Consider the following 142524-nt stretch of genomic DNA (forward strand, 5'->3'; position numbering starts at 1 on the left):
TTTTGTGGGGGAACATGGTTTCGCCCACGAATTCATGTTGGTCGGCTACCAACATGAATCTGATCTAACCCTGGGAGGCAGTGGAAGACAGGAGGGCCTGGTGTGCTCTGTCCATGGGGTTACGAAAAGTCAGACATGACTTAACAACTAAACAACAGCAACATGGTTTCAATGTGTTTATTTTAAATTTAGTTGTGTTTATACTTTATTTATTTATTTATTAAGGCACTACTCTGGGCAGCTACAACAAATACAATACAAAACAAAAAATAAGGATAAAAACATTAAAACCAACTACAATTAACCCTTAAAAACAGATGGCACAAACTAATCATATAAAACAAGAGTGGATGGAGGAAAGGCAGTGGGGAGGTGATCAGCTAGGGTCAGTGTGGAAAGCCTCCCTGAAAAGCACCAATTTTAATTGCCTTCTAAATATCCACAGGGAGGGGGCTAAGCGGAGCTCCTCCAGAAACTGGTTCCATAAGATTGGAGCCACCTACCTTCTGTAGAAGACTTACAGGCCTCCCTTGTGGTGGCCACCCAGAGGAGCTTTGACTGGAATGATCTTGTGGATCAGTTGGATGGCATTAAGGAAAGACACTCTGACAAGTAACATGGGCGCAAACCATGGAGGGTTTTGTATGTGTCAAAATCTTGAACCTGATTTGTGTATCATTATATCTTCAAGAAAATCCATGAAAAGCATGCCATAAAATAGTATTATAGCAACAACAAGCCGATGATGGACTGGATTACCAGATGCTCCAACACTAAGAATGGAGGTGGTTTTCCTCTTTTGACTCAGCCTGAAATATGTAAAATGTTAAAAGAAGTGTCTGCAGTAGGTGTCACTGTGGTGTTATTGTTGCTACTGTTTTCTAGCATTAAGGTTCACCAACCTAGGTTCTTTTGAAAAGTAGGAAGAATTGCCCTCCGGCAATTGTGCTGTTAACAAAACTGAGATGTAGTTCGTGGGTTGTATGAACCACAACCAGTTACCTTATTAATTTACTTATTTATTTACTTATTCAATTTTATACCACTCATCTAGCCAATTGTTACTCTGGAAATTTTTCTAAAATAGAAAAATTGAAAAAGATTTAAAAAAAAACAAAGGCAGCAAGAGGCTGTTGGAGAGCAAAGAACCCTTCTTCCTCCACACATTCAGTCAACAGAGGAGAACTTCCTTGAATCCTGACCATTCAACCAATCTCTAATCATTCTTGTGAGGAAGAAGTATGAGAGACACCTAAAGGAACAAGGATGGCTTCAGGAAGCACCATCAGGTGAAATACAATTTAAAGAGAATGTACATGGGAAGTAGACGGAGGCGCAAATCACCACAGAAGAGAACAAAGAGGTAGTCAGTATTTGTAGAGAGAAGGCTATGAAGATTAAAGCTGAGAATGAGCTCACAGCTACAGACCGTTAAGAGTGCCTCAAGCCATATTCACCCAGAATGATGACTGTAGCTCAGGGGTGGGCAATTAATTTCTATAGGAGGGCCACATGAAAAATCTGAATTGTGTTCGGGGGCCGAACCAACTTTACTTTAAAATAAAATGAAATAGTGATGTTATGATTGTTTTTATTTTAAACTTGTTAATCTTCACAAATACTAAAGAGGTTTTTTTTGCGGTATGTTGAAGATAAGCAACTGATCAACTTTAGACAAAAAGCTATAAATGGTATTGATGTTCAAAACTGTCCTCGGGCAGGACAGGAGTGGCTCACGGGCCGTATGTGGCCCTTGGGCTGCATTTTGCCCTGGTCTGCTATAGCTGAACTAAAAAGAAGTGCTTATCACAAGTATTTTTAGTCATAACTGAAAGCATCCTAAATCCTTGTTTTCACTAATTTTTCAGGGGTTCCATTGCAAAATCTTTGTAATATTTGTGATGGAGTTCAAGCAGTGTGGGATATGTAGTCAGATAAATGTAAGATGGAGTCAGGCAGGTTCTGTGTGAAGATGATTTGTTTTTCTAAGCGCTATGAGAGTGCTTTTCTGAAAACTGGTACAGTGTGGTTCAAGATAAAGCTAAAGGTCGAACAAAGAGGCCATTGAAAGACTCAACATTCCAAGCCAATTGGAGATGTGATTAAAAACCTTGATCTTCATGGGACTTGAGGGAAGGTGTTACAGCCCCTTGAGGGTAATTGGTTAATAGCCATGAAGTGTCAAGAAGAAGGGAGGAGTTAGATAATGTAAAAAATGGATGATGGGTTATGTGGGAGAGGGTGGATTCCATGATGACGGGAGAGCAAATGAACTTGATGGTTTGAGCATGTGGCTTGAAGGAGAGAGAATGTGAGTAAAGAGAAAGAAGGAGGTGGAGCTAGCCCAATGTAGCCCAACTTAGTAGTGTTTTTTTATTTTAATAGGGATTTGTTACTTTATTTAACTGTAATAATCTTGAGTATGTTCTTTATGCTAAAGCTTGAGCAATATAAACTGATTCTATGAAACTCTATTTTTCTAATTAAAAATAATTATAAAAATTCTTACAAAAGGACTGGTCTCTTGAACAGCAGGGTCTGGCTAAATCCAAGAAGTGGAGAGGGCCACAAACTAGCTATCTTTAAGAGTCCTACCTAACTAAGCTGTTGTGAATTCTAAGGAATCACAAAGCCCATGTAACTCTGCTTGCAAAGTACTGGGTAAAAGTAAAGTGTTCTTTTAAGGTCAGACTTGTTCAAGGGGCTTACGCTATGCACTGCTGAGGTCTTGGGACTTGCATCAGCACAAAGGTGGTTGGTAAGTGACCTGTGGAACTCTCTGACCCTAAGCGCTCCCTAGGGAGGCTTGGGCACCACAATATTCATTCATCCTGAGTGAGGGCAAAGCTTTCTCAGTGTGCTTGGGGTTATCCTTTACAAGTGCAGAAGGTTATCAGCATATAATCGCACCAGATTGGCAGTGCAGCATTGCGAAATCTTTCTGTGTGCCTTGTGCTCTCCAGTTGGCTGGGTTTATCTCAGTAAGTAAACCAGGAATAAAATATACAGTCACTTGAAGAGTAAAAAACCATGTTGCGGCAGTAGCTGAGAAGGGAAACAGTGACCAAAACATATGAGAAAATCACCTCAAAATATGAACAGTTTTACCATTAAGGGGGCTGGGAAAATACTTTGGCACTATTTTTGACCCCAAAGTGGAACAAGAGCATATCAGCCAGAATCCTATTGCTGATTATGCTTGCTTAAGGGAAACCATGTCAGTCTTGTAGGCTAATTGACCCTCACTGATGAGGTAATGATAGAGCACATGCCCAAGAACTGAACCAGCACCTCATTAATAAATGTTGGCCACCCAGATGTGCATGATTTCCCTTGACTACTGCAGTGTGCTCTATTAGGGGCTAGCCTTGAAGATGGTCGGAAATTTTTAGTTGGTCCAAAGCTGCTATCTCCTCACAATATTACAGTTGGATGATGTTGATACTTAAAGATCTGCACTGACTTCCAATGGCATAAGAGGACCTGTTTAAGGTGTTTATTTTAACCTTTAGAGCCCTCAATGGCTTGGAGCCCAGCTACCTAAAATGCTTGTCTCGTTATGGATCTGTCCAGGTGTTCAGATCTTCAGAATTGCCCCTCTGAAGAATATCAGCAATTGCAGAGGCCCACCTAAAAGGCACACAAGAGCAGGCTGTCTCCTGTCTTGCGGAATGCACTCCCTTCAGACTTGCAATCAGTTTCCACTCTCACTGTTTTTCAGAAGAATATAAAACACTTCTTGAAAAAAAAAACTAGCATAAAATGGCCCAAATCCTGTTCATATGGTTTTGTTGATGATGGTCATCAGCTCGCGCTGCTAAAACTTATTTGAAATAATTAAAAGCTCTCTATCTCCTTGTTTTAGATTCCAAGGCTCCCTGGGGCACCTTTTTGCCCTGGGGAAGCCTTTAAGAGCCTAGGACGGGGGGCAGGGATTAATCACCAAGCATTCCCACTGAATTGCCACATCTCTTGGATCTCTTCACAAATGGCAGGAGGGAGGGGGAAGGAAATAGAGGGATTTGCCCTCTTACATTTGCTTTAAAAAGGGAACACATGCAGCTGGTAAACAATGCAAGAAAGAAGCAGGTTAGCTGTTATAGAAGGACATGAGGAGAATTAGAAAATACAGTGGTGCCTTGCTAGACAGTTACCCCACATGACCGTTTTTTCGCTAGACATTGGCTTTTTGCGATCGCTATAGCGATTCGCAAAACAGTGATTCCTATGGGGGAATTTCGCTGGACAATGTTTGGTCCCTGCTTTGCAAACCGATTTTTGCTAGACGACAATTTTGACATCTCCCTCCATGCTTGCAAACAGGTATTTTCGGGACCTAAACTTCGCAAGACAGCGATTTAAACAGCTGATCGGCAGTTCGCAAAGCGGCTTTCCTATGGCCGATCTTCGCTAGACAATGACGATTCTTCCCCATTGGAACACATTAAACAGGTTTCAATGCATTCCAATGGGGAAATGCTTTTCGCTAGACAATTATTTCGCTAAACAACTATTTCAGTGGAGCGGATTATCATCGTCTAGCGAGGCACCACTGTAATAATATATGAGCATTTATGAGGAATATTGAACTTCTCTATGAAAAAAAGATACTTTTAAAAAAAAATCCCGACTTGAATAGTTTTTAAGCATAGAGATGGTCTGGGAGTGTGAAGGAAGTTTTCTTTACTCACAGTTTGCACAGAGGGTTCCTCTCACCATTCAGTCACACTGCCTTCTCTTCCTGGATAGGTTATGTCCTGGAGGTCAGCACATTAAGAGTTGGGAAATGCCTTCCCTAACACACTCTGATTCCCTTACTCCTGGGTGCTCAGGGAAAATACACACAAGCAGGTTTTTGCTCATGGTTGCAAACCAGCCCTGCACAACATAATCCAAAATGCTTCAAAATCTCCCAGCATCCTCAGACACTGGGTTAGTACCTTCAACCCCTTTGCACCTGTCTCAATAAACCACAGCATGGATAAAATTTTATTATTTTATTTTTAAAAACACAAGTCGTAAAGCATAGCAAAAAGTTCCAGTGATTACAAAAACTATCATCAGGTAACATAAACAGAACTTACAGAGATCAAAGCATGATTAAGCTGCTGCCACATAAAACAAAGAAAGCTGTCTAGGCTATATGCACAAACATTGCTCACAGATTAACAGGAAACTGTCAAACATAGCTGCTTTCAACAACAGATCTCAACAGATCTTAGTGAGGGGGAAAAGCTCAAAAGCAAATTCAGAGGCAGGAGGGAATGATTGGCTACTGTTGGATAGATTGAAATTCACCATAACCCAGAAGGGTCTCTTCCAGCCACACCTACCAGAGGCAGGATGCGGGCTTGTAAAAACTTCAACAGAAAGATCTGAGGCCAGTATTTAGGGCAAGAGAAAGTCATAGCTGGAGACAGAAATATATGCAAGCAATGCATTCACTCCCCTGTCACCCAAGTACACTACATTCATACATAAGGAATTTCCCATGGTTCCTTAATATTTATGCCTGTGAACTTGTGCTGGCACAGAAGCCTAACAATACCTTGCTCCTTTTACATCCAAGGATCTGGCTTACTTCCCATCAGGCAGGTACAATCTAGGGTGACCCTTCCACCATGTCACTAAGTGCGATTAACATTTTTATTTATTACGGTTGAGTGACCAGCTCATACAATATATTTATAGCTAAAATATACACAATGCAATTTAAAACTGTACATATACAAAATGCATTTTAAAACTGTACAACCAGTTCATAAAACATATTATGTGGCGAAAATATACAAAATGCCATTTAAAATGAGTAAGTGCTATTAACAGGAGTGCATCATTTCAGATTGCTTCAAGGTAAATTACAGAAATGAGTGCAGCTTTTCATCTCTACCACCAGCTTCTTCAGCATGTTTCAGGCAAGTACTGCCGACCACAGGAAATCCTCTCTGAGATGCTTGCAAGCCCCCTCTGATGCGGTTTGACTGAAAGGAAGCATGTGTGAGGCAGAGCAGAACAGAGACAATGTGAGTCGGTGCGATAGTGTTTCAGGCATCTACAGCTTTCACTGACAATCACTTTCATACTTCTCTCCAAGTAACCATAACACACATTATGGCTGCCCAAACATCTCAGCCAACACTTACTGTTTCCGTAAGATTTCATAACAAAATATTCAGGGGGGAAAAATAACACAACACAACCCCCCTACAAATAATTGTCAGAATTGTTTGCAGCTATTGTCACCATTCCTGGCTGTTCTCTTTTGTTATGGGCCTCTTAAAATACAAAACAAGAAAGCACATAAACTAGAAAGCAATTATCTTCTAAAACAATTTGTACTCGCTGATTGTTTCATTTTGTTTTATTTTGGACTGGCCGCATCCACAGGTTTTTGTTTCCAAATGTATAACCACATCCCCATCTCCCGTTAAATAATTAGAATTCTGCCATGGATCTGCAGGTTTACACCTAGTTAGCCATTCTTGTCCATGGAACAGGATCCATCAGCAGAACAGGAGAGTACCATACAAGGACAGTCCTTGGTCTGAACAGAGTGTGTGTCTTACCATGAAACAGCAGGGTCCTACCAGTGCCTCCATATATTCTAAAACTGTGCTCTGGAAGGTTGTGTGAAAACTATGCTCAAGGAAAAGGAAGGAAAAGGAAATCCCACTTGTGTAAGTGGAAGTCTGCTAATAGGACATCCGATTTTATCTTGCACGTTTAAGCGGGTGTATCGTGGCGAGAAGGTTGAAGTAGCTGAGGGGCTCAAAAGTATTGTACGATGCACACTTTTAGTGGAGCTTGTATTAGCGTCAACTTCTGTGCAATAAGGAATCGTTTCAAAAATCAGGGAATTGAAGGCCAAATGGGGAAGATGTGATACGAAGATATCTGAAAAAGGCATCTTCTGCACTGTCCACCTGGCTTCCTTTTATCTATGACATCTGTCAGAAGAGTTAGGAAATATTTTTTTTTAAAAAATAAATAAATTGGAACAGGGTGAATCATCCCTCATGCTAAAAATGGGGTCAGCTTGTGGGCAGAGAGGCGTAGATAGCAGATACTGGTGGGGCAGACAGGGCAGTCATTCCCAACTCTTCATTCTGAGGTCCCCTGGCCATTTTGCTTTCTTGGAGGACAGTGCTACGAATGCCACATGACCTACCCTGAAAACCCTGAATGAACCAGTTACCTTTAAATCCCAGTTGAAGATGCCCTCCCGCTGCCTGGGCTGAAGTGACATTCCACTGCCAGCCCAGTTAGCTCTTGTAGGTAGGAGATCATGTCCTTTTCTTCAGGCAAGCAAGTAACTCACCTGCCATTTCATGGGAAGACACATTCTGCTCAGACCAAGAACTCTCCTCCTTGTGAGGCCCAAGCAATCCCAGAAAGCCTTGCTGCAATGTACCTCCCGAGGGGGCTTGTTGAACGGTTCCTTCTCTACTTTTATGGCCAAAGTACGTAGCTTGGGCGTGGGTGCGTTGCAGTCAGGGCACCTTCCACCAGGAAATCCCCCCCCCCAAACAGACCACTGTTCTCTTGAGGAATGATGGGTGGGAGGATCGTTGGGGACAACAGGGCGTTCTCTAGTTTGATCACATCCTTGGGACATACAGTGATATCTGAGGGGAGAGGGCAAGCGAAGAAGCTATTGCGGTCTGTTCTTGGCAGACAGTTTTCCTCCTGCTTTTATGGAGCCATCTGCCACTGATCACTCTTGCGGGAAGAACGGTGGGGGCAAAATACAGTTTCAGGGAAATGGAACTTCCGTTCTCCTAAAACGTTTTCAGTTTTTCTTCCTTGCTGTTTGAACACCCTATAGAATGTGCTGTGGAAGGCATTGTTCACATTCCACAGATTATTTGGGTGACACTCATACATCTGCTTTTAATATGCCTCATTATCCCCTTTTCACTACTTTTATATGGTCTATTTTTATATTACAGAGTTTGGGAAAGTTATGTGTTCAGAATGAAGCTCCCAGAATCCCCCAGTCACAAGAAGCCAAAGCAATTGATCTTGGGCAAATTATGCGAGACAGCTCCTCACTAACATCTGAGCCATTGCATTTTACTACTGTATATCATCAACTGATATCATCAATTTTCAAACACTTTTTAAAGTGAGGTAGGGTGCTCTGCAGAACAATATATTGTAGTAGTTGATGTACCATCACTTAGGACTTAGCCCCACTGAAGACATGGAGGACAGAAGTGGGATAACATGCAAGTCAAGGCCATTAAAATTAATTGGATTTCTCAAGTGCCAATGTACTTGTTCGTAGTCCCATTGAAAGTGGACCCATTGATTCAATGGAATTTACCTAAATACTGATTTACCATTCAGCACTGATTGAGAATATCTGCTCTTTACTTGGGACTAGAAATAGGAAGCAGACCAATGACCCATTCTGTGCCTGGCTAGTTCTTCAGTTAGTTTTTACTCCTGTCCCCAACATAAGGAAAACAGACCAGTTTGATTACAGAAACATTATTTCATATTTTTATTATTAAGGCAAGATTGTTGTCTCCCCCAAAATACATTCTCACAAGTGACCAAAGACACTCTCCCCCCCCCCCCCGATTCAATCACTTTTTGTCCACAGTGAAATCATGGAGCAAAATCTGATTAGTTACATTGTGCTGTGCAGTACACTCATCTTGCTCCCTGACTGGCTGGAATCAACTCAGAAACAGGAAGCAGTGCCCTCATTTTCAGTCATCCCCATTTGTCCTCAGTGATATCATCAAACAGATCAATATAGTTGAACTGTTGTTATTTGTATCATAAGGTAAAAACTCTGTTAGAACAGAAGCAGCTACTCACATAGACAGGAGCCTGTGAAGTAATGGCTGAGTAAAATCTGTACAATCCCTTCTGAACATTTGTGGTGGGAAAGAAGAAATAAGACACAAAGACACAAATTGGAGATGCCTAGCACTCAAACCACTGAAGGATCAAAACCACTCCTTTGTGGTTAAACGTGGGTCTCCATAGCTATTCCACATTCACTTCCTCCTCACAGCAGTGATGGTCTCCACTACAGGGGCTGCCTGAGTTGAGCAACAAGCAGGAGTTAGGGAAGTTTTAGAATCACATTCCAGATGGTGCTACATTCAGTCATTCAAGAAGTCACATTTCTGTGGCAACAATTTGAAGGCTTCACCTGCACAATTCAAAAATTTCTCAGAGATCTTGAGGTGATGCCATACATTTCCCCCCCCCCCCGGATCTCTCCATTATTCCAGATCAAACTGGTTCCATAGTTTTCATCACACTTTGAAGTGTAATGATGACAAATCAAAACTCACCCCACAGACAGCAAACAGCACTGTTGCAAGAGATGAGAATTCCTTATGGAGTGACCATCTTGGACGTCTATTGGACATTGCCGATGATAATTAAGCACTGGGTTTGCTTTTATTTTATTGTATGCGCAACAAAGGGAGCCAAGCCATTTCAAGTGCTTAGGTAGTTCTTCAAGAAGACAGAAAAAGTGCGCATCATAAAACAGTCCCTTCCCCTTTCATGAAGCCATTATCTTGTGGCTATCGTTTTTTTGTCTTTGTTTTAATAGTCATTTCATTCTGGTCAGTCTGTGCTTATCTAATCACACAGCAAACACCACCTCTCCCCACGAAAGTGTGAATTAGGCTTTTCCCTCTCAGCAAGGCAGACCATCTTCTTGCCATTCTCCTTCGTAACATTTATGAAGGATCAAGCTGTCAAAGCAAAGTTGGGGCCCACCATAACAGAAGAAGGGGTTCTCATTTTCCCACTGAAACCATCCTCTGCTCTCAGCTCCAATGTCATTCAGATCATGAAAGCACCGAAATAGGATTTTGAGTCATCTTTGACCCGCACCAACTGGCTCTGGGACACCTTCACAAAAACTTCCTCGTTCTCTTCTAGCTGCACTATCCCAGCAAGAAAGCTGTTGTGTCTCCAGTCTCTATGGCTATCCCAGTTGCAGGAGAGGATGTTGTTTGTCAGCAGTACTATCTCCTTTGGATAGTTAGAAGTCCTCTTGCAAATGCTGTGGGTGAGCAAGGGGTTCGTGGTTGGGCAACTTGGATAACCCAAATAGAGCTTGGAGTAGATATAGTAGAGTCCAGACTTGTTACAGATCAAGGAGCCGTCCTTATAGCCCATGTCCTGTAGAAAGGCGGAACCATCTTTATACTCCCACAGCAGGCCTCTATTCATAGCCATGTTGACAGAAGAACCTAGAAAACACAATAATCTGAACGCTGAGCATTCTTCCTCAATGGGTAAGGAGTGGTAAACAACCATATACAGTGGTGCTTTGCTTAACGATTACCTTATTAAATGATGAAACCGCTTGATGATGAAGTTTTAATGGTAAAAATGATGTTTTAATGGTAAAAATTCGCTTAACGATGATCGGTTCCCTGCTTCGGGAATCGATTTTTCACTAAATGACAATTTTGAAACAGCTGATCAGTGGCTCTAAATTGGCCGCCCGCTGTGCAAAATGGCTCCCCGCTGTGTTTTCAGGACGGATTCCTCGCTTTACAGGCACCGAAAATGGGAGAGCAGTGCGTCTTCGCTGGACGCTGAGGTATTTAGCCCATTGGAACGCATTGAACCGGTTTCAATGCATTTCAATAGGCCTTTTCATTTCACTTGATGAGGATTTCGCTTAACAGCAATTTCAATGGAACGAATTATCCTCGTCAAGCAAGGCACCACTGTACTTCTATTCACACAAATGGAACAGAATGGAATCTATTCTGAAGAGGTTGACTTTGACACAGAGGTTTTGAATAGGAGACACATATTTCCTCCTGCCTGAGTGGAACCACCTGGCTCTGGGAAGAAAAGGGAGAGCAGTGCGTGCATTCCTTCCTTCCTTCCTTCCTTCCAAAAGATTTTCAGTTTCGTTGAATGATTAAACAAGGAACCTACACAGTTCACTGATAATGAGTAATTAAGCACTGGATTTCTGATGTTATCATTACTAAGACCAAGTTCCCTTTATTTTGTTTTACAGATACATAACATATTGTATAAGTACATTTAAAAACGTGCATTGACTGTAGGCCAAGAGTTCCACAAATGTTTGCAAACGCTAACGGCATACTGTGGTCTGCAACACCAGGGGAATTATGATTTCCTTGTCCTCTCGCTTCTGCTGCAGCCCTCCGGTGTCCTCAAAATGTGCTCCAGACAGGTACACAACCATCACTAGGATGTTTTTTTGAGTGCATAGGGGACTGACGCAAAAGACAGCTGTCGAGTCTGGTAGAGGAAGTGTAAGCCAGTGGAAATGTGTGTGTAAATCCTGGGCAGTGTAATCTTTACAGTGAAGCAACAGGCTGCCCTTCAAAATAAGGGCACTGATGTCCCTTTGCTTACATTTCCAGTACAGAGGGACATTTCCTCATGTGAGCCTAGTAAACTGAAAGGGGTACAGACTCAGCTCAGGTTCATCACTTCAGTGTTCTGATGAGACCCAGCAATACCTGGAAGTCGTGGTATTTTTAATCTGGATTTCCAGTTCCAGATACTGCTATTTGGAATCCTGCACTCCAGACTGGGATTTCCACTCACACAATTCCAGCAGCACCCAGCGGCCGTGGCATCACATCTGAATGACAATGTTTCTTTCTCAAAATGCAGTGCCAGTCATTAACATTTGCCATGGTGGTTTTAGAAAGGTAAGATGGCAAATACTCGGTATTGGTTTTGTGGGAAAGGGCTCTGCAGTTACTTGCCTGTCATCCAGAAGGGCTGCCTGTTAACAAATGGCTAGCAAGGATGAATACATGAAAAGGGCTGAAATTTGCGGAGGAAGTGCAGTCAGAACCAGAATGGTAAAGGACATAACTGGGGAGAATGGCTGGGATCAGCAAATGGTAGCAACAGAGCTCTTGGGAAGCCAAAGTGATAGTTACTGGCTTACACAGTCATGGCACTGCTAGGACAGTCAGTAGGGCAGCTCAGTTTCATGCCAGGAGGTACCTTTCCAGGTTGTGAGCCAGCTAGATTCTAACTATAGATACCATGCAAAGTTCAGCCATTTTCATTCCCTGTTGCTAGATCCTCCATGAGGAGGATTCATTTGCTACTGCAGAGGCTTGAGCGTGGGCTACAAACTTGACTGCAAACTCTGCTGTTTGAAGCCATGACACGCCATTCCCCTCCATTCAACCAATTATGCATCACCCGACTTCACTCAGCCTCTTGGAGAAGGAAAGAAATTTGTCTGAGTTAGGAAGTTTTCCTACCTAGTGTTAGGTGAGCAGCTGGCTTTCCAGTGGGAGGACTGTGGCCTGTGAAAACAAAGGAGAAAAGAATTGAGGGCTGCTGGCTGTGCCTTTGTTCTCCGTCCTGTAAGCCAGGGCAGCAAGTGCAACGTGGCCTCTTTGAATGGCAGGTCACCACTAAAAGGGCATATGCTGTACCTATGTGGAATAAGGAAAAGAGGGGGGTCGAAATATAGTATTAAGTGCTTAATTCAGTTTTCTGTCAACCTCAAAGTCCTTTGTGAGTGGTATCTTTAAAAAAAAGTTTCTGGTAAACACATTTCTTACTGTTAAAATCATATCAGAATAGATCAAGTAATGCAAAAGAAACCAAATCAGTCTTCCAAATTTAAGCAGGTCACAGAAGCCTATCTCATCTATCACAGATCAAAAATGTTTTTGAAAGTTAAAAGAAAGATAAAGAGATTAAAACCACTAAAACAATTCTACTTATTTCTTCCAGTCCCCCTCAAGCAGTTTGGTTTTCCTGTGGTCAGTTTTCTCTGAAGAGAAAACAGGTTTCCATTTCCACACTGACATTTCCTACACCTTTTCATTTGCTACCCCAAATGTCAACAACCAACTAGCCTCCTCCTCCGTGCTGGAGAAGGAGGCTGGTTGGTTGTTGACATTTGTTGGAATCCACAGAATGAAAAGTTTTCAAGGCTCTGAGAGTTCAGCCACTGCAGAAAGGCCATGACAAACTTTGGAGGCAGCTGCCACCACTCAGTCCCCTCCTCTGCCCTCCTGGGTCAGCCAGATCACCTCCTACAGGTGCTCTGTGTTGCCACTTTAGGGTTAACTCACTAGGGTTAACTCTACAGATCACCCACCAATAGGACAGGACCCATTTATGAAATCAATAACAAAAGACAGATATCTACATGCACTCTCTGGAGCCTGTAGCGAGAGAAAGTGTGAGGTGCTAACCTGGCCCTGACCACTTCACTTGCGAGAGGACCAAGGGATACCTTGGTGTCCAACAGCCCCCCCCCCCCAAATCCCAGAGCCATGTGTGTTGTTGCCTATAAACAGAAGAATGTGAGGAGCCCTCAGACCAAAGGTTCTTAATCTTGGAGGCCTGGAGAGTCTTAGACTGCAGGTCCCCGAAGCCTAGGCCCACGGCTATGGTAGTTAGTGCTTCTGGGAGTTGCAGTCAAAGGACACTTGGAGCCTCCTAAGCACTGTGCTAGATCAAAGAACTGAATTGCTAAATTAAAACAAGCCATGGTCTTGTAAGATTTAGATTCAGGTTTGCAATAAAAGAACAATACTCTAGGTTTTATATTCAGGCCTATGCATGTTGCCTGGGACAACCTTTTATAGCTGGGCAAGTCCAAAATTTGTGGTTGGTTTAGGCAAAAGAGAAGATGGCACCTCTCCTGATGCCAGGTACAGAAGCATATGCTTCATGTAAGAAGCGAAATAGAATTAAACAGAAAGAAAAACTGGAAACAGTGAAGTCTCTGTTAAGTTGTTTGTTTGTTCAGTCGTTTAGTCGTGTCCGACTCTTCGTGACCCCATGGACCAGAACACGCCAGGCCCTCCTATCTTCCACCGCCTCCTGGAGTTGTGTCAAATTCATGTTGGTTGCTTCGATGACACTGTCCAACCATCTCATCCTCGGTCATCCCCTTCTCCTCTTGCCTTCACACTTTCCCAACATCAAAGTCTTTTCCAAGGAGTCTTCTCTTCTCATGAGATGGCCAAAGTACTGGAGCCTCAGCTTCAGGATCTGTCCTTCCAATGAGCACTCGGGGTTGATTTCCTTTAGAATTGATAGGTTTGTTCTCTTTGCAGTCCATGGAACTCTCAAGAGTCTCCTCCAGCACCACAATTCAAAGGCATCAATTCTTCGGTGGTCAGCTTTCTTTATGGTCCAGCTCTCACTTCCATACACCACTACAGGAAAAACCATAGCTTTGACTATTCGGACTTTTGTTGGCAAGGTGATGTCTCTGCTTTTTAAGATGCTGTCAAGGTTTGTCATTGTTTTCCTCCCAAGAAGCAGGCGTCTTTTAATTTCGGGGCTGCTGTCTCCATCTGCAGTGATCATGGAGCCCAAGAAAGTAAAATCTGTCACTGCCTCCATATCTTCCCCTTCTATTTCCCAGGAGGTGATGGGACCAGTGGCCATGATCTTAGTTTTTTTGATGTTGAGTTTCAGACCGTTTTTTGCACTCTCGTCTTTCACCCTCATTACAAGGTTCTTTAGTTCCTCCTCACTTTCCGCCATCAGAGTGGTATCATCTGCATATCGGAGGTTGTTGATATTTCTTCCTGCAATCTTAATTCCAGCTTGGGATTCCTCCAGTCCAGCCTTCCACATGATTTATTCCGCATATAAGTTAGTTAAATAAGCAGGGTGACAATATACAGCCTGGTCGTACTCCTTTCCCAATTTTGAACCAATCCGTTGTGCCATATCCAGTTCTAACTGTTGCTTCCTGTCCCACATATAGGTTTCTCAGGAGATGGATAAGGTGGTCAGGCACACCCATTTCTTTTAGGACTTGCCATAGTTTGCTGTGGTCCACACAGTCAAAGGCTTTTGCATAGTCAATGAAGCAGAAGTAGATGTTTTTCTGGAAATCTCTGGCTTTCTCCATAATCCAGCGCATGTTGGCAATTTGGTCTCGAGTTCCTCTGCCCCTTCGGAATCCCGCTTGTACTTCTGGGAGTTCTCGGTCCACATACTGCTGAAGCCTACCTTGGAGGATTTTGAGCATAACCTTGCTGGCGTGTGAGATGAGTGCAATTGTCCGGTAGTTGGAGCATTCTTTGGCACTGCCCTTCTTTGGTATTGTGATGTAGACTGATCTTTTCCAGTCCTCTAGCCACTGTTGAGTTTTCCAAATTTGTTGGCATATTGAATGTAGCACCTTAACAGCATCATCCTTTAAGATTTTAAATAGTTCAACTGGAATGGCATCACCTCCACTGGCCTTGTTGTTAGCCAGGCTTTCTAAGGCCCACTTGACCTCACTCTCCAGGATGTCTGGCTCTAGGTCAGCAACTATATTGTCTGGGTTGTCTGAGATATCCAAATCTTTCTGATATAATTTCTCTGTGTATTCTTGCCACCTCTTCTTGATGTCTTCTGCTTCTGTGAGGTCCCTTCCGTTTTTGTCTTTTATCATGTCCATCTTTGCACAAAATTTTTCTCTAATATCTCCAATTTTCCTGAACAGATCTCTGGTTTTTCCTTTTCTGTTATTTTCCTCTATTTCTTTGCATTGTTCATTTAAGAAGGCCCTCTTGTCTCTCCTTGCTATTCTTTGGAAGTCTGCATTCAGTTTTCTGTAACTTTCCCTATCTCCCCTGCATTTTGTTTCCCTTCTCTTTTCTGCTATTTGTAAGGCCTCGTTGGACAGCCACTTTGCTTTCTTGCATTTCCTTTTCTTTGGGATGGTTTTTGTTGCTGCCTCCTGTACAATGTTACGAGCCTCTATCCAAAGTTCTTCAGGCACTCTGTCCACCAAATCTAGTTCCTTAAATCTGTTCTTCACTTCTACTGTGTATTCGTAAGGGATTTTGGTTTAGATTATACCTGAGTGGCCCAGTGGTTTTTCCTACTCTCTTCAGTTTAAGCTTGAATTTTGCTATGAGAAGCTGATGATCAGAGCCACAATCAGCTCCAGGTCTTGTTTTTGCTGACTGTATAGAGCTTCTCCATCTTTGGCTGCAGAGAATATAGTCAATCTGATTTCAATGTTGCCCATCTGGTGATTTCCATGTGTAGAGTCGCCTCTTGTGTTGTTGGAAAAGGGTGTTTGTGTTAAGTTAGTTCACTATATTCCATTCTCCAGACATTTATTAAAGGCTACAATGAGCTAAATATGATTTGAACAATTTACATCTTGCTAAAGCTGAATTTGCATTGAAATGTATACACTAGAGATACTGGGAAAGTGGGGAGAAAGCAGGTAAAATTTTGGCATCTCACTTACACAAAAAAATCAGAATTACCCTGTTTCCCTGAAAATAAGAAGTAACCTGAAAATAAGCCCTAGTAAGTTTTTTCAGGATGCTTGTAATATAAGTCCTACCCCCCAAAATAAGCCCCAGTTAAGTGAAACCTCACCTTCCACCTTTGTGCATTAAACAGAAGACGAAGACATGGTTGTATTTGAATAAATGTAGATTGTTGTACAGAGGGAAAAAATCCCCTGAAAAAAAGCTTTAATGTGTTTTTGGAGCAAAAATAATTTTCTTATTGTCTTATTTTTGGGGAAACACTGTATGTTCCCTTGATAAAAGGGGTCAAAATATATTATATAAAACACCTTGAGAAATAAGCTTAGAATTCAAAAATACTATACTAAATTATATTAAAAATATATAGACCCTAGAGGTGATGAAACTGAATTATTTTTTTCACAAGTTGTTCTTCCACAGCTAAATACAGAAGAGAAAGAGACTCTCTCAAGACCATTAGAAATAGAAGAGATTAAAAGGATAATTCTGAACATGAAAAATGGAAAAGCACCAGGGCCTGATGGTTTTTCTATAGAATGTTATAAGACATATGTAGATTTTTTTGGCTCCTAGACTTCTCTCTGTGTACCAAAAAGCCTTTGAACTGGACAGTTTGCCAACTTCTATGTATGATGCATATATATCTGTTATACCTAAACCTGGTAAAGACCGTACAGATTGTGGAAATTACAGGCCAATCTCCTTAATGAACACAGATGCTCAAATATTATCTGCAGTTTTGGCTAACATAGTCCAGGCTGTAATTTCAACTGTAACATATCCAGATCAAGTGGGATTTATTCAACATAGACTGGGAGCAAATCATTTGCGATTAGTAACAAATTTGGTAGCCCTTAATAGTAAAAGATCTGATCTAGCTGCACTTGTTTCTTTGGATGCTGAAAAAGCATTTGATAATATATCTTGACAATTTATATTAACAATCCTAGGAAAGCTTGGATTTCCACCAGAATTTATAAAATGGATTTAAATCTTATATATTTGTCCTAAGTCACAAGAGTAAATGGACTTCTTTCTGAATCTTTTTTATTTGCAGAGGGGTACAAGATAGGGTTGCCCCCTGTCTCCCTTGTTATTTGATATATGTTTGGAACCACTCGCATGTGCCATTAAACAGAATAGAATGATAGATGGCTTTGTCCATGAGCAAGTTGAGTTTAAGTTAGCTTTATATCAGATGATTTATTATTATGTATTAGCAAACCAGAATTATCTATACCAGAATTAATGAAAATAATTGAGCTTTTTGGCAAAATCTCAGGATATACAATTAATTGGGCAAAATCAGAGTTAATGCCAGTGGGTAATAATAAAGAATTGGCTTTGGGACATCCAAATCTAGAGGGGTAGCAATATTAATATCTAAACATTGTGAATTTGTAGTAAAAGAAGTAATAAAAGATAGTAATGGCAGATATTTGATAATCCAAGGACAAATGGGGGAAGAAGAATACACATTAGTAAATGTGTATGCACCGAATATGAACCAAGGAGAATTTTACAAACATGTCATTAAAGAAATGGAAAAAGTTAGGAAAGGATATGTGATTATGGCAGGAGATTTCAACATGGTCTTAGATAAGTTGAAAGATAAATCTACACATAAAAAAGATGAATTGCATAAAAGGGATACCCCCCTAAGTAAGATAATAAATACTACCGATCTGAAAGATATATGGAGAGAATTGAAGGGAGATGAAAGGAGGTTTACATATTATTCTGCGGTACATAAAAGTTACTCTAGAATAGATTTTATGTTTATATCACAAAATTTAATTTCAAAAGTAGTAGACACAAATATTAACGTGATAAAGATAACAGACCATGCATTGATGGTGATGGAAATAAAAGTGAAGAAAGATTATAGAGAAGCTAGGAGATGGAGGATAGACTCCAATATTCTTCAACATACAGAGGTGATAGACAAAGTCAAGAAAGAATGGTTGGAAATATGGTCATTTAATGAAGCGGGTGGGAATAAAATAGGCGTGTTATGGGACACCATGAAAGCTGTTATGAGAGGAATTGCTATAAGAGAATCTTGTAGATTAAAAAGATTGAGAGAAGGAAATGTAAAAAGGATTGAAGAATCATTAAAGGATTTAGAAACTAAATATTTTATAGATAGAGACAATAAAAAATTATTAGAGATACAAGCTAAAAGAAAGGAATTGGAAAGCTTAGAATTAGAAAAAGTACAGAGGGACTTGATATACACTAAAAGGAATTTTTTTGAACATAGTAATAAAAATTCAAAACTTTTAGCTAGAATGGTTCATACCAAAAGAACAAAAAACAACATTGGTGTGATTAAAGATAAAACAGGAAAAAACTGCAGTTTAATGAAAGAAAAATTAAAGATTATACAAGATTTTTATCAAAATTTATATAAAAGTAATAGTGCATCAAAAGAAGATATAGAAACTTATATTAAAGAAAATGTTAAGAGTGAAATATCAGAGAACGATAAAAAAGACTTAGATAAAGAAATAAAAGAGGAAGAGATTATAGAGATAATTAATAAACTAAAATATGGTAAAACCCCAGGTTTTGATGGATTAGGTTCGGAATACTATAAAACCTTTAAATCAATATTGATCCCTAAATTAAAAATGCTTTATAATGAAATCTTGGAAGGAGAGAGGATACCAGATTCATGGAAACATTCATTGATAACTCTTATCCCAAAACCTAATAAAGATCTAACAGACCCAAGTTCATATAGGCCTATTTCTTTACTAAATCAGGATGCAAAGATATTTACAGCAATACTTGCAAATAGAATTAATAAATTTATTATAAAATATATCAAAGAGGATCAGAATGGTTTCTTGAAAGGTAGGCAAATGGAAAACTTAACAAGGAGGGTCTTGAATACTATACACAATATAGAAAAAAATAAACTGAAGGCTGGCATTTTATCATTAGATATATTTAAAGCATTTGATTGTGTGGAATGGCCAACGTTAAAGACTTTGTTAAAGGGTTGGGGTTTTGGAAAAAAGTTTAGGGGGATAATAGATCAATTATATTTAGAGAATACCTCTGTAGCAATAGTTAATGATGGGATGACAGACCAAATAGCTCTTGGCCGAGGTACTAGGCAAGGTTGTCCTCTCTCTCCAGTTCTGTTTTGCCTGGTTATTGAAATGTTGGCAAATGTAATTAGGAACGATGATTTAATTGAAGGTATAGGAGAAAAGAAGACAAAGATTAATTTATTTGCGGATGATTCCTTATTGACAGTGAAAAACCTGTTAGAATGTATAGATAAAATTAAAACACACTTAGAAAAATTTGGAAAAATAACCGGATTAAACATAAACTGGCAAAAATCTGACTTAATGTTGTTTAATTATAGTAGAATAGAACAAGAAAAGTTTACTGAAAAACATGATTTTAAAATATGTAAAACAATTAAATACTTAGGAATAGATTTAGCGAAAAATATTCAAAAGATAAAGGATTATAATTATAACAAACTAAAGGAAGTAATTAATAAGAAACTACAAGAATATGATAAGTTCAAATTATCTTGGTTTGGAAAGATTGCATTGGTAAAAATGAAAATTTTACCAAAAATTAATTTTCTATTCAGAATGTTACCAATGCAGTTAACAGAGGATGAGTTGAAATATTGGCAAGGAATAGTTAACAAATATTGTAATGGAGGGAAGAAATCTAGAATAAATAAAAAGTATTGGTATAAAACAACAAAAAAAGGTGGTATAGGTTTACCAAATATAAGAAACTATTATTTAGCTAACCAACTGAGGTTTATTGGTGAAATTATATATAATCCGGAAAGGTTAATTTGGTGGGAAATGGAATCATCAGAATTACAAGGAAAAATAGAAAAATATTTATTTGCTAAAGGTAAGAAAGACAAAATAAGTCAAGTTAATAATCCCTTTTTAAAGACACTGTTAAATATATGGTATAAGTATAAAAAGAATTTATGTTCATCATACTCTCCATTTAGATTAGTGACAGAAATAGAAGATTTTCCTACCAATATGAAGGTGTATATGGATTTATTTAAAGAAGAAAAAGTGATTAGACTGAAAGATTGGCTGTATAAAATGAGATCGATAGATCAAATGAAACAAGTATTTCAAAACAAGACTATTTCATGGTTGAACTATGTACAACTGGAAAGATGGACTAAGGAATGGGCAAATAAATATAATAAAGGTAGAGAACACACAAAATTTGAGCAATTTTTATTCTCATATGAGGACATTCAGATGACTGACTCAGTAAAAGGTACAGTGAGTAAAATTTATTCACTTCTTAATTTAGAGGAAGAAGAAAGTGAGAAAGAAGGATTGAAATTGGTGTGGGAACAAGATATTGGGAAAAGAATAAATGAAGAAGAATGGAGGAGGATATGGAAAATGAGGATTTTAAGATTGATGTCAGTAAGAATAAAGGAAAATTTTTTTAAACTTAGTTTAAGATGGTATTTAACACCAGTAAAATTAAACAAAATCAACACCAGTCATCCGAATGTCTGCTGGAAATGTGAGAAAGAAGTTGGCACATACAAAGGTACAAAGTTTCTGGAGACAAATTTTTAAAGAATTAAGTTGTATCTGTGGAAAAGATATAGAATGTAAGGCTGAGATTGCTTTGTTATCAATATATGAGAATGTGGAATATGACAAAATGATTAAAGAATTGATAACTAATTTAATAACAGCAGCTAGATTGATTATTGCTAGACAGTGGAAATTAAAGACTGAATTACAAATTGAAGAATGGTATAAAGAAATATGGAATATAGCATTAAATGATAAATTAACTTGTAATTTAAAGATGAAGAAAGGAGAGTTGAAAAAGAATAATTTTTATGTAATATGGGGCAAATTTTTGGAATATGTGTTAATAAGGGGAAAAGGGAGAGCTCCAAATCAAGAATCTATGCAGTTCTGGAGAGGAGGACAATAGAAGAAGAAGAATGAGAAGAAGAAGAAAAAGAAGAATATGGCAAGAGGTCCCGTATATGGTGGTGGGGAACACTGTTATTGTGTTGTAAGTGTATATGTTTTATGTATATGATTTTTTTGTTATAGTTATAAATAAATAAAAAAATATATTAAAAAAAAAAAGAATTGGCATTGTACAAAAATTGGCATTTCTGTCAGTGTCCAGAGGTATTAACATATTTAGGTATTTTAATTCCAAAGGAATATTTCTCAGATGATTAAAGTGAACTTCAGTAAATTGATCACTGATATTTCTAATGACCTAGAAAGATGGGCATTACTTAAATTTAGTATCTGGGGTAAGGTTAACACATTCAAGGTGAATATATTGCCACACATAATATATGCGATACGTGCTATTCCATTGTATATTCCTCAAGTTTATTTAAAAAATTAATAGAATATTTCAAAAGTTTATTTGGAATAATTCTCCACCTCATATCTCAGTTTAAAAAATGCAGTTGCCAATATCAGAAAGTGGATTTACTCTCCCAGATATCAGTGCCTATCATAAATCATATCTTTTAGTTCAAGTAAACTGCTGGCAAACCTCTATTACTATGGATACTCCATCTTGGGTGATTCTAGAAATGGCTTATTTAACACCCCTATATAGATGGTTTGCTCTGGGTTCTAAATACTGTACACTTTGAGAAAAGGAAATATACAGTACCTCTTTCTGTTTTAGCTACTAGGGTAACATGGAGAATATTAGCTCGCCAACTACAATTCGAACCATATGCCCATGAAAAAACTACTCTATGGGGAAATCCAATAATAAGAAATGAGAAAAAGCCCTTTTTGTGAAAAAAGTGGGCAGAACGTGGTATATACACCTTAGACCAGTTAGTAAGTACAGATGATGAATTTCTATCTTTTTCTATACTACATTCTAAATATGAACTATCTGCAACTACGCAATGGCAATATCTTCAATTCCAAAACCTTTTGGCCCATCTGCAATGAGTGCCTCAGAATCTCCCAGACTGTTAGAGGCAATTATTGTATCTAATGAGAAACCCAAACCAATAACTACAGTGTATAAATACTTAATAGACTTTTATAAAATAGATATTCAAAAATTTGAAGAAATATGGAACAGGGAATTGGAAAGTAAAATACAAGCTAAGCAATGAAAAACTTTACTAGAATCTATAAAAGATGTTTCCCTGGATTTGAAATTGAGATTAATCCAACAAAAAATAATAATATTTAGAACATATTGGACCCCACAACGGCTATTTAGGAAGAAATTAATACATTCTGATAGATGTTGGAGATGCAATAGTAGAAACACATCCTAAATACATATGGTTTGGACATGTCCAGTAATACACCTATTTTGGGTAGAAGTTCTTACTTGTACAGTGGTGCCCCGGATAGCAATGATAATCCGTTCCGGATTAATCATCGCTATCCGGAATCGTCGCTAAACGGAACTAAAAAACCCATAGGAACGCATTAAACTTTGTTTAATGCATTCCTATGGGGCCCAAACTCACTGCTATGCGGAGATCCTCCATTGCGCCGCCATTTTCGCCGCCTCGGTAAGCGAGGAATCGGCGCGAAAACACTTGCGGCGGCCATTTTGGGCACCCGGCGGCCATTTTGGAACCGCCGATCAGCTGTTCTAAAAACATCGCAATGCGATCGCATTAGCGATCCCAAAAAATAGATTGCTATGCGGATTTGTCGTTAAACGGTGCACTCGTTATTCGAGGCACCACTGTATTAATGTAGTTTTGGGGAAATCCCTGATATTTCATGATATTCATATTCTTTTAAATTATATTCCCACTATATGGGGTCTAACAAAGGATCAACAAAATTGGATTCTGAAAGCACTCATGGTGGCAAAAATACTTATATTAAAATTCCACAAGTGACGTTTGTTTCCTGAAAGAGTTGTATGTGCCACATCTAATTTTTCATTCTTAATGGAGGGAATGCACAATTTGTCCCTAGAGGAAGCTCTTGCTTCATGTCAGAGAAATGCCTGTGTGGTTATACAATGAATGAGATATAATGATTTATTGCTTTCATTGCATTTGGGATTTATTGTGTGCTGTGGTTTCAACTATTATTGTGGATAGCACTTTGACATTTCCTGATTTCAGTTTTCATTTCTCACTTTTATGCACTTGTGAGTGTGTATCTTGATGTACACAGATGTGCTGGCTCTCTCTCTCTCTCTCTCTCTCACACACACACACACAAACACACAAACACACACACACATCCCCTAGAACTTACTATATAAGTTTTTTAAATATAAAATTAGGCTATTGTAATTAGTTCCACAAATGGATTGTGCAATACTCTCTGACACCATGGAAGGACTGAATCAACATGAAACAAACGGAAGGACAGGCTGAGGTAATGAGAAATGGAGAGTGGGTTTATGTGCAAGTGTCATTGCCATGGCCAGATCAAGATCTCATGCTGTCACAGAGAATTATTCCTTGACTCTTTCTTAACTCAGAAATCCAGCAGATTGAGAAACTATCTTCTCCTCATGTGTCAAAAATAGAAAAACAAAGAAAAAATTCTTATGGATAGAACTATTGGATAGCTTGGTGGTTTAGCTATCTGGCTCTGGAGCTAGAGTTTAGGCATTCGATTCCTCACTGTGCTTCCTTGACAGCGGCTGGACTTGATGATCTATAGGTTCCCTTCAACTCTGTAATTATAAGATGATGATGGTGGTGGTGATGATGATTGTGCACCCATTAGATTAACAGATTCACAGTATTTCACTGTAAGCTTTTGTGGATTGCAGTGCACTTCTTTTACCATACTAAGTTATGTACAGTATCTATAAAACTCATTTTACACACACACACACACAAACACACACACACACACACACACAGAGAGAGAGAGAGAGAGAGAGAGAGAGAGAGAGAGAGAGAGAGAATTTTATGAATATGGGTTATTCTTCTATATCCACTACACTACACCCATGATTAAAATGCCAGGAATTGGCCAGATATTGCTGCACAATATCATGTCCACATTGCCATCAGGAAAAATGATGTCAAGGTTTACATAGCAAAGGGCAGCCTGAATGTTGAGAACACCAATGGCAGTAGTCAAGTTGGTCTAGAGAATATCCACTTGTACAGTACTCACTACCGAACAAGGTGTACGGCAGCAGGGATGTTTGGCACATTTCCAACCCTGCTCCTCCTCACTCTTCTTTCTCCATTTCCCCTTCTCTTTCTTGGAGTGAAGGGTCGCTTTGCCACTTTCCTGGGGTGGGATCTGTGGACTTCCCATAGACTGAGGGACTCCTCTTGCCCTCTGAGCCCTTTCTCTCCTTCTGCATTCTTGTCTTTCCTTCTCCCCTGAAAATGAGATTTTGGGAGAGGGTTGATGTCCCCTTTGCCTTTTGGCTTCCTCCTTGGATACTTGCAACTGGACCAACTCCCCTGGCCATGGATCTTCCTTCGCCACCCACTCCCAATCTTCCAGAGACACAAACTTCATCTCCTCTACCTCTGTCACACAAGCCTCTGCTAGTGGCTCTCCCTCCTTCACTTTCGCCATCCATCCTTTCCTACATTTTGTCCTCCATTCATCTTCTCCTCCCCCCATAGCTCCTCTTTCCCCAAGCTAACTCTCTCGTTGGAAGATACGGCAGAATAAATGTTATGATGTCCATCCCTCCTCCTTCCTGCTCTATTACAATTAATTGAGGTGAACCTCCCCAAAGGTTTCTCTAAAAAGCTCTTTGAAATGATTTTTAAAGGAATGAAGGGAAGGTGCCTGATGTAACTCCTGGGGCATCACATTGCATAAGGAGGGTGCCACAGCTGTGGAGGCCTGGCTTCGAGTTGATGTTTTCTAGGCCTCTCGAGGTTAACACTGGCAAGTGTGAGGTCTGTGAGGACAAGGTCAGATGGCAGTCAAACCTGGCAGCAAATATTCAGACAAGTAGCAAGGTCCTAAACCATTTAGAGCTTTATATGTTACAACCAAAACCTTGAACCTGACATGGAAGCAAACTGGTAACCAATGCAGACAGACCACAGTTGGGGTGATATGAATACATTCCCTCACTCCACAATCAATCTGGCTACTGCCTTCTGGACTTCTTGAAGCTTCCATATCAATCTCAAGGGAAGCCCCATGTAGAGTGCATTACAGTAGACAAGTATTGAGACCACCAGTGTATGAACCAATGTTGTTAGGGGCCTGATGTCCAGATAGAGATGCAACTGGGCAATTCGCCTATTATCTGGCTTTCAAGTGTTTGGGACCATGGTCTTTCAAAAGAACCAGTTTTGATCAGACACTCTTCCATCTCTATAGGGGAGCTGGAGGTTAATCTCTCCCTTGTTTCATCTGCTGACAGGGTTAGTAGCCTCCCTGTCCCCTTTGTCACACCTGACCTAAAATGGAAGTTTATGTATACTACACACAGATTCCAACAGAGACATCCTTCATGCGGAATTACCTAGTTCTAGAATATCCCAGAGGATGAGCGCATGATCTGTGCTATGGATGCGGCAAGAAGACAGAAGCAAGAACCGGTGGGATGTGGCTGTAGTCATTCTGTGTCAAAATATTTTGAAAGGCTGTTTTGGACTTAGTGAAATGATGAGGCAAAAGTGTATGTGCAAGAAATGCAACAGAGAAACATACACACCCTTTAACCTCTCAGGTAAACTAATATTGCCATGCCTGCTCCACAGAATGCATGCTAGAAGGCTATATTTCAGCTTCAAAACCCTTTCCTTGGAGTAGAAAACCCGAGGAAGAAAGCTGTATCAGACCAAAAGGTCTACAAACTTGTTGTGTGCATGTTTTCCAAATGATATCCCTCTTGGCTTTTGATATTTAAATAAAGGGGGGCAGCTTGGAGTTAGCAAAGATTCTCAGTGGAAACCAAGGTCAAAATCATCCGTACAATGTGGAAGAAAGACAGGGTCAAAAATTGATTCATTTGAAATGTGTTGTTAGGAGAAAGTGTTAGGGGCACACAGACAGCCAGAAAGGCAGAAAATGGATGCTCAATCAAATGAATAAACTCTCAAAGGAACAAAAATGAGTAAACTGAAGCTACCCTGCCATGCCCATATAATGAGAATACAAAACTGACTGGAAAAGGCAATATTGCTGAGGGAACGGGAGGGGCAGCCAGAAGAGATGAAACAGATTATCTCAATAAAAGAAGCCACAGCTGTTAGTTTGCTAGCTCTGAGGAGAACCTCCTGGACAAGATAATATTGCTAGGAAGAGAGAACATCCTAATAGGAGTTATTAGTTTGCAGCATTTGAGTGGAACTGTTAATGACAGGACATTTTGGAGGTCATTAACACATATAATCATCACAGAGAAGAAATGACTTGATGGCACAATACATCTTATGATTTTTTTCTTAATTATCAAACAATTGTATAGTGACAAGATGAACTGAGTAGCTGAAACTATGACAAGATATAGGCACTAAAGCTTTACGAATGTTGAGTAAAACCATCCATAGCTACAAAACAAAAACTAGTAATTTCACAGCTTAAACGTGAGAACTTCTAAATATTTGTTCAAGCTAAAAAAGAGTAGATGGAGCCAACTATTCTCTTTCAAGATAAGCAAGATTGGAATTTTCAATTTTTTGGGTCTGTTTCAAATACAGTATGGGGATATTTAAGAGTTGCTTGTTTCTGCATGGGGGGGGGGGGGAAATAAAAATTACATTTAAAATGTCGTCACTCAAGAACCCTTTGCCCAAACCTTCCCAAATATATCAGAGAGCAAGAGCTGACTGGCTGCTGCATCAGTGCCAAATTTGGTGCTGACCCAAACTCCAGTATCAAAGTTGCATATTTTTTTTTGTGCTGCTCCCATTTTTAGAATTGCCCTGCAGAATGTCAATTTGCTCTCCCAGGACATCATTGCGACACTTTTTCGCAGAAACAATTTAGGCCACAATGTGGCTTCAGCATGCCATTATATTCATTCATCTTCAAAGTAACTTCCCCACATCTGTATCTTATGAGGGCTGATTTGCTCTCAGCATGTCATCATTAGTCATCCAGTGCTTTACCCCACACACTTACATGGTGCCCACTTCAAGACACGATGCAAGGCACAACCATGCAATGCAATGAATGTGTAACTGTGATCCTTGCTTGGATGTGTGTGATCTGGGATGCCTACCTCTCTGTGAGGTCACTTGATTGCCGCTCCAGTGCTAGGACTATCCCAGTTGGAAATGGCAACAATGCACAGAAAGTGTGCTAACCACAGTTCCAGATTGAAAAAATATTGTTCTAGAATCTATCTCATGACTTACTAAAGATACCATGATGTTTCTTACCATTCACATGACATAGGGACAGGACACAAGGCTGGTCTTTGTTCAAACAGGGACAGAATTCATGACTCTGCCCTTTTATTTGGTCTCCTCCCCTCATCTCAAGGCATGGAGTTCCTTAGTTGGAGGGCAGAGTGGGGGATCCCTTTTTTTATATGTCTTTTAAAGCCATTCATCCCTCTGTCCTTCATCCCTCTCTTTCCTGCCCCACCCATTCCCAAAGCTGAAGCAGCCATCTCACGCCATCTTTGAGCACTTCCCAGTGACCTCACTGTCCATCTGGAGCGCCAGGCTCCCCGGGATAAGGGCCAGGTGAAGAAGCCACTGTTAACTGCTGTTACTGCTGCCAAGAGCAGATGCTGGTTGTCAAACCTAAAAGCAGCAGCTTTCTTAAAAAGTAAGTGCATGTGTGCCTACACTACCCCATGATAGCATAATGTAGATAGGAATCTCAGGAAGCCCCATGCTCATCTGTAATAAACATGAAAGAGCCAGGAGAATAAGGGAAGAGCTTTCCGCCCCATCTGGAATAGAAAACTTGGAAAAATTCCTTTTTTAAAAAAATCATGAGAGAGAATGGCTATGGAGAGAGGCTGCCACTGTTGTGACCCTGAACATTGGATGAATGGGGCAACCACCTCATTCTGCCTTCTGCCGGCGCTGCAGAGATCATCATGAACTGCTGATCATCAGCGAGACATTCAACATGTGAAGCATCTTCTTTTGTGTCTAAGCACTGTCTAAGCACTGAGAAAACCTTCACCCACTGCTAAATTAATGTTGCTAGTTTAAACAGAAGAGCCCTGCCAGAAAATACATCAAATGTAAGAAGATATATCTAGGACTTAACTCAGTCTTTTGAAGTATGTTTTCCATCGAGTATAAATCAGATCCTCAGTTTGTTGGAGCATTTAAAACTAGACTACTCTTTTGACAATCTTCAAGAATAAAAACCTAGAGCAGTTACCAAGATGGCAGACTATACTAGACCCCCTGCAAACCTACCAAGAGGTATTGCCATATCTGTGCCACCAAATTTGCTAAGTCCACAGTAGTGACAATAATAGTAAAGAAATCTATACCCGCCCTTTAAGACAAAGGGGGCAGAGAGAACAAAGGTTGTTTTTAACCTGAATCAAACTTCTAGGAAGTGTCCAAGTCTCCAACCTGACTTGAAAACAAGGTGTATGCTCTGCGTGTGCCTTGTTTTAATGAAATATCATGCTTTGAGAGCAAGCGAGGAGGCTACTGCAGTTACAAATCTCGCTACAGGAGTGTGGGGCTCAAAGCAAGGCAGGGGGCTGTGTTGTAGGCTGCACTTATGCAGCATGGCAAACAACTCCAGGGATAGTGATTCCTGACATTAAGAAAATAGGCAATTCCTTAGGGCATGGAAAGATCACCACCCACCAGGGATGTTGGCTAGTCTGTGGGTCCAAGTCCCAAATCTGAGTCTGAATCTTTGGTGCCAAGTCCTGACTCTGAAGCCCCAAGTCCACCCTCCTCCCTGGAAAAAAGGGGTGGGCAGATGAGTTCCGAGTCGCAGGTTGAGTCCGAGTCATTGGGGGGGGGGAAGCCTTTGAGTCCAAGTTGATTCATCGGTGTGGCTTAAGTCCAACTTGACACTGGGTCCCATGAGTACCCATCCCTACCGTCCACCAATGGGTCCCTTGTCGTTTAGACTATCTAACGCCTCAAAATTTAGCTCTCTTTTTTTCCTTTTGTGATGGCTCATCAGGAGGTAAGCCCAGGCTTCCGCTGCAAATGAGATTGTTTAGTCATGGAGGTCTGGGGGAAATCACATCTCTGGAACGCTACCAACGTTCAGCTTGTAATGACTTATTGCTGGTAATACATCATTCAACTCACAGATTGAGGAAGACTTAACTGATAAGAAATCTGTAGTCGTTTTTGTAAATCCAACACATACGTAATTCATATTGTTTTAATATTTTATCTCTCTCTCTCTTTCTCTCTTTTTCAAAATAGTATTATGGAGAACCAGAATGGTCTAGAACCAGGGTCCCCAACCCCCGGTCTGTGGCCCAATACCAGGCTGTGGCTCTAGCAGGACCAGGCACCGGAGACCGATCTCCCCCCCATACACATACACCCCCCATGCATGCACACATCTCCATATGCATGCACAGGTGCCCTGCCAACCCCTCCGTCCATGGGTGCCCCTGCCCATCCACACAGGGGTGCCCTGCCCCCCCATGGATGCACGCATGGATGCCCCCCCACAAACACTGCCCCCCAACTGGTCTGTGGTTTAGAAAATGTTGGGGACCACTGGTCTAGAGGATAGAGTGCTGAACGAGGATGTGGATGGCCTAGATTCAAATCTCTTCTCAGCCATGAAGATCACTGGCCTGCTTTGGAATTTGTCACATATTGCCCAATACCCTGTTACTTAGTATAGTAAATGGTACTAAAGTAGGCTCACTGAATCAATGAGGATGTAGTAAATTACTCCAGAAGTTTCATTGATTAAAATGGGCCTAATTTAGCATAATAAGTTTCAACATTATGCTAAAAGTAAGTTACTTACTATCCTGGAAAGTAAGTTACAGAAAAGTAACTACTTAACAGCAAGAGTAGGTTACAGTTAAAGTAGGTCTATGTGAATCAGTGGAACTTATGGAGGAGTTGACTCACCAAATCCCATTGATTTAATGGGTCTACTTTAGTAGGATTTACTAGACTAAGCAACAGAATTTGGGCCACTGTCAGAGTGTCCTGTCTCACAGGGTAGTTGTGAGGAGGAAGTAAGGAGGAAGACACCTATATATACTGCCTTCAGCTAATTGAGGAAAATCACAATAAACTTCATTCTCACACAGACAGAAACAAAAAACAAAAACAGAGAGAGAGAGAGAGCACAACAGAAAGAATCTCCAAGGCAGAACCCATGAGGAGCAAAACTTGAGAAGGGACATCACTAATCTAGCAAACGTGCCAGTCAAGGAAATGATCAAATAAACAAAGTAAAAGCATTCAGTGAATCTTTTCCTAATGGAAGCTACTGCTGAGTAAATCAAAACAGACTTTTGCCACGAGAAGGCCATTTGCTAGTCAGCGTAACCCCAGACATTAGTATTATTATTAATAATATTACTAGAAATAAAATATTATGGGAGAACTGTTTTAATCCACTGGTTCTTAATCTTGGGTTACTCAGGAGTTTTGGACTGCAACTCCCAGAAGCCTTCACCACCAACTGTGCTGGCTGGGGTTTCTGGGAGTTGCAGTTCAAAAACATCCGAGTAACAAAGGTTATGAACCATTGTTTTAATCCCATTCCCAGATAATTGCAGAAAGAAAACCAGTGAGCCAGCAGTGCTAATAGTTGGTTCATTTCTCATGAAAGTTAATGGAAAGCCTAAGAGAAACTTACCTTGTGCAAATTTCTCATAAGATGCTTCAACTGCTTCCTAAATGAAGAAAACCCAAAAATCAATTTATCGGTAAAAACATCTAACCTCATCTCCAAGTCATGTTTTTGACATGCTTCATTCTTCCAGAGATACTATCTGTAAGTAAAAATATTTACTTTTGTGACGTATTTGTGGGGTTCTCACTGACCTCTTAGCTTCCCAAGATGTCTACAACCAGCAAAGGAGACACTCCAGTAACGTCATATCACAATTTGCCTGTAAATTTCCTTCTGCTTTCTGTGTCAGATTTCAGAATGGTTTAGGTAGCCTTTAGATTTCAAATGGACAAGAATAAGCAACTGAAAGGAGGTATATTGCCAGTTATCATTAGAAACTCAACTGATGCCAAAATAATTTGGGCTTTGTTAAACTGATGTGCATCTTAGAAAGTTCCATTAAAATCTGTCTCCTTGTGCTTTGAAAACCTTTGTTCTAGTACCTAAGGTAAAGGTAAAGGTTCCCCTTGACATTTTAGTACAATCGTGTCCAACTCTAGGGTGCGGTGCTCATCCCCGTCTCCAAGCCGTACAGCCAGCGCTTTGTCTATAGACAGTTCCCATGGTCACGTGGCCAGCGTGACTAGACACGGAACGTCATTTCTAGTATCTAGTGGCCATTAAATAGATACAATTTACAATATGCATGCAGATTTTTTGTTCCAGTTTTACATATCAAAAAAGGGGGGAAATCCTTGTGGTCTTGCAAAACTCCCATTCTTTTCAATATGACTAGTTCAGTGATATAGTAGATGGAGTGTTAAACTAGGGCTGAGAAGACTGGGTCCCAATGCCCACTCAGAGTGCAATCAGATGCAAGGAAGTTGCGCATATGATCACACTGGAAAGAGTCACTTTGCCAGGAGTGATCTCCCTTAAAGTGACCCTTCCGTCCATCAAGGAATCACTCCAACCCAACTCAAAAAGTAGTAACTCTACTGGTGGACCAAAAAAAATCTATCTTAGGTACAGGTTGGAGCACTATTGCCTGCACATCATATAAGCTTGCACTGGACCACACCACAAGCGATATATCCATGTGATCAAAGCCTTAGGCACGGAAACTTATTGGGGGATGGCAATGATAAAATCATACCTTCAATATCTTACCTCCCTTGAAAACCTTATTGGGGTCACCATAAATTTGAAGTGACTTAACAGCACCCAATAAAACACAGGATATCTTCTCAGTGGACTCTACCTTGAACACTTAAGTGCTTGGAAATGCAGGTGAAGATCACTTTGCTCACTCATTGCTTAGGACCAGCACTCTGCTCCAAGTATTTTCTCAGCAGGGCAGCGGGGTGGGGCAACCTCTTACATTTCCATTGGCAAAATCTTCCCTGGCTCTTCCTGGTAATATACACTTTTGCTGCTGTCCCGGTCTCAGAAAATGGGTTCTATCAAAATTGTACCAGGAATTAGCATTGAAGGGAGTGCTATGTCCATTTCGGAGTTACATCTAGGTGTTCATCAAGCAGAAAGAAATCTCACAATCAGCTACACTGATAACCTGTTGTTGTTTTTTTAACCCGCTACTCATTTCTGACACGTGATATCTGTGGCAGCAAGACAAGCATTTGAATAAATGGGCCAGCTGTGTGATCTGTCATACTTTCATTTGCAAACACATGAAGCTGCTACTAAGCACAACTCCAGATGTTGGTGGGATTGACCAGCTGCATTCACTTAGACCATCAAAAGGTCCCTGAGGTTTGTGACACAAGGCACCCAGGAGGAGCACATGCAGCATGAGAGAATATTTCCTCATAGTTTTGCACATCCCACCTGCCTACACCCCACCATTCCAGCCATCACCCCTGCTACCAAATCCTGGAGGCAGAAGATATCATCATATATTTTTATTGCTCATGTACTTTCACCAGCAGCTTTGTCATAGAGCTGGGATTCTCCCCATCCTATCTTTCAAAGCTGGCTGGCTGGATAGCTCAGTGAGTTAGATATATGGCTGCAGAGCCAGATGTTCGGAATTCAGCTTCCCCACTGTGCCTCTTTAAAGTAGAGCCAACTTGTGCAGTCTTGGGCAAGCTGCACCACCGCAAGATGCTCCCAGAAGAAGGGACAGGCAAACAACATATGCTCTACCTCGAAAACCCTGAAAGGGGGTGCCATAAGTCAGAACTGACTTGAAGGCACACATTTATTTTTATTTATCATTTCCAAGTCTGGCATGGTTTACTTGCTTATTATCTATGTGCCAGGCTTCTTGGTGGCTCAGTTCGCCAACAGCCTGGCTGGTGCATATTCCCAATAAACTATAAAATGTGGACACCAGTGCTGAGTTTAGCACACTTCTCTGAAACGAAACCACTACCGACTTCTAAGTGCACGTTCTTCTCTCTTTCTCACACATACCTACACAGACACACATAGCACACCAACAGTGCAAAGCAAAAATAAAGTAGTCACACCAATATATACTGTGCCATAAAAGTACATACGACCAATCTCAACTAATTGTTGGAAAAGTTACTTCTTTTGACCACAGTTCTCAGAAGCCTCCAACCCAGCATGGCCAGTGGCTGAGTTTTGCTGGGGTATTTTAAATATTGTGGTCCAAAAAGTAACTTTTCCAAGTTTGAGAACAATATCCTAGCCAAAGACAAAGCCATGTCTCTCCACTGATGTAGGAGAACTTGCCCGGCTTTCTTTTCTCTCCCTGGCTTCTATTCTTCCTCACTATCCATTCCACATCCACAGCCTTTTTCTCATTCCCCCTGGCCCTTGGTGAACTATAGAGGATAGGACCTGTGTCACTGTAGCTTTGTCCAGTTCCTTGCGGAAGGAGATCAGGAAATAGCCTTGGACGACTACGGCGGTCAGCATCAGCAGCACCAGGATCCACAGGAGCACTTGGGCACGCTGCCCTTTCTTCTGGCTCCTCGGCACAGGGGGCACGAAGGGCCCGTCTCTTTGCGATGGTGCATCCACAACAAAAACGGATGGGTACGCTGTTCCAGCTTCCATCACGCAATAGATGGAAGAGCCGTCAGTGGTGGCACCGGCTTGGAACGGGCTGCTGAGCAAACAAGTCTGTCGCTTCCCAGCGGCCTGAGTTATGCACTCGAGAGAGTGCGACGCCCACATCCCTAGAGAGGAAACCACAAGGTTACCCAACTGTCCTCTGAGCACGAGGCCTGTACGCTTGCTTGGGTGGGCTGGGACTTCCTCGAAGGAAGCCACTCCTCTCAGGTCCTTTCCTGGGTGGGTGCTGAGCTCTGGAGACTTGCACTCCCACATGTATTGCCAGGAAGAGAAAAGGTGCAGGAAAACCAGGTCTTCTGCTTTCCCCCAGAATGGCCTCGATGGCTAGTTGTCAGGGGGCACTGAGTCACAGAGACCATGGAAAGAGTGGCATTTCCTCCTGCAGGTAGGTGGGAGGGTGAAGTGGGTGTTTATGTGGGAAGGTGCAGAGGGGCAAGTGAGAGAGAGAGAGAGAGAGAGAGAGAGAGAGAGAGAGAGAGAGAGAGAGATCAGACATTCAGACATTCTGGGGAATGCTAAAACATGCAGAAAAATAAATAGTAAACTTGCTTTCCACATCCCATGAATCTACAGAATTCAGTCCCACTCTCCTTTGGGGCAGAATCTTTTACAGAGAACTCAACAACCGAAGGGCTGCAAAATGAAACATTACAAGTATGTCATGCTTATTAAAAATGTTTTTTTTCCTAATCTTTAAATAATGAGGTATGAACTGTGAGAACATTTAAAGAAAACTTTAAATCCTTCCGAGGTATGAAATGCCACAGTTTCCTTTGAATTTGCTATTGAGAGCTTTCCTTCCCCTTTTTATTAGTTTATTTATTTATTGGTCAGGTCCGTAGCCTATCAAAGCATCATATCTGGCTCTTTCCCCACTCCCTTTTTCCTCACAGCCACCTCCTGAGGAAGGTCATGCTGAGACAGAGCAAGTTCTGTGGCTCAATAGGGAATAATATCCTGATCTCCCAAGACGTCATCCAGCACTCTTACCACTAAGCCACACTACTAAGCCACACTGTCTCCCCAAAACTGCACCTGTCCACCGTCTTTCTCCTCTGAAACTCAAGGCAGGATTGCTGACTGCTGCTAAGCTATCTCCCATCCAAGCACAGACCAGACCCAGACCTGCATATGTTTAACAATGGAGTTCCAGCCAGTGCTTTCATCCCATAATACCACTGTATCTCTGTGCTTAAAGAGGGGGCAGGGAACTCTGTACAATGGGTTCCCCACACAGGATAAAAAGGGTAAAAAGCAACAAACAAGAATAGCAAGAGGAATCACAATTGTAAATTCTGCAGCTTTCTTCGTATTTTTGCAAAGAATGCTGAAGGGCCTCACCTAGGGGACGTTTTTGCTGGAATGGTTTTCTTTCTTTCCAGGTCTCAAGTGAGTCACAAGTTGGGCAGCTCCCAACTAATCATGCTACTAATCATGGCTCCGTTGCTGTTCCAAGCTTACAGCACAACTGGCTTTCCACACCACGGCGCACCTTGCACTTTTTCAGGAGGAGGGACCCTTCAGTTTCTGCGAGGTGCTCTTTGAAGCTCAGTACACACTTAAGGGATGACCTCTGCACTGGGACCACCGTAGGTCCTTCTTTTGTTTTATTTTCCCACCAGTCATTAAATTAGAACTATAATGCTTGTCCAGCAATTTTTATAGCAATTTTTGTTTTTCAAATGTTGGTAGGGCCATTTACGTGTGTTGCCAAAAATGACAGTCAACAGAATGTTCTTTTGCTCATTTTTTTTTAAAAAAGCATTATACTGCTTTTTTTTCTAAAAAAAGCAAAAAATATATTTTAAAAATCATAATTGAACCATATGCGCAGAGTTCTTTCACACCTGCAGGCCGGAAAGAGATGAGTCAAGGAGCCCCAGGTGTTGCTAAACTCCAACTTCTCCTTCCCTCAGCAGACTGCCTGGTGCCTCTCAGAGGTGGTGTTGGAGTCTCCTTGGCTTATGCTTGGGGACTTCACGCTGAGGCAGTTTTGTCTGGACTGGCTCAGGACTTCATGTCTTCTGGGAGAACCATGGGTCTGTCCAAAATGGTATCTGCCTCCCACTCGTGCTGCAGAATACACTTTTAGAGTTGTTTTCTGTACTGGGGTAGTTGTTGGTGATTTGGGTTTGGAGGAACTCTCTGTAATTCCTATGTCATGGACAGATCATCATTTGGTGGGCTTTAGACTCACTGGAACTCAGAGCCTCTGCAAGGATGGGCGACCAATTAAGACGGTCTGCCCTGGGAGGCGTATGGATCCAAATGATTTCATGATGGCTCTTGGGGAGTTCCCTGTTGTCTCGGTAGGTGATTTTGTTAAAGCCCCTGTTGACCTCTGGAACAGGGAAATGGCCAGGGCTGTTGGCACAATGGCTTCTAAGTGTTCCCTCGCACAATGAATGGGATAGAGATGTATACTATCCGGATCTACCCGGATCACCCGCGCGGGTCAGGAGGTGAGGCTGAGGAGCCTGACACCGAGAAAGGCCCGGAAGGAGAAGGCACGAAACCGGGCCTTCTCGGCGGTGGCTCCTTGCCTCTGGAACAGTCTCCCTCCAGAGATTCGTGCGGCCCCTACGCTGAGCATCTTTAAAACCCAATTAAAAACATGGTTGTTCATTCAGGCCTTCCCTCCAGCCAACTCTTAATTTTTTTCTTTGCTTTCTCTTACTTTCCTATTTTTTTAAATTTTATTGTAGCTGTTACTGAATCAGCATGTATTTATCTGTGTTTTATTGTCTGTTTTTGTATGGAAGCCGCCTAGAGTGGACTGGTAGCCCAGATAGGTGGAGTATAAATAAATAAATAAATAAATAAATAAATAAATAAATAAATAAATAAATAAATAAATACCACCAGCAAATATCTCCCCTGTAAACAGGCATCTGAATTAATGGGAAACCCTCTAGAGCAAGATTAGGCGAAGTTTAGCCTTCCAGAGGTTGGTGACTACATTTCCCAGGGGTCCTAGCCAGAAAACGTCAGTGGCAGGAAACTCTGAGTGAATCTGACTGAACACGGGCTAGAGCTCAGGGGAAGGCCTATTCTGTGGCAGTGGTCATGGCAAAGAAGCCATTTTTTGCCACCGCTATTGTGCCTGCACAAAGGCGCCCAGTGGAGCTTTTTCAAGTGATCAGTCACCTGTTGTATCGTGGCCCACAGGAAGATAGATAGTACTGAGCGCTCAGTAGCTTGCTGTGAAAAATTTGCACAGCACTTCGCAGGCAAAATTGCTTGGATCTGCTCTGATTTGGATGCTGTCGTTAATACAGGTCCTGTAGAGGTAACTATGGCTCCTGCTTGTCCTGTGTTGATGGATAAGTTTCAGTTTTTGCAGCCTGACGATGTGGGCAGGGTCCTTGGAGCGGTGAAGGCTACCACTTGTCTGCTAGACCCTTGCCCATCCTGGCTTATAAAAGCGGCTGAGTAGGTCTCCTGCATCTCTGCATCTGGACTCCAGTGTTCCTGCTCCTGCCTTGGTCTGTGCTTATTTCTGCAGGTCTCTTCCATCTTGGTGCCTTGTTCTGGCTCCGTGCTCCTGGTCCTGCAACCTGGCTCCCAACCTGGTGCTCCTGCCTCTGCTTGGTCATGACCAGCTACACAGTGAGTGTCTTTGGACTCAATACCCTGCATGGTGGACTGGGTCCTGGTGCCCTTGCCCCTGGTGAGAGGCTCCCTGTGATATCTTGGACTTTGACAGGTGCTCTGCGTCAGTTGAAAACTAAATCAGGGAATAGGGTTGCAGCCTGTGCTGGAGGGAGTTACATTCCCTCTGAAAACACAGGTCCTCAACTTGGGGGTGTTCCTGCATTCACCTCTGAGCCTGGATGCCCAGGTGTCAGCAATGGCCAGGAGTGCACAGTTAGAACTAGTGCATCAGCTGGACCTGTTTCTTGAAAGGTCTGATCTGGCCATGGAGACATATGCCCGAGTTACATCTCAGTTGGATTACTGTAACATGTTCTGTGTGGGCCTATGTTTAGAAAGTGTTCGGAAAGTCCAAAGGGTCCAAAATACTATTGCCAGATTGTTAATTAGATCTGGTTACAGGGAACATATAACTTCCCTGTTACAGCAGCTCTACTGGCTGCCAATCGGTTTCTGGGCACAATTCAAAGTGCTGGTTTTAACCTACAAAGCCATAAATGGCTTGGGTCCAAGCTACAGTATATCGCAGACATTGAGTACACCCCCTCAGGTTTCACAAATATTTTAGTATATCTTTTCATGTGACAACACTGAAGAAATGACACTTGGCTATAATGTAAAGCAGTGAGTACTGTATACAGCTTGTATAACGGTGTAAATGTGCTGTCCCCTCAAAATAACGCAACACACAGACATTAATGTTTAAACCGCTGGCAACAAAAGTGAGTACACCCCTAAGTGACAATGTCCAAATTAGGCACAAAGTGTCAATATTTTGTGTGGCCACCATTATAAGCCCTTTTTAAAGAGTTTAGAAATAGCTTTCGAAGTCAGCAAGACTTTGATCTTTTAAAAAAACACACAATAATTTGGTTCCAGAACTGAGGCACTAGAGCACCTAAACATGCACACAAAAGCACTCAGCAGAGGAGAAAATCACAGGAACAAAATCTTTTTACAACTTGTTCAGACAGTTCCTTTAAAATACATCTCTTACAGACTCTTAAGACTCTGACTACTGAATACTACTGACTCAGATTCCCCAGTTTAACTTCACTGTGAGTGGATGCAAGTGAATATCCTTTCTACTCCTTTCTAGTAAGCTCCAATCATTTATGCTTCTCCACCTCAGACTTCCAAAGGGAGAAGATATCAGTGCAATACTTATCCAGGATCTATTCTGTGCCCCTCAAGGCAAGATGGATACCTGAGGGGCAGTTTTGTTGTTTTCAGCAAACATTGAGGATAGGTTAATGTCTGTGGAGGAGCAGGGGAAGTGTCCATTCTACAGCAGATGGAGCCAGTGGGTCACTTGAGGTCCATTATGCCATTTAGATGCAAGGATCAGACTAAATGGTGTATTGCTCCTTCCCACAATCTCAATGGTTTTAGACCTCACACCAAAAGGACCAGTGTACACATGCTCATAGACCAAGACAGACAGAGTGGGATATGATATGCACTAAGATAACAGCAATTTTTCTTGACAGTCTTTTTAAAGAATCTGGAGTAATGTTAGTGCTACATCAGTTGACAGTTTAAACACATTTTGCACTAAAATTATGTACTGATACATCTTTTCAGTGCTATTTTGGTTATTAAAAATCTTTTTTAAAGGGCTTTGGGTCACCTATATGTGAAAGGAAACATGAACTACAGTATATATAAATGGGGAAAACCATTTCTGCAAAAGCTATAGTTTGCAGTGAAATGATTCTTCTGAAAATAGGCTTTAAAGGTTTTGCACTACATTAATATTCTAATGAACAATTTGAGCCTTAATAGATGTTGAATCAAGAGCTACATGCAATGAAAATGTTAAATACATGTACAACAAAAATGTTGGTAAAGCCATCCCTTGGAAAACTGGTTTTATATGAAATCTTTGCTCTGGTTCAGGTTTTGCACTTTCCAGATATACTGCTAAATCATCTCAATAATAATAATAAAGTCAATATCTTGTGGGATTTCCAGATCCAAACTGATAGACACCTTGAACATAACACACCAGACATAGCTGCAATCCGTTTGTGCAATTGTTGGGCATTTACAGATGCGATGTGGCACAGTTTGATCCTTTTCTTGGCAGAGTTGGCATTTGCTGTTAGCACTAATTCCTTGGATTTTGGCTTTCATTACGTTGGTTTGGAGTGCTTGTTCTTGTGCAGCAAAAATCAAGCCTTCAGTTTCTTTCTTAATTTTCCTGATAGCAAAACAGTTATTGATCTGCATGATCATGTGAGGGGAGAGAAGGAGAGGCATTAACTGATCCGATGCAGGTGGGATACACTGGCCACTTAACACTTCACCAAAGGAGAAGACAAAAATCATGCTGGTTTCCATAAAATTGCATATGCAAACTTTTATGCAGAGAAGCAAAATCAGACCTGAATTAAAATGTGTCTTACCTGAGTGGGGAAGATGGTGAGCAGGTGACCTGTGTGCCTGTAGAGTCTGAGGTCCTGGTGCTGCTAAGTATGGAGGGCCAACGCCAAAGTCTTTGATCTCCTTCCCGGTAGTTCTTTATCTTTAAACTGGACTTGGACTGGACTGCCCTTCAATTGGAGAACACCTTATTAAGGAGGATTATGCTCTGGCAGAGGGCTGTTCACCCTTAAAGAGAACATGTGGCTGTGAGAGTATGGCTTGATACTTTGGTTAGTTTCCCTTGTCTTTGACATTAAGTTCACCAGACACAGACATCACTTGCTGTTATAACGGTTGAACATTTATTTTGGAACTATTGAATGAACAGTTGTCATCAACTTGAACATAATCTTTCTTTCTTCCCTCCAATGCAGTGGGAAAGGGCTTCCAGTCTTCTAAACCAAATGGGTGCTCATAACTAGAGTTCTACGGGCCTGGCAGCTCAGCAGGTGATCATTCCTTTACTGTCACCCCCGTCTGTACAGGCATCAAGGGCACGGATGCCTCTCCCAAGAAATTCTCCCACTTGGGCCCCTCCCTAGGTTCCAATATCTCCCATGTCCTTTCACTTCTGGTGTCTTCTTCATTTCCCATGCTCGCCATTGGCTCCTTTCTCTCCTCTCCTGCTCTACCTTCTCTTTCTCCTCACGTAATCCCTTTCTCCGCTCTCCTGCTTCAGCTTCTCCCCAGTCTGATAGTTTCGGGGGGGGGGGGGAATCACTGTCATTCTCGGATGATCAGCCTCTTCCCTGGGCACTTTCAACCTCTCTCACCTATAAGTCCAAGGATCTTGTATCCACATCCATCCCCAGCCTGGTGGGCAGTGTTCCCTCTTTCCTTATCTCTTCTCCCTCTGCTGTTTCTATCTCCTCCCCCTCCCTTTCCTCTTTTCCTGGCTGTTCATCTTCTTCTTCCACCCCCTTGAGGGACTCCTCTGAGGTTTCCTTTGGAGGCACCGTAAGTCCATAGTCTGCTGTCTCGCCTCCTGCCTCACAGTGGCCACACTAGATGCAGGCAAAGTCAGCAACGCCTAAATCAGGGGTCAGGGAACTTTTTTACCTTTTACCCCTCAAAAAAAAAATTTATATAAGCCAACATTACCCCCTTGATTTGAAAGGAAGGAAATGATATAGTATTTGATGAAGCCACCCTTTTTTCCCGCCTTAATTCAAGCCTTGCCTGTTCCTTTTTTCATAGTTTTGAGTCAGTCTCTCTCTCTCTCACACACACACAAACACACATCCACCCACCCTCACCCACCCTTTGTTCCTGCCTTAATTCAAGCCTTGCCTGTTCCTTTTTTCATAGTCAGTCTCTCTCTCTCTCTCTCTCTCTCTCTCTCTCTCTCACACACACACACACACACACACACACATCCACATCCACCCACCCTCCATCCATCCATCCATCCATCCATCCATCCATCCATCCATCCATCCATCCATCCATTTTCTCCATATATTTAAATAAGCTTGATGAAGCCCTCGGTCTCTCGCACCTTCCTTCCCCTTGTTAACTTGATCCTTTCCCGCCTCCTGCTTGCTTGCATTCATTTCTGGAGGAAGCAGTCATTCAAAGCCCCAGATTGATTGATTGCTCAGGGCTATTCCACAGCTGTAGCCAATTAAGCAGGCTTATCGCCAATCTCTGAACGAATGGAGGATTTACAAGTGCCTGCTGCAATCAGGAAGTAACAGGGAGAGGTGGCTTTCAATTTGAGGTTTGGCTGCAGGGGTGGGGGTGGGAGGGAGGGGGGATAGCGCTCTGCTCATTACCCCCCAGGATTTTCACTTTTACCCCATTTGGGGTAATTTATCCCTGTTCCCCAACCACTGGACTAAATGGACTGACTCCTGGAGGCAGCATGCCGCCCACTCTGGTAAGGGTGAGCTGGTCAGATATAATCCAGTCAAATCAGGAGCTAGAACTACCAACATGTAGGTATGGCTGGAAATAAAGTATTTGAAAAGCCTGATCAAACAAAGGAAAAGTCTTAACCTGGTGATGAAAAGAAAGCAGGGTTGTTACAAACCAAATTTCGTTAGGGAGACGGTTCCACGGTTAAAAACAAAACCCACCACTAACACCAAATTGAGATCTTGAAGGGGGAAGAACTTATCGTTGTAATTTCCTGGCCGGAACATTTTCATTTTATAATTAGTATTTGCTCAAATATTTCCTCTGGTTAATGAACTGTGGTTTTCAGCTGCAGTCTAGAGGCTCTGTCAGTTAAAGATCTGATTCATACTTGTAACCACAATGTGGAGGCTGCTTGGAATGGAATCCGCAGAGCAGGCTGTGGGGGGAGTGGGCAGACGAAGACCACCTGATGGTCTTGGGGACAGCTCAGATGATGCGCCAGAATATTAAGCTTTCATTAAGGGGGGGGAAAGGAACCCCTTTTTTCTCTTTACATTGAGAAGAATCAACAAAAATAATGCAGACTGTAGTTTACCTCATTGCTCTCCTAAGTGCAGAACCTGTTTCCACCTACCAGTATTCTGTGTAAAAAAGCAAAAGGTTTGGTTGACAAGCTCTTGTTGGCACTTAGTGCATCAGTATTAGGTGACATTTCATTGTAATTTTAAGGTGGTTGGTATTAGTTGTGCTAGACAACATAATTGAACATTTGTTGTTCCAAGTAGACATAGGATGGTCTCCTCCCTATGGGATAATTACTTATTTGTTAATTGCAAGTTTATGACATGGCTGGGTGAAGATTCTGGGAATAGTCCAAAAAGTTATTTTCTTGCGTGCTGCTCTCCCATTTATCTTCAACATTGTTTCTAGCTAAAAGTAGCCCTTTGTGTTTTTGCAAGCATAAGAAAAAATGTGTTTTGGACACAGTTCCCCCAAATATTTTCTAAATTCTTTGTACACAACCCCGCCTTCATGCATATTTCTATATCCTGATCTAAAGGAAAGCCAAGATCTGGAAAAATAAGGGGAATTTTTTCTAAAAGTCCATTTATTATGCCAAATAATTACTTTTATGAACTTCTTCAGTGCAACTGATTCATATATGAAATCATACTTTCTAGTATAATTTTTGACTGCCGGATGAAGTTTGGAAACAGATTTTCAGAGGAAAAAAACAAAAGAAAAATTAAAAAAAGCCAAAACTGTTGTGGTACCTTAAAGACTAACACTCCAACACTGGAGACATTCAAGAGAAAATTGGGCAACCATCTGTCTGGTCTGCTTTGATTTGGATTCCTCCATTAGGCAGGACTCAGCAACTTTATAGGTCCCTTTCAACTCCATTATTATATGATATATTCTTATGTGAGCTTTCATGGACAAGTTCACTTCCTCAGACAGAGCTCTCTGTAGATTTTAATTTACAACATGTATAATTTGCTAATTCATATATATAAGGATTTTTCTTTCTTATATAAATATTTACTGATATACATAAGAGACTTGTGATTGATGAGTGTGATTCAAATGTTTTTGTGTCTTATGAATTTATTACCTTTGTAACTGCTGTATTTCAAAAGCTCCTGAAGGTTTCCAAATAATTAATTGGCTTAAACCCAATTGGGCTCTTTTAGTTAATAAAGCCCATTTCCCCACAACTTTAGACTTCACACTTCAATCCACTTTCATTGTTATGTGTGAAATATGAAGAACCCTGGTCAATTTTGATAGTTCATTGGATGCATTACAGCAAGGAAAGGGGAATCCTAGTCCTTGGAGGTTCTAGTGGTGCCCCACTCTCATGGGAAGTCAGATGGGGCAGGGTGAATCCTTGGGAATGCAAGTGGGGTGAGAGGCGGGAACCATGTATTATCAGAGACTGAGAAAGCAACCGGCTTGGCAAACTGAGGAAGACAAGTGGGGCAAGGGGATACAATTGCCTAACTTTGCTCGCCTCTCACCTTTCCCTGCAGGGGAAAGACAGGGAAGAGGCCACAGATTCCTCCAAACTGAGATTGAAGGGGGATAGCATGGAGGTCGATTAAACTGGCGTAAGCTAGAATAAGAAAGCAGTTGGATGTTAAATATTAGATAAGGTCCTACATACTTTGATGTCATTGCAAGGAAAGAAAAAGTGGAGAAAGACTCTGCTGTCATTTACACAAGATTTCCCCTTCCATTAGCCACCCACAGGATCTCGGCAACCACAGGGAAAAAGGCAAACAGCCTCCAGCAGAGAGAAACTGGAGCAGAGAATGTGCTTTTTGACACCTATGAAGAATAAGCACAAAACTATGTAAGTAGTTTCAGTTCTGCTTGATGAAAATCTCCTTATGCTCTCTAGTTTTTGAGGCTTTGATGTAAAATGCACAGTGCCAAGGCAGGCCACATCACTATGGAAGACTCTTTCAGAATGACCCACAGTAGGTATGACCAAGTAAAAAGCTGTCCCAGTTCATAACATATGTGAGGGCTTTCTCCAGGGCCTTTCTAATGATTACACTATATCCAAGTATCTGTCAGCCACTAGAACAGACACCACTGGTGGCACAAACCCACTATTTCTCCCTCTCCTCTAGAGCTCTGTGCCCTCCCAAAATTTACTCTAGAGCTGACTTGGAAGGGAAGAAGGGAAAGTCCCACTTAGGGCTGTAAATCTTTCTCCTCTTCTCACATGTGGGGAGGGGGGAGGAGGTTCTGTCATGCAAGAACAAGGAACCATGATTTTCTCCATCTACCCTTTGCCTGTGAGACAGGAAGGAATTTTCTTTTGATCTCAATGATAGGTTTTGTATTTGCCATAATGAGCTTTATTCAAATTATACTGTACAAATTGTACAGCTACCTTACAAAGACTTCACAAGCATCCGGTATACTTTTGCATCCTTTTGAACAAGCAACCAATCCTTCTGTGCTTGCTGCCTATACATATTTTGCTTCACAAAGGGAAAAGACATTCACTTTTGCTGAGACTTTTTGTGAATATTGTAGAAACAGTGACCACAACAAAAGTCACTCATGTCATTCTTGCACTGAACATACCGTATTTTTCCATTTATAATACGTCCCTGTTTATAAGATACTCCCTGCCCCGCCCCTTTTTAACCCCCAAATTAAGAAAACTTAGCTTTGAGGATTCGGCCTCTGGGCTCAGAACAGTCTGACATTTTGAGTCCCGGTTGTATCTGAGTCTACAGGCTCCACCCCCAATTAGATATGTTTCACTTGGTTTGTTCAGGATCAGCTGACATCACTTCCATAAGTCTTGTGATTGGAGGAAGCAAAGTCTCCTTACTATAGAAAGCTAAGCCTTGTCATTGAAGGAATTTGCTCAGCTTGCATTCAGATGAAAACCTAATTGATTTAGGGAGTTGAAAGCTTATTACTAAGTGTGCAGAACAGAACCAATCCCTTTTTAGGTTTTCCTCCTGTCTTGTTCTTCCCTTGTGCCAAATTTTAGATTTCATAATCCTTGGGTCAAGGCCCTGTTCTATGAAACTTCAAGTTCTCCTATGTTGATACAGCAGCCACTCAACCAGTTTTAAAAAACCCACCAAACACCATATTAAAATATTAAAATGTGAACTTAACAATTAACACAACACCCAAGTAAGAAATCAGCTCTTTATTATAAACCATTTGGAGAACAAAACAGATTATCAAAAGATACAGGAAGCTAGAGCTTCAGGAAAAAGGATAACTTCCAAGCGATGGATCAAAAGCTCACATGATGTGAGTAACTCATTGCAGATGATGTTTTCACCATTAGCTCTGGCAGCCCAAAATGGTCAGTGTTCTGGAAAACTGGAGGAGGTCCTCACACAGGTTCTGGAATTCTTCCTCTTGACATTCATCATCATCTGGCCATCTCTCGATCCAGGTATCCTTGCTGATCAAGTAGTTGACACTGGAAAAGAGAGAGGAGGGAGATTTGTATCTTTGTTTTACAGGCAAACTGATCAAACAGGTGCTGTGAAGGCACCTTCTAGGGTTGGACTGAATTGACTACAACCATGTTTCACAGAATTCATATTCCAACCTCATCAAACTGCCACCTTTGTTTTCATTGTACTTTGGATAAATGATGCGAATTTCTTACAATGGGAAGAGAATTGGAAGAAACAATGTTTTGTTTTTCTATGAAATGTTTGAGGTCTTTTTTGAATTTAGAGAAATTCAAAATAGCTACACACATACACACAAACTACGATAGGTTTCTTTACAACCAGGTGAGGGCAACATTACAGTAGACATCAACTGAAAGCGTATCAGAAAGGAGAGATCTCTTCGGGGTCCCTGGGACAAACTGTTCCAGGATCAATCTGGCAGATTAGACAAGGTGTGACAGTGGGGATTCTTGACAATCCTCTGGTCCTGTGGCCCTGCCCACTCCCAGGTGGACAATTTCACTTTCCACACACAGTGAAAGTCCTCTTGTGTACTGTTCCCATCCAGTTAGACAGAGGATGTGTGTGTATGAAAGAAATCCACTAATTTGCACGTCCAGACACCTGTTAGGAAGGTGAGTGAGGTGTGTTGTAATCCCTGCAATATCTCCCATCAGTGACTAAAGGTAAAAAGACATTCTCTACCCCCTCTTGCCTTCCTATTTGCCAAGGCTACCAATGAGTAAAGCAATATTCCCACTCTGTGGGGAGGGGAGAGTAGATAAGAGGCATCCGTCAGACCCTCTGCTGGCCAGACAGGCTTTTCCCTTGAGCTGCAGAGAAATGTACATTTTTACGGATTGTTCCCCATGCAGCTTCATTTTATTTGAAAGGTTCAGGGTTGGGGTGATTCCCAAAACAAGATTGTGGCTGAAGCAAACTTATTTGAAATACAAAGCCATACTTTGCATTCCTGTGCAGGTTTAATCAGAATTAAAACCCACTGATTTCAATAGGGTTGAATCCCAAGTAAAAATGTTTAAGAAACTGTTAAATAATATGGATTTAAATGTTGGCTCAGAATCATTTACAAAATCATAATATACCTTCAAATTCTTGCATCGTTTCCATGAATTGTGGATCATATCACTTTTTTTTTGCTTCCCAACTTTAGAGACTACAGTTATTAGCTGATAACACTCTAGGCATGCTAAGCTAAGCTATTCTCATCTTAATATGAAGAGACAAACCAAAGGGAAGAAAAAGCTATTCTGATGGGTCACAGCACACTTCTGATCCAAGCAGCACCAGAGACTATAAAACATTTCAAGTTTGTCACACGAGGCAACTGTGGGTTCAAGCCACCCTAAATAAAGTTGGAATGCGAAACGAGAAGGAGCCTTTCAATTAGGAGGCTAGAATCTAGGAACAGTCACTTTTGAAGAGCCTGGCTGAGAAGAATAAACTGGCTTTTAAATGGAGCTTTAATGCAGAATACCTCACTAGGCAGCCAGGAATCCTACAAGCAACTTAGTTTTATGTTTTTTGTTTTCTTGGCTGATGGTTGCGGTTTTCAGAGCTGGACTGCAACTCTTCATGCCATTTTGGCACTCGTTGTTAGGCCATCTAGGGAACCAACCAAGGAAAAACAATCTATCCACCCTATAAGTCAATGGAATGAAATACATACGTATCCTTTGTTGGCCACATATCAGTGCTGAGACCCCAGATCAGATAGTCCTTGTTCTCCTGCAGGTGGAGGGATTCTCTGCATTTCATCTGACTAATAAACTTGCGAGGACTGGCTGCTGGATTTGGGTCAGTTCCTAAAGGAATCAGACAAAACATTACAAAATGTTTGCATTCGGCCATATAATGGGCTGACCTGTTTAGTAGCTGATAAAAGAAAATATGGGGGGGGGAGAGAATCAGTGGGGGAAAAAACAGGAGAACCTTGTATAGGTGTGATTTTGCCTCAACTCTCCTAGGATGCATACAGATTTATTTACTTAGAATAATCAAGTTACTGTATGTCGACACTTGTTACATTGGCATGAAAAACATGAGCTTCAAAGGCAAGCCAGCTTGTACTTTTGGCACCTCCAAGGGCTTGTCTCTATGGTGTCTTTGGAGTGAGCTGGAGCGGGCTAAACAGGGGTGCTAGGAGGCCCAGTATGCCATTTGACGCAGTCCTCGCCTCCAAAATGATATAAGAACCTTGAGCAACTCTATTTGGTCCACCTCAGCCCACTCTCCCTTTGCCAATGGACGTTGAGATTCTCTGCATTAGTTTTAAGAAAAGAAAATAAAAGCCCAAAGGAAAATGTCTTCCTGGAAGTGGGAGAAGACAGGAGGGTGCAATGACGGGGTATTTTTGTTGGCTTTTCTCTTAAAGTTCCGGTTGTAAGCCTACCCATAGCCAAACTGAACAGATTTTTGACCAGTCTTTTATTTTATTTTAAATGTGTTGCAGTGTGTCTGTGCTGCTCTAATAGGCACAACTTTTCTTAAAAACTTGCTTAGCCCCTTCACAGAGCCAAGGAAGCATTTAATTTGCCAATATCCTGAAGTGGCTCTCTTCCAGTTCCCAGAGCAGTATTTCTTTCTTTGGTATTTTTTTTTTTAAAAGAAAATCTCAAATCATCATTCACTTATGAAGCAATAACAATTTCCAGATGCTTCATATCTGGCTGAAACTAAATCTAGTCAGTACAAAACATATGTCCATTTACAGCATAGTTTTACAAGTTGTAAATGAAAGCTGTGTTTCATAGCATCTTCCTATTGATGGGAGGCTCTTCAATCTAGAGAATGTTTCCATTAGTGGAAGAACATTTGAGCCCATTTCTTGTCACTCCCTGCCTCCTTCACCCCATGATACTCCAAACATACACCCAACTCTCTTGACCAGATTTAAAGGAAGCGACTGGAGAGAGAGAATAGTAAAACGTGAGTACCCCCACTGTCTGACAGAGGCCTTGATCCTACAGTGTAAAGACATTTCTGGCTGTATGAATGTGTATAACCTTTTGCAAACTCATGCAAGGAACAACCATGTGGTTTCCATGCCTTCCCCTACCTGCTGTTTCTCCTCCTCTCCACTGATGGCATACGTTTGTTGTCATCATTGCTCAGCTGGTATCCACCTTAACAGAAGTGCCAGCTGCCCAAAGTGATCAGCATATTGTTGAATCCAAGTCCCGCTTAAAGACACACTGGTCCCTTAGAGAGGCTGGTGCTTCTGCAAAGTAGGAGACCAGCTGGGCAGCAAAAACAACAGGCAACTGCTGGGCCAGGAGCAAGGGGGAGGCAACCTAGTGTAGCCACACAGTAATGCTGAATTGGATCTGGACTAGAACTTCGACTGCATCAAAAAACCTTCTGCCAACAGAATGACACACTGGATAAAACCCAAAGTTTATATCTGCTGGTGGTGTTTTGAAAGGCAACAAACTCATGCTCAATAAGATAAATGTGCATTGGGCTTCAATGATGACAAACAGCAATATCTCACATGATTTATGGAGGAGGAGCAAAGGGGAAAACGATAGTTAGTTCCCCAGGGATCTGTGCAGTTTTGGATTTTAGCTTCCAGAAACCCCATCTAGCACAGCCAGTGGTAAGCCATTTTAAGAGAGATAGCTCAAACACCCGGAGGATCAAAGTTTTCTCACTCCTTTTGTAGAATATAAAACTAAAAATCAGTGACCTAGAGACTAATGTATCCTTTCAAACTTCTGTGGTATCCAGGATGTAGTTTCCTTCAAAACCCGTATCCTTACCTGCTTTAATAACTTCCACGACTTCCATGAAGTAGTTGTCATAACCATTGTCCTCTTCGATTCGAATCAGCTTGGTTTTGTACACTTGAGAGCAAACACAGAGAAAAGTTAAAATGCTTGCGTGCTTTTCGTCATGAAGACCTCACCTCCTGAACCGAGGGGGAGAGTTGAACTGCTGGATAGCTCAGTGGTTTAGGCAGAGGTTGGGAGTTCGATTCCCCATTGTGCTGGCTTAATAGGGATGATCCATAGGATCCCTTCCAGCTCTACAGTTCTTCTTCTTATTATTAATTTTTACTGCTGCTGAAGTTTCTGTATGGGTTGCATAGTGTATTTTAGTACCGATAAATCCAGAGGATGCTCATTTATCCAAATCCATTTCTAAGAGCCACTGGGGTGTAGTGGATAGAGTGATGGGCAAGAACTCAGGAGACCTGGGTTCAAATCACTGCTCAGCCATATAAACTCATATGGGAGGAGTGACACTCATAAATCTACTTCATAAATATCTCACATACCCTGAAAACCTTATTAGAATCACTGTAAGATGGATGCAACCTGATGGCACGTAAACTCACAACTGTGGGACATATGAGCTGTAGTGGTACATCTGAAACCTGATAGGCACAACTAGCTGCAGTATCCTGGCCATAGAAAAGGGTACTATGGATATGCTTATAGTAGGAGATCACCAAGGGGAAACTGCAGGGAGACAGCCAGCCAAATTTGCTGGGAAGAAATTTGAAGCACTAACCCCCAAGGACTAGCTTTTGGTAAGTATGTTAACTATTATACATCAAATATTGTCACTGGCTCATTTACAGGATTTTGCAATCTAGATAGCCATTACCATAATCTACTCCTTGCTCGCAGGCTAATTTAACTCGTAGCTGCAGATCAATCTCTTCCTTCATTTTGTTAAGCAAGGAACAACTTTCTGTGAGAGAAGAACACACAAAAAGAAAGAAAAACAGGGAACATTAAACATTTAAGACATAATTCAAAGAGGGCCCCCCCCCCCCAAAGCATCATGGCATTCTCTTATCAATTCTAAATTTAGTTTTGTTTTAAAACTTTTGCTTTGCTTTTTGTTTTAAAAATAATTGCAATCGAGGATCAATCTTAATGTATAACGTAATGAAATTACTGAACTTCAGTTAACATTGCCAAACTTCTCTGGGACACATTTTGACAGGATGCATCCTCAGTCCCTTTAAACAGTAACTTTCCAATCTCTGACCCTCCTGAAAGGCTAGTTATTTTTCTCCTCTTTCCTACCCATTCCTTTCTGCTTTTGTTCTTATATCTTTCATGGCTATACCAGTCGATCCAAACTACATAGCAGTAAGTAAGTAAGTAAGTGAGTGAGTGAGTGAGTGAGTGAGTGAGTAAGTATCATCCTCCTGAATCCTGGTGATATTTGGTGCAGAGTTCCTCTCTTTCTCTCTCCTTACAGTTTCTGGACTCCCAACATAATCTCACTTGTTGTTCTTTTTCCCTTCCACAGTCACTTCTCCCAATTCATGGCTTAAGTCTTTCCAGGCAGCAGCCTATCTCCCCCCCCCCCACCGTATTCTTTTTTGACTTTTCAGATGAAAAAAACAGATTGGATGCACCATAGAGTGAGGCTCCCATTGCTCTCAGCATATTGAGTTTTCCAGAGTGCTTCTGGCTCCACATGCACCCTTGAAGGCCCTCTGGGGAAGCAAACGTGCCGAGCACAACACTATGTTTGCTCCCAACTTCATTGATAAGGAAAAACACAAAAAGTCATTGTGGGCTTGTATCAGCCAGTTTGGAAGGCTCTTAGGACTATGGAGATTCAAACCAGCAGCCTGGGGTCCTGCTTTAGTGCTACTTTGGAGAGAACCTAAAAAAAAGTTATTTCCAGATAATAATCTGTGCCTGCTGCCAGTATACCAGAGTAGTCCAGCCTTTTATAATTGCCTTTTTTATTTCAGAATTTTTAAATTAAAAAAAATAATTTCTGGGGAAGGATTAGAATGCTGATAGGGTTTTTAAGATTTAAAATTACTTTAGACCTCCTTTAAAGTTAGCATACAGGATAAAAGAAAAAATAGAGAACAAGGTAAAGCATACCAACTGATAACACATATTGGCCAAAATCCTGCTGCGTAGCTATGCCAGCACAATGGAAGTGACATTATCAGTAGTGACTGATTTCCAGTAATTAAAGTACTCCTTCTTCAATTTCAGATTGTGTGCAACTCGACGCCTTGCATGAAATTTGTGTATACTATGATATGAAATATATGAAAGCAGGAGCCCTTTAATTAGTGACCATTTGTCCAGTGATATCATTCCTCTTGCACCAATGGAGCTACACAACAGGATACCAGCCATGAGCCATATAGCACTTCAGATTACCCAGATTGCAGACATGGGCTGAGACCACAGTTTTACTAGCACACATGGGCAAGAAGTAGGAATTGTATTGGGTACTTTCTGGTCATTCTGCCTCTACATTATACTTGTTCTCACATTACTGGATGTGATGATGGAAAGAGTAATACTCTTATATACCCCTTTTCTGAGAGGAAATTGTAGTGTGACCTATTTGCATGGCTCTTTACTTACCAGAAGGACTTCAGAGCTCTCTGGAATGGAGAACCTACTATTTTTATCAAATGATACCGGGGGGGGGGGGGGAGTTTCAACAAAGAGCAAATTGAAATTAATAATTTTGTTGAGCCTTTCCCTGGCCCAGATAATAGGGGCCTTATGCGTTTTCAACATTCCAGACCACAGATCAGCCTCCCCCAACCTGGGCCCTTTCAACTACAAGTCCCATCAGCCCCAGCCAGAACAATCAATACTCAAGGATGAATTGAGCTGTAGTCCAGACAGGATGACATTGGTAACATCTCAGCTGAAGCCCAATAAACCAGAGATCTTGAACTCGGAGACCTCCATGGTTCCTTCCAAATGTACGGCAATTCTATGATTCTGTGATCTCACATTATATGGCAACACACACACACACTCACACCCCAGAAAGAAATATATATATCATGTATTTGGTTGAGCACAAGCAGCATCTCTTTGCCCCACCTTACCTTCTGCACACCGGCAAACATCACCATGGCATATCTTACTGAGCATGGCACTTCCTTTGGCTGGATGGTAGAATTTGGTGCACTGCTCATCTGAAGAGAGGAAAGAAAAGATTCATTTCTCATGAACGTTGACAACTCTGCACAGGCTGCAGGTTTCATATGTTGGTAGGAAATCTCAAAAGGAAAACCCGTGAAAGGGCACAAAGTAAGGCAGATGGACTATTTATCCCAGGAAAATATTAGAAACACATCCAGCTGACTTTGTGTAACCAAAGGGCCGCTAGCTAGCTGAACAAGGGTCTTTAACCAGACACTCAAAGGGAGAGTGGGTGTCCCATGATCAGTTGCCAGAGGATGGCCGGTTTCTCTGTTCTCTATGCTAGAGAGTTGGGGAAACCAGGGATCAAGTCCTTCTGCTCTAATTCCCTGCTCTTGGGTGAAAATTATACCTGGGTGGGTTAGAGCAAAACAGCCTAGAACCTGAAGGCTGTTTTGAAACTGGGTCAGAGTTGGCCCCTCATCCCTTCCCATATTTCCAAGAGATTCCCTCCTGAGCTCTGTACTTGTAACAGGAAACAAAAACTAGGGCTTGAAGGTTCAGTAAATTTCTGCAACATCCTAACTGACCTTTTCAGTATTTGAGCAGCATTGTAGAGATTTCATAAGAGTCTTTACCTAGATTATAATAGCTGTACACCTTGACTGATCCTGGCTGTACGAGACCAACTTCATAATACTTGAAAGCTTTAAACTGTATGCATTCATCTTCCATGTGGGAGACCTGCGAAGAATAGAGAAAAGAGAAGATAAGTCTTTGACCCCCCAGACCTCCAGTGGGGAAGAGTCTTTCCTTCCTCTGAGTGATCTTAAGGAAATCCTTCCATCGTTCAGTTCGGGGTGGATGTCCAGGCTTGGCAGGACAGGGCGGCTCAGTCAAGCTTCTAAATCCTCAATCACAACAAAATCAAAGCTCCTGTGACACCTTTGAAACTAAGAAATGTATCTCATTGTAATCTTTCATGAGCCACAATCCACTTCCTCAGACACAGAAGCTGACTGAAATCTACAAAAGCTGGGCCTGAAATGCATTTGCCAGTCTCAAAGATGCCACAAGAGTTTTATCTTGTTTTTATTGTTTCAGAAACACAATGACTTTCTCTCTGGAGAAGCTGTTCAAAGGAATCCAGTGTTCATGACGTTTAAGGGCATAACAGGAATGCCATAGTTTGTCCGTCAAGCCTCACTGACAACCTGTTACACTTACAGAGGCACACTGCAGTCATATGTTATATTTACCACATGCTTGAAAAATTCTACATTTGTCCATCCCCAATCAGGTCTCACTACTAAAGCAGGGGATAACATACACTATTGAAAAGCAATCACTGAATGGTAATGCAGTAATTTCCCCTTCTGAACTGAGACCAGGCTTTAATTTAATCTAGGTTGCTGATAGTCACACATCAAGCTGAGACCAAGTTGGTAAGGGCGAAGAGAAACTATGTGAAGGAGGAAATGGGGCATGATGAAGGTCTTTGTAATTCCCAGGCCACCTCCTCACTATTAAACTCTAGTATTGTTGTATATTTGACCCAACTCCGGGAGGCAGTGGAAGACAGGAGAGTCTGGCGTGCTCTGGTCCATGGGGTCACGAAGAGTCAGACACGACTTAACGACTAAACAATTGTTGTATATGCAAACTGGGTCTGAGAGGATTCTTATAATTTTTAGAGTTCAAAGGAAAGGAATGGTCCACCAGCCATGGCTTCTCTCTTCTGTGCTGTTCTATAATGGGAAAACCAGTGTGTAACTGTCATGAAGATCACAATCTCACACACGGACTGAGAAAAGTGTGTCCAATCCCAGGCTTTAAGCCAATTTTACAAAGAAAAGCATAGTGAAACATAATGCTATCAATTTATATAGGGCTTAAAGCAGAGACATAGATAAAATATGTCTTTGGGTGACTCAAGAAAAGAAAATGCTTTCTTAACAAATAAACATTTGTTGCACCTTCTTCAGTTCATAGATACACTTGCTTCAAATGCACACTAGGGACTCCCTGACTCTGAAACCAGGCCAACTACTTCCTGTTCATACTGCTCAACCTTCCTTGCATCCATGATACTGGTAGTGCCTCCTGGTGTTCACAGAACAGGGGGCTGAAACTAGTGTCAAAAAGAGTCAGAGCTTTCCGGGAGGATTTACATGACCATACGGTGGCAGCATTTGTTTGGTTTTTTTGTCACGATTTGCTCTGCTTTGCTCCAGTGCAGGATCTGCTCGTGTAGATCCTAGGTCCTGCTGTTCTGTGCTGATCTGTGCACTTTTGGGATGTGTGTTTTTGATTATGTTTTCCTGTGGGTGTTTTTCTGCTGATCAATACCCGCCCCCCCACACACCATGAGAAGGTAAAAGAAGGGAGGAGAGAGTGAATTAAGGTGGGGAAAGACTAAAAATTATAGAGAAAAAGGAAAGGCAATCTGTGCTGAGAGTGAGATATCAGGGAGCAATTCTGGATGTGTGCAGACAGCCGAAATTAAGATGTCCCAGTGCATCCCAATGCACCCAGCAAGAAAGCCTTCCCTGTGTGTGGATGCAAATGTTGGCTTGGTCTTTTCAAATATTCAATACAAAAAATACCAGAGGAATCCAGAATAGATGCAACTGTGTGAGCAAGCACAAGGGACCCCTCCAAAACCCTCTTACCTTGTCCAAGTAAATGATGAGGTTCCCTCTTTCAGTCATAACTTTGTCAACTTCAAACTTGGAGATGTATCTGTCGACTCCCTCAGAAAGCTGGAACGTTGAAAGGAAATGAGAAGTGGGGTTAGTTGTCTTTACATTTTTGTCTGCACTGCAGTCCAAAGCCCCTTGGGAGGCACCTGCTCAAGGCTGTGCCTCACAGGGACTTCAAAAGAGTCAGAAAAACATTTTATAACATCGGGTGCATTTGTCAGGGGAGTTGTACACGTGACCTGGCGTCAACAACATTCATACTAAGGTGTTACTACACAGTGAGGGAAATGTGAATTAACTCACATTCACTTGCTGTGAAGTCACACTAGAGAATTTGGACAGTTTCTGTGCAGAAACTGCCTGCACAGAAAAAAAGGAAAAAGCCTCATTTTTTGCTGTTTAAGAAATCAATTTCTGGTTACAGAGGTACAGGTGGAGCTGTTACAAAGAACTGCCTGGTAAACAGTAAAAAAGGCTTCCTACTTTTATTTCTTCACATAGTTATTTCATTAACTCATTTATAACCCAAAATGTGGTCACCTCCTAAGCTCTATATAGAAATTAAAATTAGGACTGGTAAGAAACCAGTCCAAAGGTTAGTCTAAATTAGAGATGGAGGTATTTGTACATGAATAGCCCTGCACAGGTGGACGTAATGAGGGTAGATCCCTGTGGGGCCAGACTGTCCACTCACAGGTCCGCCCGTTCTCCCTTCCAATCTCTCTGGAGCTTCTGGTAGGCTATCCACTCCTGACAAAACGAAGGAAGACGAATCTCCCTGACAGGCTGACGAGTGGAAAAGGAAGGAAGACGAATCTCCCTGACAGGCTGACAAGTGGATAGCTGACCGGGAACTCCAGAGCAATTGGAAAGGAGAGTGGAGCCGGCGGCGGATGCATGAGTGGATTACATCCAGCTCTGCAGGGGTATTCAGATTCGTATACGAATACCCCCATCTCTAGTCCAAATTAAAATCAGTTTTGGATGGTAAAACAAATTGTATAAATCCCAGTGATTCAGTAAGTGTATTATAAATGAGACTAGCAACTGTATTTAGGCCAATGATTCAACTTTAACCTGCAAATTTTAATCTGTAAGGCAAAAAATTGAAATGTAACCTATAATTAGAGCAAACTGCGTTTATTCCCTGTTCCTCATCTTCACTGACTCTTTTTTTCTCCCTGAAGGCCATTTTTCACTATAAGCTCCTTGAGGCATGGGCCTCTTTATTTTTGCCTGCAGAAGCAAGCTGCCATGTATAAGAGATAGTAAAAGATGCCAACAGTAAATAAATGGCTGAAAACAGCCATTCTTTTTGGCATCCAGCCCAGTAAGCATGAATGTCACAGAAGGAGAACGAGTGGTTTTCACAATTAATCCTTTATCCGTTTTGTATGAAAATCTAATTCTCAGGTCCAAAGCTTTTTCATTGATCACAGAGAAATTTCTAGCCCAAATTCTCAAGAAAGAATTTCAGCAGAATCCAGCATGACCTACCCTCTTAAGGTCATCCATATCAGGGGAAAAACCAGTAAGCATAGAAACATCAATGATTGTCATCGTGGCATCCACCTCACCAAGATACCTAAAATCAGGGACAAAGAGAAAACGTGGCAAAAGAAGCGGGTTAGAAATGGATTCTGCTTTAGTTTTCTCAATATGCTTCTCTGTGTTTTCAAAGTGCTTTAGCTTCAAAGGTGAAAAGTGAGATCTAGGATCCTATCAGCAAATGGTATCGTTAGGACATTTTATCCTAATCCCTAGAGCAATTCTGTATATATTTACAAGACATTTGTGGATCAAAGTGAAAAGATGCCGTTTGGGGACAGGTGTGTGTGTGTTTTTTTTCAGGTTGACAGCTTGCCCTGGCACTAAGGTATAGGGAGAGCCTGGCTGGTGAGCCAAGCTGAAGGGCCAACATATAGTTTTCTTTTCTGTGGGTGTGTAATGCAAAAAAGGATATCCAGCATCACATGGCAAAAAAAAAAAAAAAAAAGAACCTTGCGGCAGCTAAAAATCCCTCCTTCACTTTCACCCTTAATTAGTATGCATGTTGTAGATAAGCATCTTCTAGACCGAGGTGTGGGGGCAGGTAGTCCTATAGTTGTTATTGAACTGCTGTTCTTCTGGCCTCAGCCAGTATAGCTAATGATAAGGAGTGATGAGAACTGTAGTCAATTCTAGAGCAGGGAGGGAAACATGTGGACTTGAGACTTACATCTAGTTAGAATCGATCTAAAGGTTTCCTTCCTCACAAAAAAGAGCCACAAAACCCAGCAAATGAGAGAATGCCTCCCCCCCTAAAAGGATGAAGATGATTGTTTACCAACTTCCAAGGAAAGCTGTGCTCTTTGAATATTGTCCTTGGTTTCTGCCAATGTACTGTGAGAGTAGAATAAACTCAACTGACCAGCAATTCTGAACTGCACTACACTTGATCTTAGCCAAAAGGCAAATCAGAGTTAAAGTATCTCAAACTTATAAAAGCAGAGAAATCTTACGGAAATATTCAGTAGGTTCTTGCAAAGCAAGCATTAATGTTTCTTCTGGTTATAGCTCTGAATCTCTTCCATATTAACCCAGGTTTATCTCTTAAACCATCACAAAAACAGCAATAAGGTTCACATCATAAACGTCAACTAAAATCATAATATTAAATGTTATGGGGGACACAGAAGGAGCCTCCTTGAAACATGGAAAACTATTGTGAGTACACTAGGCAACAGTGTGCAGCTGGCAAATCCTTTACTTCCAGATGTGTTGCACTAGAACAGCATCAAAACCACCTTCATGGATGCTGACCTCTTGGACAATGACTGATGTCGAGGAAAGGCTTCTGCATACATGTGAAGCTCTGACCACTTCTGGTCAAGAATAGTCTGTCTTGACATTTTAATTGGGTTTTTATTTTGCCAATGTTTCATGTACATACATGGTTTTAATTGCATAACACTTTGAAACAAATGAATTAAAATATTAAATGTTATCAAAGGAATTATGAATTGCCATCTGAATGGAGAGTCAACAGTTAACTTGCAAAATGTTGACACCTGTCCTGGGTACAAACAAATCACCAGGACACTTTTTAAAAAGTTTTTTTTTATTACCGACACTCTTTTTGGCTAAGAATGGGAGTGTTTTGAGTCTACAGAAGAAGAGTTAGTGGCTTACTGCACTTCATTTTGTCTTTGCTACCTGGTTTTGTGAATGGCTCTCAGTTTCTCCAACTCATATTATCTCTATTCAGCTGAAATTCATGGTCATGTTGTGTTTTGTAATTGTGTTGCCCTTTGGATGTGTATTTATATACTACAGTTTGAGTACTTGTTTTTAACTTCTGTGCTTTAAAAATTCTTCATATTTAATACTGTGCTTTGAGCTGGTATTTAGGATATCTGATCTCAACCCATTTTCATATGAGCTTGTTGTAAAAGCTCAACATTCCTACCTGGTGCAGATTTTGATTCTGATGGCCCCTAAGCTCCCCTTGAGCTGCTTCTCACCTAGAAGTTACAACACAAGGAGAGAAAAAAAAAGTAATGATTTTGTACAACTTCCATGCATCTGCAATTATACTGGGTAAAAATGTGATCACTCAGTACAAAAGGACATGTGAATCAGCTTGCAATCCCCCTGCCCCCAGCAAAAGCCACTATTCTTCTCTCTCTCTCTCTCTCTCTCTCTCTCTCACACACACACACACACACACACACTCACTCACTCTACACCTATTTTTAAAAAAGTCTTTACGTAGGACCCATACCCTCCTTTTATTTATTTATTTATTTATTTATTTATTATTATTTCCCTGTATATGCCTTTCTTCTACGTGGGCCCCATGGAAATCTGGAGCAGGCCTGATGTCTACATCTCTTATCTAAGCAGCAAATAAGCAGATCTGAATCTAAAACTGGTTTTAAGCTTGGAAGAAGCTGCTAGGTACACATCAAGGAGTCTGACATTCTGGGTACCTAGCTATGTTTTGTAAGCTGGCTTGTTAATCCAGCTAAAGTTTCTTTGTTGTTTGACTTTCAACACAAGCAGGTTGCTTCAGAAAAATTTGAGAGAGACCCACGTTCAAAAACGCCATTCAGCTTTGAAGCTTACTGGGTGCTCTTGAACAAGTGGCCATTTGTCAGCTTAGCCTCTCTCTCTCATTCACTATGTGGAAAACAAGGAGAAGGAAGAACCATATCTCATACCTGAGCTCTTTTGAGGAAAATATGATGGACATATAATACTATACTAATGAATGAATAAATATCCTGAATTACAGTCTGAAGAGAGCCATGATGGGCATGAGTATAGAACTAAAACAAGCATCAACAACACCCACAGACCTCCAGATAATTTGTCACATGAGTTGATGCAGTTCTGCATGGTGGAAAGAGCTTGGAAAAGTACTTTTTGCATGACTATTCCAGCCCCCCAGCCATCAGCTGGGCCACATTTCTTGGGCAGCTACTGTGTTGAGCCTAGCGGACACTTACAAGGCATCACATCCTTTGCATTCTATTTCCTGTGCTATCCCATGAAGAAAAAGATATATGGGTATTTACACATTTGGAATTAAACCTCGCACTGCCCTTCTTTCTAGCCATCTCCTAGCTTCCTCCTTTGTTTCCTGAGCCTTTTAACCATTCCTTTCTCCTCTGTTTCTGCCCATTCTGGACTAGCTTTTAAAACGTGAGTTTGCACCATTGTTCCAACATAGCTGTTCACCTAGCTAATTTCATTTATTCACTTATTTAAGAAGAAAATAAACAAAACCACTCCATGAGAGGATCTCACGATGCCCTTCCTTTTTCATTATTATACTGGGTTTTTTATATCCTAGCCCACAAAATTTTCCTATCTCTGAAGGAAATATATGAAATAAAAAGTATCAGGAATATTCATGTGTAGATGCCTCTTGTCGTGTACACATATCTCATGCAGATCCAAATTTTAAAACATACTGTAAGGATTGTGCTGCAGTTATATACGATTCCAATAAAATTTAGGCCTTTTGTCATAACCTGGAATATCTAAGAAATTTAAGAAATCACTGCTCAGACTTACTCAACTGAAGAGTTTCAACACGGACGTCAAGATTGAATTTCTTGCATTGCTGGGCATTTTCTTGTACTTTTGCATTGTACACTGTCACAACAGTCATTGTTGCTTTTCCTTGTCCTGTTGCTTGCACGGTGAAACCTTGATTGAGCTTAGTCTGAAAAGTAACCAGAGTCAGCATGCCCTTTGTTTGAATGTTCTTTTTGTTTGTTTTATTCATTATTGCTACTGTTCTATTCTTATTTTTTATTACAATCTGCCACCAACGACCATGGATACACGTCATTTTATCTTTTATTGTATTTTAATTGAATTTAAATTGTTGTAAGCAGCCCAGAGACCTTTAGGTAGAGTGGGTGGCATATAAGTCAAACAAACAAATAAAGAAATAAAGAAATAAACAAACAAACAAACAAACAAATAAATAAATAAATAAATAAATTTTTTAGACCTTCCATATACATACACAGAATGATAAGTGGAATAGGTTGACTGAAGCTACCACTATACTGGAAAGCCAACTAGTTCTAAACGGGAGCTTGATTTGGGTGTTTCAAGCTTCTGTTTGGAATAGGTGATCAGATAGAGATTGTGGATTCACTTGATGCCAGTGTCCATACTAGTCCCTCAATCTGATGTGGTTTGATTCACTCCACATACCACAGCCCCTCTTTCTTTGACCCTGCCCTCTGCCAATCCTGGCTTGCCTTTTATGGTTCACTGTAAAGCTAATATAAACCATTGCATATCACAAGGGAAAAGGAACAGTTTCCCAAAGTTCTCTATACAGTAATGTACAAACACATACACATGTACAGTGGAAAAATAGAAGTCTTCTATAGTTCATTGGAGTAGCTTTTATTTAATATCATTCTGATCTAGTGCTAAACTAGTATATCAATGTAGTAATAAGGTGACCTGATTCCTTAACTTTGTAGTCTGTTTTTAAAAAATTAAAAAAAAATACTTTAGGTAACTAGGAAGAAAGAGCACAAAGGTGGGTGTTCCCGTTGTCTAAAACATCATGCCCAGCTTAGCATGTCACCAAAATACCACCCAGAATCATGCCCCCTATCCTTTTGGAGAAGGAAACAACTGATCACATAGGGAAAAGTCTGTTCAATTCATTCCAGCTTGAAAAAAGTAGAAGACCCTAGTGACAGAAAGGAAAACTACATCAGGAGCAAAAATAGTGGGATTGATTTGAATTGGACTTTACATTGTGTGAATGGTGAAAAAAAGTCATCAGTTTTATACTCATAGCAAATCCTACAATATTTGGCTATGTAGTCACCAAACTACCTGCAAGAGAAGTAAAAAAATCAAACAATATATTTATATGGTAGTTGTTCAGGTAGCCTGACATCTCTTTTAACGTGTTTCTAGGTGTACATCTCTACTCATAAACCTGCTGTGAAAGGGCTTGAAACATGCAGGCAGGGCTAGACAACCTCCAGGTATGTCAGAGCCACAGACAACCCATCCATGGACCCTGGGGGCTACACCCTCTCCCAAAATCCCCACACTTAAATAAAATCTTGCAAAAACTGACTCAAAACTGATGTTAGATCAATAGGTTCCTTCTGTGACTGCATGGACATTTCAGAATATCCCAGAGCCTAAAAATTCCATTAATCCACACTTCTTTCTTTCCACATGCTCCCTACCTTCCCATTAATCCTCAGTTTCCCCAATCTGCTGCTGATAAAGACACCTGTATGGCAGACCAAGGGGAGGCTGGGTGGGTTGTGTGAATTCACAGGTGACCACTTGAAGAACCACCCTTTTCACTCTTCATGGTCTAGGTCAGCGAAGGTGAACCTATGGGACACGTGCCATAGCTGGCACGCAGAGCCCTCTCTGCTGGCACACAAGCCATAAGTCACCTGACCGCTAACGCTCTCCCCCCCCGCCGCAACTAAACCTGAAGAGGTGGCTGACGTCATGGTGGTAGTGCCCCAACAGGCAGCGGGCCAGGATCCAGGGCAGTTGGTGCTGGAAGCGGATCCAGAGTGGGGTCTGGAGGCACCTCTGTGCCTGGGATTCCCCCTTCCGCTGCCACTTCCGCCGCCACCTGCCAGTTCCCCCCCCCCCCCCCAGTTTGGGCACTCAGGCCCAAAAAGGCTCACCATCACTGGTCTAGGTGATTCATGCCAATGGGTGACTGACAAGCTCATTTACCAGCTGGTGGGATGTCACCCCAATACAGAAGAAATGTTTTGTAAACTGCCCAGAGTGGCCTTGGTAGCCAGATGGGCAGTAAATAAATAAAATAAGATGAAAGCTCTGCCAAACAAAGTGTCAAGTTTCTCCCTGACACCCAATCTGTAATGTTTGACAAATGTCAGTGGCTGAGACCATGTTGCTGCTTTGCAGGTATCCATCATCTCTTTAGAAATTTAGTAGATGCAGCAACTGCTATAGTAGAATGACCCTTCAAAGAGGGAAATATTGTCTTTTTCGTTAACTGGAGCAATAGAGTAATAGTATTCACTGTCCATTTAAATAAATCTGTGTTGAGGCGTAATAGGTTTGCCCTTTTCTGGTTCCCAATAACTCACAAACAATTTGGAAGATGTTTGGACTTGCTTCATCAAAGTGTAAAACAAATTTCTGTGCTTTGCCTTTTGAACCTATCACAATTAACCAATCATCTGCGTACAGAAAAAGTCATACCACAGATTCTGAGGCATGCTGCAACTGGCACCATGTACTTTGTAACTCTATAGCAGACTGCAGCTGCTATAGAGAAACCAAAAGGGAGCACTTTGAACATGAATATCTTGTCACCCATAGCAAAATGTAGAAAATATTGATATTGTGAACAGAGGGTAATATGAACTAAGCATGCTTTAGGTCTATCACAGCAACTACTCCCATTTCTTGCAGAGTGGTAATGCCACTATTCTAGACTGTTTGATTCCTATGTATAACTTTTCATCTCTCGGGTGTAAAATTGGTCTCAAGCCCCTATCTTTCCTGAGAACAGTGAAATATCAGAAATAAAAGCCATTCCCCAGTATATCTAAGGGCTCCTGTATTGGATCTTTGTTGAGGAGCACTATTACTTCCTCCTCCAATACTGAAATGGTGTTGTAGGTCTGAAATAACCCATTGGAGGGAGAAATATAAACTCTGTGGCCAGGTTTAGTCCCCATGTCTGTCTTGGACCACAAAACAATAACACAGAAATGGGAACTAAACCCTGCCACAGAGCTAGATGCCAGCTCTGCCCACACATCTATTTTGGCAACACGATTACAGGACCTTCACTTGTTCCTCAACTAATGTGATTTATGCCATCTTTTCCCAACAATGCCCCTCTACATAGAACAAAAAGGACAAACCCACGTAATCGGACATCAGAAACCACAATACACAGAAACCTGTTTCCAACCACTTCAAACTACCAGGACATTTGGCAAAAGATATGACAGTTGCTATTTTGGAAGAGAAGCACTACAGATCAAGAATACAGAGGGAAACAGCTGAAATAAAACGTGTACACATTATGGACACCCATAAAAATTGATGGAATATAAGCTTAGGTTTCTTAAGTAATACTTATGCTGTTATCTACTGTTATTGGCCTTCTCAACTATCACACCCATCTCTCTTTACAAGGCTCAAAGGTAAAAACTGTTAATATTCCCATACCAACATACATGGTTCTTCTGCTATCTTCTTTTACTATTATTTCCGTATTTTCTTTCCTCCCTTTGGGTTTTTGACTGCTATCACCAACCTCCTTTCTTCCCTGTTTAGCTCTGGCCTGGTTATCTGCTTTTTGTTTCCTGTGGGAATGTTTACAATAGAACTTAACACCAAACATAGACCATAGATCACTGCATGTGAGATGTAACCACTCACTCAGGATTCTTAAAGCCCATGAATGTTTTACTTGTGGTGTCTGTACTTCATTCTGCATTTCATTTTTCCCATATGTCTGAAGAGGTAGACATTATCCACAAAAGCACACATTAAAATATAATATTAAGGTGCCACATGTTTTTGTTTTGTTTTGTTTCTTTGGATTTTGACTGATATGCTTGCACAGACTTCTAAGACTACTCCAAGAAGGTGACAGAAGTGAAGAAAGAGATGCTGAGCAAGGAAAACAAAGAGAGTTCAGGCAGAAGTTCCTGGATGAAAGCAAGGTAAACCTGGCAGCAGAGCATAGGATCATAAGTAGAAGGCAACTAATTATGGATGTGTTGGTCTTGGACAGTTGCAGTATCTAAAGCCATCCTTTTGGATACCTTCTAGCAAAGAGGGAATCCTGAGTTTCTGGAATTTGAACTAATAAGGGGACCCCCCCCGTGGTTACACACATGCACTTGCCACTGTCACGCCTAGTTGGTCATGAACTCCAAGCAGTACATCAGATGTAGCTACACAAGTGCACTCCTGAGTCTACTTTCCATGTGTCTAGGCCTGAGCCAGAAATAGTTACTGTCAGAGGTCTGTCCCACTGTGGAACTTCCTTCCAGCAGCAATGCACCCAGCAGTTTTTTTCTGGCAAGATCAGGAAGGCATTTAGGGGTGTGTGGGCTGGATAGCTAAGAGTGGATTCAATTCATGGCTTCTTCTGTACTCCAGTGGGTTGGTTTTTGCCTTATAGTTTTTAATTCTTAGATCATTTTAAAGTGTTTTAAAATGTTTAAAAACTGTTTTAAAGTGTTTAAACTACACTAGATTTTTAAAATATTATTCTACCTCACCCTCAGATCCACCACAATAGGACATACATGGCATATAACAATAGTTAAACAAAACAGCTGTTGATCTGTGGCACAGAAAAGAGGAGCTACAGCACGACACTAGCCTGATTAAGGTGTTCACTTAATTCTCAGATTATTATTTTTCGTATGAAGAAACCCATGAGAAAGAGGAACTAGCCTGCTCCTTTTCCTTATTAATTTTAGTTCTCTCTGTCCCTGAACACATGAGTAGATCTAATGTTTGCACAATATAAAGCACTTTTGGCTCTCACATGCGTTTCTGATTATTGGTTTCACTTAGCCTTGTGTTATGTCTTACCCATCTTCAATCCTTGCAGTTAGTGGATTAGATCTAAAAACATAGAATAACCAGTCTTTTTCAGAATAGAAAATATTAGTTTTTTTAAAAAAATTGCTCAAAGAAGTGCTGTACCTCTGCTGTTCGGGCCAGGAGAGCAGAATCGTAGTTAATCCTGTAACGAATTGGTTCCTCACGCTCTGGCAACTGGATAGAAACATCCAAGTTCAGGTCCTTATGAGTAGGAATGTCGATTTCATACTGAGCAAGTGCTTGGAATACCATGATGGTCGCCTAGAACGGGAAGAGTAAGATGAAGTTTGTCAGTTTGCCTTGAACAGGAGATCTAGACAGGGACTAAGGAACTGGAAATCTGGTGACAAGTGGTTACTAGAGAAAGGGCGTGGCCTCTTATTTTGGCAGCAAGGATGTTTAATACATGTACACCAGTACAGATCTGGTGACCTCTTAAGGAAACATACAAAATGAAGTGGGTAGATGACACACATGTAGGCACATCCATGCATTTGCGGCTGCCAGCACAGCATGGCATGAGGCAGGAAGAAGATATGAGCTGTGGTGGAATGGTTTGGAATGGGATTTTGTCACTGAAGGACAGCGTAAAAACCTGCTGAAACTACCTTCTGTGCAACACTATGAAACATAAAGAAACCCTGTTTTCTTTCTTAGGGTTCTTTGTGTCTGGCTGAAGGGAAACAGCCAGACACAAATTCACCACCTCAGACAGCCAAAAGGAGGCAATAACGTAAACAACTGTTCATTTTTCAGTAGCCTGACCTGAGAGACAACTCTTCAGAAGCCAATGCCTGCATTCTGTAGCAACAAGACAGTAAAGGAAACACTCACCTGAGTTTGCCCATATGTTCCCCCATAATACTTCTGTGCTACCAGCCATTTGACTATGGGACCAGTAGCCTCGAATTTCTTCATTTTCAACAAAGCCAGCAAGCCATAGGAGGTACCTTCAATGTTGTAGGTACGTGCATTATATTCTTCCCAACGATTCCCACCTAAATACCACCAAATAAACAGATTTTGATTACAGAGATCTTTAGGACATAGGAGCTTATTTTAACAAGCCACATGACTCCTAATTTCTGTTTTAAGATTATCAATGTATTGTAGTGCATAACAAACTGAAAACTGCTTCCCCCCTAGAAACCCTTCACTGGAAAAACTTCTGTAATGCCATAGGATGTAATTAAATAGCACATATACACGCAGAGGATTTATAATGATAAGAGTGGTAAATAAAGACAACACTTAGGGTGCTGTTTCTTGATAACCAAGAAGAACATTGTGATGTCCACCCTCGTGCCCCTTTGCTTGACCTTCAAGCCTCAGAGCACACAAAGGCAAACACTCTCTTCTTTTACACTTGCTGCCACCAGGTGATCTCAAAATCATCATTACTTCAGAAAGATTCAGGTCCACACTTCAAGTTCCTTTAAATAAAACTTTGGGTTTATTGATTACAGAGATTCATAAACATCTTCAGTAGCTAATCACACCTAAATTTCCCAAACTACACACTCTATTACTCTGTCTGGCTTTTCTCTCCTGCCTGACTCTTACATTTCTCTAACTGACCCTATCTCTCTTAATCTGCTCTCTGACTTTGCCTCTTATAGCATCTCTCTTGACCCCACCTCTCAGCAACATGAATATTCATAAATCATTACATAATACAACAAGAACCATAGAGCTAATAAAAGGAGAATGCTACAAACATCCTTCAACCTATCAACAATTTCCTAGCTAGTCCTTTCAGTCGATGTTAAAAAAAAAACACACACGACAATTGCCAAAGAAGCCTCTCTATTTTAAGCAAGGAAATATTTTGCACCAATAGATCTACTAGGAGTTCAGTCAGGGGAATCATACAACTTGAAGGACCAGGTTTGTCATCTGGTCTCAGCCATCCTGATGGATAATCTGATCTTGGCCATGGCCAGGCCTGCTTTTTTTTGCAACTCAGGCAGATTGTCCACCTTGTAGACAAGGAGTCCTTAATGACACTGGTTCATTCACTGGTAATCTTGAAATTGACTATTACAATACCCTCAGTGCTGGGTTATCCTTGAAGGTGATTCGGAAGCTGCAGCACATGCCAAATGCAGTGGCCAGGCTGGGGGCATCAAGATATATGATTATGTCTCCCTAGTTCTGGTCCATTTGCACTGGCTGCCAGTACACTTCTGAGCCAAGTGCCAAGTGTTAATACAGATCTACAAAGTCCTGAATGGTTTGGAACTATGCTACCTACTGGAGTATCTCTCCCTCAGATCTACCACTCATTCCACCTGCACCTCCCAGTCCTTTATGCTATGAGTGGCCAGTTCAAAGGAGGCCCAGAAGTCCTCAACTAAAGAATGAATCTTCTCACTGGTGGCTGCCTCTTTATCAAATTTACTACCAATGGAGGTGTGACAGGCTCCCACCCTCCTAATGTTTAGAAGACAAAGAAAAGAATTGTTTTTCAGATAGGCTTTTGAGAACCTTCCCCCTATTTAAATTGTTTAACTGCTTAATTTATTTATTTTTGCACTATTGCCATCACCGTCTTCAACTTTGTATGTATAGTTGTTTAGGGTTGTAGGGATGAAGATGGAGTCTGCCTTTATTTGTTGTTTTATTTTATCTTATGTTCATTTTCTGTTGTAAGCCACCCAGAGTTGTAGCTTGCTACTATATGAGTGGGTAAGAAATTGAATGAATGAATGAATGAATGAATGAATGAATGAATGAATGAATGAATGAATGAATGAATGAACAAATAATCACAAATACTGGAATTTAAAAAAACTCATTACAGAAGAATCCTCCATGTGCTATTTGAAAGGACAAAGAGTTCCCACATTGCCAAGGCCATCAATACCAGTCATGTTCAAAGCAGCATAATTATACTACCCTAATTTCCAGTATGATGTAAGAATGCACACAGAAGGAGATACATAATCTTCTTCCTCCAGTTCATTCTCATTACTCATCCCTTCTATTTTTAACATGAACAGCCAGCTGTTTTATTATCCCATACTTTGGTATAAATGTACCTTACCTGTTGATGCTGCCATGAGAACCTGGTCATCCTTCAGCCGCCCTTCAAGGGCCAAAGCATAGGCTGTGAGGGCTGTAGTGTAAGGTCTTTGCAAGGTATCATATTTTTTAGCTAAATAGGTAGCAGCTTTGTTGATGCTGTTGTCCAGACTCTGGATTGAAAAGAGGAGAAGAAAAAAGTATGTATACATTAGGAGTGGGTGGAGAATGATTTTCAGACATGGCCCATTTGGATGCCCCACTTCTGGGGCAGCTCTGCTGGGTTCAGTTTCCTTCAGATATGAAATACCTGAGGACTTAAGGGTGTCTTTGCTGGCTAGATAACTCAGTGAATTAGATATCATGCATCCTAGAAGAATCAGCCTCTGTGATCTTGGTCGAGCCGCACAGTCTCTGGATGCCCCCAGAAGGAGGGAATAATAAACATCTTCTGAGTACTCTCTTCTTAGGAGATGCGGGAAAGGGTTACCATAATTGTGTGACTTTATGTGGATAGTGAAATGGAGGCAGGAAATGACGTGTTAACTTGGGTAGCTGGGAATTAACTTACTTCTGGCCTCACAGCACACCTTCCCAGTGGCTACAGGCTCATGGCTGTCAATTCTCTATCCCTCAGAATCTCCCATAAAGCAAAATATGTGGGGCAATTAGGGGAGGGGGGGATGAGGACCCCCCCTTCACCAAAGCAAAACAGAAAATGATGATGCTGTGACCTCACTGCCACCCACCAACAAGCGGTCTCCCAGCATTTTCAGCCAATTCTCCACCCCGTCCAACCTCTCTTGATTTTTAGCTCTCCCCTCTGCACCCTTTCCCAAATTCTGTGCTAAGAGTATATAAGTGATAGGTTAAAAATCAATGACTCGTGCCTTTGGAAAATGAAGGATGCAATGGGTTGGATTTTCTTTCATCCTGAAAGCCCATGTTAGGCTTACTGTTAGGCCAGGAAGGATCAGAAAATTGATAATGCAGAAAAGATCTGAGAACGTGCTTGTCCCGTTGGACAATATGTCTCATCATGGAGATACGTACGGTGATATGATTTTTGCAGATCTCTTTGGACTCCAGCAGAGCAATCATGACAAAAGCTGTTAATGACACCTCTGGTTCAGCACCCTTATAGCCTCCCTATAAGGAAATAAGCAAGGAAGAAAACAGTAAATGAATGCAGCATTTACATACGTAATTGTAAAGTCCCAAAGAGAGCCACACTTCTGATGTTGTAAGAAGAGATGGTGTATGGGGAGGGGGGGGAAAGGCTGAGCATATAAAGGTTGAACAAGATAATGAATTTATCTTATTTTTTATTTACATAAGTGTCCCCCTGTCATGAAAGACCTGTTTCACAGGGTCACAGAATAATGGAGTTGGAAAGGGCCTATAAGCCCACTGAGTCCAATCCTCTGTTCAATGCAGGAATCCAAAGCAAAATATATCTGACAGATGATTCTCTAATTTTCTCTTGAATGGCTCTAGCACTCACCATCTCCCGAGGTACCATGTTTTCATTGTTCTACTCCTTTAACAGTTAAGAGGGTTAGCTGTTCAGCCTCATACCTCCCCTCAGTCTTCTTTTCCCAATGCTAAATATGCTCACTTCTTGCAGTCTTTCCTTGTAGGGCTTGATTTCCATCCTTCCTAAAGTGCAGTGTCCAGAACAAAGTGTTTGTCACTTTGTTGATGTTCCTCTCACACAGCATGCATTTATTGTGCATGGTTTTGAGATTGATCATTAGAATGTAATAAGAAGAATGGGATTCAGCAAAGGAAGGTGTGTGTGTAAAGCATTCAAAGAGAATCTCCTTTGGGAAGGGTGAGAAGCATCATCCCTTTTTGCTTCTGTCATACTCAGTATGTTTTTTTGTAGACAAAATTAACATGAAAAATGATACATTTGGTTTCTGGATGAGACCTATTTTTTCTATCAAAAGTCAAATAACTTTCTCTCCCACCATCACAGTGGTTTTTAATGTAACCACTCTCTCACTCTGAACACATTCAGAAGCTTATGTGAGGATGGGCCTCTTGGTCCTTGAGAGCACCAGAGAATACTGGTGACCTCCAGAAAAGTTTAGGAAGAAATTCTGCCTGAAAAGCCCTGTTGTTGTTGTTGTTGTTTAGTCGTTAAGTCATATCCGACTCTTCGTGACCCCATGAACCAGAGCACGCCAGGCCCTCCTATCTTCCACTGCCTCCCCACGTTGGGTCAAATTAATGTTGGTAGCTTTGATGACACTGTCCACCCATCTCGTCCTCTGTCATCCCTTTCTCCTCTTGCTTTCACACTTTCCCAACATCAGGGTCTTTTCCAGGGAGTCTTCTCTTCTCATGAGATGGCCAAAGTATTGGAGCCTCAGCTTCAGGATCTGTCCTTCCAGTAAGCACTCAGGGTTGATTTCCTTCAGAATGGATAGGTTTGTTCTCCTTGCAATCCAGGGGACTCTCAAGAGTCTCCTCCAGCACCACAGTTCAAAAGCATCAATTCTTCAGCGGTCAGATTTCTTTATGGTCCAGCTCTCACTTCCATACATGACAACAGGAAAAAACCAGAGCTTTGACTATGCGGACCTTTGTCGGCAAGGTGAAGTCTCTGCTTTTCAAGATGCTGTTGGGGTTTGTCATTGTTTTCCTCCCAAGAAGCAGTGGTCTTTTAATTTTGTGGCTGCTATCACCATCTGCAGTGATCATGGAGCCCAAGAAATTAAAATCTGTCACTGCCTCTATATTTTCCCCTTCTATCTGCCAGGAGATGATGGGACCAGTGCCCGTGATCTTAGTTTTTTTTATGTTGAGCTTCAGACCATTTTTTGCGCTCTCCTCTTTCACCTTCATTAAGAGGTTCTTTAATTCCTCCTCACTTTCTGCCATCAGAATAGTATCATCTGCATATCGGAGGTTCTTGATATTTCAACAATCTTAATTCTGGCTTGGGATTCCTCCAGTCTGGCCTTTTGCATGATATATTCTGCATATAAGTTAAATAAGCAGAGGGACAATATACACCCTTGTCGTACTCCTTTCCCAATTTTGAACCAATCAGTTGTTCCATATCCAGTTCTAACTGTTGCTTCCTGTCCCACAGACAGATTTCTCAGGAGATAGATAAGGTGGTGAGGCACTCCCATTTCTTTAAGGACTTGCCATAGTTTGCTGTGTTCCACACAGTCAAAGGCTTTTGCGTAATCAATGAAGCAGAAGTAGATGTTTTTCTGGAACTCTGGCTTTCTTCATAATCTAGCACATGTTAGCAATTTGGTCTCTAGTTCCTCTGCCCCTTCGAAATCCAGCTTGAACTTCTGGGAGTTCTCGGTCCACATAATGCTGAAGCCTACTTTGTAGGATTTGGAGCATAACCTTGCAAGCATTTGAAATGAGTCCAATTGTACGGTAGTTGGAGCATTCTTTGGCACTGCCCTTCTTTGGGTTTGGGATATACACCAATCTTTTCCAATCCTCTGGCCACTGGTGAGTTTTCCAAACTCACTGGCATACTGAGTGTAGCACCTTAACAGCATTATCTTTTAAGGTTTTAAATAGTTCAACTGGAATGCCATCACCTTCACTGGCCTTGTTATTAGCCATGCTTTCTCAGACCCACTTGACTTCACTCTCCAGGATGTCTGGCTCAAGGTCAGCAACCGCACTATCTGGGTTGTCTGGGATATCCTAATCTTTCTGGTATAATTGCTCTTGTGTATTCTTGCCACCTCTTCTTAATTTCTGCTGCTATTAGGTCCCTACCATTTTTGGTCTTTATCATGTCCATCTTGGCACAATATGTTCCTTTAATCTCTCCAATTTTCTTGAACAGATTTCTGGTTTTTCCCTTTCTATTATTTTCCTCTATTTCTTTGCACTGTTCATTTAAGAAGGTCTTCTTGTCTCTCCTTGTATTCTTTGGAAATCTGCATTCAATTTTATGTAACTTTCCCTATCTCCCTTGCATTTTGTTTCCCTTCTCTTCTCTGCTATTTATAAAGCCTTGTTGGACAGCCACTTTGCTTTCTTGCATTTCCTTTTCTTTGGGTTGGTTTTTGTTGCTGTCTCTTGCACAGTGTTACAAGCCTTCATCCATAGTTCTTTACGCACTCTGTCCACCAAATCTAGTTCCTTAAATCTGTTCTTCACTTCCCTCTGCGTATTCATAAGGGATTTGGTTTAGATTATACCTGACTAGCTCAGTGGTTTTTCCTACTTTCTTCAGTTTAAGCTTGAGTTTTGCTATAAGAAGCTGATGATCAGAGCTACAATCAGCTGCTACCTATCAGATCACACAGTACTGAGCTGACACATCAACGGTTTGGCTCAGTAGAAGGCTAATTTTCTCGTCTTAAGACTTTCTTGTGCAGCCATCTCTATGACATGATATATCCATTTCGCAGTTTGAATCCTCATTAGTAAACCACTCCCCTACAGGTAGCAATATCCTCTCATTTAACTCCCTTTACATTCCTTAACATAGGAACACAGCAAATTGTATTGCACTGAGTCATACATCTCTCCCATCTACCCCAGGTGTCATTCCACCACTGAGCTGTGCACCCGCTGCACCCCTGCATCTGTTTTCCAACATCCCACCTACTGTGATCTCTTTTGTTTTCTGTCATTCCATCCCTTACAATCACCTTTCCACTTTTCATAATCACATTCTCCTCCTTCAACCCTCTTGAGATCTACTGCCTTTTTCTTTTTAGAAACACTCCATTCAAACCACTCTTGCATTGATTCCTCCTTGTCTTTAGGAACTCCCAGGGAATTGAAATGTTACTTTTTGTCAGAATTTCCCAGCCACCTTGGCTACGGTCAATGCTGGCTGGAAATTTCTGGGACTTTTAGTCCAAAAAAGTAACTTATTCAATCTCTAGTATATCCTAAAATCCATATTGCTATTCCTATCCTTTCTTTGCCCCTCATGTCAACCTGACTATAATGCAGTTTCCAAATTAATTCCTGTGTTCTTCCCTGTGAAAACCTCTGGATTGTCCAAAAGAAATGTCATCCAGAGCAGAAAAAAAAACATACCACCATCTCTCCATGGATCACAGGGGCATCTTCTTGGAAAATCCCATCTGGTTTTTGCCTCTCCAGAATCAGCCACTTCACTCCTCCACAGAGGACGTCGGTGCTAATGGTATTTACAAACTTGGAAGCCATGGCAAAGACCTTTACAACGTACGCTGTCAGCCTGCAAAGAACATTAAGGATCAGCCCAACCATCTCAATAAAGACAATACAACTGGCTGTACACCTGTCTTGTGAGCCAAACATGGCACGGTGGTTGTTAGCAAGGAGGGGTTCTCAGTAGTCATACAAGAAAGGAGAAGAACCTCTGGGTTCAAACCACCGGTGTTTTGAACAAGACCAGGAACAGTCAAGATGAAAATAGCACCCCCATCTCTTCACTAACATGAAGTGGAGTTGGATAGGGAAAAAGGCTCAGGCAGATGGAGAATGACCTAGAGTGTTACAGTACTAGTGGGTCAGCTTTGAGAAATACGTGTTGGGCACCAAATCATGGTAGTGCACATAGATGGGACCTTCATGAGGGTTAGTGCTGAATAGGAAGCAAGAAGGTTTGAAAATAAGTCTCTGATTCAGACTCCTTCAGAGCTATCCTGGCCTTACCAAGTACTAGACTTGCGATCTATCCATGCAGCATATGAATGATCTGGTTTCTTATATGTCAACTGCTGGGCATAACCTTAAAAAAGAGGAAACAGAGGAGAATAAGGAAAGCTGTAGAATGTTAGGTCTGTTGATATTTTAAAAATTTGAATTTATGATAGTGGTTCTGAAAATTCTGTGCTGTGGCACTCAGCTGCCAAAACTAACCAGGGGTGCTGCAGAATCCTCAGAAATACTCAGGCTCCCCCTCCCGCCTTCCTTCTTCCCCCTCACCCAAAGTATTATATTGGGGGAGCTGCAGCTAGTGGCCAATAAGTCAAGTCAGCTGTGAGTTGAAAAAGTTTGGGAACCATTGGTTTATGGTACGTGGAGGTGTTGCCCTAGGAATGAAAATTTCTTTTAAAATGTGCTTGAAAGTGCATTAAAAGTGAAAGTATTACTGAAAAACTACAGCTAAGGATATAGTTTACATTACAGCCAATTATTCTGGTACAAAATGTTACTGATAAGATAACAAGGCAGACATAGCTCATTCAGTTCATGCCAGTTTTTGTGAGAAAGAGTAAATAATAGACATTGTAAGCTAACACATAATGTGAAACAGAGAGAACAGAAAAAATGGAAATGCATATTAAACTGCTGCCTGTGTTTTACCTATGATGTTAATCAGCAAAGAGATACCACAAAACAGATGTGGAAATCTGTATTAAGCAAATGATAATAATACTATATTGTAGCTTTTACAGAACAGTGTAAAAGGAGAAAAAGATTAATGTTATTTTAAGCAAATTGTTTAATGATAAGCATGTAGAGAAGAACAAATATGTTATTTGTTTTCTAAGGCTTTAGCTCTTAATTAATAGTAATTGAGTTTTGAAGAGGATTTAAACTAATATATATTCTGTAGTATCTATGAATGGATGTGTATTTGTGTTGTATTGTGCTGCATTGAAAGTATACTGCATTATACTAGTTGGTAGTGCCCAAGAGGGAGAGAATTTTGCTCCAACCTTGAGATGGGCAGGTGCTGGACTCCACAGAAGCTGAGCTCTGCAAGAGCTGTAATCTCAAAGGGTTGGACATTCCAAGGCTGGTGGGAGCAAAAGCTTGGACAAAGTTTGTTTTGACTTATCAAACCCAGAGACCTTTGGGTAGTGTTGGTGACATATAAGTTAAATAAATAAACAAACTATAAATAGGGAGCAATCACACACTTTTATGGATGGAGACACATCCAAAGGGTATGCGAAGCATAGACGTGATGCCATGCAAACAGCTTTAGGACAGAAGAAAGACAACAGAGTGGCACTGATGGGCAGCCATGGATTTGACATAGGGCCGGCTGAGCTTTTCTCTTTTTTGGAGAAAATATTTTTCTCTCTGAGTCAACAACATGCTTAGAGCTAAATAATGGTTTTCACTTTTAAAGTTTTGCATCAGCTGGTGGAAGAGCAAGTCCCAAATAAATGCTTGTCTTACCTTTCAAGATCTGGCTGATTGCAGCGACTCTACGATCCACCCCAATCTTCTCCCACTGGCCTGTGGTGTCAAGGTAGTAGGTGGCGATAACAGCTGGTGTCATGGTGATCATGTTCTGCTCCCCACAGCCAGAAGGGGTTATGATGAGATGTTTCAGGTTGGTTCCATCAATTGAGTCTTCAACAATCTGAGCCACGGGGTCACCTGATCACATACATGCACAAATACAAACGCTAACATGTCAATCTGGGTGCAGAAAGGAGATGTGCCTTGTCCTTTTGCAAGACCTTGAACATCTACAGCTCTTTGCAGGATTGCTTCCCACTTCTGCAGTCACCTTTTGGGCATCAAGAACTACTACGCTAAGTGTTTAACTTTGGGTTCTTTCCTTTGGAGCCTTGTGTGGGAGCAGGAACCAAACCTTTGCATCACTTTACCTATGGGAGTGGCTTTGCACACACTTGTGTTCAGTGGCATCAGAAGGGAAGGCAATGCAATGGAATGCAATGAGTTGCAGCAAAAGGTTGCTGCCTCAATGGACCTTAGATCCTGCTGACATCTACAGTTCTGGCGTTTTTTATTTTAAACAAAAAAGCACTTGCCTTGGACACTAATTTTGGTCTCAGGTTCTGTGCCAGGAACAATATCACCTAAATCCTCGGCTTTAACTTCCTCTTTCTGGACACCGCCTGGAGAAAAAAGGATAGAAAATGGGAACAGAAGCACCAATTACTGTCACATAAAACCCCTTTAACATTGCTTTGGCCTTTTTTCTCTGCAATCAGCTGTGAATGGAATTAGACAGAGATTTCACACAGGCACTTAACAGAAAAATAGGGCTGTTCACACATTACATTCACACCTGTGATCTGCAACCAAAGCTGCATGGATCATTGATCTGTAGACAAGGACCCTTATTCACATTGAATGCCATGTACATTTATTCTTAAAGAGTGCATGAAGGATGTTGCAGCATCCTTTTAACTATATAAAAAAGAGTATTCATTTGTCTTACAAGAATTTCTAAGACAACATCGTAGCTTTCATGTTGCTGTAAAACATACTCAAACAGTTTAGTTATTCTATAAAGCTAATTTAAAAACAAAAAAAAGAACCTCAAAAATTAAAAGAGGGGAAAGAGGGGAAGAGAGAAACATATATATGTGTGTATATATGCACACACATACATATATATAAGAAAGATTTTATTAGGAGCAGTTTAGAAAATGGTAGAATTTTTTTAGATCTGGACTAAGCGTGGGGAGTCTTCTCATAAGAACAATTGCTTGCAAAAGTATTGCTGCTACTTTAGTAAGTCCCAGTGTATGGAGTGAGATGTGCTTAGGATGTGACTACCTGGAAAGCTGATTGGTTCTGTCTAACTTATTGTAAGTAATCCAGTTCTGTATAAACAGCCAGTCAATGTCATCTGCTAAACAAAGCACAAATATGAACCTCTGAAAATTGAGTAAAATGCTAGGAAAAGACTGGCAAACATGTACTTGGCAGGCGAGGGGAGGGGAAGAGAAGAGAAAGCAATACAAGCAATTGGGATAACAAAGAAGAAGAGAGAGAGAGACTTGAAGAGAATGGAGTCTGACAAAACAACTGTCCACTTAATTAATTAGAAAGAATCCTGTGATATCTTTAGACTAACGGGTTTATTTGACATAAGCTTTTGTGGACTGTGAAGTCTCAGTAAAGGTAAAGGTAAAGGTTTCCCCTGACAATTTTTGTCCAGTCGTGTTCGACTTTAGGGGGTGGTGCTCATCCCCGTTTCCAAGCCAAAGAGTCAGCGTTTATCCGAAGACAATCTTTCTGTGGTCACATGGCCAGTGCAATTTAGACACGGAATGCTGTTACCTTCCCACCGAAGTGGTCCCTATTTATCTACTTGCATTTGCATGCTTTCGAACCGCTAGGTTGGCGGGAGCTGGGACAAGCGACGGGAGCTCACTCCGTCGCGTGGATTCGATCTTACGACTGCTTGGTCTTCTGATCCTGCAGCACAGGCTTCTGCGGTTTAGCCCACAGCGCCACCACATCCCTGAAGTCTCAGTAGACAGACATTTATACAGGAGAGGGAATGATATATAATAGATCATTGACAGCCATTGGAAATGACAGCTAGAGATGTAAGTGGTGGCTGTTAAGAAACATTCATACATCATTGATGGTGATAACAAAGCTAATAAAGTCTTTCTTTAATTTAATTCCAATATAGTGGAAGCCTGTGGGCCACAATTCAGTGGGTCTATATGCATACTGGTTCTTGTTATTAGGGTGGGACAGAATGAGGTAGGTACAGAATGTGATAATTGTATTATTAACAGTGGTCACACATTTTCAAAGGGTTTGTTACCGTAAGCATTCTGGCTATAATAAGTTGAGTTGTACAATCAATTACCCCTGAAGATGTTATAGTAAGTTGTTCTCCTTACCAGACAGTGACTGTTTTAGATGAAGCCAGATGTAACCTGTTTTGTTTCACAGTCCATCAGGGAAACTGTTATGCTATATACAATAAGGTATTCATACATACAAATCTGTCTGGCTATTTGCACTGAAGTAAGAAAACCCTGACAGTTAGTGTAGATGGCATGATGGATAAGGACTCAGGAGACCTGGGTTCAAACCCCACTCAGCCATGGAAAACCACTGGATGAGGGAGGTGGGGTGAAACACTCCTGAAATATCCCACATACCTTGAAAACCCATTAGCATCACCATGAATTAGAAGTGACTTGACAGCACATAACAATAACACACCAACAAGAAAAACCTTGTCTTTATTAAATCGAGAGAGGAAGTGTTGAACCTCTTGATGCATCTGTCTCTGAAGTTCTTTTGTGCAAGGACAGGAATCTAGAGGTCAGAGACGAAGATGAAAATAGGCGGTACGGACCACTGATGCCACCTGGGTCTCCATGGTGAACGCTGGGTCACGATGGACCCCCAGGCTGTGAACTGAATTCTTTGTGGTGAGAGTCACCCCCCCAAAAAAAGTGAGGGAGTTTCCCAAACCACCAATGTCTGGGTTTCAAAATGGCCACCGGCTGTAGAAAATGGCTCCCCGCTGTGTTAGGGATGGATTCCTCGCATTGCAGGCACCAGCAAATGGCTGCCGTATGGAGGATCTTCACTGGACAAGCAGGTATTTTGCCCATTGGAACACATTGAACGGGTTTCAATGTGTTTCAATGGGTTTTTATTTCACTTGACGACGTTTTCGCTCTACAGCAGTTTCGCTGGAATGAATTAATGTCATCAAGTGAGGCACCACTGTACATTAATAATCAAATTATTAAAATTAATTAAACCATAACATAAAAATAGACATATAATTTTAAATTAATCAATACCTAATTTAAACAATTAAAAATTTAAAGCATAGAAGAAAAGATAAGAATAGAATAAAAGACATTCCACACCCAGGCTACCACAGTGCAGCATTGTTCTCTAATAATAGTTTTCCCAATGAAGAAAGGGAGACAAAGTCAGCCCTTGACCCTGCATCTAAGGACAGTCCTTCCCACCCAGGGATGTAAGGGAAGTGTGACTGTCCAGAATGAGCTCTAGGTTGCCAGTGATATATTGGAGTGGGTTTAGCTGCAAAAAGAGAGGTTAGTTACCGACGAATCCATCACGCTGTCATCTCTATTTTTCTGACAGCATGAGAACCGAGGGGACATTAGGCGGGTGGAGCATGCGCTCCACAGGAAAACGTCCCACTAATCACATGTCTTTAAGTTCTAGAAACTTCCGAGAGGTCCTGTACAGGCACAGAATAACCCAATTGTGTGCATTCACAGCACGAAGAGGAACATAGGTTACTACTGGTAGGGCTGTGTTGTTCCCAGTCCTGGCTGTATGGAGAGCCTCCCCTCACCACCCCTGGGCTGAAAAGAATGCTCACCAGCAACTACAGATCTTGCAACAAAGATACAGGAAATAGGAACCAGACCATATCTGAAGAAGATGCGCCCTGCTGTCCATGAAAGCTTATGCCAAAATAAAACCTGTTGGTCTTTAAGGTGCTGCAGAACTCTGTGTTGCTTTTGCTGCAACAGACTAAGATGGCTACTCCTCAAGAAGCAAAAAAGGGAAGCACAGGAAAAGAATAAAGAGTTAAGTGTTACTTACGTTTTCCGTGTGTTGCTGGATCCAGGTCAACAACAGTCACAAGCTTCCTTTGCATTCCTTCAGGCTGGTAAAGAAGGAAGTACAGGAATTATGAATGTCACTTCAAAAAATTTTTTTTAAAGAGTCAGAAAAGGGCAACTCACAATGGCATCAGGTCTACTTTCTGGAAAAAAATACTCTGGTGTTCAGTAAAAGTATCCATGCCTGACTGTACCATTAAGACTGGGAAAGTTTTAGCTGAGACCCATAGATTTCAGTAGCTCAGTTATCTCAGCTGAGAATCCCTCCATCTGCAGGTAACACCCATTAACATGTAGGCCACCCTTCAAGGGCCTGGATATCCCAAAGTCTCCCATTCATACATCCCTACCGGTTTACCACCAATGCCACTAAAGAAGGATGAGCTTTTTATAATTCCATCTAGTATTTAAAAAACAAGGATCATCTAAGACAGTGGTCCCCAACCTTTTTAGCACTACAGACTGGTTGGGGAAGGCGGGGCACCCCCCACCCTTGCGCACAGGCAGGGGTCTGCACTCACACATGCATTTGGACACTCTCATGCATGTGTGGAATGGGGGGCTTGTGTGCGCATGTGTGCACTCATGCACATGCACAAAGGGTGGGTGCACACTTGCGAATGGCAGGGGACACTCGAATGCACACCCAAAGAGGCTTTGTGGGGGGGAGTGCATGCAGGGGGTGGGAGGTCTGTCTCCGTGGCCACGTCTAGCCCAGGCCACAGACCGGCACCGGGCCACAGACCGGGGGTTGGGGACCCCTGATCTAAGACACTTTGATACTGAAGGAAGATGATCCAAAGAGTTCAGTTCACCAGGGGATAAAATATATTTCTTCTGTTTAGGTTTTCAGTATATTATTTATTTCTTTGATCTTGTTCAGATCATGTGTTTCCCTCTTGGTGCTTCAGCATTCCTAATCTAAGATTAAATTTCCCTTTGATTTCATAGATCTCCTAGAAGGGCTCTCTTGTTTTTTTCCCTTTCATTGTCCTTCTCTAATTCTTAGCACTGGGTATTGTAATAGTTCTCTTTCTGTGTAGTAGTCGCTGAAAAATGGCATTCAGGGTTCTGAACCTCTGACACATTTTATTTTTGCTTCTTCCCTCTCCTGTACATTTTTAAAGTGTTTCTCATGTCACCCATCTAGGTTTTTCTTTTCTTTTCACCGCAGGAATTGTATTGTTGCATTTTGTCCAATATCTTTGGTTTCAATCCACAGGTCTTCTGGGTCATGGTCAATTGAGTTTAGTAATGCAAATCTATTTTACTTCCTTATGTGGACTTGATCAGGAATGTTGTTTAAATCATATTTTGGCACAACAGTTCTTTTAGTGTTGTTCTTCTGCTTTAATGTTGGATATTAATAGTTCATGATCAGTATCACAATTCCCTCCTTGTCTTGTTCTGACAGAAAGAATGCAGCTTCTTCATCTCCTGCTTCCAATTACATAGGCTAATTGATTTCTATATTGACCGTCTGGTAATATCCATGTGTATAGTTGTCTGCCTGGTTGCTTGAAGGATGTATTTATAAGAAACAAATTGCTGGCTTCACAGAGCTCTATGACTCATTCTTCTGCTTCATTTCTCTCTCCTAGGTCAGCCCCTACTTATGTCATTAGCGGCAAGGATGACCTAAGGCACTTTTGTATTGAAGGAAGATGATCCAAACAGTGCATCTCACCCCATCATCACACATCTAGTCCACCAGGGAACAAAATTCAGTAGCATTTTCTCCTGAGCAGGTAGTAATTGGGAATTGTACTAGAGTACTGCTGAGACTTCTTTTTCATTTTCTTCATTAATAGTATTTAATTACACACAGCACAACCTTCTTCCAGATTTTATACTAATTTCCATTCATATGATTGTTTCCGTTAATAATGACTACACAGCATTTGCAAATGTTAGGTTACACTCCTGTTATGCAGGCAAAGGAGACTACATCTACCACTCGGTAACTGGAATGTGCAAAGTGTTGGCCGTCAGCTCCCATTTGTTTAGTTCTGTATTCCCACCTTCCAGATGCATTGAGCCTAATTCCAAATGCTGGTCCCAGCTAAAGCACAGTGGCTGCATCAATTCCAGATGTGTGAGTCAACAGGTTTGCAAATCTCAGAGGCATTCGACGAATCTAGTCTACTTGGGAGTAGCAGTTTGCTTTGGGTCTTGGATTACAGTTTCCATCATCCCCATCCCAGCATGGTAACCACAGATGGCAAACCCAAAGCCACGGAAGGTCAATTTCGACACTGGAAATAGGTATAAAGTTCATTTTAAACCTCCCGTTCCATGGATCTCCCATTTCAGCCACAGAAGCTAAGTGTATGTGGGGGGGGGGGTAAAAGAAGGAGACATTTTGACAGAAGGCATTACATCCTTTGAGTTTTCATTTCTAACCATTCTTGGCTACCATTCTTTCTCAGAGGAAAAACACAGGCTACTGCACCCTCACGTGATCAAATGATGGACTGGAGATACCAAAAACAAACAAACAAACAGCCAAAGGATATTAGGCAAAATCCAAAGAAACGAAATGAAACAAAATAAAGACAAAAATATGTGGAACCTTAAAGACTATTACATAGTTTGTACTGCTACAAGTCAGTCTTCAAAATAGGTCCCTTTCTATACTGCTGCAGTAGACAAGGGAGGCAGAGTGTATACTCTTATTAGCAAGACTGTGGTCTAGATCTGGATGCTCCGTTTCCTCAGAGAGCCTGACTTGTTACGTACCACGACTTTCAGCTTCTTCTTCACACCATCAGACACCATCACACCCCAGACAGCTGCTTTGACCTCAATGTCATGGATCCCCACTTCCAGTGGGACAATCACTATTGGCATTGCCCAGGATGACTGCTTTTGAATTCTAAACTCCTGTCGGTAGCGTTGCTTGGCAGTGGAAGCGCTGCAGAAGGCGGGGTTGTGCATCAGCTCCACCCGCACCTGAGGAGAAAAAGAGAAACGGGTGATTAGGAACATTGCCTTGACAATGTGAAAAATTGTGAACAAGGAAGCATAGAGCTCCTGTCTTTGGGTCAGGAAAAAAGGAGGGGACAGGCTCAGTTTTACGACCAAAGGGAAGAACTAAGACACACAATGCACTCCTGAACAGTTTGTAAGAGCTCAGAAGAAAGCTGTGGCACAATAGTTAAATATGCCTATGTAGATCTTAAGACACTTCTTTTCTAAAAAAACAAAACAAAGCAAACAAACAAAACACTCAATGCTACTTAGTATTTGGGATTACCAGTGTGGTGTAGTGGATAGAGTGCCCCATTAGGAATCTGGAGAACAGGGTTCCAATCACCATGTAGCCATGGTGGAATGGAACTAGTAGTCATTCCTTAATATCTCACTTGCCTTGAAAACCTTCTTAGGGTTGCTATAAGTTGGTTGTGACTTGGCAGCACGGAGTACACACACACACACACACACACACACACACACACACACACACACACTTACTATTTGATTGTGTTATAAACTATTTATGTGTAGCATTATGCATTCCCTGTATTCCAAAAAATTAAGAAAAATGCTCTCTGGTCGTCTCTAGCAACCAGTTCACATATCAACCTTTGAAAATACCTTTCAAAAGGCAATAGACAAGCAAAACAACATGCCACCCCCCATTGCTGCAAATGAGTGACATGGGGATAGCACAACATCTGGAAAAGGCCTGTCAAAATGCCCCTAAAATGCTTAAAACTTCCTCTCTCACAGTAGTTCAAAAATGGTACTCGTTGCATCAAAAGTTAAGTATATGACCATATGCTATGTTACTTATGAAATGAAGCTTAGTTACATCTTCCTCATCCAAAAGAGCAATTATTCACACATAACTACATTACATATAACTTGTTTCCCAGAATCCAGTGGAATTCCCAGTGTTACGACTTTTCCTCAATTCCAACCACGGACCCCAATCAGAATCTCAAAGCTTACCTTGATATCCTGATTCCCATAGTTGTAGAGAACAGCCCGAATCTCCACCTGCTCATTCCTCACCACCGAATAAGGCACCCTCAGATCAATAAAGAAGTCCTTCATTACCGTTATTTCATAAGGGTCAGCCACACAGATACCTGTCCAGGAGATCAAGAGGGAAGGAAGCAGGATCAGAAGAATCCATGGCACCTGCAAGTCAGTCTTTCTTTCTTTAAACATCTCTTCAGTGTGAAAATCTTCAAGGAGGCAGCATTACATCCCGAGTCCTGACCCACCGCCCACTATTTTTACCTTTTTTTTCAGAAATGCTCACAGCCAGCACCTCCCAGGTTGTGATGGAATCTTTCAGGTAAAAAGACATGATCTTGGATGAGATCCTAAGTATAATGAGAAAGGTATCACATCATGAATAAGGGAGACCGTTTACAGTAGAAAATTGAAGATGGGATCTAAATTTGATTACATTCATGAGGCTGCTGCTCAATATGTAACTCAAACGATAACTCTCCATGTCCTGATGTTATAGCATTGTTTGTACATTTTTTTCTTCCTGTCAGAGGCTGCCAAGTTCCTGGCTCAGAGCCATATTAGATGAGATAGCAGCTTGACAAACAGAAGCAGAGGACATTAAAATAAAAACCTGCATAAAGTATCTATCTCTCAGTGCCAAGCCCTTTACCCAGCCCAGTCCAACAGGCAAAAGCAAAGAGCAGCATCATATCCCCAGCCTGCAATTTCCCAATCTTGCTTATTGTTTTCTCTTTTTCTTTGCACAAAGAGGAAGAGTAGGCAGATGGTGCATTATAACTGAGGAAACGCTTCCCATTTCCCATGGACCATGAAGAGAAAACCCTTGGCCCCAGTCGGGATCTCCCCATTTCTTCTGTTCGAGGATGGCCCGGAATGGGAAACTCTAGAGCAGAGACTCCCTCAGGCCCAAAGAGAAAATTTTGAGTCCACAATCCTGTGTGTTCTGTGGGAAAGACAAGTCTGCCTTCAGAGTGAAAGCAGGGCAATGGAAAGAAAAGAATGCAGAGCCTTATACCCTTGATTATTAGGCGCTTCAGTCAGCACTTTTGTTTCCCACAGCCAGCTCTCTGGAAACTCAGTCCTGGAGACAATGTCTTCATCGGATAAGAATTCATCATCAAAGGCACCTGGGGAAATAGAAGACAGACTAAGAGCCTGGTCTCACTAGTAAAAACCCTCTATTTAAAGTGTGTTTGGTCCTTTTTTAAAACTCATTTTAAAATTGAGTGGTTAAACGACATATTTGCAGGCCTGGATTAACTTGACAGGGAATGGATTTTTTCTCTGTGGCGGCAATTTTTTTTGACCCATTTATTTTATGGTGGATGTGGAATCAATTCATTGAAAGTGATTCCGCATGTGTGAATGATGCTCCCGCTGGATGGCTCTCAGTGCCATTTGTCCCCTGTTGTGGTGGTGTTATTTTTTTTTAATTGTTTCAAATGAGTGCAGCAATATACTAGATAACAACAATTTTAAAAACCACAACGTTGCCCTGATCAGCTGTTTTGCACAATCCCTCAGCTGGGAGGCAGACCCCTCTGCAATCTGACAACAGGACAGCCACTGGGAGAAGGAGGAGGGATGGAGATGGGGCAGCTGGGTGTCCCTGGGGAGAGGGTGGAACTGCCCTCATTGCCCTTGTGTTGCCAGTTCCTCTACCATGGGATGCGGGTGCAGGGCTCCCAAGCAATGGGCAAATCAGCTGAAGGGCGCCTGGCTGCTGCTTAAAGCTGCCTTCTTCTCAGGGCGTAGCCAATTGTTGCAGCTATTGGAGGAAGCCACCTCAAAAGCTGAAGGGTGACCACAGCGAGATTATAACTCCTTTTGTTTTAGAACACAGTTTATGACACAGTTATTGTGAAGTGCAAGCAGGCCCTAATCTGGAAATTAATTTATTACTACGACATGTCCTCAGAAGAGATTAGAAAATGACCCAAAGCTAATTTTCTGTGACGGTCCTCCTTATAGGAAGAACAAATGCACTAAGGTTGATCATGATCAGGCATTCCAAGGCATTTTATGAAGAAAGAAGACAAACAATCAAACAGAGAGCTACTTGCTTCTGGCCAAGATAAGTTCATCCTCCCGTTGACTCGCATCTCGTATGCTTTTTATGTAGCGGCAACATTCAAGGAAGGCAGCCCGGCATTCATTTTGATCATCAATGTATTCTGCACGCTTTTCACAGGTGTACCCCATGGGATTCTCATGCATGCCATCTTCACAGCACTTTCTTAGCCTCTGATCCTGATACTGAGCCGCTGAAACATCCAAGTCAAATAAGATATCAGAAAATATCTGTCCCCAGCCCGCGACCCTGTACCGGGCCATGGCACGCCCCCCACGGACTTAGGACCCCCCACATACAAGCACAGATGCCTTGCCGACAAATGCACATACGGCCCCCCACATGTATGCATGGGTGCCCTGCCCATACACACACGCCACCCCCTGCCCGCCCACCAAACCGGTTTGCAGTGCGAAAAAGTTTGGCGACCACTGCCCTAAACTAGTCTTGCATATTACTCATAGCAAGAGACAGAGGGGAACTGATATGTAGGTAAAGGCTCTGTGAATGAAATGTTGACTAGCCTCTGCCCTAGCCAACTCCAAAGAATATACAAACGTTTGGACTTCCTGTTTATTTTTAATGCATTGCCCTTATCTTTATTGTTAAGTACCACATCAGAAGCCTTGATCGTATGTCAAAACATACGATCTAAGAAGCACTTAGATCGTATGTTTTGACACTCAGTCAACCAGCCGTAGCAGCTCCTAGCATTCCTTACCACTGGCAATGCCTCTTAGGCCTCATGGGAGTTGCAATCCAATCCCACCTAGAGAGGGACACTTTCCACCCCTACTCTTGATCCTCTGTCCCCAAGGGAATGTTACAAGTTGATGAACTCCCTTCTCCTCCATTTCCCCCTTTCCTCCAACCAACACCCTCAACATTCTTTAACTCAATGGCCTGGAGGTCTGGAAGTCACAGAGCCTATGGCTTGTTCAGCCATTTAGGGATTAAATGTTGCTGCTTCTTTTAATGTACAAATGGATGCACCCTTTGCCTGCATGCCCAGGGAATCCCATGACTGAGGAGAAAGTTTTTGTCCAATCACATGCCCATTTCATAATTGTATTATATCTGATATTACAAAACTGCCTCGATCCTTTAGAGCAACCATTTTCAACGGGGACCATCTGTCCCTCTAGGGCAGAGGTGTCAAACTCAATTTTATCTTGGGCCACATCAAAATTATGGCTGCCCTCAAAGGGCCGGTTGTATCTGTAAGACTATATAAATGTATCTGTTCTTTATCATATTAAATATACTGTATTTTTTTGCTCCATAAGACGCACTTTTTCCACCCCATAATGTGGGGGGGAAGTCTGTGCATCTTATGGAGCGAAGGCGGCGATTTCGCCCCCGTTGGCCCCTGGAACACTCCCTAGGAGCCTTCAGAGACTCACCCTGCCCCCCGGGGTCAGATGGGGCAAAATCACCACCTTCTGGGACTCTTCTGAAGCTTCCCAAGCCTCGAAAGAGTCCCAGAAGGTGGTGATTTCATCCCCTCTGGCTTCCGGGGGGAAGCTGAGGGAGCCTCCAAAGGGTCCTAGGGTGTGTTCCATGAGATGGGCCTCTCCATAAGGCTCACCAATTTTTAGGAGAAGAAAACAGATTATTTTTTTTCCTGTTTTCTTCTCCTAAAAATTTGGTGCGCCTTATGGAGAGGTCCGTCTTATGGAGCGAAAAATACGTAATCCTCCTCATTCAATGGCTGTGAACAAAAAAGGTGAACATGGAAGTCAATCTGCTGCTTCAAGTTGGGGTTTAACCCCTTTTTTATTCCAAAGTGCAATATATAGGTACAAAAACTTTTGGGGTTGTCCCCTTTATCAGGCAACATCAACTAGAAAAGGAGAAGATGACATGCTTTTATTCAGAAACCCAAAGAAGACTAACAAAAACTCTACAGTGCCACTTCGGTAAAAATGGATAATGAGGAAAAGCAGTTGAAGGGTTGCAAGGGCAATCCCCATGCCCCAAGTCAAGTAGAGTAAGGCAGGAAACCTCACCCCTTTCAGAGGTCTGTGGGCTGTCCCCCAATGTCTCTCCACAGCAGCACTGACCCGATCAGCCTCTGCCCACCTGTTGACTCCTGCTCCACAGTCCCATCCATGTTTATTTATTTTGTTAATTATTCACGGAAGTCTCCCACTTTTCCCTCATGCTTGCCATGGCCCTCATCCCACGTTATCACCTGGCTCCTCACTCGCTTCCATAGCCGATGAGGGAGAGGAGGTGGAGATGGCGCTGCTAGGCAATGCCAACTAAAAGTCCTTGCTGGGAGCCATGAGAATGGGAGTGGGCAATAGTAAGGGCTACATTTCCCAAGGTGCTGTACACCACTCAAGCGGCTGCACTTTCTGACTCTTTGCTGCTTGGAATGCTGGGATTAGAAGTCCCGCTGGGTGAATTCCCAGCATCCTTGTGGAGCATTATGGGTGACCGAGTAAGCGCCTGAGTATTGTATATTGTACATGAGGGCCACATGAAACAAGCAGGTGGTCCGGATTCAGCCCATGGGCCTTGAGTTTGACACATGTGCTCTGGGGGACCTGGCACAGTCAAAGGGGGTCATGACTGAAACATGTGAGAAACGGGTTTTTATTTCATCTGCTTGTGCTGTTTCCTTGTTTGACAGGGGGCCCTGTAAGCTGAGAAGAACCCCGAAACCGGCCTTGGCCAAAAGCATGTTGAGAATGGCTGGTTCAGAGAACAGGAAAGTTTGATGCTTTTCACATACCTTTGCTTGCCTTCGACTCAATGAGTTGTACTGAGCGGCGACGTCTCCGTCTCGCCGCTTGGGGGCATTTGGCATCTGGGAATAACAAGAGAGGGAGGAACAATTAATACCAAGAGGAGAAACAAGAAGATAGCGCTGTATTCTAACTCTGATTCTATGCATGTTTACTCAGAGGTGAATGGGGCTTGCTTTCATGGCAGTGAGAATAGGGCTGCAGCCTTAAGTAAAAACTACATATGTGTGTCGGTTTCTGTGTGCCTGTGTCTGTGTGATGTATCCCTGACAACTACAATTTCTAATAAAACAAAGTTTATCCTTAGAAATGCCAGCTTTCTGAAGCTTGTGGTATGTCTTTGCAAACCATGTTGAGGATGTAACTGGGATATTAGCATGTCGTCACCAAGATCCTACATCTCAGCATCCTCTGTCCAAGATCTTAGGGCATCCTTCTCAGATCGTTATTACTGCAGGCAACAGACCACTGAGAGCTGGCTGTCAGGTAAAGGACACTTTTCACACTGCAAATCCTCTGTCAGATCATGGATCTCATCATACCTGATCTTTGTTTTGTCGAGAGTTTATTATTGGTCTCCAGGGTGAGGCCAGCATCTTCAAACACACCCAGATTGTTCACGCCACTGCCAGCTGTACAGCCAATATCACTCTTTTCTACTGTGTCCCAGATCTGTAACAAAATAAACACAAGCCATGGGGGAAATAGTACACTGATTCAGCAAAGTTCGTGAACAAACATCTGAGCTTGGTGTCTGACATCTGAGGAATTTCCTGCCTTACCTTACTTTGGGTAAGCTTGTACTTTTTGTTTAGGACGTAAACCCCTTTGTCCACAGCCACAAGACCGACCCGAGCGTTCGGATCTCCTTCCACCTTGATTTTCATTTGAGCTCCTGGCTGTTGAATTCGATTGTCAGCCTCAGTTGCTCCTTTCACAACCAGCTGTTTAAACAAAGGCAACCAAAAGGTTCAGATTTGTGACAGGGAAAGTTGAAAACCTGCTATTTTCCTATCATAGGCTCTTAGATAAAGTTCTGAATGTGGTTCAGAAGTCTCCTGTCGTTTCTCTTTTAGACTCAGTGGAACCTCCATATCTGCTAGATCAGTATCCACTGATTTACTCAATCAGGGCCGGCTGTCCTCAATGAAATCAGATCACCAGAAGCAGTTTAAACACTGGTAGATCCATTTCTTGAGTCCAGGCCAGATTTTCTAAATGCCCGGGCCAGGTAGGAGGTGCAAAAGACTTCCCTACTAGTCCTGGTAGGGAGACACAGTTCTCTTTGTTTCTTCTCTCTTGTCCCTGGCAGGCTGGGTTGGGCTCTCAGTGAAGGTGAGGCATAGGTGCTCCAATCCCGACTTGTGCTGTGATTGCACAGGGAACTGGAGAGATCAGGTTGAAAGTGGCGGCAGCAGCTCCAACGTGAAATCTGCGCTCCCCAGGCAGAGGTGCAGATTTCCAATGTGTGCAGAGAAGGATGGGGAGGAAGAGAAGGACCTAACTGCCTCTCACCCTTTGCCCGCTGTCCCTATCTATTCTTCACCTTCCCCAGCCTATCCAGACTGGCTGACCACCCCCAAACACACAGATTAAGGACAGGTGTGTGTGTGTGATTGCTGAACTCAGGGAGAGAGAGAGAGCAAAAAGAGAAAGTTGCTGCCACAGCCTCAGTTTGTAAGGGTCTGTTTGCACAGGTAAGGTGGTAGCAGTGGTGGGGCTTGCTGGAGCAGCTGACCTACAAGAGGGTGGGAGGTGCTTTCTTTCATTAACTAATTATTGCTGTTGCTGTGCTGTGTATTTCTACTTTTTTTACTGTTTCCCACACTTTTCATTATCTGCGAGGTGTGTGTGCCTTGGAACCAATGCCTTTCAGATATAGGGATCCTACTGTATATAGCCTAATTTACAACGCACAACTGAAGACACAGGAACTGTCCGAGAAAAGGCAAGTATAGAGTTCCCACACATTCACCACGACATCTGTAAAAGGGTGCCATGCACTGATATTGCTATATAAATCATCAGAAAGACTGACCTACCGTTCCCATACAGGTGTCCTTCACGTCCACCCAGACAGAGTCGGCCACGATCTCATTGTTCCCCACTGGGTAATAAGCCAAAACACGGAAGGAAGGGATGAGATCTGGGGTGATGCGCAGAGACATGGTGACCAGATTCTGTCCGGCTCGCCTCGGCTGCCTCCCAACCCTCAGTATCTTCCCTTTAGTTAAGATCTAACGATAAACAAGACATTTTATTAATCACCCACAGCATCCCTATTGACATCTCTGCTTTTGATAAGAACTTCAATATTCCTTTAGACCTGTGGTTCTTAACCTTGGGTTTCTCAGGTGTTGTTGGACTGCAACTCCCAGAAGGCTTCACCACCAGTTCTGCTGGCTGGGGTTTCTGGGAGTTGCAGTTCAAAAAACACTTGAATAACCCAAGGTTAAGAACCACTGCTTTAGACCTGAGATTTTTTTTCTTCCTAAGCACTTTCAAATCTCATAAATGGTTCAGATCTCAAGATTAATCGATTCTGTTTCTTATGGGGGAGGGTATTTTTCTGAAAGAGTACGCTTCCATGGCTTACATACCCACCCTCCCTTTGTAGGTTCACTAAAGCCAACTGGAACCTTGTAGTGGAGGCTTTTATTATTCTCCTCAGGCAGAGATGACATCACTAGCATCTCACCATTGTTCACAGACTGAATTACCATCCCAAATATAAAACACATTGGCCAGCTCTACCAGCAGAGTGGATGCAATGTCACTGGCAGCAAAAGATGGCAGATAATTAAAGAGTCTCTCCTTCAGTCCTAAGTCATGTGTAATGAGACAAAGTTGCACACAAAAAGCAAAAGCAAAGTGTGCTGTTTATATAACGCTCCATGGAGCATAAGGTGTTCTCTGGGTGGTTTGCAGTTGAATTATGCAGGCTACACATTGCCTGCCCCATCCCCAGCAAGCTGGGTACTCAATTTACTATCCTCAGAAGGATGGAAGGCTGAGTGAACCTTGAGCCAGTTGTCTGGGACTGAACCTAGGCCATGAGTAGAGTTTTGGCTGCAATATTGCAGTTTAACCACTATGCCACAAGGTTCCTCCACAAACCAAATTCAAAGCAGGAACACTTTAATTAGGAGCAATCTGCCATTGATGGTGATGTCACTCCCACTGTGCCAGGGAAAATATGGAGTAGGATACTGGCCAGTACCTGTACCAGAAAATGGAAACTACTTGGTAAAAATGCCATGGATATAGAAGAGTGCCAACCTCTCTGCATGCACGCTGACTTCATTTTATTTAATATGACAGATTTCAGAAGGAGTGAGATGTTATCTATGAATCACTGGAAGGAAAACCTCTATACAGGACAGAGATGGTGGAGTAACACACATTTAGCTTGCTTACTTTGGTTGGCTCCTTGTAAAGATAATCTCTGAAGCTGCCTTCTGCCCAGCAATTCTCAAGAAGGCAGAAGATGTAGGGAAGGTTCCTAAACCCTAATTCTGAACAATGGCTAGACCCGTGGTTTCCTCCCCCACTGTAACTTCAGTGTTATGTAAAAAGATTCAGGCCTTGGAGCTCCACTCTGTCCACATCTACAGTACTTACCATGTAGGTGAAATATGTGACTCCGTTCACCACTTGTTGGTTGTTGCTTCTCAAATTGAAATTGATAGGTAAGTTGTCCCCAGCCTTGAGCTCAGTAGCTGAGACTGCTAAATGCAGGTAGTTTCCAGATCCTCCCTGGGTTTGGTAAGCTCTAGCCACCATGCTCTTGGTTGCCTGGCGTTCTCTTAGGAGTCCCTCATGGCTGGTTTTTACCTAGAGCGGGAGAGGAGGTTAGATAGAAATCATGAATCCTTTGAACGACAACCTCAGATATGAGATCTATTGTAAGCCCTCTCTCTCTCTCTCTCTCTCTCTCTCTCTCTCAAAATCCCACCCACCCCCCCTAATTATTTTTCTTTCTAGTCTGCTCCGTTTGCCAGGGGTTTACAAGTTGCCTACCCACGTTCTGCATGCAAAGCATGTGCTCCACCACACCATTGACCAATGTCTCCTGCCTTGAAAGTTCACACGTTGCCGATAGATCACAGTTTTGTTTCTGTGTGTAAAAAACAGGCTGACCAACAACTACAGTGCATTTGAAGGAACTTTGAATAAACCTAGGGTGACTTACAGTGATCCTTAGCTCTTGCGCATTTCCTGGTGTGTTCAGGATCAGCTTGGCAGTCCCATCATTCTGTGTTATCGCATCTGCCTCAATGGGCTCTGACACCACAGGGACACGGGCGGCTGGGGAGCCATCAGGATTGGTGACATACACCTGGAGCAATTCAGAAGAAGTGACTGAGCATGAAATCTAGATATGGGAGTATGAAATCTAGTTGTAAGCCTAGACCACTACTGCTGCCACATCTGCAACGTTAGAGTTCTACTGCTGTTCATGTGTTTCTGTCTGGATTTGAGATAGCACAAACACACCATGAGAGGAAAAGAGACTGCAAATAAGATTACCATCAGTTCATAGGGCATCGCTGGCTTGAAGTACTTGGGGGTTTTGGTGAAGTGGATCTGATAGGGAGATGTCACAATGCTGATGCCACTTTTCTCTGCCACCACCATGTCGCTGCCTGCAGAAAGAACATAGGGAAGGAAGGCTAAAATATGAAGCCAAATTGTTCAAGGGGGAGGACATTTCTCTCCCAAATTATTTCAGTCAGCCTCTTGAGAGCCAACAATTTCCAAATTTTCTGTTTCTTAGGGAATAATTCCACCTCTGCTTGTCTTCTGAAGAAGCCCTATGTGCTGGATAGACTACAAAATGTATTAAGTCTTTTGAGGAGAAAACTACACAGAGAGGTCATATTAACCAATGCTGGACTTTGACAACAAGGGCCTTGTGCAGAAAAAGCAGTGCAGCACATTCCTGCTGCCAGGATTGAAATGAAACTGAAAACAATGCTAGATTCTAAAACATGGACTGACTTCATAAAGGAAGTCACAACCCTGGTTTTGCAAGAGTTGAGCCAGTCTATTAGTGGTAGGACATTTTGTGGTCAGTCCTTCACAGGGTCACCGTAAGCTAGAGATGAATTAATGGTACATAGCAGCAAATACTACTACGACGGCGACGACTACTACTATTACTACTACACATTTACCTCATATACAGCAAGGGCCTAGACTTTGGATCTTTTTGTTGCCCCATGTGAGCTAACAAGCAGCTAATACTCCCCTTGCCAGTGGGTAAGTTCTTTCTTGGCATCTTGTCCCACACTGACAAATGCACTCCCCCTTTTCTGCAGTGAATTTTAGAATGTGACATGTGCTCCTTTAGACATCCAAAGTATACACAAATTGACATACTCTCTATCACAGAAACAGGCAACATTTCTGTGCACAGAGACCAGTCACTCTACCGAAGACTGATACAGTACTTCTGCATCATATGTCATGTTTCCCTGAAAAAAAGACAGGGTCTTATATTAATTTTTGCTCCCAAAACACATTAGGGCTTATTTTCAGGGGATGATTTATTTTTTTCATGTTTTACCCACTTTCCATTTATTTGTTACTTCTAATATTTCACCTTCTGTAATTTGTGATTCCATCATCCCTTTACTGTATCTTCCTTCTATATTTTACCACCTCTATATATTTTTTACATATGTAGCAATCCTATCTAGATACATTTTATTCCCCATACACAAATCTTCAAAAAAAAAAAAAAACAACTTTGAAAAACCCTCATAAGAATATAAAAACATAAGAACAGCCCTGCTGGATCAGGCTAAGGGACCATCTAGTCCAGCTTCCTGTATCTCACAGTGGCTCCACTAGATGCCTCAGTGAGCACACGAGACTACTAGATACTTGTCTCCTGATACAAGTCCCCTGCATCTGGCATTTTGAGGTACCTTCCTTTTAAGCCTGGAGGTTATACCCCGCCCCCATCATGGCTTGTAACCTTGATGGACTTTTCTTCCAAGAATCTGTACAATCCCCTTTTAAAGGCATCTAGGCCAGATGCCATCACCAGATCCTGTGGCAAGGAGTTCCACAGAGTAACATGCTGGGTAAAACAAATCTTTTATTGAGAGATCAGCAAATTCATTTCTCATTTCCTTAATAACCCTTGGGTGGATGCCATCTGGGCCCAGTGACTTATTGATCTTCATTTTATCAATTAAGTTTAAAACATCCTCTCTTTTAATCTGTAAATAATTTAATTCGTCAGTCAAGAGGGGCCATTCAGGCAGCAGAATCTGCCCAACGTTTTCTGTCATGAAGACAGACACGAAGAACTCATTTAATTTCTCTGCAGTCTCCAAGTCCCCCTTTACCTCCCTCACCATTCAAAGGGCCAGCCACTTCTCCACTTCTCTGGCAGGTTTCCTGCTTCTAACATATTTGAAGAAGCTTTTATTATTCCCCTTTATATTGCTAGCCATACATTCCTCAATGTTTTTCTCTGCCTTCCATATCATCTTCTTACATTTCTTTTGCCAGAGTTTGTGCTCCTTTTTATTTTCCTCTTTTGGGAGGGATTTCCATTTATGGAAGGACCCCCTCCTTGCCCTTTAAAGCCTCTCTAACTCCACTCGTTAACCATGCCGGCACCCTCTTGGACTTAGTTGAGTCCTTCTTTCCTTGCGGTATACACATCCGTTGGGCCTCTACTAGCATTGATTTAAACAGGCTCCATGCACTCTGGAGAGACTGGGTTCTCTTTACCTTCCTTTTCAACTTCCGGGATAGTCGGGAGACCGAAACAGGCGCCCACTGGGGTGACTGCCACAATGAGGAGACCATGCCCCTGTTTGATGACCTGGTGGGGCCAGCCCTAAGGGAAAATAACACCCTGGTTCTACCAGGGCCCTGGAATAGCACAGGGGTAATAGGGATGAAGTTGCTTTCACACTCTGTGACCACTGGATTCTAGTTTCATTTTCCAGCTTTTTGTTCTTGATGTCTGAGATAATTGAGAGAAAACCCACTGAGTACAGTGGGCTAGATGCCTTCTCTTTCACTCTCTGAACAGGAGAGGGAAGCCTTCCTGGCTCAGAAACAGAGAAGGAAAATTCATTGTTCCCGGCTGTCACAGGAAAGGTCAGAGGTAAGCATTAGGGCGATTATGGGCCATGGGAAGACGACCAAGGCTTCAGGTTGCCTTTTTCTGGTACTTAGGTTTTGATGGAAGGCCATTTTGAGAAGCAAATGAAGAATAATGGGCCAGCACCCTAAACTCCATGCCTTAAAGTGCGTAGAATTGTTATGAGTCATGTTTTCTGTGCTTCTCCTGATTGTAGTTGGGCTAATATTGGTCAAAACAGAAGCCCTTGGTCATTTATTTTCCTTTTCTAAGGGAAGGGACAGACTGGGAAGATCTCTCTCTCCATGTTTTTTCTCTGCATCAACAGAGAGATAAACAAATTCCAAATCTCCTGAACAAGGGCTTCCACGTGCTGAGTTTGATGTAGAGGAATCAAAACGAAAGAAGCAGAAAACACAAGAATCTAGAGCAGAAATATTTGAAAGGCCTGAAATAAAACTTTGTAGTATAACAAGCAAGGCAGACTCCAGTAGTTGTGCATATGAATCATTTGTGATTTCCTCTTGCCTTAAACTCATCACTTACCTGAATCCGTCATCACTGTTACAGAGACATAAAGAGAGTGCCCAATGAGCTCGTTGAGGTTGCGAAACTTGGATTGAAGCATAGCTGTTGTAAGCACCGCTTCCCCTTCCCCTTCAACAATCTGCAAGGAAAACATCAGACAAAAGAGAAAATCAGAGGCATAAACAACTGTCACCTGTACACACACATACATTGCAGCTATGTGTACAACACATTACAAAGGGACCTGTCAGCAACCTTTGACACTGCACATGACACGAGCTTTGGTGCAGTTTTTATAAGCATGCATTGGCCCCATTCTTAAATCGCACCAGGGCTTCTGTCACCAGCAGGCCAGTTCTGGGAGGCTTCCCAGCTGCAGCAAAGGATCACAGTAAAGCCGGATATGTAAAACTGCTTGCCTGTTTTCAGGTAACCCACAATCAAAAGCATACTGTGGGTTGTATGAAATGTAGTTCTACACACACACTCACAAACACCAGTAGCCTTACCGGAATTCTCCTGAGTGATTCTGGAATGCTCTTCTTGTCATTATCTATTTTCACTCCAAAAAGGACAAAGGCTACGCCTTCTACTTTTTTCCCATAGAGGAATCTAGAAGGACAAAATGAAATTAAGGGCCAAAGTAGACCTCTTAGTTTCTTCACATGTCCTGTTCACACATAATGTGGGAGGAGAGAGGTTTCATGTCAACATCCCATGGGGTTTTGATTTTGATTTACTTTTCTTTGTTGATTCAAGAGCTTTTCTCCAAGCCCAGCTGGGGAATTAGGCTATTAAAAGCAGAAGTCTGGATGAGTCAAGGAGATATTATGAGACAGGAGGGAGGATTGCGCTCCTTTTCCTGTCTGACTAAAATTAAATGCTCTGTCCTTCTGCTTAGGGAGATATATGAAGAAATGTGACCTGCCTCATCACGCCTGTCACAGTTCCAAAAGCGTAAAGGAGAGCCAGTTCTATGAATGTGTGAAGAATTTCTGATCCAACCCCCCCCCCCCAAATTCTCTCCCGAATCCATGTGCTTTAACACTAGGATTTTCTCCAGCTGAGGACTTTTTCCTGTTTAATGGTTTGTGCTTATGAACATGGATAGCAGATTTCTACAGTTCAACTGTACTACAATATGAACTGTCTGTAGGGAAAATGAAATCTTATTCTTGTCCAGGTCTCCGTCATTTGTTTATGCTTCAGAAATGTGGTTGCGAAAAGGATGGAAGATTGACAATGTAAGGTAAAGGTAAAGATAAAGATTCCCCTTGACCTTTAGTCCAGTCATGTCTGATTCTAGGGAGCGGTGCTCATCCCCATCTCCAAGCTGTAGAGCCAGCATTTGTCCATAGACAGTTTCCATGGTCACGTGGCCAGTGCGACTAGACACGGAATGCCATTACTTTCCCGCCGTGGTGGTACCTATTTATCTACTTGCACTTTTACATGCTTTCAAACTGCAAGGTTGGCAGGAGCTGGGACAAGCAACGGGAGCTCACAATGAACTAAATAATTGTTAAACTTTAGAAAATAAACTGTTCATGATTTCATGATGGAAGGCCATTTTGAGAAGCAAATGAAGAATAATGGGCCAGCACCCTACACTCCATGCCTTAAATTACATTAAAATTTTAAAATGTTACAGTTTTCTAGTAGACATGTTTGAAGTTGTTTCTAGATGAAAATTCCTAATACGTTGAACTGAAATACACTGTATAGCTAGTCAATCTTTTTTTTACTTAATGAATTGTATGTGTGTCTGTGTTTGAAAATAAAAGTAAAAGAATTGGGGAAACACGGACAAATTACAAGTTGAAGACATTCACATCTGCCATCAATCCCTGTAAAATTCCATCAGTGTTGAAGCAGAGCAATTTTGTAGTAACAGCAAAAACTGAAAGCACTCAAAATCGAACACCACAGTGCAATCTTCTAAGCAATATGATGACTTGACCAAGTTAAGCAGGGATCAGATTCATTCTCCCATACATTACCCATAGTTTGGCGCACACTTACGTTGCACTGATAGACACTCGGAAATCTCTGTTGCTGTCAACATAGTAAAAATTCTCTGCTGGTTCCAGAACAATTTCAAAGCTTGGCAACACTGAAAAAAATAATGATATAATAAACATATAAGGCTAGCAATCTTACAGGAGAAACTGTAACTTCCCAGTGCAAAAATAAAGGGGGAAAACAAGGCATCTTCCCTGAGGAAAAGTCTGAGGATTAAAAGGAATGAGATTGGGAACTGGGGAGAGAAAGCCCAGCACAAAGATGGCTTGTCTTCCTACCATATTCCTTGACTTCGAACGGTGTGCTGAAGGTCTCATCCGGGGAGTCTTGATACTTGGCCACAGCTTTCCAGGTCCCCAAACTAGAAAAATTAAAACAAAAATTTTTCATTGTTTCTGTTTTATAGACACATGACAACATACATGAAACGAGCATGGCTGCTCTTCTCAGCATGTTTGGGATGACTGTTAAGTCGGATATATTTTATGATCTTCTATGCCCGTCCATGGAAGACAGGCTCAAATACAGTGAATACAATGGCTGACCACAAAGTTGTAGTCCCTGGACATGAAGGGCTGGAGCCTGCATCTTCCTCCTTCTCCTCCCAGTTATAAATACCCACTTGACCATGGACCCCATGAGTGGCACTCTGCATCTCATACCCACCTATCTACCTCCCAGCGTTGTTGGGAGAATGGTTTGGATTCATGCTTCCCCACTTTCCTTAAAGGACAGAAGGGAATAAATGGGCAGTACCAAGGATGTGTCCAGCGAGGGGAACTTATCCCGGCTTGGTTTGTACCAAAGAAGGTTCAAAAGGGTTGCTTGAAGTGTGCTATATGCCATTTAAATGGATCCTTCTGTTCAGACACAAATGTGGACCTTTTACAGGTAGTTTTGGGACACTGGACCTGAAATCACTCCAGTTCTCACAAGTAGAAAAGCCATGCCCTCTTGCAGCCTAAAAAGATTCCTGAGAGAGAAATAGCCTCTGCCTCCCTCCCTCCTTCTAGAAATGGGATGGTGCTGATTTGGATAATAAATACCAAAAATAATAAGCATTTGGAGCAGAGACAGGAGCGGAAGAGTGCATGCGCGCACACGCTACCTCTCTGGAGCAAATCACAAGGATGTCAGTATTCACAGGGGATGGATTTCAAACCCCTCTCCATGGATGCTAAAAACCATGATCTCTGGCTTCCTCTAGTGGTCAGTCCTGGTCAATAAATGGTGGAAATGTGTATTATATGTATTTTGGGTGTGTGTGTTTCTTTTAATATTTTTAGTATTTCAAGGCCATGGAATTGTGAAACTATGGATACTGATATGACGGTCCTACTGCATCTGCAATCACTTGTGCCAGGAATCAGCTAAAACAGATCACTTAAACTCCTACCAGAAAACAGTAGCCCCAGCTGATTATCCAAGAAGGTCTGGTTCAACATTCAAAAGGGCTGGACTGGTTAGTAAAAACAAACCACCCTTCACTGTGCTGCCAGCAGCTCAAAACAGGGGAGAAATCACAATGTCATCAGCCTTTAAGACCAGGAATCGCAACTCCTAGAACAATAGAATGTGAGTGCTCTGGGTATTCTCAGCTTAATATAAAATGGGGTTTGTTCTGTTTTTCGTAATTGCTGTTTCAGCTCAGATTCTGTGCAGGTTTGCTATATGGTAATATGCGGTAAATTACCTGACAAGTTCCGGTAAGTTGTAAGTCTGGGTGACGGTTGATGCAGGGTTGATTATATTCTGGCTGACAATAATGCCTTCAGGTGTCTGGAGGGGAAAACAAAGTATTATAAAGTGTCTGAATGTCTGAAAAATCCCTGCACATATTATTAGTACTTCACACCGTAAGAGTTCTTGTGAAACACAAGATTTTAGCCTGTCTCCACAATGGTTGTCTGACATCGGGATGTGGAGAAACTAAGTAATATAAAAGATAGAGCACTGAATGATGACAAGTTATACCTGGATCCAGATCCCAATACAGCCACAAAACACACTGGGTGGCCCTGGGTTAAACAAAAACTCTGAAGTGCTTTGAGGATAGGTGTGGACATACTGACTTCTGGAATATCATGAATACAGTATATAAGAAAGATATGAATATGGCCAAAGCAACCTTTCAGAGGACTGCATCTTTCCTGCTCTTACATTACTTTCTCCCAGCAATGTAAACTGCTTTGTAATGCATGACTCCATAATTAGGCATGAAACGAAGCCACTGTTTACATTTCCAAAATAATCCCAGAAAAACGTACACTTCTCTTAGAACATGTGTTCACATTTGCTCCTTTTTGCCACTTGAGGGAGCATTTCTTCTGGAACGGGATTTCTCTGAATGTGTGCTCTGGCCCTTATTGAAATACTGTTAATCCTGGGGTTTTGGTGGAATTAGATACCATTTCTATGAAAGCGACACAATTTAAGGCCCAAAACCTTTGGCGTGAAATAGAAGATTCAGGAAAAGAGCACACACAAGTTAATTCCTCCCCCCACAAAAGCTATTTATATGAAGTTTTCTCAGTCATCATCACATAACCACAAAACCCTGTAATGAAGAGCCAACAGTCTCTGAATATACACACAATTACACCCACGGAACACACAATGCAAGGGCACAATCCAAAGACCACACTGTTTTTCCCCCTTTCCTTTTAATTGAACACACAATACTTACCACAAACTCAACAATCACATTTCTGTCCAAACGTTCCATGTTGTGATTCATAGAAAAGACACGGAAGCGCACTGAGAAAGAAAGAAGAGGTTATTAATAATTAATGACAAAAATTAAGGAAAAATGGTGACACCACGGAAATGACTTGACAACACCAAAAAAAAAAAAAAAAAAAAAGAATCTTCTACTCTCCATGCCTAATTGATGTCTCACTGAGTCTCAAAAAGGCAAGCACTGGAACTTTTATCAGGCAAGGTCAAACTTTCATGTGTAGCCTTTTCCACCCAAACAGCAGCAATATCCATTGATTCAGAGAAAAGACCCAACAACACCTTTCCTTCCTCTCCAGATCACCTTCTCCTGATTTATCTGATTCAGTGGAAGAACTCTGTTTGATCCCTGCTTTGCCTTTTGAGGATGCGACTGTACAGTGGGGAAAAAACAAACAGATCTGCTGTGAAGCCACATCTGGGAGGTTCGGTTTGCCCAGGTCAATTTGCTTCAGCCAACCACACAGAAGTCAGCAGAAAGAGATGGAAAACAGTCTTATTTACAGCTTGTTAACCATTTTGAACTGCTGCTCCCCACACCTGCTGACTGGATCTGCTTCTTTCCCCTCTTCCTGATCCCTTTCTTTCTCTTTTTAAAAAGGCTTTCTGTCTTAGCACTAAGAAAGAAAGAAAGAAAGAAAGAAAGAAAGAAAGAAAGAAAGAAAGAAAGAAAGAAAGAAAGAAAGAAAGAAAGAAAGAAAGAAAGAAAGAAAGAAAGAAAAGGGAAGACGAAAGCAGAGCCAGGTACCAAGTTCGAAGAGGAGCAGATTTAAGGCAAACAGTTTCCTTGATGCCCTGTCTCTCTCACTGTTGCTGTCAGCAGGTGGAATACAACAGCTACAAACACCTCCAATATCAGCTCAAGCAATCATACTTCTTGAACCAAATGTATTCAATTCCAAAAAGTTAGAAACCCCAGTGGTGGAGGGAAAAATTACAGATTGGAGTGGGATGGGAAAAATTCCTGGCTGAATTACATTAACTTTTACATTGTTTAGTCAATGGAACATGCTGCAAATAAAACCATCCCAATCCCAGAGCATTTCTCATATTATTTGTCAATGTAACTATACCTTGACTCTGTTTTTAGATTACTCTTGCCTCATTTATCTACAGTGGTGCCTCGCTTAACAATGTCAATTTGTTCCAGCGAAATCACTGTAGAGTGAAAACATCGTAAAGCGAAAATAAAAAATCCATTGAAACGCATTAAAACCTGATTAATGCATTCCAATGGGCTAAAAACTCACCGTCCAGTGAAGATCCTCCATACGGCAGCCATTTTCGGTGCCTGTCTAGCGAGGAATCCATCCTAGAAAACAGCCGGGGCCCATTTTCTTCAGCCGGTGGCCATTTTGGAACTTGATGATCAGCTGTTCGCTGATCATCATAATGTGAAAAATCAGTTCCCAAAGCAGGGAAACGATCATCACACAGCGGATTTTTCCCATAGGAAGCATCGTTTCGCAATCGCTTTTGCAATCACAAAAAAGGCATCGTTAAGTGGATTCGTTGTTCTATGGGGCAATCGTAAAGCGAGGCACGACTGTATTCACTGGATGTGCCCTGCCTATACTGCCCTCAAAACTCTTAAAGAACCAACCAGTGGGACTTGCCCACTTGGAAACACAAAATGGTAGACAAAGAATTCAACTCTCCCAACAAAATAACCCACAAACCACCTTCCTTGAATTTTATAACTACCTTGACTTTACTCACTGGCCACAGCATCCTCTTGGACTTAATTTTTCCCTTCCTAATCTGTGATAAACATTCCAGCAGCACAGCAGTTATTTCATTTTACAATGGGCATTAATTTGTGTTTTTTTATTTATAAGTAATTTTAGCTACTTTGTTGCATTTTATTGTATTTTAATATTATTACATAATATTTTTATGGTTTTACTCTATATTGTGAACAACTCAGAGAGTGGCAAAATTAATGGGCCAGTATAGAAATGGAAATAAATGAAAGAATATTTGCTAAGCATACTAGAGAGATTTGACCCTATTGACTCTCTATTTGAACTTTCTTTTAAGCAATCCATTTTTTTCTACTTTTTGCTTCAGAAATTAAACTCTTATGCTTGAACACTTAGTGCATTCTAGGTAACAACCTAAATTTGAGTTCTAGGACTTGATGGCATTATTTCCCAATGTCACTGATGCCAATGCCAACCATGACCAGTGAATCTTTTCCCACATTGTCTCTAAGTCTCTCTGTCCAATGATCAGTGTCTATCCAAGTACAGTGGTGCCTCACTAGACAGTTACCCCGCATGACAGTTTTTTCACTAGACATTGACTTTTTGCGATCGTTATAACGATTCGCAAAACAGTGATTCCTATGGGGGAATTTTGCTGGACAATGTTTGGTCCCTGCTTCACAAACCAATTTTCGCTAGACGACAATTTTGACAGCTCCCTCCGCGCTCGCAAAACAGGTGTTTTTGGGACCTAAGCTTCACAAGACAGCGATTTAAACAGCTGATCGGCGGTTCGCAAAGCGGCTTTCCTATGGCCTATCTTCGCTAGACAACAACGATTCTTCCCCATTGTAATGCATTAAACAGGTTTCAGTGCATTCCAATGGGGAAATACTTTTCGCTAGACAATGATTTCGCTAAACAGTGATTTCAGTGGAACGGATTATCATCGTCTAGCGAGGCACCACTGTAATCATTTTGCATCAGGCTGACACATTATCATGTAGTCAACAAACCTGTTAGAAAACCTTCTCACTTTCTATTTTTACCAGATTTCCTGCCATTAAGAGCCACCATATGTATACTGACGCACAGGCATATCCTCTGCCTGATGGGATATATTTTCCCTATGCAAGAGTTCCTTCTAAATATCCTTTTTCCTTTTCCTCCTAATGAAACCCTTCTACCCAAAGAACCTTGCTCTTTTCATTGATTTATTCTTAATGGCATTTCTGAGGCCATCAGTGTACATTGAAAAAGTGACCTTATAGCTGGGCACGTCATGAGAATGGCTGATGGTCGGATCCCAAAGGATCTCCTGTATGGAGAATTAGTGCAGGGAAATCGCCTGAGGGAGACCACAGCTGCGATACAAGGATATCTGCAAGCGGGATCTGAAGGCCTTAGGAATAGACCTCAACAGATGGGAAACCCCGACATCTGACCGTTCAGCCTGGAGGCAGGCAGTGCATCACGGCCTCTCCCAATTTGAAGAGACCGTTGTCCAGCAGGCTGAGGCAAAGAGGAAGTCACAAAAGCAGCAAAACCAGGGAGCTGGACAGGGGACAGATTGGATTTGTCTTCAGTGTGGAAGAGATTGTCACTTTCGAATTGGCCCCTTCAGCCACACTAGACGCTGTTCCAAGTCCTCCATACAGAGCACGTCACCATAGTTTTTCGAGACTGAAGGATGCCTAACTAACCTAATAGCTGTTCATGAAGGAAACTACCCTGAACTTGGATAGAGGCAGAAAAGAGAAAGGCTGGTTTACCTCTTAGACTCTATACTGGAACATCCTTTGAAACCAACTTCAGCTGTCTATGAATTTTTATTTATTTATTTATTTATTTATTTATTTATTTATTTATTTATTTATTTATTTATTTATTTATTTATTTATGTAATCTAATTCCAACTGCAAGTCAGGCACTTTGTATCAGGAAAGATCCATCAGAGAAATCAACACAGTTCTGACAAGAGGTTACTCATTCCCAGGGCTTGAAAAATTTTAGAGTGTCTCACCAGTCAGTCAAAAATTTCACCAGTAAGCATGACCGGACTATAGCCTTGCAATTTACGTTTAAACTTAAATTTAAACTAGGCACTTTCTACGTAACAATACGTACAAACCCAAAATAAATATACCCTCAGTGAGTGCCCGTCGCTTGTCCCAGCTCCCGCCAACCTAGCGGTTCGAAAGCATGCAAATGCAAGTAGATAAATAGGGACCACCTCAGTGGGAAGGTAACAGTGTTCCGTGTCTAAGTCGCACTGGCCATGTGACCACGGAAGATTGTCTTTGGACAAAACGCTGGCTCTATGGCTTGGAAACGGGGATGAGCACCGCCCCCTAGAGTCGAACATGACTGGACAAAAAATTGTCAAGGGAACCCAGACTTGGGTTACTTTATTACCTGCGTGCCTGTGGGGTCATGAAGGTTGTATTTTGAATGCCTTTCTTTTGAATGTCTCCAGCAAAAATAAAACTGAAAGCAAAAGCACCCAGCCTCTTAAGGAGCCTGGTCGTTGGGTTGAAATTGGGAGCAGGGAATCTCCATATTCTCCAGCATGTGATTACTCTACATTCTGCTGCAGAGCTATATATCTATGTGCCGCTGGAACTTTATTCTTGCGAGAAGAGGGCTGTTTTTCCTTTTGCAATGGGAAGAGGGAGAGAAAGACTACAGGATCAGAGAGAGAGAGAGAGATAGACGGAATGAGGGTAAGGAGGCAAGGAGAGAGGGAGGGAGGGAGGGAGCTGTGGCTTGTCAAGCAGCGTTTTTTCACTTGTCACACATGAGTGGATGAGTGGATTTTTCAAGCCCTACCTATTCCCATGTATGCCTACAGGTGGAATCAACAGGAGGCTCTTACCTGGTGATCCAGGAGTATAGATAGTTTTATCTGTCTGGGTGAAAATATATCCACTCTGGTAGGAGATGAGAACCACCTTCTCCAGACTGAATTGAGCACAGCTGGCCTTGACAACAACATATGTGTTTTTCTTGGGATCCTTCTTGAGGTCTTTTGCGGGAACCTGTGTGAAAAGATCAGGAACAAGAAAAATAATTTATCCTGGACACTACTAGCATAGCTAATAATGCCACAGAAATTGTATATTGGTATTTGCTAAGGGCGAATGTTAGAGCAGTTCTTGGTCTTGTAGCCTGTGCAAGCATTTCAACAAGAAATACAAAACAAAACTGTCATCGTCATTTAGTCGTGTCCGACTCTTCGTGACCCCATTGACCAGAGCACGCCAGGCCCTCCTATCTTCCACTGCCTCCTGGAGTTGTGTCAAATTCATTCTGGTAGCTTCGATGACATTCTCCAACCATCTCATCCTCTGTCGTCCTCTTCTCCTCGTGCCTTCACACTTTCCTAACATCAAGGTCTTTTCCAAGGAGTCTTCTCTTCTCATGAGAGATTGCTGCCTTGTCGTGGCGAAGGGGCTTGAGTAACTCAGGGGAGCTATGGGCTATGCCGTGCAGGGCCATTCAAGATGGACAGGTCATAGTGGAGAGTTCTGACTAAACGCAATCCACCTGCAGTAGGAACTGGCAATGCCACTCCAGTATCTTTGCCAAGAAAACCCCATGAACAGAAACAAAAAACAAAACCAGAGGTCTTCAAACTTTTCAGAATGAGGGCCACATCATATATTTCACACATTTTCGACGGACGAAGGAGGGAAGGAGGACACAAGCGATCCAGGCTTCGCTCCTCTTCCTATCCCCGATCGGGCATAGAAAGAGGAGGAAAGGGGGACCCAAGCGATCCTCACTGTCTTGCAAAGACATTGGAGGTGGGAGATCGCTTGGGTTCCCTTTCCCTTCTCTTCCTATGCCAGGACCCGATAAAAAAGGCAAGGTGGGCTGGGAGTGGCCCGCGGGCCGTAGTTTGGAGACCACTGTTTTAATGTAAGTTTTTGTGGAAAATTAGCCACTTCTTCAGATTTATGAGCAGAATACAGAGACTATGTGGCAAAACGTTCACATATTAGAGCACTTGACTTTCAGACCATCCCCTTCCTCCCACTATGGGGGGCACAGTGGACAAGGCAGGAGAGTGAGAAGGTGCCGGGTGGCTTGCAGATCTCTCGTCTGCTCTGACAATAGGGTTGGGGAAAGAAGCATGCATTTTGTTGGGAGTTTACCAACATCAGCAGCATGAGGCCCACAAAGAGGAAAACTAGAAAAATAATCCTGTAACTCTTCTTTTTTTACACCCTGGTCTGGTGGTAAGGAGCTCAATGAAGCACCCAACAAGGATTTGCTCTTCAAAAGTTGAGGTGAGACAGTGTCATTCTGCCCACTATGTCTCTCACACAATCTTCGCCTTCCATCAGTTATCTGGGACAGCACCATTGGAAATGCTACATTTGGATGGAATACAATGCCCAGAATCCCCAGTTATCTGGAGATTTGGGAGTTATACTTTAAAGTAGTAACATTCACAAGCTCTGTATAAAGCTATCAAGCTTGAGCATCCAACAAGCTTTTTTTATAGAATTATAGAAAAGAGAAGTTGGAAGGATCCTACAAGGCCATCAAGTCCAACCCTCTGCTCAATGCAGGAATACAGTACTATCAAAGTGTATCTGCCAGGTGATTATCTATGTTTTTTTCAAATGCCTCCAGTGTTGGAGCTCTCACCAACTCCTGAGGTAACTAGTTCCACTATTGTACTGCTCTAACAGGAAGTTTTTCCTGATATTCAACCAAAATATGGCTTCCTTTAACTTGAGCCCATTGTTGCATGTCCTGCACTCTGGGATGATTCTTTTTCCCCATTCTGTTTAACAGGAAAGTTGGCTTTTTTGAGCACTTTGGTGGAATTTTTACTGTAACATGACTGAATGTTACAAAGTTGATCTGGGGGCACACTTCAAAATTGCTAGCTACAGTTTTGAGGACAGCACCATTTATAACCATACCAAACACACACACCTTTATGGATGGAGTTGCTATCATGCCATTTTCTGGCGTCAGGGAAGCTTTGATCTGGTACAAGTTGTTCCTCTTCTGTGGGAAATCATGGACAGTGACTGTGACCTCTGTCGCAACGTTGAGTCCATGAGCCTCCACCACAACCTGCTCTTCGCTTTCTAGCCATAAGACACTGGGGGTGATGAGGGAGTAGCTATAAAAAGAAAGAATTGATGTGTTAACGTTTGTGCTTGTCTAATGTCAGGTACATTTCCATGCTACACCTCCTGATTCTCTTGTTTTAGTAAAGTTAAGAAACAAACATTTTAATTAAGCATTAAAATTATAAATACAGACAGAACCGGGCTTGTTCTTATAGTACCCTGAATACTCTGATACTTTTCTTCTGTCACACTGGCTTTCTCTAGGGCCAGAAACACTTAGCATTGTTTCAGAAGAGGTGCTCTCCCAAGTGGTGAACAACATCTCTTTGCCATAGCATGCAGTTTTCTTCACCCCATGTCTTGTGTTTAGCATGTTTTGTTTTGTGATTAGCCATTGGAAGGTAAACATGGGTTTAACTTACGAGTCTGATCACAGAGGCTCCTATTTTTGAAGAAATCTCAGTGAGAGCAGAAATGAGTCCGTCAGGAAGAATATAATTTCCCCCTGACATCTAATCTAATACTAGGATCCCTGTTCCAAGCAGCTCTCCTATCTTTAGCCACTCCTCAACAGCTCATCTTCCTACAAGGCTTTCCGGTTTGAAGACTATCTTATTACTTAAAATGGAGTCTATAATTTCTTGTGACATTGTGGATGAAGTTTATTTTGAAATGTATTCTTGAAGGCTTTCATGGCCAGGATCCAGTTGTTGTTGTAGGTTTTTCAGGCTGTTTGGCCGTGTTCTGGAGGTTTTTCTTCCTAATGTTTTGCCAGTCTCTGTGGACGGCATCTTCGAAGGACAGGAGCTAGAACTCTGTCTGTGTTCTGGTGTAGTGTGTGAGATTGTTGAGTATTTGTAGTTGTAAGATCAGGTTTTTGTTCTTTTCAGGAGACCTCCTGAACACAGACAGAGTTCTAGCTCCTGTCCTCTGAAGATGCCGGCCACAGAGACTGCCAAAACATTAGGAAGAAAAACCTCCAGAACATGGCCAAACAGCTTGAAAAACCTACAATAACCATTTATTTTGAACTACTAGGAATAATAGCACATTGTAAGATCCAATAAATAAATAAATAAATAATAGGACAGTTGTGTTGTAACTGTATTCATCCATTATAAAAGCAAATGGATGGGATGCTTGGACATTAAGGACTACCAAAGGTGGCTGGGATGCAAATCTTCCTACACAGACCTACACTTTGGCACTTCCAACACCACACTGAAAATATGTGTAAGCCTGAACTCTACAGATTCTATTCTTGGTTATTGTTAACAGAAGCCTGAAGCCGTTTTGATGACCCCACGCAATCCAGACAAAAGACAGAGTTTCACCTTGCTGGAATACAAATGACACAAAAAAAGTTAATAGCAATAAGTTAAATTCAAGCCCACAAGGAAATGAAGAATTTCTAAATGTCTGACGAGTTTCCTGGTCAAACTAGCTTAACTGGTGTCTTATGCATCATGAGTTGGTATGGCTACTGTTTGCTGTTCTGCCTATGATAGCAAAATATCAGAAGGGTTAGCTTTGCTTACATAACTGTGGTGAGCTACTCTGGAACAATGTAGATGATGGGCTTTGAACAATTCCAGTAAATAATCAGTACAGTATTGATTTTTTTAAAAAAAGCGTTCATTTGTTTTAGTTGCTGTATACAGTTTGTCATGTGTAATTGCTTTTCTTTTCCTTGGGAGTTGGGAGATCATCTGCCCTAAGAGGCGGCTTTAAAATAAATAAATAAAATGCTATAGAAAAACAAAACATTATTATTACCTGACTGTGAGAATTGTGCCCATGTATTGTGCAGTATTGATTCTACACTATCCCATTTTTGGGTGGGATAGGGGATAATTTGGTTCTTTGAATAACTAAAGATATGTTTGTGAAGATTCTCAGTCATCCCAGTGAGATTATCTGGAAGCTGAGTCATGGCAACTGGACTTCTTGCTTATTAGGTTGAAATGTTTCACTATTCATCCAAGTAGCTTCTTCAGTCTTCCATATGTTCAAATAGGCCCAGCAGCCATGAAATTAAAAGACACCTGCTTTTTGGGAGGAAAGTGATGACAAACCTCGACAGCTTTTTAAAAAGCAGAGGCATCACCTTGCCGACAAAGGTCTACGTAGTCAAAGCTGTGGTTTTTCCAGTAGCGATGTACGGAAGTGAGAGCTGGACCATAAAGAAGGCTGACCGCTGAAGAATTGATGCTTTTGAATTTTGGTGCTGGAGGAGACTCTTGAGAGTCCCCTGGACTGCAAGGAAAACAAACATGTCCATTTTGAAGGAAATCAACCTTGAGTGCTCACTGGAAGGACAGATCCTGAAGTGAAGCTCCAATACTTCGGTCATCTCATGAGATGAGAAGACTCCCTGGAAAAGACCCTGATGTTGGGAAAGTGTGAAGGCAAGAGGAGAAGGGGACGACAGAGGAAAAGATGGTTGGGCAGTGTCACTGAAGCGACCACCATGAATTTGACCCAACTCCGGGAGGCAGTGGAAGACAGGAGGGCCTGGCTTGTGTTCTGCTCTACGTGGTCATGAAGAGTCAGACACGACTTAACGAGTAAACAACAAAAAAACCTGAAACTTACTATGGTAAAGTAAGTCATAACTGGAGTAGACCTATTTGATTCAATACACCTTATGGAAGACTTGACTCACCAAATCCCTATTGATTCAGCAGGCCTACTGTAGTGCAGTTTATTACACAAAGCAAGAGGAGTAGCAAAGTTCCTGGTTGTGTGTCTTTTGATGAGGAAACCACTTCCCTTGGTTTCACTTTTACAACTACGGTACTTCATTCCCCCCCGCCCCCCGAGTTCATGGATTCTGTAATATGATTATTTTCTGCTACCACTCATATTTCCTGGTAAGCTGAAAACTCTTGACTGAAGTGTGGGATAACCACCTGAGGTATTATAAACGATTAACTACAGATATTTATGAATTAATTCATTTTTAAAAATAGAAAGGAGTATTGTCAGTCAATTTTGAAATCTTCCAAAGTAAACTTGGTGGCCATTTGTCACAAGAGAAACTGTTGTTCTCAGAAACCTAACAACTATGTTTCGACATTAGCCTACTGCTCTAAATTCTTATGAACCTACAGCAAATTATATTTGCCACACTACATTTCTTTCCTTCATCTTTTCATGTCGTAAGATCAAATCCACACAACGGAGTAAGCTCCTGTCGCTTGTCCCAGCTCCTGCCAACCTAGTCATTCAAAAGCATGTAAATGTGAGTAGATAAATAGGTACCACCTCAGTGGGGAGGTAACAGCATTCCATGTCTAGTCGCACTGGCCACGTGACCACAGACAAACACTGGCTCTACAGCTTGGAGACGGGATGAGCACTGTGCCCTAGAGTTGGACACAACTGGACTAAATGTCAAGGGGGGCATATGTATGTTTAAATGTGTTTGCTATGAAACAGCAGTTTGTTGTACTAGCATAATACACAATTTTAACCAATAAGAATGAGTCTGTAGTCAGCCAGGCTGCTATATAAGGCAGGTGTCTGTCAGAAGTCTGTCAGACAGGGCTAAACATGTAGCAGACAGGGTCTCACATGATACCTAACTCAGAAAGGGACTGACAGGGCTGATAGGGACAATAAACAATATGTGACATGGGGCTAAAATATGTAATAGGGCCAAATAAGGCTTATGAATATAACAGTATAACTATGAAAGAGTTCATTATTTACCAGAGAAAAAATGTCTTTCATTCCAAATGCTGGCACAAAACACACATGTGAAAAAATACAAATTTTACCGTACAATAGTGTTTTTTTAATCTAAACAATTGAAGCTGCTAAATGCATACTCTACTAATTATACGTTATAATATTGATTATAACCAAAAGCCAACACATTATAGCTCTAAAGTTATAATGCTAATTTTCAGGATGGGTAGGGGAATATGACAACTCAAATAAGTAAGCAGTGCATATATGTGATTGTTTCTGAGTGACTACTAAGTGGATGTGTGAGGGTATAAGAAAGGATGGATGGATCTATTGGACTGTTTACATGTGCATGGGATATGGGTAATCACATAGGGACAGACTATTTTGGGATGTTGCCCTATTCATAGGCAGCCCCCCTAGCTTGCCCTTACTCCATTTGGTCTCCCAGACTGGAAAATATTTTCTACACCTGGAGTGCAACAACATACCAGAAATTAACCACATACAGTGGTGCCTCGCTAGACAGTTACCCCGCATGACAGTTTTCTTTGCTAGACATTGACTTTTTGCGATCACTATAGCGATTCGCAAAACAGTGATTCCTATGGGGGAATTTTGCTGGACAATGTTTGGTCCCTGCTTCGCAAACTGATTTTCGCTAGACAATGATTTTGACACCTCCCTCTGCGCTTGCAAAACAGGTGTTTTTGGGACCTAAGCTTCGCAAGACAGCAATTTAAACAGCTGATCGGCGGTTTACAAAGTTGCTTTCCTATGGCCGATCTTTGCTAGACAACGACGATTCTTCCCGATTGGAACGCATTAAACAGGTTTCAATGCATTCCAATGGGGAAATGCTTTTCACTAGACAATGATTTCGCTAAACAGCAATTTCAGTGGAACTGATTATCATTGTCTAGCGAGGCACCACTGTACTGTATTTAAAAGAGAAGGAGCATTTCAGCAGCAATCTTCCCCTTCAACCTGCCACTTTAATAGACATAATTCCCTCCTCCCTTGCATCATCTCTCACTCAACCTGTTGCACAAAACCTTTTCTGTCTATTCCCTTCTGTCCAGTCCCTCATAACGTTCATGACATGGGTAACAGAGCTTCTTACTGAAAAAATGTGTGCTAACATGGGATAAAAATAAACATGTTTTAATTTTAAAATGCAATATTGTTCCCTTACTACAATGGTGAGGCACTAGTTCTTATCCATAACTGAACAGGGCAAATTGTTTCCAAAACAATGCTTCACAAATGGAGAAGTATCTATTTCTGTCAAATAATAACATAACTCCCTCCCACAAAGTTTTTGAGGAAAAAAATGCAGATAATATCTGCCATACCGGTTAAAATATAAATGCCTACAAAGCAGCCATTCCTTGTCCCCTTTGCCTTGAAACTGGCAGCGACCAATTTTTCTTCTACGCCGACACTTACAGATTATTGTGTTGAGCCATTTCTGAAAATTACGTCCCATTCTATTCTTACAAATAGCAGTGTGATGCAGTTCACCTGATCCTTACAATAGGACTATCCTTGCAGCCATATTACTAAAGACTGGTAACTTTTAAGGCTCTATCGACCAGGCAGTTCATGGCAGGACGCTGTGCTGGAAAGGAGAGAGATTGCCCAGAAAGAGCAGGAGCCTGGGGTAGTTCACACTTGCCTGCTTGCTTGTCTTTGTCTCCTCATAATCCCTTCCACCAACAACTGCTGTGCTATTTAAAAGTGGGCAATAAAAATATTTCACATTTGGATTCAGCTTCAATTCACTTTTAAAACACCAGCACTCTGCCTAATTTCCAGTTGAGATCTGTCTCTACTTTCAATTGTAATTTTCTATGTATATATGTTTTTTCCTCACAGACATGATCTTGATTTTACCTTTACAGAGCTTGTGGTCCCCTATGCAAGAATCCTGAAGCCATCAGGCATCATCAGTCTGCACCATGTTTAAATAGCACCCAGAGCTACTTGCTGACCTTTAAATACTGAATTTAAAATGGTCAGGTCTACGGGCACAGACATTACACGTACCCTTTAAGAAACCTGTCCCTCCTCCCTTCAAAGCCGACAGCCGATGCTGATATCATAGAATGATGAAGTTGGAAGGGGTCTATAAGGCCATCAAGTCCAACCCCGAGCTCAGTGCAGGAATACAAATCAAACAATATCTACCAGGTGCCAAATTTCTTTTGAATGCCTCTAGTATTGGAGGACTCACCAGCTCTAGAGGTAATTGGTTCCTTATCTAACAATTATAGCTGAGACCACCTTACTGTGAGATCGCCCCCATGTACATTTGCCTGTAAATGCACACCCCAGGAGGCCAGCACAATCGGCAGGATTTTCCCAGGACATGCACAAGTACACATAGTAAAAATCTCCTCAGAATATCCTGGAAGCCTGCCAATCATGGGAGACAGCACACTAGATTAGATAAAGGTGCAGCCACAGCTGGTATACCAAGATTCTTCTTCTTTCAAAAGCACAGTTTCAACCTTTTCCAAAACAAACAAAGAAATAATTGTGCTCCACCTCATAAGTTCCGGGCTGACCTTGCCCTTAGGCAGTGAAGTGTCCCACTTCGTGTATAGATTTGCTGTTACATCTGAAAAGCTGCTAACTGGGAATATTATCCTTGGCTATTTTGATTTTTCTGTCTTGGGCACCAAAATGTTTAGACATCTAAGGAGAAAATCACAGCAACAACTATCTTAGAACTGCAGAGCTGGAAAGGACCCTATGGATTATCAAGTCCAACGCTATCATGGAAGCACAATGGGGAATTGGTTCCACTGCCAGGTAGATAAACTACTGAGCTATATTTTTGAGCCTATCTCAAATCCTTGCTAAAAGGAGAAGAATTCTGAATCTGATGGATGTCTGCCGTGCATAACTTCAGAGAAGAAAATGCAAGCAACACTTTCCTGAGCAAAAAGCTATCCTGGCTTAAGAATCATTAAAGAGGTGGGCGAGCTGCTGAAATGTATCTTCTACTTACAGCTGGCTGTGAGATGGAGCTGGAAAACAGACCAGGAGAGCAGCTACCAGGTAGAGAGCCATCCCCTCCATCGTGATGTGGAGGGTCAGCAGAAGCAGGAAGGCTTTCACTATTTATTCAAAGAGTGCTCTCCAAGGCAGGAACTTTTGCAATAGCTCCGTGTTTAATCAGTACACGGGGAGGAGTTTCTGCAAACTGGAAATTTTGGAAAAACCATCAAAGCAATCAAAACTAACAGAGATTTCTTTGTCCTTTGAACAGCCCCAGCCACACAATATCTTTGTGCAATCTTGAAAATTGTACAAAGAGATGGTGCAATATGCAAACATCACTTGATCAGAGTCTGTTTTAACCTGGCTAAACCTAGAGAAGTATAAATGCAAAACTGAAAACTCACATGCACAGGCAAACAGATGTGTGCTCTCTCTTTCTGGAGGATTTGCTCTAGTCCTCAGTAGAGGTCCAGGATAGGACCAACCATTCAACAATGTGTTAAAGAATATTTTGCTCCCATTCTCTCTGTGGGTAATTGCCATTACTGCCACAATAAGCAAATTCGGAGAGAATGAAAGCCCCACACTGTGAGGCAGCAAAATAAAATAAAATAAAATGCAATTAAGCTCTGTGTGCAGTGTGATGTGGAAAGTCATGGAAGACTGGAGAACACATGTACTTTTGCTTCTACAAACTACCTTGAAACTGTATTCATGAAAGCTTTCATGGCCGGATCTAATGGTTTTTGTGGGTTTTTCGGGTTCTTTGGCCGTGTTCTGAAGGTTGTTCTTCCTAACGTTTCGGCAGTCTCTGTGGCCGGCATCTTCAGAGTGCTGTCCCCTGCCAGCCACAGAGATTGGCGAAATGTTAGGAAGAACAACCTTCAGAACACAGCCAAAGAGCCTGAAAAACCCACAACAACTACCTTGAAACTGCTTTGCTAAAAGTATTAGAAGCTGCAATCTTCTGCTCATCTTCATCTTGTACACAAAGCCTGGAACAACTATTCTCAGAATCTCCCAGGCAGCAGGACCATACTGGCTGAAAGGGTCCAGAGGGAGAAATGGTCCACAGGAGTGTCTAGATCTGGTCATATATTAGCTCAAAGTCTTAGGTATCTGGCTGTGGAGCCAGAGGGCAGGAGTTCAATTCCCCACAGTACTTGGACTTGACAGTGCCAGGACTTGACGATCCATAGAGTTCCTTCCAGATCTGCAGCTCTGAGATTACACTGCCCAATGAGTACCACAATCTTAGTATAAGTAGTGTCAGCCAAATTGCTCTTGGTGGGACTCTTCAAGAGCTCAGATGAGGCACAGGCCTCTTCACACTGTAAAACCCTCTCAATATTTGGGGTGATGATGGAAAATATTTAAATGTAAAGAATAAGTCAGTTTTTCATAGAAGAACCTGCAAAATGCATGGCAAGTATTTAGCTTTGTTTTAGTCACTTTAGGTTTAAAGTGGAGGGAGGCCCATGTATCTTTACCTGAGGTAAGGTGAGGCATGGGTCAAATGGCATAGCTGGGGGCCTCATAAGATTTGGCTCTTGCACATTAAAAAATAATGCCATTACTATTGTACTGTTTTCAAAGAGTACAGGAAAGACCATTCTAATGGTTCAAGATGCTGAAGAAACTATTCTATCCCACAAACTCCCTGTGCATCCTTACTTCCAGAATTTCTGCCTATATTGAATCTTAATTATACCTTGTTAACCCCTGTCAGTTATTTCTGTGGAGAATAGCATTCAACTCTCCTCAGCTACAGTATTTGTGAGTCCCTTTTCTTTCTAAAGCAGATCCTTACATTAAATTCTGAAGTGTTGGAACAGCAAGCATTCACTGTAGATGCTTTCTTAATTTCTTTCGAAAATTCCTTTCCCCAAATATCAGTCTCAGGTACTTTATCCTTCCACCTCAAGTGTCTCTCCTCCTCTGACCTGTGTCAATGCTGTTTCAAATGTACTGCAGTTCAGCAGTGGGATATTAAATGTTTTTTTAAAAAACCCTATAGGAAGAAAGTGGGCACAGTTACTAGGAAATATACAGTAACTTAAAAAGTTCAAGTTAAAGCTATGCCCCCAAAAGCAAGAAAATTCAGACCACATATCAATTCTACTCCTCCTGTAAAACATGGGTACACTGTTGCATCCTTATGGTACCTTAATTTCTACCCCATACAAACACAAGGGATGAACTCTTCTCTCTGGTTCCTAAAGAGGAAAACAAATTCTCCTTATCTAGATAAAGCTGATGACAAATAGCAAGAATTCCTTTCCTCCTTCACCCCCCAAAATCAAACAGATTGGAATAGTGAAGATTATGTAACATAGACAGGACTTTGCTGCAAATCCATAGTCTGTGGATACTGCCACTATCAAAGCCAGCGTTTCATTTCTTCTTTTTCCCATGCCTAGTGATGAACTATGCAGGGTGTAAGAAGGCTGGTGGGATTTTGTTGCACCATTTACTTATCTGGACATTGAGGTACAAGAACAGTACATCAACATGTCCATATTTTGTGAGAGGAGGGAGAAAGAAGGTTGCTCAAGATTCAAATGTTTTGATTTTTTTTCCTCTTTGGGGAATTTCCCTGCTTTGGAACACATCAACACCACTTTCAGGAAAAGAAAGTCTGCCTTTACTGAACAGCAGCTAAGAGGATTTTCTAACCACTGTATAAATGAAGAAATGAAACAGTCAGCAGAACATAGGACATTAGACCCCTGAATAAAATGGCCAGCTTCCCCCAACCACTTCTTGTTTAACAAGAAAATCACATGCACTCAGAATGGAGAAGACATATAAGCCTTCCTCTTAAACAGATAGGTCCTGTATATTATAAAATATTACTCATATAGCTGACCTTCAGAAGATGTTGTGTTGGTCAGAGTTTTCCCAGTGAAGAATATTTTAGGGCCATAAGCTTTCCACCCACACAACTTGTATCTGGGGATCTAAACCTACACTCCATAACTCACCATCACCAGTTCACAGTACTCAACTTAATGAAAAGGCAAAAGTATAGAGACTAATTAACTTATTTGCAGAAAAATCATGCAAAAGGCTGGACTGGAGGAATTCCAAGCCAGAATTAAGATTGCCAGAAGAAATATCAACTTCAGATATGCAGATGATACCACTTTGATGGCAGAACGTGAGGAGGAATTAAAGAACCTCTTAATAAGGGTGAAAGAGGAGAGTGCAAAAAACGGTCTGAAACTCAACATCAAAAAAACTAAGATCATGGCCACTGGTCCCATCACCTCCTGGGAAATAGAAGGGGAAGATATGAGGCAGTGAGAGATTTAACTTTCTTGGGCTCCATGATCACTGCAGATGAAATTAAAGGATGCCTGCTTCTTGGGAGGAAAGCGATGACAAACCTAGACAGCATCTTAAAAAGCAGAGACATCACCTTGCCGACAAAGGTCCTCATAGTCAAAGCTATGGTTTTTCCAGTAGCGATGTATGGAAGTGAGAGCTGGACCATAAAGAAAGCTGACTGCCAAAGAATTGATGCTTTTGAATTGTGGTGCAAGAGGAGACTCTTGGGAGTCCCCTGGACTGCAAGGAGAACAAACCTAAAGGAAATCAACCCTGAACGCTCACTGGAAGGACAGATGCTGAAGCTGAGGCTCCAATACTTTGGCCATCTCATGAGAAGAGAAGACTCCTTGGAAAAGCCCTTGATACTGGGAAAGTGTGAAGGCAAGAGGAGAAGGGGACGACCGAGGACGAGATGGCTGGACATTGTCTGCGAAGCAACCAACATGAATTTGACCCAACATGGGGAGGCAGTGGAAGACAGGAGGGCCTGGCATGTGCTCTGGTCCATGGGGTCATGAAGAGTTGGACACAGATTAACGACTAAACAACAACATAGAGACAAAACACTTTCAGAAGAAAGCAAGAACAAGCAGTAGAACTACAGCACAAAATTGACATAATAAAAAGATTTCAGGAAAAAAGAGAGTTCCATGGAGGAGATAGCTCTAGGCAATTTTAGAGTATAATAAAATAGTTATATAATATGAACTTTTTTTTAGGGTAGGGACAGTAAGGGAAGCAAAGATACAGTTTTAGGCCCAAGCTAGAAGATAGAATATCATTAGAAGCAGAACTCTCTGAAATGATAATAATAAATTGAAAAACCAGATTTATCTGTCAAGATTCTATCCCACTCCACATTTTGCAAACTAATTGGTCTGTGGGAAGCAAACTCTGGCTTTCTCTGATTTTGCCTAAAGAACTGTGTTGTTGGAGAAAAATGAAACAGCAAGAAATATAAATTTATCTCAATGTATGATTTGCCCCCTCAAGCCAGAAAGCCTACATTTTGTCTCACTTTTTTTTTATGTTACAACTACAAAATTGGAAAAATATCTTGGTACCATGAAAGTTTTCCCATTCCTTCTAAGGTGATGCATGATGAAATATTCATACAATAGTTATCAAGGCAGTTTTAAAGGGAACACTCTTATCTGAAATATTTGGTGAAAATGTTCCTTCCTTATTGACACTTCTGAAGGAAGAGGAGGAAAAGATTGGTGATGATCCTAATAATGATGATGGGAAATGTTGACTCTTTCCAAATTTAATTTTCTTCTTACTTCCCTGGATTTGCTTGCTGCCACGTAACCCATCTGACTACTGGGAGAAAAGTTAATGGTGGAGTTAAGCACTGCATGAATCCAGATCACAAGAATGGTGGAATGCAGGGCTATGTGGAAAGTCCTTCTGAAAGACCACTTCCATGGTGCCTCCTCCTTGTTAGCTACAGCAAAGAGGATGTAGGGAGAAAGGCAAATCCATCAGACCCACTGAAACACTGCTTTTTCTTTTCTTTCCTCTCCACTTTTCTCTCAGGGTTTGTTTGTTTTTTACTAGGGGTATCCCTTCTTTTTTAGATTGCAATTAAATAGTCTTTTATTGATTGTAGACCTTTCAACTTGGTACATCTTCGTTGCAACTCAGGCATCTTTCATATGTCTCTTTTGTGACAGTCAAAGGCATGCTTTCCTTGCTCATTGATTTAGTCCCCCCCCCAACATCCATACCATGTTCTTTTTATCTCACATTGTACTGCAACTTTTCCTTCGAATTTGTGCATTTTTTGTTCCTCTTGAGAGGCAATGGGGGTCTTTTTGTGCCAATATGTTCAGCAAGATTTTTGGCTGTATGCACCTATCCACCAACTGTTTATCCTGGCATAGGTGCAACAGCATACATTGCAGAGACTACTAATTGCTACTAATTAAGAAGTTGCCGCTTACATTCCTCATTGTTCATCAGTTGTTTAAGCTGGGGTATGACAAAGAATGCAAGTGCCAACGTGTCAATTAGCCATTAAAGTTTACACCACTGCACAACGACAATGCAAAAGCATGAGCAGGATTCAGTCCAGTGAATCATTCTGTGCTACTGGGTTGGGTGGGTAGTTCTATAGCATCCCCTCATGCATGCATGTTGCGGGAGGTTCTGCAGAAGCGTTCCTTCCCCAAGCCTGGTTATATTTCTGCTTCTTTTCCTTCCTCTTCTTTCACAACTGCATGGTGTCCTTGGTGGGTTCTTTTTTTGAGTGTCCACTTAACAAAGACATACTGTACTTCTGCTTTGTCTCCTGAAATAACACAGACACTTCAGATCACTTCCGTGCCCGCAGTATGCTTGCCTGTGTTGCTCCACTGCTGCTCTGTGCATCTTCCTTTTTTCTTTTTCATGGGTAAACAATTAATGGTAAGGAGATTTCATGTTATCCATCATGTGCTATTGTATTAGTTCAAGCTTCTTAAAATGGGTTGGTTGTAGAAGAGGTTTTTTGGGAGGGCAAGAGCACCTTTTTTTCAAATGCAGTGCAATTGTCCCTGTATTAGCAGCTAATATCCATTCACACCTCTAGTGAGTTTCCATTGCTGGTATGAGGACTGCAAAGGAAGATGTCCCAGTTCACCCTGACTGGAAGAGCCAACACAAGCATCCACTTGTGGTTAGGCATTCCTCCCCTATGACACTTCTCTGCTCCAAACTGCACCTTCCTGAATTTAACATAATGCAAATAGCCATCAAAGTTGTGGTGCATACATTGGTATGTCAGCTGTAGTTCTCTCCTGACTCACTAGAGGAACTCTGCATTTATTTGCTCTCAAAATCTTTCACGATGATGTGAAGCTACGCTCTTTATAATTTAATCTAAGCCAGTCAAAAGGTTACACTGCATTTAATAGGGTCTCTGTGTTTGCATCATCAGCCAAAACCCAGTTGATACATATGCATGTTAAATTATGTGAATCACCATGGCAAGATGCTGCTAACTGATGAGGCACTTGTATTAGTTGCTCTATTGCACAATTAGGAGTGCACTTTAGAACAGAATACTGCCAAATTGTGAGCAGTCAAATGTATGTCTCCAAACATATGTTGACCTTTCCACTAAGTTGGTCAACACAGGAGACATGCAATTGTTCATAGGTTACTATTCAGCATCTCCGGGCATGCTCTAGCAGCTTCTTTATGTTGTGTGTTAACAAGGCAAGATGGAAAAAAGTGAAATTAATTGTAATGACCCTTCTTTGATGAAACACACAAAATCAATAAAGCACAGATGACATCTATCCCTGAGCACTGATAAATGTTAATCAGGAAATGATGGTTATCAGCTGGTTTCCAGTAAGAGGTTTGTTTTCCTGGCAACTCATTTGGGCAGACGTAGAGCCTGGACAATCTCCAGAGAATAAATTTCAACATGTCTGCATATTTACTTGGCGAAACATTCAGCAAAGCTCACTTAAAAGCTCATGCCATAGTTCTGGGTGTGATCAGTGATTAATAGCTAGCTACTTGGTCAGGAAAGGCAGGAGGCCTCAAAGACATTTCAGGGAGCACTACATTACCTCAGAGGAGATGTAACATTCAGTTTAGCTTCCTCATTTTGTCACAATCTTCTCACTCTCCTCATTTGGTCAGCGACTATTTTTGTACTTTTGAAAACACCTTGCTTTAATAGAAACTGCTACTGTTCACAACATAGTATGAGTTTTCAAGATACATGAAATTTTTCTCCAAGGTACCACCTGAAACAAAAACAAAAAAATAAAAATAAAAATAAAAAAAATACAACTTGTAGATTGTTACTTTTAGGTCACTTCCTTATAACCCGTTCCCACTTTTCAAGTAAATAGTTTTGTTTTTTTGTTCTTCTTTGTTTGCAAGGGAAGGGGGAGGGACTATTCATAGTGTCCCATGTCATCACACTAGCTCCACAACCAGGTCTTGAGCCTTCTGTACTCTGCTGACACAATTACCACAAATTCCTACACTGATGGTATGTATGTTCCTTTACTACTTCAAACAGCAACAGCAACGCATTATCTCAGAGATGCTCTGCATGATTGCTTCCACTACCATAGATGGAAGGGAAGGCTGGTGCATTGTTGTACATGAACTAAAAGTATCATTCTAGCACAGGGTCTACAAACTTTTGACCTTGAGGGCTACACAGATATTTCTCTCTCTCTCACACACACACACACACACACACACACACACACACACACACACACACACACCCCACACCACACCACACCACACCACTTGCCCCCTGCACATACGGATGCCTGCCTGCACACAAGCATCCTGCATGCCCGCATCCCCCAACGTGGCCCGGAGGAGACACAATGTAAAATATACAGTATAACTCTTGTATTTTAGATTTTAGGAGTTTAATCAAAATATGTGACTTTTCTAGGCAGAAGATGCTTCCTTTAACATTCCCTTCCAGCTTGCCTTTTCTTCATGAGTTCAAGCCGCTCAGAGTGGTAGAATATACCAGATGGGCGGGATATAAATCAAATAAATAAATAAATAAATAAATAAATAAATAAATAAATAAATATTCAAGCAGCATTTCTAGTCCCCCCACCATCTCGATAACAACTATGTCAGGTAGGTTGGTTGGACTGATAATGGGACCAAGAGCACTAAAGAGACATTACAGATAACCCCTCACTAAAAGACAGCAGTTCTTTTTTTTTTAAAAAAAATTCATTTTCCATTGGGTAAGGGGAAATAATAGGGAAGGGGAATTGTATCAGGGTATTGGGGTAAATAAAAAAATACAGAATGTGATATAGAACAGTATATATCATTCTTACATTTGTTGTTATGTTTCTTACTAAGCTGACTTCACACTGATCATTTTTTCTGTCTTTAAATTCTAAAATTATATTATATATTCTTTCTCATAATTTTAACCCATTCATGTTCTCATCTCTCATCCAGTTATATAAAGGTTCCCATTTTTTTCTAGCCTCAGCAGTTTCTTTGTCTTTTAGTATGTCAGTTAAAATATCCATCTATTTTGCTCCAATAATTTTTTCTGTAAACTTGTGGGTTGTTGGGAGTCTCCTCTTTTTCCCCAGTATTTGGCATATAGAATTCTTCCTGCTGTAGTTACACATATGATCAAATATCTTTTTTTCCTTTTTCTATTGAGTCTGGTGTTATATTCAACAAAAACAATTCAGTTTCATATAGGATAACATTTTTGTAAAAACTCATGGACTAGTTTCCAAAAGCTCTTAGCTTCCCTACAAGTCCGCCACATAGGATAAAAACTACCTTCTTTGGATTTGCATTTCCAACATTTGTTAGAGGTACTTTTATATATTTTTGATAATTTTACAGGTGTCATTTACCATCTAGACCTCTGCTAAGACAGTATTTCTTAAGAGCATACTGTATATCATTATGACAGCAGGATTAGTTTTAGTTTGTGACAGGTCTTTGAGCTATAAGCACATTCTTCCTTGTGTAAATATAATTTCCAAGGCCACAAACAAACAGGAGCTGAAAGGACAGAGAGGTGATTGATGCCATCTTTCTGCCTTGTGAAATCAGACTGCAAATGAATCCTGTGCTTGTGGTCTAAACAATAACTGTCCAATTAATTTGTATACTCCAGGAAGGTAAGAAAAGCTCCTGTACTTAACAGTTTTCCTCTTCTAATCATGGGTAAGCGTGAGTTCTGGCTTTGGCCAGAACACTAAGACTCCTTCAACTCTCATAATAGTTTATTGTTAAACATAGATGTTGGCCTTCCAATTCATGACTGAGTGGGGATTTGACAAAGGTTGGGAGTTCAATTCCCAGCCATGACTTATAACAGAAGAGCCAGCCTGTGTAGTCCTGGGGAAGCTGTATGATCTTAGGGTGCCCCACTCAGCGAAGACGGAAATGTTAAACCACTTTAGAGTACTCTCTACCTATAAAACCCTGCAAGGGATCACCATAAATCAAAATCAACTTGATAGCTCATCATCATCATCATCATCATCATCATCATCATCATTTATCCAATATTAAATCTCTACACCATAATTGATCCAGGGAGGCACTTCGGTTTTCACAGTGCTTTACGAATGACACCACATACACTAAACTGTTTATGGAGTTGGGCCGTCCTTGCTCATGTTTGTGGAGTTTTCACAAGATTGCAATAGAGTTTTTCTTGAGTATTCCTGGAACTGGATCATGAACTAGGCACATTAACCTCTTCTCCCTGCCTCTTCCTGATATCAGGAAATACATTTCTAAATCAGACCTGTTTCATATTGCTCAGAGCTCAGCTTTAGGCAGTGCTCTTTGACCAATTTGTCTGTGTTTTTGTAAACAGGCACAGAAAGGGTATTGTACCATAGGCTCTAATAATTTGTGACAGAATTTAAAGAAAAAAACATGACAGCAAAGTTCCTGTAGTTTAAGGGGAAACTATTTCTCCTCCCTAAAGAATCAGTGTTTCCAAGTCATCACCTTTCAAGTTAGTGGCAGGTCCTAATGCTTAAATAAATTAAATTAAAACTCATTTTACTGACTTTATCTCCTCTACAGTTTAGTTATTTATGTAATAATTTCTTTAGAACTACCCATGTCTAGCTGTAGCTCAGTCTATGTCCTCCAATGTATATATGTTTGACCATTTGCAAACCAGCTTCCTTAAGTGAACAGGTAATACCTTAATCTGTGCAGTTCTGAAGAAATCCATAAAGGATTATGCAAAAATAAATCTTGCCATTGTTTCAGGCTAACTTATCTTAGTTAAGGTTTAGGTTGCCATGAAACCTAACTCAGGAAGACCTTCAGAGAAAAGCCGATGGAATGAGGGTAGTGAGGAAGGCAAACTTACACAAATTAGAGGGGAATTCCCTTGGCTGACAGGCAAATATGCAGTTGACCTGCAAATAAAATGAAGAATTTCCTTCTCGAATTACTGTTCTAAAGCCCTTATGTTTGCAGTGACATATGTTGTTGTGAATACCATGACACATTACTATGCAGGACTTTTCCTTTTCTTGCAATCTCCCACCCTCCCACCCACGCCATTTCTCTTTGCATGTGGTTGCTTCATGATTATTTCTTCTACATTTTAATTTATATTTAAACATCTACTGTATTATAAACTGTCGAAAATAGCATTCTAGGAACAACAAAAGTGCCACCAAGTAGCCAGAGAAAACAAGCTTTCAAATTCCCCACAGCAATTCAGGTTAGGAGATGATCTTAGCTGAAAAACCTAAGCCTGTAGTTTGCGAGAGGTCGGGGAGATGATACATAGACATATCCACCTAATAGGCACACAGAGGACTACATGTTATATTACTCCATGTATTGCTGACTGCAGAATAGATGTAAGATTTCATCGAAAGTATCTAGGAGAAAGAAACAATGCTCACTATTCTGTCAAATTTTCGTTAATGAAGCCCCTCTAGTATCACAGCCATGTGGTTAGATTGTACCATTAAGGGTCTATATGGTTTCTCACTTTCCATATCTTGCACCTCGCATGCTCTCTGTGAGAAGGCTCAGCAATCTTGTCCCCATTTTGCCAGTGCGGACTTGTTTCTATTTGAAGACAAGCTGGAAGACTATGAAGAGTCCCAAAGTAGTCAACTAATGACTCCTACAATCCAGGCTAAACCATAATTAACATTTTGTATCTCAGATGATAGCCCCAAAAAATGGAGCAGAGAAATAATCAAAGGGCTTTTTGCGACCTACAAATAAAAGAATGAGTTCAAAATGCAGTTTGTCATAAGAAGGTTTTGCAAATGGGAAACTGAGGGAGATCTTCCTGAGTTGTTGATCTGCCGTTTTCAAATGTAAGGGGGGAGCTATAATTTTTACTTAATAAAATGTGATGTAGGATGTGGCGTGCTCTGGTCTATGGGGTCATGAAGAGTCGGACACGACTAAACGACTAAACAACAAAGGATGTGATTTGCCTCACTGAAAAAATGCTTTAAGTTCATTCTTCACATGCAATGTGACTTCAACAACTCCCCAGCTTAATTTTTCCCCTTTACCTCTAAATCTCCTGTCCTCACCCACCTCCCCTCATCTTTCATGCTTTCCTAATCTAAGGGGCTCCTTCCCCTATCTCAATAGAATGCTTTTGGCACAAGTGCCTGGTGGTACTTTTTCTGTGTTCTAGCAAGGGTTGATTTTCTAGCAACAAAGGCGTCTTCTACACCTCTGTTTAAAAGAAAATCCTGCTGAAGTGGATGGGAGTTCTTCTAAGTGAGCTGAAAGGGTGCGGTTACACTATGGAAATTGATCATGAGAGGGGTGGTTTCCGAAATCAGTTTAAAGTCACATGGTTTTTGGGACAGTGTATGTGTCCTCTTGGGAAAACTTTTAATCCTTGTTCATTTTTGACCCAGCTCTTCCAAAAGCACATGTTCCTCCCTCCCTTTTTATTTTTTCAGTCCCCAGGCAGGATGTTTTTGCATAGCCTGTTTTCATCATGGTTCTCTTCCTTTTATTCCCCTCCCTTAATAAAGCTGATTTGCCAAGAGATAGTCAGAAAGTTGACAGTTTTCTCAAGTTCCTTCCTCCTTTCCCCTTCTTTTTCTTTCCACATGCAAGTGCGTGTGTGGGCACACACACACATGGTGCATGCTTCTCAGCACAGAGAGAGCCACTCAGCAAAAGGGATTACAGTACACAAGCAGACTTTAAAATCCTGGCATGGAGTAGGGAAGAGAGCAGCAGCAACAGCCTTGAGGCAGCCCATCGGCTCCAGAGGCACACCACTTGCTTGAAGCAGGATTGGCAGCTTAGACTAGACAAACCAGGAGCCAGCTTAATGTTTTTATTTAAATTCCTTTAGTTTTAAAATGGTGTATCAATAAAATCATGTAATGCTAAAAATTAGAAGCATTTTTTTAAAAAAGGGGAGAGTTCTTTTCTAAGCTGTCAAGAAACCTTTCATCCTGGTAGACAACCCCCAGAGACACCATTTACACTGACGTAAACATTCACAAATGTAAAATTATTTTTTAAAGCGAGATAAGAACTGATGCAAAACCAAATAACCCTCCTGCCCTTGTTTAAAATAACATTCTTTCTGAGCAAATAAAATAAAATAAAATCCTGGACATAGCGAAAAATGTGTGCTTAGCTGTACCTCATGCTGACTGGTAAAAATGAATCAGTTTCAAGAATGACACAAAATTCGCACAAATATAAGATTAGAAGGATGTGTAAACTGTGCCTGAAGTGAGATTGCAGTCTGTTTGGTCGGTAGTCTGGACTTCTGACCTATCATTGTTTACTTTGAACTTCAATTTTCCTGTATTTGATGGGTGGCCTGAAGTTTCCACACTGATCTACATAACCCACTGCTTCCTCTAATCGCATAACGCTGAGGGTCCTTTTTGTTGTTGTTGTTGCTCTGTTCTTTTGACAGCAGTTACGGTTAAAAACAGTTTAAGAACGAGAAGAAATGCAAATACTCCTGCTCATCTCTCATTCCCCTCCATCCTCATTTCTATACTAGTGCAAACATGGATGTTGGCAAGTCTTTGGGTGGGTTTAAGTCCCAAGTCCAAGTCTTTGGTACCAAGTCCCGAGTCTGAGGTTTTTTAAAAAGTTTATTTTAAAAAATAAGCTTTTCCCCCCAAGGAAAAAAGGGAGGGGTGGGTGGATTCTGAGTCGTGAGTCACGTCTGAGTAATTGGAAAAAAAAATTGGTTGAGTCCAAGTCGAGTCGCCAGAGCAACTTAAGTCTGACTTAAGGACAGCCAGTCCTGTGACTCAAGTCCCCATCACTGAGTACAAGTACATTCATATCCTAGAAGTGCCTTAACACAGTGGTCCCCAACCTTGGGCCTCCCGGTGTTCTTGGACTACAACTCCCAGAAGCCTTCACCACCACCTCTGCTGGCCAGGATTTCTGGGTCTTAAAGTCCAAGAACATCCGGAGGCCCAAGGCTGGGGACCACTGCCTTAACAGATTATTGAAAAGCAGGTAGGAGAAAACGAGGAACAAATGCAAGGAACAGCATCGGAAAAGTGCCCACCCATTTGGCCCATCATTAAAGCCATGTTTGGTCTGTAAAATAAAAACCAAACTTCTTTGTCAAGGAAAAAAATTTGAAAAGTAACTGGGTATCTCTGGCCTGCCAACAAAGAGTAAACAAAGTTACGTAAAAATGGTCCTAAGAGCCCAACGTATCAAAACAAACAAACAAAAACCTTATGGCAGAACAAAGCAAAATAAAGCGTGCTGCTTATATACTGCCTCATAGTTCTTAAAGCACTTTCTAAGCTGTTTGTAATTTAATTATACAGGCTACACACTGCTCCTGGCCCCCATGAGCTAAGTACTCAGTTTAACAAACTTGGAAGGATAGAAGGCTGAGCCAACTTTGAGGTGGCTACATGAGCCCAGGATTGAAATCACGTGAGCAGAGTCTTCACTGCAGTATTGCAGTTTAACCACTGTGATCTGAAGCTCATCACCTGAAAACAACCTCATCTGAAGCTGCCCTTAAACTACAAGGAAGTACATTGAGGTTAAAAGTTAACCTACACCTCCATCAGTTATATAAGTGGTGTCTCGCAAGACGATGTTAATCCGTTCCACGGAAATTGCTGTCTTGCGAAAACATCTTCTTGTGAAACCAAATTTCCCATAGGAATGCATTGAAAGTTAATTAATGCGTTCCTAGGGGAATTTTTTTAAAAAGAACTTAAGGGGTAGGGAGCTGGGGAAGCATCATGCGAGGACTGGCGGGGGGGTCCCCTCGCCACGATCGCCGGCTTTGGAGGTCCTCCACCAGTCCTCTGATGGTGCAGGAAAAGCCTCCGAAATGCTCTAAATCGGGTGCGGGTGGTCGTAGAGCCAAAAAGCCCCATTGGAACCATCGTTTTGCTATTGCTATAGCAAAAAAAACCCATCGTAAAGCGATTTCGTCATCAAGCGGGGTAACCGTCTAGTGAGGCACCACTGTAATGAAACAGCCTATGGACCATGCAAGAAAGGCCAACACCTTGGTGGTGGCAGAGGTTGGAGAGAAGGCATTTATCAATAATTCAAAGCTTGGAAAAAGTTGCTTTTTTGGATTACAGTTCTCAGACAGTAATCTAAGTAACTAAACTCTTCCAAGTTATAAGGAAAGATCAACATATAAATTAAAAGATAAATTCTGTTATGCAAGCTGGGGCTTAGGGTAGATCTCATCTCAACCCTGAACAAGCCGAGAACACTGAATGGGTGAGGGGAGATTTCCTGCCAGGCTTTGGTTCACCTCTCCCACGGAAGAGATAAGCAAGGGTATTATTAGGGAGGTGAAAACTACTCCCCATTCCTTCCTTGTAATCCCAGACTGTGCCAGGTAATTTATCATTGCAGGGTAGTTCTCCTTCTTTTCCCTTATTCACAGCAAGCCTCTCCTCTGCTCAGCAAAACTGGCAGTAATCCTGAAGGTGTGAGAGCTCCATTTACCAGTTAACCTCAGGAAACCTCTGTATATAATATTGGTCCTGAGGAAAATCACCTCAAACTAAAGGTAGAGGCCTAACCCTCAAGTGATTGAGCTGCACTCTATTGAATGGTTGGCTCCGTCGGCATTCTCTCTGATGGCGATTATCTGATACCCATCCCTTTGGAAGATATATATATGGTTGCACTTATCCACGGTCTAAAAATATTAAAAATATTTAATTAAAAAATCCATGATACCAGATACAAGCCACTAGAGGGAACCTGAGACAGTGCTATATATATAGTGTTTGCTATTATCTGCAGTTTTCAGCATTCACAGGGCTGGAATGGGCTTGGACCAGATCCCCCATGAATACCATGGTCTTATTGTATATTATTATTATAATCATCATCATGTTCCATCAATTCTGTCTTATGGTGACCATTTTCAGGATTTTCCAAGTAGAGAATACTCAGTAGTTTGCAATTCCCTTCTCTGGGGTGCCCTTGGACCATGCAGCTTGACACACACACACACACACACACACACACACACACACACACACACACACACACACACACACACACACACACATTGAGAGAGAAGAGAGAGAGGAGAGAGAGAGAGAGAAGCTGGCTCCATTCACAGGAGGCACAGTGGAGAATCGAATCGCCTGACTCTGGCTCCACAGCCAGATACATAAACCACTGAACTATCTAGCCACCTTTATAGATATATGTGTATGTGTGTGTGTCTGTCTATCTCTCTCTCTCTCTCTCTGTGTGTGTGTGTATGGTATGCCCCCATAGCCACTTTGTAATTAGTGACTCTGATTCCCAGAGAAGCAGGGAGTAGATTCTGCAGACAATCATATGTATTTTCTTTGGTGCCCTCAGGTTCTGGGCTAGGACGCTTCAACTATGATAGAATTGGCCTGAAGATGTTTAAGGAGAAAGGAAGCTTCCGTTTAATGAATCTTATAAAGATTCTCTACTTGCTTTGATGTTGGGATCAAGGTAGCTGCCATGATTTCTTGACAAGATCCAGAAGGGAGGGGAGGATGCCAATATGGCATTTTTATTGATATGATCATAGACTGGGTCTGAAGGGGATGGGGGCAGTTGCCAGATTTCAAGTTGCATAGGACCAGATCAGAGTAGGTCCTGAAATCCTGGGAGGTTAGTGTCACCTACATACCGTGTTTCCTGAAAAAAAGACAGGGTCTTATATTAATTTTTGCTCCAAAAATGCATTAGGGCTTATTTTCAGGGGATGTTTTTATTTTTATTTTTCATGTACAACAATCTACATTTATTCAAATGCAGTAATCTCATCTTCTGGTTGCTGCACAATGGTGGAGGGCAGGGTTTCACTTAACTGGGGCTTATTTTGGGGCAAACAGGGTACATCTCAGAAATTGTCACAGGGATGGAAGATGAGTGATTGGAGATTTCACTATCAGGTGATTTGGAATTGATGGAGCTGTAACTAATAGTGTCTCTTTTTGTGCATATTTGGACTGGGATGAAGATAGTATGATAAGTATTATCTACAGTGTCCTTTTTTAAAGTAGAAGTTTGCAATACTGTGTCACTTTTGTAATGTGGTGTTGATGTTTGGCACTCGGTGACTTAGATGATCCAGGCAGAGTGCTAGAGTCCTTGTTTGAAGCCAAAGATCAGTTCTGAGGTCTTCAATTCTAAGACTGCTTGGATGATTGGGAAGCATGTTGAAGTTCTCCTTGTACTTTTCCTGTGGCTGGTTGTAGCATTGAGGACCTCAATTCCAAATAAGAGGCCATTGGTGGGAAGTCACTAGAATTGCTGGGATCAAAGCTGAAGAAGGTGTGCATTTAGTTTTTCTCTGTGGCGAAGCCTGGTAGGTAGATTTGTGGTACTGTTTAGAGGTGGGTAGCAGGGATCGGAAGGCCAACTGGGATGGAGCGTGGTCACTTTGGTGAGGTGCCTCCATGAGATTATCTCCTGAAATTGAACTGGAGTGGTCATATGAAGGGGAAGATGATGGTGTACCCTCCTCAGAGATTATTTCAATGCCAATCATGAGCAGTTGGCATGGTGCCTCTTCCACTGTGACTTTGAAGCCAAGCATGAGAGGTCAGCATGGTGTGATGTCACTGTCTGGTGACTTTGCAGCCAAGGTGGCATAAGAGGATCTGGGTTCTGATGACTTAAGAGGCCATGGCTCCTCATAAACATTGCAGTTCTGATGAGTTTGAATGTGAAATCTATTGAGACCAACAAGTATATGCGGCCAGTATTGATGAGTACGTGATCAGGCCTCAAAATGGCCAATGGTCTTGTCACCTGGCATCAACTTGTAGTGGTAATAGAGTGGCAAAATACATCAGACCAGGGGAAAGGTATGGTATGGTACCATGGCAAGATCTACATTCAACCCATTATGGGGTTAATGTGATTGTCTTAACTGAAGTGGATCTCATTTGGAAGTAGGAGCCACTTTAGGGCCAATGAGTTCTGTCTCTCTTCCTGGTAAAGCTCTACAAGAGGAGTTAATTGTTTTTGCCTGACCTGAGAACTTTCCACATTAATGCAGACTGACAGAGTGAAGGAGAGACTGTGTTGCTTGCTGTGGATGTTGCCTGAGGTACCATCGCCCCATTTGCTTTTACTTTTTTTGGTCTTTTAATTTTATAAAATACAAAATACAAGATACAAGATACAAACTAAATTAATTGTGCTCCCCACCACCATTGGGACCTTCTGGAGAGTTCTTCTTCTCATTGTCCTCCTTTCCAGAACTGCATGGATCCTTGTGTTGAGACTTTACCTTTTCCTCTTATTAACACAAATTCAATAAATCTACCCCATATATCATTAAAAAATGTCTTTTTAAATCTCCCCTTTCTTAACTTTTAGGATACATGTCAATTTATCATTTCCAGCAAGATTCTAAACTTCATTGTACCATTCTTCCAGTTGAAATTCAAGTTTAGACTTCCAATTCCTTTGTTGTTGTTTAGTCATTTAGTCATGTCCAACTTTTCATGACCCCATGGACCAAAACACGCCAGGCTCTCCTGTCTTCCACTGTCTTCTGGAGTTTGGTCAAATTCATGTTGGTAGCTTTGATGACACTGTCCAACCATCTCATCCTGTCCTCCCCATTGTCCTCTTGCCTTCACACTTTCCCAACATCAGGGTCTTTTCCAGGGAGTCTTCTTTTCTCATGAGATGGCCAAAGTGCTGGAGCCTCAACTTCAGGATCTGTCCTTCCAGTAAGCACTTAGGGTTGATTTCCTTCAGAATGGATAGGTTTGTTCTCCTTGCAGTCCAGGAGACTCTCAAGAGTCTCCTCCAGCACCACAATTCAAAAGCATCAGTTCTTCAGTGGTCAGCCTTCTTTATGGTCCAGCTTAAACTTCCCTACATCGCTACTGGAAAAATCATATCTTTGACTATTCGGACCTTTTTGGGCTTGCATGCCCGAACTGGAGAAAAAAAACAGTGGGCAGTGGCAGAACCGGAAGTGGTGGTGGCGGAACCGGAAGTGGCAGCGGACGGGGAAATCCAGGCATGGAGGTGCCTCAAGATCCCACTCCGGATCTGCTGCCAGTACTTCTCAGGTTTGGCTGCATGGGGGGGGGGGCGTAGTTATCTGGCAACCTATGGCTCGTGCGATGGCAGAAAGGGCTCCATGTGCCAGCTCTGGCATGCGTGCCATAGGTTTTCCATCACTGGTATAGAGCTTCTCCATATTTGGCTGCAGAGAATATAATCAATCTGATTTCGGTATTGCCCATTTGGTGATGTCCATGTGTAGAGTCGCCTGTTGTGTTGTTGGAAAAGAGTGTTTGTGATGACCAGCTTGTTCTCTTGACAAAACTCTATTAGCCTTTGCCCTGCTTCGTTTTGAACTCCAAGGCCAACTTACCTATTGTTCCTTTTATCTCTTGACTCCCTACTTTAGCATTCCAGTCCCCTTTAATGAGAAGAACATCTTTCTTTGGTGTCACTTCTAGAAGTTGTTGTAAGTCTTCATAGAATTGGTCAATTTCAGCCTCTTCAGCATCGGTGGTTGGTGCATAAACGTGAATTACTGTGATGTTGAAAGGTCTGCTTTGGATTCGTATTGAAATCATTCTATCATTTTTGAGATTGTGTCCCAGCACAGCTTTTTTTATTCTTTTGTTGTCTATGAGGCCTACTCCATTTCTTCTATGGGATTCTTGCTCACAATAGATACGATAATCATCTGAATTGAATCCACCCATTCCAGTTCCATTTTAGTTCACTGACACCCAAGTTGTCAATGTTTATTCTTGTTATTTCTTGTTTGACCACATCCAGCTTACCAAGGTTCATAGATCATACATTCCAGGTTCCTGTGCAGTATTTTTCATTGCAGCATCAGATTTTCCTTTCACTTCCAGGCACGTCCACAGCTGAGCGTCCTTTCGGCTTTGGTCCAACCACTTCATTAGCTCTGGAGCTACTTGTACTTGCCCTCCGCTCTTCCTCAGTAGCATGCTGGACGCCTTCCGACCTGAGGTGATCATCTTCCAGCGTCATATCTTTTAGCCTTTGGTTTCTGTCCATGGAGTTTTCTTGGCAAAGATAATGGAGTGGCTTGCCAGTTCCTGCTCCAGGTGGATTGCGTTTAGTCAGAACTCTCCACTATGACCTGTCCGTCTTGGGTGTCCCTGCACGGCATAGCCCATAGCTTCTCTGAATTACTCAAGCCCCTTCGCCATGACAAGGCAGCAATCTGTGAAGGGGTAGAGGGGGCATCCAAATTTGAACCAGGGACCTCTTGATGTCCAATTCCTAGCTATAATTAATTTCACAGCAGACAATAAATTAGTAATCAATTCTCTAGTTGTAAAATCATATTCTTTAGTAGCAAATATTGGTAACAAGGCAATTTCTGGTTTCAACTTTATATCTCTACCAAAAATATCTAATTTCTTAGAAATTAGTTTCCAAAATTTTTGTATCCTCTCACACTTCCACCACAAATGAAAATATGTACCAATTTTGTTACTACACTTCCAACAAACATTCAAATATTTAGTATTTACTTTACTCAATTTAACCAATGTTAAGTACCATCTTAAAACTATTTTATAGAAATTTTCTTTGATTCTCACTGACATATATCGTAATATCCTCATTTTCCATATCATTTACGTTTTCTTGTTTTATTTTTTTAAGTCTTGCCCCCATACTTGTTTCAATCGTTCACCCTCAGTCTGATCTTCCTCTAACTCCAGAATTATTTCATATGTTTTACTTACTACACCTTTCACTGAATCATCCTTTTGTATATTTTCATTGGTTAAAAGGAATTGTTCATATTTTGTATATTCTGTACATTTATTATTATTCTTTATCCATTCTTTAGTCCATTTTTAAATTGTTCATAGTTTAAGCAAGTTGGATCCTTACTTTGAAGAATTTGTTTCATATGTTTCTTCGATTTCATTTTTTCCATCCAGTCTTTTAGTGTACTCACCTGCTTCATCTTAAATAATTTTTCAAGAACTTTCAGATTAGCTGGAAAATTTTGTATTTCAATTACTAACCCTAATGGTGAATTAGGGGGGCACAGACTTTTTAAAAATACAACACTGTTAGAATGGTATTTAAATAGAGGTTGTTAATTTTACTTAATTTAGATTTTTGACAATCCCAAATAAATATTTTTTTGATATTGTCTTCTAACTCTAATGATTCCATTTCCCACCAAATTAACCTTTCTGGATTATACATGATTTCCGCAATAAACCTTAATTGATTGGCTATGTAATAATTTTTAACATTGGGTATCCCTATGCCTCCTTTTTTCTATCTTGTACCAGTACTTCTTGTTTATTCTAGCTTTTTTACCTTCATTACAAAATTTATTAATCAATCCTTGACAGAACTTGAAATCATCTTCTGATAATTGTATCTGTAAAATCATAAATAAAAAAAATTTTGGTAAAATTTTCATTTTCACAGGGCAATCCTTCCAAACCAAGAAAGTTTCAAATTAGAATATTCTTGTAACTTATTTTTAATATCCCTTTTTAATTTATTATAATTATGTTCTCTTATTTTCTAAATATCCTTTAAAATATCTATACCCAAATATTTAATTGAATTGCATATCTTAAAATTATATGTATTTACCACAAAGAGTTCTAATTTATTATGGTTAAACATCATTTCTGATTTTTGCCAATTTATTTATAATCCAGTTATTTCCCCAAACTTTTCTAAATGGTTTTTAATTCTATCTATACATTTTAAGGGGTTACTAATCATTAATAATGAATCGTATGCAAATAAATTAATCTTTATTTTATTGTTCCTGCCTATACCTTTAATTGTTATTCCTAAATGCATTCGCTAACATGTCAATAACCAAATTAAATAGAACTGGAAAAAGGGGACAACCTTGTCTTGTATTTTCATCTTAGGAATTAAAATTCTTTAAAAATATTTATAATATTCAGGGCCCAATGCATTAAAGCCTGGAGTTTTGTCATTTTTATTTTATTGATTATGTCAGCAATCTCTTTCACATTAAATGGTTTTTACCTCTTTTTTTCTGTGGGTGGTGGTTGGAGTTTTTGTGTAGGTACCGGTCTGTGCGGGTGGGTTTTCTGTAGACCTTGTGTCCCAGTCAGAGGTCAGTTTTGCGTAGGACCATGACATCTAAGAACAGGAGGCATAATCAAAACACTGGCAGACCGTGCAAATCGGAACTGTGAAGCTCAGTTTCTCAGCACTGAACTCAACCATCTGAATTGGGTCCTACAGGCAAATGGTTACACCAAAAATGAAATCACAAGAGCCATCAAACCAAGAAAACAACAACGAACTGAGGAAGAAAAACAGCCACCCACAAATTAAGTATTTCTGCCATACATCAAAGGGGTCACAGACCGCATGGGGAAACTTTTGAAAAAACACAACCTACAAACAGTATTCAAGCCCACCACAAAAATACAACAAATGTTATTGTCAGCAAAGGACTGAAGGGACCCCTCACCACTGCAGGAGTATACCGGATACCTTGCAGTTGTGGCCAGGTATATATTGGAACCACAAAACGAAGCATCCACACCAGAATCAAAGAACATGAGAGACACTGCAGACTAAAACAACCAGAAAAATCTGCAGTAGCTGAACATGCCCTGAAACGAACTGGACATGAAATTCTATTCCAAAATACAGAAATACTGGACAACACCATCAATCATTATGTCAGACTGCACAGGGAAGCCATTGAAATCCACAAGCACCAGCAAAACTTCAATAAAAAAGAGGAAAGTGTGAAGCTCAACAAAACTTGGCTCCCAGCTCTCAAAAATACAGCGTGTAAAAGGTCAACAAACTCTACCCAGCCACAAGGACAGGGGATCACTACACACAAAAGACCAGCTAATGACACTCATCAACCACAGGAACAGATAATCTCTTCTCCTTATCACAAGAATACACCCACAACAATACACATTAATCACCCATCTACAGAAAAAGACAAAAGCCTATCTCACAGCCATAAGTACTGCACTCCCAAAGCCAACTACACCAGAGCACAGAGTGCTGTCCTCTGAAGATGCCGGCCACAGAGACTGGTGAAACGTTAGGAAAAACAACCTTCAGAACATAGCCAAAGAGCCTGAAAAACCCACAACAACCATTAGATCCCGGCCGGGAAAGCCTTCGCGAATATATTGAACGCCTCTTTCTCATTTATACCCTTTTCTAATTCTGTTTTGTCACTCTCTATTAATTTACTTTTCACATTTGCCTTAATATAATTTTCTATATCATCTTTTGATATATTTCCTTTTTATATATTTTGAAATTTTTTTGAAATAGCTTTAATTTTCTTTCATCAAACTGCATTTCTTTCCTGTTTCATCTTTAATTAGTCCAATTGTATTTTTTTGATCTTTTAGTTTGAGCTAACCTAGCCAAAAACTTTGAATTTTTATTAATATATTTTAAAAATATCTTTAAATACATCAACTCTCTCAGTACTTTCTAATTCTCTTCTTTTAGCTTGAATCTCTAGCAATTTCTTCTTATCTCTATAAAGTATTTACTTTCTAAATCTATTATTGGGTTTTTTTTTTTTCATTTTGTGGTTCCAGTATATACTGGATACCTTGCAGTTGTGGCCAGGTATATATTGGAACCACAAAACGAAGCATCCACACCAGAATCAAAGATCATGAGAGACACTGCAGATTAAAACAACCAGAAAAATCTGCAGTAGCTGAACATGTCATAAAACAAGCTGGACATGAAATTTTATTTCAAAATACTGAAATACTGGACAACACCAGCAATCATTATGTTAGACTGCACAGCGAAGCCATTGAAATCCATAAACATCAACAGAACTTCAACAAAAAAAGAGGAAAGTTTGAAACTCTACAAAACCTGGCTCCCAGCTCTGAAAAATACAGTGTGCAAAAGGTCAATGAACTCTACCCATCCACAAGGACTGGAGATCACTACACACAACAGACCAGCTAATAATCATCAATCACAATGACAGATAATCTCTCCTCCTTATCACAACAATACACCCACAACAAAACACAATAATCACCCATCTTCTGAAAAGGACAGAAGCTGATCTCACAGCCATAAATACCCAACTCCTAAGCAAACTGCGTCCTCTGAAGATGCCAGTCACAGAGACTGGTGAAACATTAGGAAGAACAACCTTCAGAACATGGCCAAAGAGCCTGAAAAACCGACAACAACCATTAGATCCCAGCCGTGAAAGCCTTCATGAATACATTTAGAATTATCCTCCAGATAAATCAATTTCCTCTGCATTTTGTTTATTTTTTGTTGCTGTTCATCTAATTTACTTTCATTTTGTTTCACATGACCTCCAACTTATTCTATTTTCTGGGTATTTTTTTTCCATATCTGCTTTCATTTTACTAGCTTCCTGTTTAAGCTCTTTGAAGTCCTTTTTTACTTTCCAAAGCTCTTGAAACCACTTCAGAGAATTTTTGTGTCCATCTAGGAAGGTAAATCCCTGGCAAGATGTCTCACACATCGTGTCAGCTCAGCCAGCCGTTTTTCCATTTTCATACAATTGCACTGGGAAGCTTATGTTCCCTCCCCCTCAATGGCTTCTTCTTGTACAATGTCCATGCTCTCTGAGCTTTTTTGCAAGACAGAAATGTGTATTGTCTTTTTCTCACTCTCACCTTCCTGTAAACCAGAAGAGATATGTTTCAGACACTGAGTATTCAAAACTCATTCTAAGCTCCGATTGGGGGGCAGATCCAAAGGTGTCAGCTCACTTTTTCAAACTGGATTGCAATTTTTATCTCTGCTTTTTCGCATATGTGGGCTTCAAGACATTAACACACCAGAGTGAATGTACTAGGAACAGAGATTTTCTTCGACCCGCATTAACTTAAAAAGTTAATGAAAAGCATTTAGCAAACTCATCAGACTGCCCCAAGCCAGAGAAAGTGAAAGCAGAATTCCTTAGATAAGAGGTACTTGCAAACAACATCAAACTGTTCAGTTCTTAATCTTCCAAAACCCAGCCAGCTTTCCTCATGTGTTTCCTAAAAGCTTTGAGAAGAATTACTCACAGTTTTCAGAGGGGTCGGAATAATATTTCAAACATTTAGACCTGGTCAAGTGGAGAATGACAACTACTGTGTTTCCCTGAAGATAAGATATTTTTCAGGGGATGTTTTATGTTACAGTCCTGTCATCTTCTTCTGGTTGTTGCACAATGCTGCACAATGGTGGAGGGCAGGGTTTCACTTAACTGGGGCTTCTTTTTTGGGGGTAGGGCTTATATTACGAGCATCTTGAAAAATCATACTAGGGCTTATTTTCAGGTTAGGTCTTATTTTCAAGGAAACAGGGTAGCTGCTCATCCTTGTGGGCGGAAGTGATATTTCCACCATTTGCTTTTACTATTTTGCTATGTTTTGTTATTTAGTTTAGCAGTTTGTTATTTTACTAGGAATGTCCTGTTTACCCTTTCCTAAGAGTCTGAGATAAAGTGTGTTACCTTCCTACTTGGCTTTTGTCTCCATGCCTTCAATTATTCCAACAAGAATTAGTGCAGACAGTATCTTGTCTCCTCCCTTGGCAGGTAACAATGCTTATTCCACCTGTGAACACTCTTTCCTTAATGAATGAGGACAAGGTAAAGGAGGATGTGTGAGATCACTCATTAAAAGTACAGTGGTGCCTCGCTTAACGTTTGCTTCGTTTAACGTTTTTTTCGCTTAACGTTTATTTTTTCAGAGGCAGATTGTGCTTCGTATAACGTTTTTCCCTATGGGCGATTTTCGCATAGCGTTTTTGGGACCATGCTTCGCTTAACGTTTTTGGTTTTAGGTCCCCTGCTTCGCTTAACGTTTTTTTTGTTTTCAATTTAAAAAGTGTCTTAGAAGGGTCCAAAACAGTTCTAAATGCTTGGATTCGTTAGAGGACCCCTTAAGTCATGTGCAAACCCGATTTGGCTTTGATCTGACGTTTCGTTAATTTTTTGTGAATTTTTGTTTTTTGGCCCATAGGAACCAATGGACCTGTCAAAATCTGACAGCTCCATGCTTTCCTATGGGGGAGAAAACAATTTACAAAAAATTAACGAAAGTTCAGATCAAAGCCAAATCAGGTTTGCACACAACTTAGGGGGTCCTCTAACGAACCCAAGAATTTAGAACAGTTGCTGAGTCTTCATTAATTTTTTGTGAATTTTTTCTTCCCCCATAGGAAATAATGGAACTGTCAGATTTTGACAGCTGTCAAAAGTTGGGGGAAAAAATTCACCATTAATTAACGAAAAGTCAGATCAAAGCCAAATTAACTTTTGCATCCGTTTTAGAGGGTGCAGAAGCTAATCCAAGCATTTAAAACCATTTTTGACCCTTTTATGACACACTTAATTTTGCAAAAATTGACTTCGCAAAGCCATTGAAACCTATTGAGTCAGCTACAATACATTCCAATGGAGGATACATTGTATCGTTTAACGATGTTTCCTATGGGTTTTTTTCACTTAAGGACGGCAATCCGTGCCTATTGGAATGGATTAACCGGTTTCCAATGCATCTCTATGGGAAATGGTGTTTCGCATAAAGTTTTTTTCGCATAAGGTTTTTTTTTTTGGAACCAATTAAAAACGTTATGCGAGGCACCACTGTAAGTGATTCCTCCATTTTATGTCGCTTGTTTCCTTGGCTGTGGCAAGATACGTAGTTACAGCTTGCTCAGAGTTTGTTGGGTGAGCTGTCTCCATTGGGGTGAATGACTAAATGTCTGTGATGATTCCCAATCCTGAGACATCTCTTCTTCTGATACTGAGCTCAGGCAAACTTGGTCATCATGCATCTCATCACACTCATCTGAGGCTTCAAACTTGGGCAAATGACAGCAAGGAGTTAAGAGGTCAAGGTCCTGTTCTCCATATCAAAGTGTGAAGTCAGAGATTGCCAGTTAGGGGATATCTGAGTAGCCTTTTCCCTGATGGTTTTAGTTGGTCTGAGAGAGCCTCCAATAACAAGTTTCTTCAATGGCATTTTGCAGACCAAGACCGTAGCAACTTGAGTCTCCTTCGTGATACTGTTGACTTCCTTTAGGGACTTTTCTTGAAGAAAAAATGTCAGGTGAGACTGGTGGTTCCTGATAGCTACCTTCATAAACTTACGTCAGAACTGACAGTTCGGTTTTTAATGGTCTCAATACAGGCACTAAGTACTCATTAGCAAGAGGATTTTATTGCTGCAGCTGGTGTACTTTTTGAACAAGCCATAGGACCATAAAGAGGCAGGAACAGCTGTTAACTGACAGATGACAACTGGATAACAATGAATAACTAGCAGAATGACAGGATCAAAGAAGAAGGGCAGAAGGCAGTCAAGGACAGGTAAGAGATGACCATATACAGTTTTGAAGAATAACTGAAAAATGGTGGGCTCCAAGAAAACTCCTGAGAAGTGCTCTCAGCAGTGGCAAAAAGTGAATTGAAACTAGGTAAAAAGAAGGGAGCATGTGTGGTGGAGAGGGTGTGTCCAAACACTGGATCTTTGTAATTCTGACTTTTGGAAGGAATGCCCAGCCCAAGGAGGCATCCAGCACTGCCCTGATATACGAGACCCTCTGAGTAGGGCATAAAGCGGACTTTTCTTGGTTCACCTGGAGCCCAAGAGCAGATAAAAGGGACAAAGTAAATGAAATATCCTGAAGTAACTGGACATGTGAAAGCACCACCAGCAACCAATCATCTAGGTACAGGAATACTGTCAGACCGTGCAAGGAAAGATGCACCGCCACCGGGTTTTAGCCATGCCCAGGTTGAATTACTACTATTATTACTGCTGCTGTTGCCACTGCTGCTACTGTGGCACAAACCCACAATTTCTCCCTATCCTCCAGAGCTCTGTGCCCTCCCAAAATTTACTCCAGAGCTGTTTTGGAGGGGAGGAAGGGAAAGTCCCACTTAGGGCTGTAAATCTTTCCTCCCCTTCTTCTTACATGTAGCAGGGCGTGGGGGCTGGAAGAGAGGTCTGTCATGCAAGAACAAGGAACCATGATTTCCTTCCCTTGCCTTTTGCCTGTGAGAGACAGGAAGGAAGATTCTTTTGGTCCCATTGAAAGGTTTTGTATTTGCCATATTGAGATTTATGCAAATTGTGAATAATGAATAGTCTCTTATGCATAGCTACCTTACAAGAGCTTCAGTTTTGGTGTCTGAACGTTTTGGACCCAGAAGCATCAAGTAGGCTTTTGCATCCTTTTGAGCAAGCAACCAATCCTTCTGTGTTTGCTGCCTGTATATATTTTGCGTCACAAAGGGAGAAGACATTCATTTTTGCTCAGAGACATTTTATGCAAGTTGAAGAAACAGTGACCACAACCCAAGCCACTCCTGTCATTCTTGCACTGAACATAACACAATTTTGTACATACTTCTCCAAATTTATGTATTTCTGTGCACGTATTTCAAATTTTTAAAAATGCTGCATGGAAACTTCCACTACATATTTTTCTATGTATTTTCTGATGTGTGAAGTGTATTGCAAACTTCAGAAAATATGTCTATTGTAACACATGTGCGTTCTAATTCATGTGTAAGATGAGAAATTTGCTCAGCTTG

The 142524-nt window shown here is 41.4% G+C and overlaps 3 protein-coding genes across 5 annotated transcripts; 1 reads left to right on the forward strand and 2 right to left on the reverse strand.

Moving 5' to 3' along the window:
* Positions 1-9577: 9577 nt before the first annotated feature.
* On the reverse strand, positions 9578-34243 carry TNFSF14 (TNF superfamily member 14). Its single transcript, XM_020813768.3, has 4 exons — positions 33782-34243; positions 30977-31013; positions 12255-12299; positions 9578-10229 (listed from the first exon to the last, which is right to left on the reverse strand). Exons 1-4 carry the CDS (start codon positions 34118-34120, stop codon positions 9817-9819), a joined length of 834 nt encoding a protein of 277 aa, XP_020669427.3. The 5' UTR covers positions 34121-34243; the 3' UTR covers positions 9578-9816.
* Positions 34244-34255: 12 nt separating this feature from the next.
* Positions 34256-82495, forward strand: LOC144587128 (uncharacterized). Of its 3 annotated transcripts, XM_078386610.1 has the most exons (4): positions 34256-34403; positions 37524-37627; positions 44203-44315; positions 81525-82495. In XM_078386610.1, exons 1-4 carry the CDS (start codon positions 34376-34378, stop codon positions 81589-81591), a joined length of 312 nt encoding a protein of 103 aa, XP_078242736.1. In that variant the 5' UTR covers positions 34256-34375; the 3' UTR covers positions 81592-82495. The 3 variants fall into 3 exon arrangements, 1 of the variants encoding a protein (XP_078242736.1); XR_013542320.1 differs by lacking the exons at positions 37524-37627; positions 81525-82495 and adding an exon at positions 51906-52035 and having other exon boundaries at positions 34263-34403; XR_013542321.1 differs by lacking the exons at positions 34256-34403; positions 37524-37627; positions 81525-82495 and adding exons at positions 40474-40548; positions 51906-52035.
* Positions 45630-115005, reverse strand: C3 (complement C3). The gene is made up of 40 exons (XM_072991547.2): positions 114637-115005; positions 107785-107977; positions 105710-105872; positions 101079-101149; positions 100086-100171; positions 98671-98753; positions 98393-98483; positions 96880-96982; positions 96389-96509; positions 93265-93380; positions 92927-93073; positions 92356-92568; positions 90777-90971; positions 89517-89678; positions 89277-89406; positions 88722-88796; positions 85974-86174; positions 84926-85037; positions 84172-84257; positions 83878-84017; positions 82663-82875; positions 79904-79967; positions 76363-76449; positions 75761-75964; positions 74282-74357; positions 73679-73841; positions 69689-69784; positions 68658-68808; positions 66446-66609; positions 65714-65872; positions 60566-60716; positions 58953-59007; positions 57002-57089; positions 55475-55564; positions 53441-53546; positions 52766-52855; positions 50539-50625; positions 49689-49772; positions 47597-47732; positions 45630-45926 (listed from the first exon to the last, which is right to left on the reverse strand). Exons 1-40 carry the CDS (start codon positions 114705-114707, stop codon positions 45785-45787), a joined length of 4965 nt encoding a protein of 1654 aa, XP_072847648.2. The 5' UTR covers positions 114708-115005; the 3' UTR covers positions 45630-45784.
* Between the last annotated feature and the right edge of the window lie 27519 nt (positions 115006-142524).

Source organism: Pogona vitticeps, chromosome 2 (assembly GCF_051106095.1).
Source record: "Pogona vitticeps strain Pit_001003342236 chromosome 2, PviZW2.1, whole genome shotgun sequence".
Lineage (NCBI taxonomy): Eukaryota > Metazoa > Chordata > Lepidosauria > Squamata > Agamidae > Pogona > Pogona vitticeps.

Coding starts and splice junctions, on each gene's coding strand:
- LOC144587128 (XM_078386610.1), top strand. CDS start 34,376: ATGGAAAGAGTGGCATTTCCTCCTGCAG. Junction 34,404..37,523: donor AGTGGCATTTCCTCCTGCAG/GTAGGTGGGAGG, acceptor TTATTTCTGCAG/GTCTCTTCCATCTTGGTGCC. Junction 37,628..44,202: donor TGGTCATGACCAGCTACACA/GTGAGTGTCTTT, acceptor CCCTTCCATTAG/CCACCCACAGGATCTCGGCA.
- TNFSF14 (XM_020813768.3), bottom strand. CDS start 34,120: ATGTGGGCGTCGCACTCTCTCGAGTGCATAACTCAGGCCGCTGGGAAG. Junction 31,014..33,781: donor ACAAAGCTACAGTGACACAG/GTCCTATCCTCT, acceptor TTCTTCATTTAG/GAAGCAGTTGAAGCATCTTA. Junction 10,230..12,254: donor AGCTGCTCACCTAACACTAG/GTAGGAAAACTT, acceptor TGTGTTTTCTAG/GTTCTTCTGTCAACATGGCT.
- C3 (XM_072991547.2), bottom strand. CDS start 114,707: ATGGAGGGGATGGCTCTCTACCTGGTAGCTGCTCTCCTGGTCTGTTTT. Junction 105,873..107,784: donor TAGCAACTCCATCCATAAAG/GTGTGTGTGTTT, acceptor CTTTTCACACAG/GTTCCCGCAAAAGACCTCAA. Junction 47,733..49,688: donor CGTGGAAGTTATTAAAGCAG/GTAAGGATACGG, acceptor TGATTCCTTTAG/GAACTGACCCAAATCCAGCA.